The 143,348-nt window shown below is 50.1% G+C and overlaps 1 protein-coding gene across 1 annotated transcript; it reads left to right on the forward strand.

Annotated features, from left to right (window-relative positions):
• Positions 1-6,265: 6,265 nt before the first annotated feature.
• On the forward strand, positions 6,266-69,430 carry SDC3 (syndecan 3). Its single transcript, XM_067530780.1, has 5 exons — positions 6,266-6,325; positions 58,028-58,145; positions 60,232-60,794; positions 65,431-65,707; positions 66,089-69,430. Exons 1-5 carry the CDS (start codon positions 6,275-6,277, stop codon positions 66,253-66,255), a joined length of 1,176 nt encoding a protein of 391 aa, XP_067386881.1. The 5' UTR covers positions 6,266-6,274; the 3' UTR covers positions 66,256-69,430.
• Positions 69,431-143,348: the final 73,918 nt, after the last annotated feature.

A 143,348-nucleotide genomic window follows, 5' to 3' on the forward strand; every position in this document is an offset into this window, starting at 1 on the left:
CCGGGGTGGAGTTCTCTCCTCGTCTTTTCTCATGGCGCTGCAGCTGTGTCGAAGAAAACGCCATGGCCTGCTGACGGGCACATGGGCCCACAATGGCCCCACATCCTCCTCTTTCCTAAAAGGAGGACCAGGGCACTGGCGTGGGGCCCCCTTTCTAGCCCAGAGACTTACACAGCCCTTAATGTCATCAGTTTCACAGCACTCCGGAGGGGCAGGGAACTGGTGTTAGCCCCATTTTACAGCTGGGAAGGCTAAGTGATTTGCCCAAGATACCACAGGAAGTTTATGGCAGGGTGGGGAATTGAACCTGGTTTTTCAAAGTCTTAGGTTAGCATTCTAACCACTAGCCCCCTTTTTTCCCCTGCCTACCCCTCTAGTGGGCCTGTGATGCTTGTGCTTTAATCTGGCCTGGTGAGGAACAGAGATTAGAAAATTTCAAATTCATCTATTGGAGCAGACCTGGGTTCCAGTCCCCCCTCTGCCACCGACTGCTTGGGTGACTGTGGGCAAGTCACTGCCTTGCTCTGTGCCTCAGTTTCCCCCTCTGCAAGATAGGGGATGTTGACATTTACTCTCTTTCACAGATTGCGTTGTGTTCTGCGGGTGAAAAGCACCATCGGCGAGCGAGGCAGTGGTAGAGAGGCAGGCCCCTGCTCTGGGCTGCATGCAAGGTGACAAAAATAGAAACGGACAAGTAGGAAAAGAAAAACCGGATAGGGCAGGGCTCAGGGATAGAAAGGGGATGCTGTGTGTGTGTGAGAGTGGTGCGCTCTGTGTGTGTAGCGTGCGCTGCTGCTGCTAATTCTACCTTTCTTCTGTGGATGAAGGATTCCGGTCTGCCGGGCTGTCAATCTGGTACCTTGTTTCAACCGCCATTAAGCTCACATTAAAAAAAAAAAAAAAAAGATAAATATGAAATCCAAAGAGCGGCAACTCCAGCCTGCTTTTGCTGTGCGGTCCCTGCTGTTCCGCTTCAGCTGTTTATTCCCTGACAAAATTAAATACCTGCTGTGATTATGTTAATATCACAAGCAGCCCCCAGGAAAAGGGCAAACAGCAATTGGTGAGTTCCTGGGGTGTCTGTGGTTAACTCTTGCAGCACTTTGGGGCCAGCCCTGGGCTTGGCCAGAGGGTCTTTACTGCAAGATAGAACTGAGCCCGATTTATTGACCGCAGAGCTAAGGGAAAGGTGGCTGTGTGGCTTTCCTGCTGCCGCCCCGGAACGGGCTAGAAAGGGTGGGCAGGCAGCTGTTGAGTGCTTTGGAAAAGCAGCCTCTGCCACTGCTCGGAGCAGGCGGCAGCTACCCGGCGTGGGATCCCTTGCAGATCCCTCATGACCACAGAGATCAGGGCCTTCGTCTGCCCTCTCAGCACGTCCAGCGTCTGCTGTTGCAGCACCGAGCGCCTCTTGTGGGGTCATCTGCGCCCTTTCTTGCAACACAGAGCCCATGTGTTTGGCACTGGGGTGCTGCGAGGGGCGAGCGCCACCTTCTCCTCCGCCCTTGGGACGGTGCCCATCCGCACACAGAATGGGCTGGGCTCCCCTTGGGGTGAGACCCCAGTGAAACTGCTTGGCACTGGGCATCTTCGAGGCACTTTGCGAACTAGCCTCACGCCCCTCTCCCCCTTCCCCTGTGCGACGTGAGTGCCTAATGGATTTAGGGAGCCCGGCTGTGCCCACCCTGAGCTGCTGCCTCTCCAGGGATCGCTGATGTGATTGAAAGGGAGAAGGAGAGATTAGAGCATTAGCCTGCAAGGCAGGAGGGCTGGCTTCAATTCCCTGCTCTGCTACAGACTCCCTGGGTGACCCTGGGCAAGTCCCTTAATCTCTCTGGTCCTCAGCTCCCCATCTGTGCTGTGGGGCTAACAGGCCTGCCCTACCCAGTCGGGGGGGTTGGGAGGTGCTCAGATACCATGGTGATGGGCACTGTGCAAGCAAGCGCCTTATGCAGAGACCCACAGAGCTGTAATGGTTACCGATGCCCTTGTGATCAGTGCATCCTCCTTCCCCTTTGGAAAAAAACGTATCAGGGGACTCAGTTTCTGCAGCAGCCTGAGTGGCTGTTCCAGGGCGTGCAGGGGATCTGCTGAGAGCGGCGGTATCCGCGAGCTCAGCCCTTGCTCACTGAAGGGAGTTGAGTTTGTTCCCATTATGCTCCGGCTGCTGAGTCATCTCCACAGAGCACAGCTCCCTCCTGCTCCCGCCCCTGCCCGGGGGGTGTTACAGCTCAGCTCTCATGCAGCGGAGCCAGTGGCAGGATGCGCTGAGCTGCATATCGTCCCAGACACAGAGCTGGTAGCTGTGAACCCCGGCGCAAAGGGAGATCTCTGTGGAACAATGGTCTAGTAGTTAGAACAGGGAGTCAGAACTGGAGTCTGTCCTGAGTTTTGCCTTCAATTCACTGGGTGGTCTTGGGCAAGTCATGGCCCTGCTCTGTGCCTCAGTTTCCCCACATGGACCACGGGGACGATACTATTCCCCTCCCTCCCAGGCTTGGAAAGCCGTCTGAGCTGAGCAAGGTGAAGGCTGGTCCAGCAGGTAGGGGGCTAGCCTCGCCCAAAGAATCACGCCATGGACGCCCGACTGGAGAGGGGAGACTGCTGCAATCAGGAATAAGTGCTTGGCCCGTTGGTGGGTGACTGTGGCAGTCCTGGTGCTGCCCCTGCGCCCCCTGCCCTCTCCTGCCTGCTTTGGAGTGGCGAAAACTAGACAACCCTGAGACTGGTGCTTTTCCTTTTGCGAGGACACAAGGTTTCTTAGGCCCCTGGCGCACGCACTGCAGGCTAGCAACAAACTGGCCCAGAGTTTGCACGGATCCGTTTGTAAATTGACCCCCCAATGCAGAAGGTAAAGTGGGTCAGAGCTGCATTGCTGGGGCCTGGATCCCAAATCTTCCGCCGCTCGGGGGTGCTTGGATCTGGGGTTCTAATCTGTGCCCCTCTCGATCCGATACAAGAGATGCCACCTCTTTACGGACAAGAAGTCAGCTGCTCGGCTTGCCTGGGTGGCAGCACGATCCTGGGTGCTTTTCAAAAACACGGGGCACACAGCAGGCCTCTCCGCCTGCCCCTGAATGTGCTGCTTTGATGCAAACCCAAAGCTTCCGGAGCTGGAGCTGACTTTGGAGCTGTTGCCTTCAAGACATTATGTATTTTTTTCCTTTTCCCAGAGTATCTGGAACACTGCTGTCTGGTTTGCTTTATCGGCTATAATTGTTCCTGCAAAGGCAGGATGTAAATGGCTTGTTTAGTTACATTTTATTAGGGGGCTTCATTCTGGGGCAGGAAACAATCAAAATCTGTAGAGAACTTTTCAGCATTATTTTCCCCCTCCCACCCCTTACCACTCCTCTCCCCTCCCCCACAAACCTCTTCCTTTCTCGCACTCACTCATTCACACACAGAAGGGGCAAATCTGGTGCAGTTCTAATCTCCCCATCTCAAAAAAGATATATTAGAAATGCAAAAGGTACAGAGAAGGGTAACACAAATGGCCAGGGGTATGGAATAGCTTCTATATGAGGAGAGATTAAAAAGACTGGGACTGTTCAGCTTGGAAAAGAGACTACGAAGGGGGGATATGATAGAAGTCTATAAAATCGTGACTGGTGTGGAGGAAGTGAATAAGGACGTGCTATTTACCTCTTCACATGACACAAGAACCAGGAGTCACCCCATGAAATGAATAGGCAGCAGATTTAAAAACAAACCTAAGGAAGCACTTCTTCACACAAGGCAGAGACAACCTGTGGAACTCATTGCCAAGTGATGTTGTGAAGGCCAAAAGTATAACTGGGTTCAAAAAGGAATTAGATAAGTTCATGGAGGATTGGTCCATCAGTGGTTATTGGCCAAGATGGTCAGGGATGCAAGCCCCTGCTCTGGGTGTCCCTAAACTTCTGATTGCCAGAAGCTGGGACTGAATGACAGGGGATTCAGTAACTGCCCTGTTCTGTTCATTCCCTCTGAAGAAGCACTGGGCGTTGGCTGCTATCAAAAGACAGGACACTGGGCTAGATGGACCATTGGTCTGACCCACTGTGGCCATTCTTGTGTAAATTTGAACATTTCCATTTTTATGCAAAAATGCTTGTGACCACTCCTGATGAATGGGGCAGATTCAGCTAAAATTAGGAGGGGTTACTAGATTTTTTTCTCATGTCAACCTTTATTTGTTTATACCTTTTTCAAAAGACCCTTTCATTTAGCTGGTGGAATGAGCCCTGTGTGTACTCGAGCCTTTCTCTGTAAATCTGAGTGACCGGTCACCAGGTATGGGAATGCCTGACGCCAGAAACATGCCCTTGATCTGTCATCTCTCATGCAGATTTTAGAGAATACTTCATCCTTCTTTGTCTCGCACAGCTTTTACTTTATTGGCACCTTGAGGCATACAACTGTTGCCATTGTTCATGCATCAATCATATAGATTGATATAGAATAGATTCGCCAATGCTTCTGGCCCTAAACTCTCAAGTGATGATCTTCTATGCTGTTAAACAGCGGCTGCGTTCCACCCCAGAGGTGGCTGCTTTTCAAGTCATCCTTGTAGGTGGTAAAAGTGCTTTGTGATCTCTTTGCTTAGAGGCATGTTCTAGGGATATACTCCTTCTAGGGATAGCCCAGCAGAAGGTACAGAGGATAGAATTTGCCAGCTGTTTCTGTGCCTGGTGAATGCAAGTAACAGTCTGCTCCACATGTGGCATGCATGAATTCCATGTGTTCCTTCCGCTGGGGTAGAGTTTTCCGATTCTGGCTCGGCAGCTCCATGCACTTTTTATCTGTGCTTCTGGCCTTTCTTCCCTTTATCATAAATGACACAAGCCGCTCGACATCGCAGCTGGCGGAAGCAGAGAGAAGGGGGTGAGGGTGAGAACGCCGAGCTGGGTTGTCCAGCATGGTCAGGACTTAGATTGGTTACGTTTCCAGATGAGTAACCACGGCAGATAAAGTGCAGGGCAGATAAATATAGAATAATGAGTTTCTCAGCTAGGAATAAAAGGAGGAAATGCCTTTATAAATAGAGACGCTCTGGCAGCTTTCCGACTGGGCCGGGAGACTGGTGGAGCAATCCTTGAGCCCTTCCTTCAGTGAGGCAGGAGCTGCACCCTAAAGGATCCCAGGGAATTCCCACTGCTTCCCCCCATGTTCACCGCGCCTGCCCTTTGCACTCAGCACAGCCCAGATTTCCAAAGGTATTTAGGCATGTCTCCTCTCTGACTCGCCGTTTCCCCTTCGCCTGGTTAGGTTGGAAGGCACCGGGTGTCTGTGCAGGGGGATTCTGATCTCAGCCGGCCTTCTGGTGCCTGTGTGACCCTAACTCCTCATTTGTGCCAGCAGGGAAGGCAGAGGAGATTGCGCGAGTCTCTGTGGAAAGCAAGTGCTTTCCGTACTGGCTGGAAGCTGCTGACAGTTGGGGAGGCCCCTGAGCTGGTTTCCCACACTTCTTCAGCAGCTCCAGCACCTCGCTGCTCTCTCTCTAACCAGCCAGCTCTCTATTTTTAAAGTGCTAATGGCTCTGGTATCTAGATGCCAACCAAATAACACTCAGCATTCGCGTGTCTTTAAAGTGCTGCTCCGTGACGGACTAATTAACTCTCACCACAGTCCTCCGAGGGTGTCTTCTGCATTTAACAGGGCAGGCAACCCAGAGGCAAAGGGACTTGTCCAAGGCCATGAGCAAATCAGTGGCAGAGGCACGTTGGTGCCTTCGGTGTCTTTGGCTTGTGTTGGTTCTGCCAGCCCCCACACCGGCACTCACCAGGTGCGCTGGCCTGGACTTGCAGACCCCTCCGCCCCAGTGCAGGAAGTAATGCTGGCGATGTAGATGTCCTTCTTCCCTCTGAGGCAATGGGGTTAAGGGCACCGTACCGCTTCGGGGCCATTTTTTGGACAGGGCATAACCTGGAGTCCCTTGGCACTTGTGGCCATTATTCCTAACGGGGTAATTACATTCTGCCTCCCGCAGTTCCCCTGCAGTGCCAGCTGGAGCCAGGCTTTCTTCACTTCCTAGCCATGGTGGCTGGCTGGCTGTCTGGCTCTTTAAGTGAAGCAGTTCCAGCTCCTCTGATGACTAGGCAGGTGCCCCCAGGTGGGCCCTAATCAGGGGTGGGGCAGCAGAGAGCTGCAATGGGGCAGCCTGGAAGGAAGCAGCGGCAGACGGGGAAGTCCCAGCAAGGGGCTGGCAGAGGAGCCATAGGAAAAGGCCCTGAAGATTGCTGCAGGACGGGAGGTAGCCCCTGTAAGGATTACCCTGGGATGGGGCCAGGAAGAGATGGCTGGGAAGTGGCTTGAACCCCTCTGGAATGAAGGGGACGAGGGGCAGGTATGGCATGTGAGACGTCTGGGCTGACCCTGGCATGGGAGGACGTCATGTCACATGACTTTCATTTCGGATGGACCAGTGGCACGGGGCGGGGGCGTACCTGGAGCAGCTGGTGCGAAGAAGAGGCCTGGACCGAGGATGTTGGCTTGGGACATTTGTTCTAAGACTCGGGGTGGAATTCTTTGGAATATTAACAAACACACCTGGCAGAAGGGTGCTTTCCGTGTGGAGTAACTGCTGAGACCCTCACGGAGAGGGAGTAGTTGTGGCTGTGACCTCTTAGACCATACTTGGCCGGCAGAGGGTTCCCAGAGATGGCAACCTCTGTGATACAAGGTAACCGTGTTCCACAGTTGCCCTGATACTTCGTTCTCCATGGGAGGAAATGGGGGGAAACTTAGTTCATGACGATAAGGGACGTTGTGATCCTCATACTCTAGAAGTATGAAGGACTGATGCTGGCAGAGGGGCGTAGCCATTTGGGGATGGCTTCAGACTTCAAGGAACGGGCCAGAAAAAGATCAAAATACAGACATCACCCTCTGTATTTGTACAGCACCTAGCACAATGGGCCTGTGACTAGATGCTACTGCAGTACAAACGATAGTGCGGTAGCTGTATGGTCAGGGGGTTAATGAGCACCAGCAACCAAAAGTCTTTCCCTTCTGACAGAGACATGGTAGATGAGGCAATAACTTTTATTGGACCAACTTCTGTTGATGGACGGTCCAACTGTTGCGTGACCCAGAGCTCTTCTGCAGGTCTGGGGAAAGAAGCAGGACGGTGGAGCGGCGCATGTGTTGGCACAGATTGCTAAGCAAAAGGCTAATACGTGTTGGAGGTGGTCACTTGAAATGAAGCGGGCGACTGCGTTAGACCGTTCTGCATAAAGGGTTTGAAGTGGGCGCATAAGGGAGCGGGCAGTGGGGTGTGTCACCGTGAGCCATCGATCCAGTGTCCCTGTTAAGTCCAGGGTGTTTGGTGTGAAGCAGAGTCATGAATGTAAGTTCCCGGGCTCACCTTTTGAAGGGGGCGTGCTGGTTTCCCTTCAGGACATGTCTTGAGAGATCAGGTCTGGCGTGATCGCTTTGTGAACTGTTGCCCACAGGTGACAGGGCGTCTTTGTCTTACAGTTTTTCTGCGAGTTCATTCGCGAGGCCTGGTTTTGCCCCCCAGAGTTGTTGCTGGGGCATCTGAGGCAGTGGATGAGGTACACCACGCGTTGAGATAAGCCTGCGTAGGACCCAGGAGCCCTGAGGAGGTGTAGATGGGGTGGGCGGTTGTTGATCATTGCAGCAGGGAAGATCTGGCTGCAGGTTTTCCATCTGTGCAGGCAGGGCCGGGGCCTGCACTGAGTTGGAGGGTCCTGGGCTGGGGGGGGTCCCTGCTGATGGTTAGTTTGACACATGAAATGAGCAGATCGCTAACAGACAGGCTCATGCTGGCGACTGGCACTAACTAGCCCGAGTGGCCAGCTTTGGCTGAACTCTGCCTTCCCCCCAGAGGAAAGGCTGGGGCTTGTCCGTGAGGGCAGTGGTGTATGGGAAGCTTGCCCGGCTGCTGTCTGGGCTGACGCTGTACGGTGAGCAAGTAGAGGCCTTCTCTCGCCAGGGCTGTAATGCGAATGGGAGTCAGGTCTCCACAGCCCTATGCCTGGCTCTGCCACTGACTCACTGTGCAGCCTTGGCCATGTCCCTGCGCTTCACTGCGAGGCTGATCTTTCCCCACCTTTGGAAAGCCCTCGTGGGTACATTTCCATGGCTCACTCCTTACGGTGGCATGTAGAGTATCTACGCTGTGCACCCTCTAACCACAGGCACCAATAGCAGTGTAGACGGTCCAAGCGGCACCTACCACAGCTATGCTGATTATTTTTAGCAGCATACCGTCCCGCTGCTGACGCCTTTCCCGGCCACAGTTGAAATCTCCACAGTGTGGACACAGCCTGCTTTCCTCTGCGGCGTGTAGCTACGCAAACCCTGCATGCCGCTCCCCGTGGTGTGCAGTGGAGACGTACCTTCTGGGGCACAGAGTGCTTATTAACAGCACCATATTCAAATGAAAGAAAAGTCTAGTGCTCAGGCAAGCTGCATCCGAGTGTCTGAGTGTGTCAGTTGCTGAATATATATAGGATACAGGGTGAAAACAGGCCTGTGGAAAGAGTGTACCTGTCCCCTTTCTAGTTTTGGATGGGGAGGAGACATACCTTGATGTTTCCTCTCCCCGAACGAGGCAATTCTCTCCCTCACATGCATCCTGGCACCCTACATAAAAGGAAGCCAGCTGCTGTGCAAACTCTCCATTTACCTGTACTGGTCAGGGGCCTCGTTGCTCCCCAGGTTGCGTGGCTTAGTTGAAATTGAGCAAGGATGTTGAACGGGCAGAGCTGATGGCAGTGAAATTCTAAACAAAGGCCACGTCTTTGCCAGCAGAGGTTTTGCCGGGATTCCTGTACCGCTGTGGCTACACTGGCAAACCCCTCTCCCGGAGGCGCAGCTTCCCGTGGCAATGAAAGTACTTCTGCCAGTCTAACTTACACCGGTTCGGTGAGCGAAATAGGCTCCACTGGCAGAAAAACTTCAATGCTGTGGTAGGTGATGCTAGGTCCTTTGTTGGTATAGAAATGTTGCAAAACAAAAACATCAGAAAAACCGCCCCCACACCCTTAACTGCCATTGACATATTGGTAAAAGATTTTCGTGTAGACCTGGCCTAAGAAACCCAGATCCTGCCCCTGCCTGCAAAAGACAGCTGTTTCACCCCTTGATAACTGCAGCTGACCATAAACTGCTCCCCATTTTCTGAGCTGCTGAGTGCCAGTCCTTGTGTGTCAGTCTTTAGCTTTCCTGCTGTTAGGGGCAGGGGCTGTCACATTTTCTCCGATGTGCTGCCAGATGCATTGCTGGTGCTTTAATAAAAGATAAATCCAAGCCGTGAGTGGGAGGGAATGGATCCTGTCTATTCATACCTGGTGTCCCGCCCAGCTGTGAACAATGGCACCAGTGTCTCTCAGTCCGGATAAGTCGAATGATCCTCAGCATCTTTTCTTTCCCTTTCAGTGGTTGGAGATCTACAGGAAATCTGCCTCTTGGAGCCCACCAAAGAGAGGATATTGTTTCCTCAATTGGGCTCATTGTCATTTCATGCACGGCAGTGGCCTTTTCTCTGGTTGCTGCGCCTCTTGTGTCCTGGATTCGCCTTGATGCAGGGTCCTCGGAGAAGAATGTTTTGGTTTTTTCAGGGATGTGTAAATTTCAGCTTGTCCCTGTCTGCAGATTTAAGGGGCCCCGGGCTTGGTGCTGTTTCCTGGAACCTTGCCTGCCATTGAGCTACTCCAGCCCTTTCAGGAAGAAGGTCTGGTGATGCCAGGTCTGTGATCCATTTAAAGCGCGAGTGAAGCCTGCCCTGGGCTCCTGCCAGGTGCTAACGAAGTGGTGTTAGCTCAGTACACAGCGGGCTGTTTTGCTACATGAAGCGTGTCTTCCAAGCTGGGGGATTGGCTGCGGGAGGTGGGTGTAGAGGAAAGTCTTCATAGCTGAGGCCTGGAGAGTAAATGTTTTCTCGGTCTCTGTAGATGGCGTTGGGGCACTTGGGTGGCTTGGGCTGGGGGAGTGTAACTGAAAAGCCAAACCATCTGACTTGGGGGATTTCAATTTACACTGGATCTAAAGTGCTAGCAGAAAAGCATAGCTCTAGAAAGGGGACTGGGGCCAGCAGTGCTGTTGGCATTTGCACAATCCAAATCTTCAGTAAGAAACCAAAAATAAACGTCCGGCCCTCGGTGCTTCTGAATGTGCCTTTGAAGCAGTGTTGGCTGCCTTCCTGAGTCTGCAGCAGGATCGCGCCTGAGCCTTTGGTGCTGCTCCCGCTGTTGCAGAATTTACTGTGGCCCCTCAGAGCCCTGAAGGCAATGGTGAAAGCTGAAAGGGTCACATCGGTTTCACTGCACTGCTTCTTGAGGCAAGAATTAGCTGCAGAGGCAGACGCTGGAGTTATTCAAGACTGTGCAAAGACCCTGATATCCCAAGGAGGAGATGAAGTTAGTTAAGGGGGTCAGCAAAAGAGTATAAGTGACTTCTGATGTGCCAATCAGGAGACAGGCATTTGCATAAGCAATCTGACAGGTTAACGTTGTTCCAAACCGGGGTCTTCCTGACCACCCGACAGACACAATGCACTAGCTCATTGCAGGATGTTTTATAGGCGCTGCTGAGCCAGGATCAGATTTAGCGGGGGCACGAAACAGACGAGAGTGCACATCCGTGTGCATCCTTCTCCGTAAAGGGGGGTAGCCTACGTTGTACCCGTCCTATAGCGAGGGCCGGGCCTCAGGAGCGCACCTGGACAAATCAGCATCTATCCTCTCTTACGAGAATCTGTTTGCCTCCCTGAAGCATGTCCTGTTTTGCTCCAGACATTGAGCAGGATCCTCGGCGGTTGTGAATGGGTGTAGTGCCATTGATGTCAGTCAGCAGGGACAGCAGAGGGACTGGCCCATGGGAAGTACGGAGCAGGAGCCCCATTCATCTTGGCCCACTCCCACTGGAGTGGGAAGCTTGAATGTCAACCAGTGAAATACCAACGGTTTGCTTAGCTGCTCACAAAATGACCTCCTGGAGGTAATTAAGCCCGAGAGAAAAGGCCCCTCGGTAGCTAGTTCTGACTCTGCTACAGACCCAAGAAGGTCTTCCTGTGCCGCGTGGGTCCGTGGGCGTGAAGCGTGGCTCTTACCAAAGATAGTGGGGGCAGATTTCCTCCCCCGCTCGCTCTGTGCCTGGCGGGAGAGAGACTTTAGGGGGACTCAAAAGGCCTTTCATCCCACATCCATCTTTCAGAGCAGCAGCATTGCTGACTCTGCTTCTGGGCATCCCCGTGAAGAGCGTCTCCTCTCCCTGTGAACTCCCACTTCCCAGAACAGCCCTAATTAGCTTCTCGTTATACCCGCCTCCCCATCTGCAGGAAACTCCATTGCCCCTGCCCCCGTTGCCTGTTCAGGCAGGAAGCAGCAGCAGCTCCATTTGCTTTGACCCGTGCTCGTGTTCCTTATCTTGGCACTTCTCCCTGGCAGGGGATGCTTTGCCCCATCCGGATGGTCCTCGGATGCTGACTGAGCAGAAGGCAATTGCAGGCCTTATCTTCTTTATAGTGGAAGCCTGTGGCTGCGAACCCTTTGGGAACCGGCTGAGGCTAAGCATTGGAGAATATGTCTCTATATGACAACTGGCTTTGACCGGGGAATGGATTAGATTTCCTTTGTGCTATTACAAGCTCCTGCCCAGGGATTGAACCCAGGCTTGAAAGCATGGGCCTCTTCCACATGAACTGAGGGAGTGACTCCATCAGTGGGTAGCAGTAGTAAGTTGTTATCCACTTACGTGGATGAGCCACCAGAACGGACATGAAACCAACACACTGAACCACTGGGTTATGCTACCAAGACAAGTAAATTTCAGCAGCTCGGAGAGATCCTGCCTCAGAGGAGTATAACTTGAGAGGGAAGGTTTAAAAGAAACAAAGTCACATCACCCCAGCCAGATGATGACTAAATCTGTAAGAATAATCTGTGAATGTCTGAGGCAACGGAAGGATCTTTGTGTGGATTAGTTTTTAAATGAGGTGGGTTCCCTGGGGGTCTGTTCCACGGCCTCATAGATCACAAGTTTAGGAATGGGTGTATCTAATACTAATGGCATAGAGCAGGAGTGAGCGGGTGCAATACATAACTTTGAACACTAGAGGCAGCTCGGGACTAACCAAGAGGAGAACAAGTCTGGGGAAATGGCTTTATTTTTCGGAGGTTATTTCTAAGCAAAATCCATCTTAATCCTTTCAACGGCTGTCTGGATCCAACAGAAATTGGTTTGAGTCCTAGCTACAACGTGCTAGGAGGGAGGAGTCACTGGACCCAGGACACAGCCGATTGCGTGGGACAAAGAATGAAAAAAGGAGCGGGTCTGGGGGTCACAGGGTCAAACGGAGGGAACCAGACCGGGACACCGAGCAGAGAACCCCGGACAGCGCCCACTGCTCCCAGAAGGTGTCAAGGAACTCTGCCCGGATCCATGAGTGGACAGAGAAATGGAAGCAGGCCCCACAGTTGCAGGGCGCCCCCCCAGCCAACCTCCTCTCCCTGGTCTTGTAGCCGGCCACTTTGGCCAGGGTTAGGAGGAGGCTGACGAGGAGGTCCTGCGATTTTGTGGGGCCCCGGATGGGGTGTGCGTATAAAAACAGGTGTGGGGAGAAGTGCAGCCAGACCCTCAGCAGGAGGTTCTGGAGGAGCCGGAAGAGGGGCTGCAGCCTGACGCACTCGAGATAAACGTGTGCCAGGGTCTCCCTCACGCCGCGGAAGGGGCAGGTGTCGGGGCGAGGGGTGAACCGCGCCAGGAACACGCCCGTGCTCATGGCTCCGTGAGGGAGCCGCCAACTGATGTCCCCAGCGGGCCGTGGGGTCAAGGTGGAATACAGGCTGGCCCACCGGGGGTCCTCACCCTCCGCAGGTGGCAACAGGTCCCGCCACTTGGTGTCAGGGTGGGACCCGAGGGCGAGGAAGTGAAGGGTGTGGAGCACAGGTGTGTAGAGATGGTTCCTCGGCGCGGTTCGAAAGAGGACTGGCTGCAGGTTGTGCAGCCGGCTTGGTGCCTGGGGAGAGGGCGGCCGGGGGCGCTCGCGGGGCCGGGGCCCAATGGAAAGCGCCGGAGGGCTGGGACTGGGGGGGCGGGGAGCGCACTCTCGCAAGGCTGTGGATACAGCACAGACCCTGCCCCCCTTCCTCTGGGGGAGACTCAGGATCCCTGCAGAGACCCAGTGCAGTCCTGGCCAAAAGAACTCCAGAACTGGCTTCTGGAAGTGGGCCAGGACCAGGGTGTTGAGCCGGTGCAGGCTGGTAGATTAGTGCCTGTGTGCATGCATGGGCCACGGCTGGGCCCTTTCTCAGTAGCTGTGCTTCTGCAGTGTTGGCAGAGGAAGGGATTTAGCCTGTGACTTAGGATGAAATACCACATCCTTGCTCCCCCTGGATTTCCTCCTGGCGGCTGCCCCCTGCACCTCCTGCGGGGAGGCAGCTCCTGGGAAGGGCCTGGCTCCTTTCCTCCTCTCCCATGTGGTGCTCAGAGGCCATCTCCCAGGGCTCGCTCCAGCAGATGTTTGCCAGGGCGCCCGCAACACAATCTGAACCTGAATCCTCGGCGGGTGTGTTCTGTCTCTCTCACACATGCACACAAGGAACCAAACTCAGCCCCTGCATTTGGATTCTCCTGCGTGAATTACAGATCCACCTAATCAACTTGACGACTTGCTTTCTTCCAGCTTCGCTGAATTAAAAACATCCCAAGCCAATTAAAAGCAAATGAGCAGAAGGGGGGGGGGGAGCGCCCCAAAAACTCAGCTCTCAGGCTGGGACCTTGTGTGTCAAAGCTCCTCCAGGGTGTGAAATTTTACAGCTGAGTTATAAATACACCTCCCTTCCCCCGCCCCAATGAGTGCTAAGTTTAGACAGAAGCCGTGGACTATCTTTTTAACACTGTGTACAAAGAGGGACTGTTGCAATTACACAGATCTACCCGGCACCGGGCTGTGCAGATGTGGGGTGGGAGACGGGTTTGCTTCGGGTCGGGTGGGGAGGGATGTTGGGGTGTGGTAGGGGGATGAGGAGTGTGCGTCTGCTGTGCTGCATTGAGTTGTGTTTGCTGTGTGGCGGGCTGTAGTCAGTGGGGTGGGGGCGAATGGGGGGGCTGTACTCCGTGCCTGCTGGGTGATGTGGGGTGGACTCAGGGCCTCTTGTGCTGTGCTCAGTGGGGTGGGGTGGCGCTCGGATAAAACGCTCCCCAGTCAGAGGCTTCACACCTGCTGTGGACTGGTTTCTGGGGCATCCAGGGCTCGAGGGAATGGCCCCTCCTTTCCAGAGCAGCTGGTGGGCCACAGACATGGCCGGTGCCAGCTTAGTGCTAATTACAGTTAGGGCTGTGCAGATTCACAGTGTTTTATGGATGGTCCTGGCCTACCCCTCCCATCCCCACTGTGTGGTAGGTCGGTAGCAGCAGCCCCATTGTACAGACCCTGCCTGGGGAAACTGAGGCACAGAAATGTGGCTGGGATCAGAACTTCTGACTCACTGCCTTGTGCACATTTAAAGCCCCCTTTAGGAAGGGAGTGGGGCGAATGTAGCCTGTCTCCAAGCAGTCCCTGGATGGGCGTCGCTGATGAGTCGGCTGTGATGAGGAGGCGGTGAATTTTACTGCCTGGTCTTACCTTTCCCCCATCTCCATGTTCCCCGCCATGCGCCACAGCAGGGAATGTTTCTCTTTCCCACACCCGAGCCCCCTCCTGTGCACAGAGCCCCTGGACACGTCATGCGTGATGTTCACAGAGCTCTGCATGCACCCAATGTACAGCAGTGCTATGGAGAGTCTGTTCCTGTCCCAGGTGGCCGGCTGGGACAAGAAGAGAAGCCCCTGGGAGTTGGGCTGGCTAAGGGGGTTGGAGCTGGGATGGGGAACTCTTCCTCCTCTTGGATGCTGGTTTTGTAGCCCAGGCCCTTAGGAGAAGAGAATGCCCCAGAAAGCTCTCGGCCAGAGGGAAAGGTGGCATTGCGCATCTCTGCTGGCCCCAGGCATTTACCCCCTTCTCCCACCCTCGGGACAACGTTGGCCTGGCAGTAGGTCATTTTAATTCCCCTTCTCTTATCTTAGTGCCCCCTTGAACTCCAAAGACCCTCCGAGTGCCCTGGGTGTTGGGAATTTCCCATCAGCCCAAGGAAGCGGCTCCTTGGTGCCTTTGATCCGCAGGCCAAAGACTGGGAAGGGGGGGCATGAGCTCCAGAACGAGGAGGCAGAGGTTCCGTCATGCAGCCAGCCTGGGCCGCTCCTGTCCCTCCGCCGTGATCACAGGTGCGACTCTCCTTCCCCCAACAAGCCAAACTAAACCCGGTGCCTGGGCCCAGTGGCTGCTGGGCCCCAGGTGATCTCTGCCGGAGACTTGTTTGTCTCACCTGGACTGTGGTTCCCATAGTGGCAGCTGCTCTCTGGGGAGAGGTGAAGCCTTTTATTCTTTGCTGCCGTTGGTGCCACACAGCACCGCGAGCTCTTCTTCGGTGCCATGCCTGGAGTTCCCCCAGACCCTCCAGCACGGCTTTCCTGTCGCCTTTCTGGCACAGCCATCCCCCTGGGAGGGGGACAGGAGCGGGGAGGGGGATTTTGCAGCAGCAATAACCCTTTATTCACCCCGATTAGAGAGATTCCCTGGTGCTGTTCCTGGCAGTGACCTTCCCAGGGCCAGGATGCTACCTCCCATCTTTGCCAAAAGTCACTGGCTTGGAGGGGCTGGGTTTGGGTCTTCTGCTTTAAAGGGGCACGGTTCATCTATCCTCCTCCCAAGCCGTAAGGTTCACGTACACAAACAAAGACACAATCTACTCTAGATCCTGGTGTTTGTAACGATTTAACAAAAAAACCCTCAATTGCAATTTCCCCCCATTTCACTCTTCCCCTGGCACAAACCAGGGCTAATACTGGCCCACAAGAGAGCGACACAGACAAGCGATCACTGACTTCTCCGGACACCACTGAACTCTGAGCGCACTCGGATCCCCACTCTCAGAAATGAGCCCATCTCTGCCACGGATCGGAAATTGATGCACCCCATCCCAGCTGGGTGACACGTGAAGAGGAAACGCTCAACGTTAATGCTTGTGAATCTCACGGACTTGCCAAGTTCTTTCAGCTTTCATAATCCAGCCTGGCTGTGGTTAGGAGGTTTCTTCTTTTTAAATCTGTTTTTTTTTTTTTTTGTCTTGACCACGGCTCTTTATTCTCTGAGTTATTTGGATTTCTACCAACGGTACCAAGAAAACCCAAAAATGCCCAGAATGAATAAACAGAGCTGCCGCTTCCCCCATATCAAATCAACCCAGCAGCATCCTAAATACAATATGAATTAATCTCCCCACACCCCACTGCTCCCTAGCCCCACCCAACACCCAATCCCTTACACATAGGGGAGGGAAGGGGTGTTTAATGTCTGTGTACGGTTCACTGTTTAAAATGACAGCTTAGGTTCTGAGGCTGTAAGAAATTCTTGGCTACTCAGAGCATTGTGGGAGCAGAGCTCTGAATTACCTATTCTAAAACACAGGCCCCATGTGCTGAAGGATTCCTAGATTCTAAGGCCAGGAGGGGCTATTGGGATGATCTGGTCAGACCACCTGCCAGAGACCTGCCCCAAAGTGATTCCTATGGCAAATCCTTTGGAAAAACCATCCATCTTGATTTTAAAAATTGTAAGTGATGGAGAATCCATCATGACCCTTGATACATGGTTCCAATGGCTAACTACTTGCCCTGTTACTTGCACTTTATTTACAGTCTGAATTTCTCTAGCTTCAACTTCCAGCCATTAGATCGTGTCAGACCTTTCTCTGCTAGACCGAAGAGCCCATTATTAAATATTTGTAGGTACCTACAGACTGTATCAAGTCACCTCTTAAGAAAAAGAAGGTTAAGGTAGACTGAAAGGGCTCAATTTATTTATCACTGTAAGGCAGGTTTTCTAATTCTTTAATCAATCTCATGGCTCTGCTCTGACCCCCCTCCAGTTCATCAACATCTTTCTTGAGTTGTGGACACCAGAACTGGACACAGTATTCCAGCAGAGGTCAGACCAGTGTCGAATACAGAGGTAAATAACCTCTCTACCACTACTCGAGATTCCCCTGTCTATGCCACCCAGGATCACTGTATAGGGCTTATGACACAGTCGAGCAGTGGTGATTCCATCCAGTAGAGGGCAGTGGTGCGTATGCCCCGGGTTTTTCTGTCACCCAGTGCTTCTCCATCCGTTGGTCAGATTCCTCCTCCCTCTCTCCCTGATCTTTCCTACCCTCCCAGTCCCTCTGCTGTGTGGACCTCACTATGCATGATTCATTGCCCTGCCCAGTAGGAAATGCTCTGCCAGCTGTGATCACAGTGTGAGAGCTGCTGCAGTAGCCATCTTGTTCATTACAATATTTATTCTCTCTCCATGTCTTCCACAACAAATGCATTCAGACTGAGATCTCTGTCCTTGCCAGCAGCACAGGCGCTCCTGGGATTTGGCAGCCAGTGATTCTAAGCCAGGGCCATCAAGTCCTTTGAGAACTGGAGTTGGGCGAATAACAGATTTTTTTCAGTTTGTTGGCAGTGCTGAAAAATTGGAGGGCTGGGGGTCATTTTGGGTGGACCTGAAAATGAATTTTTTTCTGGATTTTTGGCGAATCAAATTCAAAATGTTCTGTCATGATTCAAATGAAATGTTTCACTTGGGTTTTGCGCAGCTTATTTTTCTGGTTTTGCATTTTAAAAAGCTTAAACTAAAAAACCATCTAAACAGAAGGTCATTTGACCACCAAAAATTGAAATATTTCACGTAGACAGTGTCCAAAGAGAACTTTTTAACTCTTACGGAAGCTTTTTAATCGGAGACAAATTTGCACAAATATTCTGGTGTTGCCAAAACTCATTTTTCTTGCTTGGGAGGGAAAAAAAAATTTGGGCCAAAAAATTCTGCCCAACTCCGCGTCTCGCCCAGCTCTGTATCCATGGCAGCAGATCTCAGTACCATGGCAATCTGTCACCTCTGGTTTTTGCACCTCTCTGACCTCCCTTGCCGTCTCCCATACTATCCTCCGCCTCGCCGACCCCAGCTGCTCCCCCAGTGATTGGCAAAGAAACGGAAAAAGCCCACGATCAAAGATGGCCCCAGAGACCCCGGCATATCCAGCTGAGCTGGGAGGGCAACGCCTCACACTCGTGGATATCCTGAGAGCTCTCCCTCTCGGGGACCAACAGGCAGAGAACTCAGCTAGCAGGAAACACGGGTCACGGGGCCGCAGGGGCGGAGGAAGGAGGCCTGCTCTGCCAATCTCTGTCTGGGTGAGGAAGTCTCCAGAGGGGTGAAGTGTGGGAGCAGGGAGTCAGAGCACTCTCCTTTCTCTTTGTGCAGGGAGAGGACATCAGGAGGTGCATAAAACCACCTGCTGCAATTAGTGGAACTGTCCCTGGAGTCTGCTCTCAGAAGCTAAGTAGGGTTAGGTCAGGTCAGATCTGGGATGGGGACCGCTTAGAAATAGATCCCGCTGCAGGAAGTGGGATGGGGGATTCCCCAGGGGGCATTCATCTTTGTGTCGGTTCTTTGCCAATGCCCCGGCATGGGGCTAGTGGCCCATCTTTCTCATAAAGCTAAGACTGTGACTGCTTGAGGGTCATGAAGAATCACAAGGGAGGAGGGGGGGAAGAAGAAGGTGTCTTGGACCACCAGGGTCCAATTTCCAATCTTGGATATTTACGTTCAGCTTCCCTAAGATATTGATTGATTGAGTTTGTATTATAGTAGCCCCTGAAGGCCTCAGCCAGGCTCACGGCTCATAGAGCCTGGTGCTGGACAAACACACACAACAGACTGCCCGTCCCCAAGTGTTTACAGTCTTCCTGCACCCATTTCAGTTAATCACGTGACTTATCCCGGACTGTCTGAAATTGCCGGGTAATGTGTTTTCTGCACAGCTAAAAGCTGCCATGTTCCACCCCAGAAGTGGCTGCATTTCAGGGGTGGGTTAAGCAGGTCTTGTATGTGTCATTTGTCAAGTACTTTGGGATGAAGAGCGGACTCTTTTTGTAAGTGCAGGTCAGTAAATGGAGACGCATGGCATGGGCCGTGAAACAAACCCCCTTGTAATGGATCAGCTCTCGCTCAGGCTTGGTCAGCGCTTTAAAAGGTGCGTCGGCACGGCTCCAGTGGGGTGAAAAAACACACCCCTGATCAACAGAACTGTGCTGACCTACCCCCTGCCCGCCCCCCCTCCCTCCATGTAGAAGCAGCTATGCCGCTGCGGGAGTGCTTCTGTCAACGTCGCTAGCCTCCTTTGGGGAGAAGGTGCTGCTGCGCTGACAGATCTCCTGTCCATGGACACTGTGGCTAGGCTGGCATAGGCTCCACAGGGTAGACGTGCTTTGAGGCATTTATGTGGCCTCATTACCATAGTACGCGAGCACCTCTCTGTCTTTACTGCCTTTCTCCTCTCACACCCTTGCAGAGCAGAGCGGAGCAGGGCTGCTATCCCCATCGTACAGAGGGGGACCTGCCGCACAGAGCGACTACGGACATGACAGCCGCATGTTGACAGACCCAAACGAGCTGTCGTCTAACCAGTAGCAGCCCAGGCTGGCGTCGTTCCCAGTGTCCCGGTCCGGGTTGCACTGCCCACGCTGCAATGGCTACCCGAGTGTTGTTGCTGGAGCCGGCTAGATCAAAGCTAGCTCAGGTGTGTTCACATGTGCTGCTGTCACACCTCTGGTGGCAGTGAAGATCTGCTTCCCCAGGGGGTCAGAAGGCCTCTGTGGTAGAGCAGGGCTTTGAACCCAGCTCTCCAACTAACGCTGCGACCCCTGGGCCACATGTCCGGTGCTGGGGCTCCTTGTGTTGTGTTGTCCTTGCGCTGAGCACAACCCCCCCGTTCAATCATGTGCAGCGTTGATCCTCTGCCTTCCCACCAGCTTTGCTAACCCGAATGACTCTCTGCTAGCCCGAATTAGTTTTGGGGGCTGGGACATTCTTGCTGTCTGCCTCCTGATCACTGGGCGAGCCGAGCCCCTTCTCACAGGTGTCCCTGGGGCAGCTGGGAGCGGTGGTGGTGTCAGCGTGAGTTACCGCTGCCTGCATATGCTGAGTTGCTTAACTACATAAGCAGACCAGGCAGCCAAGGGGATTTCTAACAGACTCATATTGCAACATCATTATCTTCCACTCACTGGTGTCTCGGGCACGGTTACTCGTCCACTGTTAATTTCATGCTGTCTGATGGATGCTCTGCTGCTTGGCCTTTCCAGACCTGAGACCGCAATTGTCCAACTCCACATCCTGGGGGAGCCGGGGATGCAGTTTGCAGGCGCTCTTGGTGCTTGGTTGGAGGTGAAGTGATCTGATGTCAGGGGCTTTACCAGATACTTAGAAGACAAGTTTTGTGTTTCTTAACCCTGCGGGGTCCAGCCAGCGCCCTGTCTGCTAGCACAAAGGCAGTTTCTAAGCTGCTGTCTGTGCAGTGCAGCATGCATGTGGTCGACAGACAGTATTCTGTGTGTGCCGGGCACCAGGGGCTTGTATGGAGCCCTGCTGCTCCCAGCGCAGGAGGAAAGAGGAAGCCAGGCCAGGGACATTGTGGTAGCAGGGGGCGAAGTGATCATGTCTCCCTCTAAGAGCTGGGCCTAGTCACTGTAACTGCTTGATCCTCGCAGCCAGAGGACTTTCCTTTCAGCTGAAGGCCTGTTTCTTTGGTGCTCACGTTCCTGGCATTGGTTCCCGCGGTTGCCCAGGGGGTGTGTTTGGCCGTGGATATGAGTTCTTTGTCCTGGCGTGCAGAGCACAATGAGGGAATCTGGCCGTACTTCACCCAGGTCCCATGATGTGACCTCTGGGCATCGGGTGCTGGGCGGTTGGGGGAAGGTCTGTGGAGGAACAACGGGGGGAGCCAGCAAAGGAGAGAGGTCAGGGAGCCCTGGAGAGGGTTAAAGCCCCAGGGGAGGCAGGGTCCGTGCAGCTGGTGTGTGTGAGTGTGAGTGAGAAGTTCAGAGAGGATGTAACTGCGTAACCAAATCAGTGCTGCCCCCGTGCCTCCTCCAGTCTGGCCTGTCTGACCGTGTGTCTGCCTAGGAGTGGGCAGGGCTGCCTGTCTGTAGCCCTTGGCACCGGGCCCTTTGCACACTGAGGGCCTTTCTCAGCCCTGGCGTGGGGAGCGCAGAGGTCTCCTTGAGGGAGGTTTTACAGCTCGTCAATTGCCCTGCGGGCGGCGCGCTAGGGAGGGGTGGGGGCGCTGTTGCTGGTAGGGAATCGGCCAGGGTGAGGCAGGACAGGCGGGAATGTTAGGACCTGTGCCCGGGGCCCCTCCTGGAGAGCAGCGTGCAAACAAAAGAGCCCCTTGGATGATGACAAGGACGTTCCCTGATACCACAGGACTCAGTCACCAGGGTCTGTGGCCGGACAATGCCAGGCACCCGCAGAGCACCCCCTCCCTCGCAGCGATCCCGGTGCGTTGCTGAGATGGCTGGCTGGCTTAGCCCCGTGCTAGAGATGGGCAAACGGCGGCACGGATGAGGGGAGTGACTTGCTCTAGGGGACACAGTGAGTCAGGAATAGGACCCAGGAATCCGGCTCGCCACTTCCGTGCCCTCCTGCGGAGGAGATGGAAACGGGGCTAAGGGAGAGGAAGTGCGGCTGGGACGTGCTGCCGGGTTTGCATCGGCGCCAACCAATGCCGGGTGTTCCCTGCCCCCGGAATCGCTCACACGCCGCCTCGCTGGGCTCCCAGGACTGGAACTGCAGATTTGTGGCACAAGGACCCCTGGGGCTGCCCTGGCTGTAAGCCCGCTGGCCTCTCCAAGCTTGTCTGTCATAGGCGCAGTAACACGGGGGCGCTGCATCAGTGCATGTGATGCAAAAAACGAAGAGGGCTTTCTTTGGGCTTCAGGTGCGAGTGTTTCCCGGTTTTCGCCGCAGGCTGTCGTTGGTCCTAGCTAAGCTCTCCTGAGCTCCAGACTGCCCAGCGGTTGCGCTGGCCTCCCTGACGCCTCCCCGTCATGGGCGACACGGTGCCTCTTGCGAACCCGCCCCGCCCGGCAGTTGTGGGAGTGGATGTTCATGAAAGGCTCCCTCACGTCTGAGCCCTGAATTGGATCCTCGGCCAGGATGTTTGCGGGCGGCAGTGGAAGCTGGGGAGAGCATTGGCGCTTGTGGTATTGGATGCGAGGGGCGGGCTGGGGACGTGCCATCGCCCTGCGGCGCGACGCCGTAGCCATTAGGGAGCACTTCGTTCCGACAATCCGATGTTCACGGCGGCTGGTTGGAGGGGCAGAGAGCAAATGGCAAGGAAAGGCGGTTCTGAGCGGGTCCCTGGGCACCCTCGAGAACAAGACATCTGTGCTTTCCTTGGCAGGGCCGAGTCCAGCTGGCCGGCCCATTGGTGCCGGTGCCGCTGCTGGGGCCGGCTGCGGTTTCTCTTGCTTTCGGTGGTTTCTGCTGTTGAATGTGGTGCTTGTGGCAGGGAGAGATTCCAGCCCTGGACCCACAGAGCCCTGCCAATCCACCTCAAGCCTGATCTACAGCATCCCTGCCATGCCACCCAGCTCTGCCAGTGTCCCCCGGTCCTCAACCCCAGCCTCCTGCTACCCCGTCCTGGGCTGCCCCCAGCCAGCTCTGCTAAAGCCCTTCAGTACTGACCTGCAGCCCCCTGCTATTACTGTGCCCCCCTCCTCCCCGCAGCTCTGCCAGTGCCCCTCAGTGCTGGCCTGCAGAATCCCCTGTATGTCACAGGCCAGTGGATCTCTCACAGTCAGCCCTGTATCGAGCCCAATAGGCGCTTTGACTAGGTCAGGCAGTGTGGCCTAATGGTTAGGGCAGCAGACTGGGATCCAGGAGGCAGGAGTTATATTCCTCGCTCTGTCCCTGGCTTGCTGGGGGATCTTGGGCAAGTCCTGTTACCTCTGTGCCTTGGTTTACCCACCTGTGAAATGGGGGTAATGATGCTGCCCGCCTCTGTGAAGCGCTGTGAGACCCGCTGATGGAAAGTGCTGGGGGTGGTCGTTCCTGAAAGGCAGCCAGTCTTGATTTTTGAAGCTCACAAGAGGGGAGAATCCACCACTTCCTGTAAAAGTGTGCTCCAAGTAAAGAGGAACATCTTGGCCTAAAGGAGAGTTCACTGGCGAAGATCCAGCTTTTGCACTGATCGTGAAAGCAGCTGCTGGTGCCAGCGTATCAGGCATCGGTGGCTTCTCGCTTGTCAGCAGCAAGGACCCCCAAGGAGTGGATGAAAGGGGTGGGGCAGATGGGATGCAGTTGAAGTCTGTTACGTGGTTTCACTTAGAGCTCTTAGCTGGGGGTGCTACTGAGATGACTGTTTCTGAGGGGAATCAGCGGGATCCATACGGCCCGGGCCCTGGAGGATCTCCAAGCACTTTAGAAATGGAGCTCAGGATGGTTAATCCCGTGTGACAGATGGAGAAACTGGGGTCCAGGGAGAGGAAATGACTTGCCCAAGGTCCCCCAGGAACGCTGTGTCCAGTGTGGTTAGAGCTGATTCGTTAGCTGCAGGATGCAAATAACTTCCAGTGATTTAAATGGGAGAACATAGAGCCCCCAGATCTCTGGTGGATAAAGGGGTGTTATCCCAGCTCTCCCCCATAGGGACATTGAGGCACAGTGCTTGTGGGACTTCCCAAGCTCCCACAGCAAATTGGTGGCCGTGCTGGGAGTAGAATTTGGGCTCCTACCACTAGGCATGCTTCCCATCCAAGAGCCGGGCGTGGAATCCAGACACCCCGCCTGCGGCTGGGCCACCCACCCTCCCTGTTTGCTGTTTGCTCCCTGCACGTTGTGCATGCGAGTGTCTGAGCCAGGCCCTGGCTGGGTACAAGTGTGACCAGAGCTTCCTTGCTCCTGTTTGCCAAGGAAAGGAACAAAGACCCCTGAAAGGAATAGCTCACAGGGGACTCCTCACAGCCTGAACGCTATCCCGCTCCTGAATCAGGATCGCCTCGTCATGGGAAACCCTTTCCTCCTGCGGATTTTATGGCCTGCCTTTCTCCAAGCAGAGAATAAAAGCATGTGCGACCCGTCAGTACCTCTGCCATAGAGACACTGTGCAGCACTGCAAAAATGCCCTGCTGTTGTGCCAGCCTCGACAGGGGAATGTGCTAGGACTGGCCAAGTAGCCTGGGCCCGCTCTGAGGGAGGGAGGGGAGAGCTGCTGAGGCTGAAGGGAGAGCAAGGGGCGGGCTCCGAGTCATGGCCGTATCGTTTGCAGGTGCCTGCCCCAGAGAGTTTGCAGTCTAGCTACACTTCCATTGCCTGCCTGGTATCACCCTAACTCCACAGGCGGGGGATCTGGAGAGATTAAGCAATTTGCACCCGGGGATCCTGGTGACATAGGCTTGCCCGGAGGAGAACTGGGTTCAGTTCTTGGCTAAGCGCCTTCACCCCGAGCCGAGCCTGTGTCTCAGCCTGCGTTCAAAATGCCCTGCAATAAGAACCTCATCTGTGGAATGACTGAGTCGGTGCAGGTTGGCTGGCACGGAGGGTCGTGGTTATGTGACTTTCTTCCTTTCCTGGCATGCCCCGTGCCACGGCAAAGTTGAGCACAGAGCTGCCTGCTCTCCTTTCATTGCCTTTGTGGCGCTCTGTGCAGCACAGTGACTAACGGCATTTGATCCCCGCCTGGCTCTGGTTTTTCTCCCTTCCCAGCGGGCCCCATTCGCGTCTGGAGAATGCTAATGCACTTCCTCTCGGCTTCACCTTTTGAAGAGAAGAGCTGGTCTCGGCATCAATGGCTACTTTGTTGTGAGCCAGCACCTTTTCCAAGGGCTTTTGGCTTTCGGTGCCAGGGCTCAGTCCTTGCGGGTTTCAGTTCTGTCAATGAGGCGGCAGTTTAGGGTAGCTAATACCCTAAGAAGCTAGTGTAAATACCTTCCCTCCTGACCCTCCTCAGATGGTGAATGTATCAACAGCCAAATTCCTGTGTATAGAATTACCTCTCTAAATTCCTCACTCTGCTGTTTCACTCGGCTAAACGATTTCTTTTCACTTTGTGTGCTAAACTGCTGCTGCTCTGCTCTGCCCCAGAGGTGGTTGCATTTCACAGACTGGCACTGTATAGTGGGTAGAGAAGAAGGATGGTTTCATGGTGGAATTGGGCCTGGATACAGGAGAGCGGGGTTTGACTTCTTTGTCAGCTATAAGCATTATGGCCTTGGTCAAGTCACTTAGTTTCTCTGACTCTCAGCTCCGCATGTGTACCATGGGGATGATAACCCTTCGTTCCTTCCCCCACTTTTTCTGTCTTGCCTATTTAGACTTGTAAACTCTTTGGGTGCAGGGACTGTCTCTCACTATGGATCCGCCTTCACTGCAGAGTTAACAGTAGTGATTCCTCTTCAGTGAGCCTAGCTTGAGTGTGAGTGGGAACACTGTGATATGACACTAGATCTGCCGTGCCCCACTGGCATTGCATGTGCACCCCAACCCCTGTCTGTGGCACTCAGACGGCTGGGGGGACATCCCAGGGTTCTCAGTGCTGTGGGACGCTGGGTTGCTCTATAAATTGTTCCCCAACGAATTGTGGGGGAACTTGTCTGTCCTTTCTGGGTGCATGGTTGTGGGGACGGGGGAAGCATTGGAGGATGCCTGCGTCTACACAACAGTGGTTGTGTTAACTGCTGGTGAGTTGAGCTAACTGGAGCTGTAGTCTGTACCCACAGTGGGCCAGGCAGTGAGTTAAAAGCACCACCACCCTTGAGTGAAGGGTTTTTATGTGTGGATGGGCCCTGAGTTGTAACTTGTGTTAACTTTGCAGTGAAGACAGATCCTTAGTCCATGTACAGCGCCTTGCACAATGGGGCTCTGATCTCAATTGGAGCCTCTAGGTGCTACTGGAATATAAAGACCAATACATTGGAGCAGAGTAGAAGGCTGCTGAATTCCTGAACTTAAGCCATTTCGGCATAGGAATTGCCAGACTAGACCGCAGAGTGAAAAGTAACCATGTTTAAACTAACATGCTGCAGCTGGGTCTATTATATGGTTTCTTATTGCTTCTGTGGACAGACTCCCCAGCTTCCTGTCTACCTCCCAGCAATAATCACATTAAAGAGCCATGATTAAGCCAGGGTAGGAGAGCCCCGAATGCCTGACTTTCAGCCCTACCTATTACACCCCAGGACCATCTTTCCATAGAAATAGAAGAGCTCTCACCAAGAGGGGACTGTCTCTGCTCTTGAAACTGAGACGAGGGGAGAGGCAGCCTGTAGCGAGCATGGTGTGGGATGCGTTTACCAGATACAACAACAATCCCACTGCATGTAAAGATTTTAATAAGAGGTTTTGGTTTTTTTTCCTGGCTGCATAGAGAGCTGGTTCTCCACTCTCAACCCAGAGCCATGAAATATTCCTTTGTGTCAGGTGAGAAAAGCCCAAGACCGTTTTGCACCTTAAGTTGTGATAGGATAACACTGTACATGTGAATTAAATGTTTAATGAGTGAAGTTCCCAGTAGCACACTAGTCCCCCCGTCCGTAGGTGTGAGCCATTCACAGCTGTGCAAGTGAAACCGGTGGACCACAGTCTGCTCACAGCTACACCCTGCCACCTCTCAATCGTCAACCCGGGGGAGCAGGACGTCTAAAAAACTGACGATAAAAACTGCTCTCCTGCTTCACCTCTGAGAAACACAATCGGATGGACAATAAATCTGCAGAAGGAGCATGTGTGAGTGCGCCTGGGTGTGTGAGTGTTAGATTTTAATCCACTGTGTTTCATGTGCTGCTGGCTAGGTGGTAATAATGTGAGAGGACTTCAGGCTTATAAAACTAAACTGGCTCTTTCTGAGGCACTGATGGAGCTGGGCCTTTAGCTCAGGTAGCCTCCCAGGTTTGATTCCTACTGATGCTCCATCCCTGTGGATTCATTCAACTAACCCCAGTGCTAGATCAGCAGTGAGAACTGTTAAGGAAAAGCACCATGTAGACACCAAAGAGCTCACTCAATTGGTTTGAGGTTCACTGTTGTGGCTACCCAAATAAGAGCACACCCACTGGGTGTATAAATACACACTCGCTACTCCCTGTGTGGGAGCCTGGGTCTGCTTCATTGTCTTGTAATGAATCCCTGGCCAGCTGGGGTTGTTCACAGTCATTGTTGCTACACACCATGCCCATTAGGAACGTGATTCTAAGAGCAGGGATAGAATCCTTGCTCTCCTAGTCCGAAAGCACGTGTATCTGCCTCTTAAGCTAAAGGAGAATCACCTTTCGCTGTTAGTAGTATAGGGTTTATGACAATTCCCTCATGTAGAGAACAGCCGTGCACCTAAAACAGACTAACAAATGAGTTGGTTAGTTAATTCATTGCAATATATATAGAGAGAGATTGTATATTCACACTCATCTGGGGATTTTTGTGAAGTGCAAATGGTTAGGATTTCAGTTTGGCATCTCCTGCATGAAAAGCAGTGGTCTTATTTGGGAACTGCTCTTTGTTTTGCAATAGACCGACTGCTCTGTTCCAGCTACAACAGCGGGGGGTGGAGGAAAGGGGCTGACTGTTGGCTTTATTTTAATGTTGTCTTAAACTATGTAACCAGTGGAGCAAAAAAGATTTACCCCGGGCCAGGTTCCCAGCTGGGGTAAATCAGCATAGTTCAGTGGAATGACACTGATTTATACCCGCTGAGGATCTGGCAGCAGGGACTCCAAGGCTGCTGACTTCATTGTTTGGAAAATATATAAGCAAATCTCCTTAGGATCGCTTTGCAGACATGTATATAAATGGTCTCTCTCTGAAGGTTCCAGTTAGTGATGGGCTGGAATTAGCTCCCCATCCCCTCAGATCTGAGCCTCCCCACCCCAAACTCTGAATCAGAACTGTGGGGCTCAGGCCCCACTCTAGTGGGTTTTGTCTTTGCTTTTTGGAGAGTCAGTTTGTCAATTCCAGTGGGGGAAAAACCAAAAGGAATAAAGTAGCAAGTGTAGAAAATTGGGACAGGGGATGGGGGGTGATAGATGCCAATATAAGACAAAGTACCAAATATAGGGACTGTCCCTATAAAATCCAGACATCTGGTCATCCTAAATGAAGATCTGTGGCCAAAGTCTGACTCCTAGTCAGAGTTTAACCCCAGAGCTCCATGCAATGCCGATGTCTAGCTAAGTGCTGGCCGCCCTGCGTCCACACCGGAGTCCTTTTGTGCAAGCAGCTATCTGAGTGCCAGGGAAAGGGCCGTGATCTTGGCAGACATCATAAGCCAAGCAGGGTTGGGACTAGTCAGGACTCGGCTGAGAGACTCTGCCAAATGTAGGGCCCTCCAGGAGCTATAAGGGCAATTCAGCAAAGGGCTCTGTTCTGTCAAAGTAAGCAAGGAATTCATTCCTGAGCATGAAGGAAGGGGGGTGTTGTCTTCCAAATGAGGTACAAAAGAACAGTTCCTGATGCCACGTTGCCATTAATAACCATCTCCTGGTGCTTCTCAGGAGAATCCGCAGGACAAATCTCATTGTGCCCCCTGAAGTCCGTGGGGTGGCTTTTCACGTCCTGTCTCAAGCTGTGGTCTGAGGCAGACTGGGAACCCAGAAACGCCTGAGTTCCAGTCCTGCTTGTTCGCATGACGTTGGACTATTCGGAGTGAGATTTCTGGCTCATTTGGCCTCTCTGCCCAATGGAACTGACGCTCACCTCAGAGGGAAGTTTGTAAATCATTGGGAAGTATTCTTCCTGGGTGGTGGTGCTGCGCACTGTTCAACAGCTCCCCTGCTCCACCCTGGAGGTGGCTGCATTTCAGTACCAGCTGAAGTAGTATGTGTATATGGAAGGGGGGGGGGGTGCACCTGTGCCCAAATTTAGATCTGATGTCAATTGGCTTCCCCCCCCCCCCCACTGCTTTCTCCACTTGCCTGAGTTCTGAATGTAGCCCAGCACCTGGCGAAGGCCCTGGACCGAAAAGCCTGGGGCGATGCTGTTCCAGAAATGGCTCCGCCGTGGTTTTGCTGTGGGAGGCTGCTCCCTGTGGCTGTGGGATTTGCCGCAGGAGACTCTAGCCTTAGCTATCAGTTGTGTGCCCTCCGTGAAGAGCTGTGCGGCTACCCAATGCACCCGGTTCCTGACTTGCGTAGCTTGGTTCTTGGGTAAGAAAAGCTCCTGACCCCTGTTTGCTTCCCAGAAAGACCTACTGGGTCTGTCTGGGGAGGGGGTGTAAAGTGATCCGAGGGCATTGGGTGCCGTCCCACCGACCTGCTAACAATCCTCCCTCCGTGTCTGGGGCGGCAGGAGCCCGGCTTGGCCAGCGTGCCGACGGGGGCCAGCAAAGGATGAGCCGGAGGAATTTGCTGTGGCGGGGGGAGAGGGACGTTTTTCCAAGGCCTGGTTTTGTTGCCAAGGCGACACACGCTGCACGGTCCCACGGGAATGAATCAAGTCGGGAGTGAGTGGTAAATCTTCGGAGTGGAAAAAAAAATTGGACTGGACAGATGAAGTGAGGGAAAGAGAGAGCAAAGGAGTGAGTGTGTGAAAGACAGAAGAGAGATGGACAGGGAGAAGTGGAGCAAGAGAGGGGCTTATGAATTCTAGAAAGGGAAGGAAAAGAGCAAGAGAAGAGGGATGGGTCAAGAGGACGAGGGAGAGAGATGAGGGGGCAAGAGAGGGGAGAGGGAAAGCACAACCGGGTATGCCAGAGAGAGTGTGTGTGTGTGGGGGGGAACGGGCGCGCACGACAGGGTTAGAGACGGGGCAGAGCAGGCCAGCCGAGAGAAGGGAAGCAAAGGGGGTCCCCATCTGTGGAGCGCTCTCCCAGTGCCCCGTCCCCTCCCTGAATCCCTGCCTGCTGCCTTGGCCAATCTCGAAAAGCAATGGAGGCAGTGGTGTGAGGAACACGTTCCTGGGGCCTGTCCGGGGGACCCGTGCTCTTAAGCCCCTCCGGCGCTTGGGACATCCCCCCTTCCGGGCCTGCCGAGGCGTGGGAGGCGGGGGGCTAGATGTATGGCACCTCTGCCATTCCTCCTCCCACCTCTGGGGGGACGAGCATCAACCATGCCTTTTCAGCTACGCACGTTGTGCGTGCATGCGTGTCCAATCGGAGAGCAGGGACAGTACCATGTGACCGTTGTCAACTGACGTAGTTCAACAAATTACTTGAGACACGCCAACGGGTTGTGAGGGAACGTAGCTTGGTGGGGTAGGGCAGTGGGCTTAGACTGGCTCGCAGCTGGCTTTTGCTGGTGACTCATTGTGTGCCCATGGCTAAATCCATCCGTTTCTCCCCCGGGAGATAGAGTCCGTGATATGTCCCCACCTTTGTCAAGACCTTTGAAGTCTAAACGTTGAAGTCTAAACGTTGAGCGTTCTCACGCCACGGGGTCACAGCACGAATGCACCGATGGATTAATTGTGATTTACTTGTGAATATTCTGCGAGCGGGCGGAGTATTTTGCAGCAGACCGAATGATAAAGGGCCTGGCTGGGGCTGTATCATGGAAATCAGTGCAAGCTTTCTGAAGAGCAGCTCAGGCTTTATATTTCAGGAAAGCGGGCGTCTCCAGAGGCTGATAGAAACTGGGGAGAGTGTTCCTGTTTGTTGTGCCAGCGTTACTGCAGACAAAGCAGCTGAGCTAATGAATTAGCCCCAGAAAAACAAGCCACGGTGGGTGGAAGAGGAGATGTTTGGGAAAACTGTGTCAACACAGTAAAAGGGGAAAGAGAGAGAGATGCAACTCCCCAGGGAAGCCAGGCGCTCGGGGCGAGCCTCCACTCCGGCTCCAGAGCCGAGAATAAATCTCCGAGTGAGTCTGATGCAATTTGTGCCAATGATCACGACACCCTGGCAGTGCTCGTTTGTAACTTCCTATGTTGCGTTTTATATACAGCAGTGGGTTATCATCATTCTTCTTCCCTTTTCCCCCGGGGTAACAAACCAAGCAGCATTGCAGATAAGGTGTTATCAACAATATATGGCAGTCGGCTTGTTATTTCTCATTCTGGCCTTGCTTTGTGATGGTTATTGTGCAGCAGGGTAAATGCTGGCACTAATCCATTGAAGAATCTGGATAAAAAATGACAGTGGTGACAGGCAATCCCCGGCAAAACCTCTTCTTTTCCTGCCACACTTGATTTGAATAGAATGAATGAATGAACCACTCTACGTACAGTGGAATTAATGTGACTCTCCCCTATCTACATTGACATCCCCATTTTACAGAGGGGGAATTGAGGCACCGGGTAGATCATGTGCTTTTTGCCCAAGGTCACCCAGGGAGTCTGTGGTGGAATCAGAAATTGATCTCCCCTCTCCATGCTAGTTCTGTTTATTATCTGCTAGACCACCCTTCTTACACTTGCCTTAACTGAGATGTGTGTGAATCTGACGGTATATATTCTAGCAGATGTGGATGTCTATGGGAGCGTTTGCACTCTGTGTGTGTCCTTGTGTGTGCGTGCACCAGTGTATTTGTCTGTTTGTAAGTGTGTCTGTGTGACACCCTTACGTGGTGTGTCTCTCTTCCTAACTCGTGGCTGACCCATACAGAGCTGCTGTTTTACACTCACTCTTTTGCATCCAGTGGTCCATCACCATGGCAAATCCCAAAGGGATGTGACCACCTTGCAGATTGAGCACCACCCAGATCCATCTCTGACAAGCTGCTTAAAATGAATATCCAGCTAGACCACCGTATGTCCATCGCTGGTGATTTTATTATGCCACAGAAGCTTTTGGTACACATGTGATCGCTGGCCATGTAGTGGCATTCCTTGGTACACATGCTTTAGAGTGTATTGGTCTTCCATTCTAACAGTGCGCCCAGCTCTATGGAGACAAAATATCACCCTTACTGGCCACGCCTCGCTGGGCACTGGGGGACATTCCAGGACAGAGACATCCCATTGCAGCTAGAAACAGGATTTCCATGTTAACCTGATGATGATCAAGGATCCTAAAGCCCTTTGTCAACTAGGGCCCCGATTCTTGTCCTGTACTCAACCGGGGTGTGAGTTAGGGTAGATTTTGGCCTCAACTTGAACTTTGTGATGATTCCTGGGGAATCCAGGGCTGAGAGGCACTTTGCTAGCACTGGTTCTTAGCAAGAGGAAGCCTTGTCTGGGATGGCCAGGGGCAGCTCCCCAGGTCCACGGTCCATGGGCCATACAATCCCTCACCTCTAGGCCTTGCAGGCTCCGCAATCTCTCGGCACGTTAGCGATAGGCCCTGTGAGTGTCTCCGTGGCATGTCCAGCCCCTGCTCCACGGTCCGTCCCCTTTGCTTTCCATGGATAAATAGACCTTTGGCAAGGGCCCCCAGGGTCTTTGCATTCTCCGTCTCCCGTCGGTTTGATTTTGTGTCGTGGCTGAGAGGCCGAGATGACTTTGCGTGGGCGTTCCAACGGCAAAGCGCGGTGATGCAAGGGACGTGGCAGCTGCCCAGCCTCCGGCCTGCTAGCAGAGCTGCATAGGGCAGAGAACACACAGCCCGGGGGGGGCCGGGCTGACAGTAGGAGGAGAGCTCGGTTTTTAGGGCACACGTTTTCTGCACCTCCATGTTGCTGAGCAGCCGACTCTTGTGAGTCAGATTTTCATTAGCGCTCAGGGGCCGGGTTTTTCACGCGATCGGCACCTACAATGGGGACCACAGACCACGCGGTGCCTGCCATGCTCAGCTCCTGTGGAAAATCGAGCACCAGGCCTCTCCCGCAGGGCACCCAAAACCGGAGGCCCCCTCAAATCAGAGGTCACTTCCCAACATGTGTCCAGAAGTATCTCACTGTGAGGGAGCCACCTGGCTGGGGGTAGAGTATGGGATACGGCGCCTTTTGCCATTTTGCATACAGGCCAGGGCCCTGCTGGCTGAAAGAGGCAGTTGGAGGGAGTGAATTGCTGATTCTCGGTCCCATTGCTAGTGGGCTGCATGTCCGCGCCACAGAAAACCATCATCCAGCCCTCTGGCTGCCCAGCCATCAGTGCCCCCCGCTGAAAGTGGACAGCAGGCCTAGCATTACTGGAAAACAAGAGCGTTCTGTGTGTGGACAGAAAGACAAGGTCAGTCCCAGCTTCCAACCCCTGTATAACACCAGTGTGACAGGCTCCCCCGTGCTGCTTCCCCTGCAACTCTTAATGGTGCAAACGCACATCACGAGCTGCCCACCCGCCAGGCTCCATCCCCAGCTGACGAAGTCACTTGCTCCAGCCATGTGGGAACTCCTGGAGCAAAGCTGGGTTGCCCGATGCCCTCGCTCGCCCGGGGATGCCCACCAGGCCCCTCCAGCTCCTGCCCGAGCAGCGGGCTTGCCTCATGGCTGGGCAGAACCCAATGGGTGACTGCGTCCAATCGTGGCCACTCCTCTCCTGCTCCTGGGAGCCAGATTGGCAGAGCGGGCCCCGTGCCAACCTCCTCCTGGCTGCTGGCCTTGTTGAGTCTGGATTATAAATAGCTTTGCTGGGAGCTGGGGGAAGAGGAGGTGTTTGAAAAGGCTTTGCAAAGCAGCGCTCTGCTCCCAGGGAAGGGCTGGAAGAGCGGAGTGAACAGAGAGGCTCAAAGGAGATTGTCGCTCTGGGGGATCTTTCTGCCACAGCCCGATCAAATGCCAGGCGTCTGGGAAACACCTGCCTGCCCCTCTCGCTGCCCCCGCCGGCCCATTCCAGCCCTTCCCGTACACCGGGGCCCTTTCCTCCCACTGTGGCGTTAGCTCCAGTTCCCCTGCCCAGGCCAGCTCCTCCATCTTGGCTTATTGTGCCCCCTCCCCTGAGTTAGGTCCTTGTCCCCCACTGACGCCATCCCCCCTGCGTTGTCCGTCAGGATGACTCCCGTGGAATAACTTTACCCCCGCCCCCCTCTCGGTGCATCACGTCCGCTGTCCTGAGTCAGCGCTGTCCCCCCCGTCCAAACCCTACCTCCCTAACGCTCTCACACGGGTCCAGATCAGTCCATCCCCTTTGCGGTGTCGGGCTCCCCCTTCCAGCTGTCTGTCCCCCTCTCCTCCCACCGCTGAGTTCCTGTGTCGGCAGCACCTCCCCTCCACCGATCTTTTGTGGATTGGAAGATTGTGATCACCTCCGAGTTGATCTGAACATCTGGACTGTCCAGGGCGGGTTGTATGTCCCCAGCTGGTCCAAACACATCTTGGTTCTTGACTGGACACCCCGCCGAAGGGAAACCCAGAGTGGGGTGGGGGAGTCAGTGCTGGAGACTGGCTTCTTCAAGGTCAGTCCTGAAGTGTGTCTCTGCTTAGCATGGCCCATAATAAGGAGGTCTTGATGGCTCGTGGTCATTAGCGGTCCCACGGCAGTTTTCACAAGAGGAAGGGCATTGTGACTTGATTCCAGTCCAGATGTGTATGTTTCCTCTCTTGTTTTCAGTGTCATGTGATAGTCTTCACTTCCTGTCCTGAAGTGTTGTTGTGTGTTGTTAAATGAATGCAGTGTGCCACTCTAGTTGTGCTGGTTTAAACTGATCTCGTAAAGGTGCCACAGAAGCCTTTGCTTTGAAAACTGTGAGGTCGTGATCATTATGGTTTGTAATTCTCTTCGCAAAATATAGGGATCAGAACTGGCTTAGTTACTCTGGAGTTAGGCCGGGGAAACTGAGAGCAGAGCTGGGCTCCATGCTTCCGCCCAGCAAGATTTAACAACCTGCATCCCCACAAGTTTAAATCCCAGGCATGTTTTGAACATCTGTCCTGTCCCCTCTAGCCCTGAGTTACAGGATCATTGTCCTGATTCCTGCTGTCCAGAGCCTCCCTAAGTTTCCTTCCCACATGTGTTTACATTCCAGCTGCAGAGTCTGGAGAGGGCCGGTTCCTTCCGCACAGCTGCAGGGGGGAGAGAGTCGGGCTACGCTCGCTGCATGGCAGCCAGCTGCTCATGGGCTCTGTGGTTAGCAGGGGTGCCCCGATACGCTGGCGCTGGGTGCTAGCAGTCTGGTCTGGACGCTGGGCCGGGCTGTGGGAGGGTGTTTCTGTCCCAGGAACAATCCCACATTCTGTAATCCAGGTTCCTGCCTGCTCAGCCATCCCAGCCGCTTTAGCAGGATTTAAAACCTTCTCTCCCCTCCCCTTCCCCCAGCCTCCCCCCTGCACTCTCCAGTGAGAAAAACACCCACTTGGCACCCTGCTGAAATTAACTAACCCCAGTGCAAATTCAGCCTGTTCCTGTCGGCCCCTCTGCCCTGCTTCACCCCCACTATGCCCTCTCCAGAGCCTGCTTTCTGTGACTGGGGTGGGGACCAGGTGTGATTAGTTTGGCAAACCAGTTCAGAGAGAATAAGAACCGATCCAAATCCCAAATCCAGATGCCCTGCGAGCCTGCGCTGGTATTTTTCCTCTGTTATTTGTCATTCTTTCCGCTGCCTCGATTCTGACTGGAAAAGTCAAAATCTCATGGGGAGGCTTTTTTCATGGTATTTCCAGCCCTGGCCGGAAGCAGAAATGACTGGGGAAGCCAGCTGGTTCCCACAGGATCTCCAGCTCCGGTATGCAGACTCAAGCGGTTTGCAAGCCCTCAGATAAGCAGCATCTGGATTTTGGGGAGGGGGTTTCGAACCAGACCTCTAATGCTGAGGTGTCCAACCTGCAGGCCAAGGGCTGATCATGACCCTTGAGGCTGTAAAGGGTGGCCCTGGGGGTGACTGTGTTTTACATTTTACAGATGGGGAAACTGAGGCACATGAGCAGGATGTGACTGTCACCCAGCAGGCCAATGGCGGCACCAGGAATTGAACCCACATCTCCTGAGGCCTAGGCTAGTGTTCCAACACTGTCCAGTTACAAACCCTCTTTTCTTAAAACAAATCCCCCCGCCCCCTCCCAATGTTGCAGGCTAGTCCTTTGGAATTTATGGGTCTTGGGGCAAACCCCTAAGGAATGTTGACAGTGAAACTCACTTCTTATTAAAGAGCCAGCCATCTGTTTGATGCTCCTTGTAGTTTTCACCCCCGCGTCCGCACACACATGCTGGGGGTTGGTGGGAAATCACTGATGTATTGCTGTGTAATTTTCCCCCACCTGTTAGCTTCTAAGTGAGGAAGCATCAGAGTAATCTGTGCAGGCGGCACGCCTGCCAGCACCCTGGTGTATGTTAGCATTCTCCCAGCCACAGCAGATTCAGGAAATGAACAGCAGGGGAGCCATCCTCACCCAAATAGGCGACAGCTCCTGGAGCCAGATCTTCAGCATGGTGGCTGGCAAGCAGTTTGGGGGTCAGTTCTTCTGTCTCTTTGCACATGCGCAGTTAGACCTGCAATGCCCCACTCTGTTTGCATATGCACACGTGAGCCGGTGTTTCACCAGTGTGGGCACGCTGGTGGGGAGATTGATGCCCGTGTAGCACAAGGCTTCTGCCCTGTGTAAGTGGGATCTCAGCCGTGTGCTGACCCCCTGCACGGCCATCAATTTCACCAGCAGAATTTTTTGCATTTTCTTTTTTAAAGGCCGTTAGTTTGGGAGCTTGTGCCAACGTTTAGTCCTGTGCGCTGTAGCTGGCGGTCACGCACTCCAGATGTACCCTCACTGACCTATCCAAGGTCACCCAGGGACTGTGACACAGGCAGGACTTGAACCCAGATCCCTGTCCCTTAATCAAAGAGCCCCCTCCCTCTCTTCCTGACTGGCGCCCACGGGAGACCGCCTGCTCGGAATCCAGCGCTGTTTTCTGCTCATCTGTGCCATGCGGCTGGGCTGGGCTGGAGCGTCTCCTTCCTTAAGCTGGCTGACTGGGTCATCTTAGTTGCTCAGCTCAAAGAGTGATCCATATTCCACCCCCAGCAGCAAGATGGCCCACGCGCTTCCTAAGTACCTGAGCTGGCTGCCTCGAGTCACAAAGGGAAATTCGAAGCCCAGACATCACTGGTGGCTGGTGGGAGGCAAAAGGGAAACCGAACGTGAAATAGCTGGAGGAAACCTCTCGACATCTCTTTTCTGGAGCCTGGCAGGGAGTTACACATCTCAGTCTTGAGGATGAAAAAGGCAGTTACCATGGTTACAATTGTCATGTCAATGGCTACTGGAATAATAGCATTCAGGCAGGATTCCCCACCCCATCTACCTGTGTTCAGTCGATTAGTCTTTAATTTGTAAGTCTCTCTTCTCCCCTAGCGTACAGCGCCGTATTAAATCTACGCACTTCGTGGTTAAGATCTCTTTGCCACAGTGGTAAATTCCGTTTCTAACCAAACCTTTGAGGGGTGGGAATGGGCTGGTTTCTTTCTTTGAATGAGCTGAGAAACTCGGAGGGGAAACATTTAGTATGAAGGGTGGCAGCGAATGTCCAAGAAATGAGCTCTGAGGTGACGCAGGGCAGACCCAGACGAAAAAATATACGACCAAAAAATGTACAACCTCCTTAGAGACTAGCTTGTGCCTGGGTCAGATCCTCAGCTGGGATCAATCAGCAGCACAGCTGTGCCGACTGAAGATCTGTGGTTTTCTGCACATAATTGTCCATTTCATCACACTGAATGGGTGCAGAATGTGTGTGTGCGTGCGTATAAATATAGTACAAAAGTTATGCATGTAGAAAAGTCCTATTGAATTTATGAGCAAAGGAACCAACAGGGTGTCTTTGAAATTAACCAGGGTTCTATAGAAATTACACAAAACACCGACAGGGTTTTATGGAAAAGGAGATACTTCCCACAGGTGGTTTGTTGTGGTGGTGGTTGTTTTTTAACCATCCTATAGGATTCTAGAGCAGGGCTAGAACTCGCTGTTAAGTTCTGTAGGATGGGTCAAAAATCCTAACGTCATCTATTCAATTCTCTATTCTATTCTCCCTAGGCGGAGGTGGGAGTGTGTGGGGTGGAGCTGGTGTGGGTGTCTGTATGCTGGGGGGTTGTGTAGATCTCAGAGGGGCAGGACCATGGATGTGGGAAGTGAGGGAACAGGGAGGGCTGTCTGTGGAGGATGGGTGTGACTGGGATGGTTGTATGGGAATAGTAGAGAGGGGTGTGAGTATCTGGTGTGTCAGGTGTGTGCATGGACAGGGATGTGTGAGGTGTGGGGGATACAGTGGTTGTGCAGTGACCCCTGCTCCCTGAACGTGTGCTTTAGGGACTCAGCTAACAGCCCGGCTAAAGTCTGTCTCAGTCCTGGCCCCTTGACAGGGAGGAATTATTGTCTAGTGGTTAGAGAAGGAGTCAGGACTCCTGGGTTCTCTTTGCAGCTCTACCAGGGACTTGCTATTTGATCGTGAGAAAGTTGCTTACCTTGCTGTGCCTCAGTTTCCTCAGCTGTAAAATGGGGGTGTTCGTTGTGGCCTCCCGGGGGAGGTTGCGAGGTTTCATGCAGTCACGTCTGGGTGCCCATGTGGCAGATGATGGAGGTGGAGGCAGCACCGTCCGTCTCCAAGCCTGGCTCTTCCGGGGCACGAGTGGAGGGGCTGGGCTGTGACTGGCCTCCCAAGGATCTCAGCTTAGGATTTGGATGCACGCCGATGTCTGCTGCTGTGCACGTTAAACTCAGCAGGAACAAGCAGCTTGCTTTTCTCAAGGTATCCCAGCCCCTGTATGGAGACAGGCTCTCACCGTAGTCTGGCCCTGTACATGGCTCCCTGCGACACAAACACCCCAAGCCTAGGCGTGCAAACCCCGAGAAAGGATTTACTGGTGCCAGAATGCTCAGCCCCAGGCTGTCCTGGGCCACTGACGTACCCCTGGCAAGGGGCCGATTCCCAGCTTGGGTTGGGCACTGATGAAGATCCTCCGAGGATCTCCCAGCATGTCACCAGGTGTCACTATTCCCATCCATTAGGCCGTGCCCAATGTCACGCAGCGAGTCTAGACCCTGCGTTCCTGGGCCAGGCACAGCCCCTGGCCTGCGGGAGCTGGGACTCTCCGGCTAGCACAGCCGACCGGGGGGAGCCGTGCTCAGAGCCAGCAGGCCACCACGCTGCCTTCTGCTGCTGGCCTCTCCTTTCACAGAGGATGACAGCGTAGGGAGAAGCTGTGACCCCAGCTACCGCGAGCTCCAAGCCTTCAGTAAAGCCCAGCTGACCTCCCGGGAGCCCTTCTCCCCCCCGCCCCGCGGCCGTATTGAGCCAGGATTCAGTTTGTCTACCGAAGCCGTTGTCTGATGCGGGGAAGGCGGCTCCGCGCCGGCTAATGAAACCCTCTGCCAGGAGGCATTAGCGAGTGAGATGTAATTTTATGAATGGGAGTTGCTTTTCCTTGGCTCACACCAGCTCCAGCCAGTTAATTGGCTCCCCTGCAGCTCTCTCCTCTCCATTCTGAATGCCAGCACCCTCAGGGAGCTGGGGGGGGGCGCACACGGGACATGCAGCTGTGCCTCATTCGTCTGCACAGGGGTGTTGCAGTAGGCGGCTGGTGCTGGGCGTTGAGGGAACTGGGGAGGGGGTAGCTCAGAGGGCGGTGAGGGATCTCGTTGCAGTGCGGCCTGACACTGGGGAAGGGAACGGCTAGGTCCTAACATCCAGCACCTGCGCGCTGTTTAGCTGCAGAGATGAACCGCTGCGGGGGCAGAGTAGCTGGTGGGTTATTTCCAGCAGGAGCTGAGCTGAGCTGCCCCGGCGTGACAGCCTGCCAGGGATCCTCCCGCGCTGGATGCGGCAGGGCGGGCCAGGTTGCTGCACTCCAGCTCGACTGGCAGTGGAGGCAATGCGTGGCCACAAGTAGCCGTCAGCTCTAGGCAGAGCCGTCTGCACTGCCAGCCTGCCTGCCGCCTTCATGGGCAAGTGTGCTGGGTAACGAAGGGGTGGGAGACGGGCGTTCGTAGTAACGAGTGGTCTGTCGCTGTGTAACAGCCTGGCTTACCGCGTGGGATTATGTCCCCCTTTCGTAGCAACTCCAGGGTGCCCCCGCTTACCACGGGAGGAGTTACTGTCGCTCCAGCGAAGAGGGGTCGTGCTACTGGGGCTGAAGGCCCTGGTCCGATTCCTACTGTCCGCATGCGAGTGGCCCGAGGTTTGTAACGTATACAGAGTGAGGGGCAGAGCTGGGAAGAAAACCCAGAATTCCTGACTCCCAGTCCCCTGTTCTGACCACTAGAACACACTTCCTTCCAGAGCTGGGACTAGAACCCAGAGGCCCCAGCTGCTGGATTACGGGGGGGCTTTTCGAAGGCACACCTGGCCATGAAGCACCTAACTGTAACTGACTTTCAGCAGGAGACAGATGCCTGAAAGGCATTTATGATTTTTAACCGCCCCCTCCACTCCAGGGCTGGGGACAGAATCGAGGGGTCCTCAGTCCCCGGTCCGCCAGCCTGCCCGCTAGACCACACTACCTTCCAGAACCAGGAGAGGAACCCAGGAGTCCTGCCTGCCCCTGTTGCAACTACCAGCCCACGCTCTTTGGCTCCCCACTTGTGGCTGGCACACTTTCCATGGTCTTGTGTATTATAGGCATGTACGGCCCCGATGCACGGTAACGGACAGGACATTTGTGAGCAGAAAGGCTCTGTAGCCTGGGCATGGATTTCCCTCAGCTCTGAATATGTGGGTCCATCCGATCCCCTCCCTCCCATGGCGAGACAGACAGGGACGTTCGAGCCATCCTCAGTTGCTTCTTTGATGAGATTTCTGAAGCTGTGGATGTTTTCACTTGCCTGCCTTGTGAGAACAGACCTGGTGCTGTGAGAACAGACCGAAGCTCGGGAGAACTGGCCAGTGGGAGGACAGGGGTTTCTTTGCTTTTAAAGTGGAGCTTGGAGATTTGGGCTGAAGGCAGAAGAGAGGTTTCTGTGGATGGGATTGCAATAGACGAGGGAAATTTAGGGTACCCAAAATACACCCACCGTTGTCCCCAAGGAACTGGTTGGATCCTTTCAGGGGTGATACATGATGCAATGGTTAGAGCCACAAGCCAGCAATTCAGAGATTGAGGTTCTGTTCCTGGGGCCTGCTGGCGGTTCACAGCACAACTTGGGGAGAGTCACTTCACTGCCCTGTATTCAGTTTCCCCCTCTGTGTAATGGGAAGAATGATGCCAACTTCCCAGCGATGGGCTGGAGGCTAAATTCATTAATGAGTGTAAAGCCCCTTGTCAGCCTCAGACCAAAGGGGCTGGATGCCTGCCTCGTCTGTCTGCATTATTAATGACTGTTGTTAATAATCAGAGCAGAATTAAGGCAAAATAACCATCAATTGCTCCCGAGTTTCATTGCACCAGCATGAGAAATGCGATAAAGGCAGCCTCGCGGTCTCTTCCAGAGGCAGCGAGACCCACATCCCCGAAGGGATTTAGGCACCTAACTCCCATTGATTTCAGGGGAGGGTAGCTGCCTCAGTACCTGTGAGAATCTGGCCTGAGTGGCTTATCTAAGTTGCTTAGGAGAAACGTCCCACTGGGATGGGGAGGGAATCAAGCTAAATTATGGTTCATTTAGCGTGAATAACAAAGAAACGTCCACATTCTCCATATTATTATTACTTGACCATTTCTATTGGCAGTGCCCGGACGCCTCCGTCAGGGTCACGCCTCATTGTACTAGGTGCTGTACAAACAAAGATACAATCTCTCCCCTGCCAAATAAGCTCCTGCGCTGGAGAGTGACAATCTGACTCTCCTACACCTAAATATGCACAAGGAACGCCTCTAGTTCATCTCCTGCTCCCTTCCCCCGGGGCTGATCTGTGCGGATTCCGTTCCCTGTGAACAGCCTAGGCGGCCAGCGCCTCATGTCCAGTTCTGCTGACTGCTGTAAAGGATCTCTGCAGGACGTGGCTGATTATCACTGATATGCTTTGCTCACAGCCCATGGCAACCTGCTCGCATGTACCGCCAAGTGCACTGGGCTCAATCCAGCGCATCGATTGCCACGCTGCCAGATGGGGCTTCCCTGTGGGGGTGCGTCATTGGTTTCATCGATCATCCTCTCCTGACTGATGCTGTCACCTGAGGCTGCTCATCCCTCTCCCCTGTGCTGGTATTGGTGGCTGCTGCAGGGAATGTGAAGGTGTCATTAAAATATCTGCCTCTTAGGTGCTGGGACTCTCCGTGGGAAGACGCAGCTGTGTGGTAGAGGGTTCAACACAGGGCTGGCAAATAGCCACGTTGATCACCAGGATCAGATTCCATCCCTGCTCCTTGGCTGAAGCTGGAGATTCACCGGTCCTTCCTCTCAGCCCCAGTAATTTCCGGGGGGAGAGCATGTCTCAAGTCTCAGCCAATGAACAAAGGCTGTAATGACAGATGGACCAGTGGGCCAACAAGCAGGGATTATTGCAAGAAGTCCCACTTCTGTGCAGCATGCTGTCTGAATGGTGGGCGTTATTTAGGGTCTAAGCATTATCTAGAGGTCCCCATGCACGTGCAGTTGCATGCCTGTTTGGATGTGTCTCTCTCTCTTAACTGTGTGCAGATCTGGGGCAGATCACTACTTAGGGGCAGCCGGGCACGCTCTGACACACCAGGCACCTGCAAATCTGGCCCTAATCACATGGACACGCCACAGAGTCTAAGGTGAAGGGGAATCCATGGACGTGCGTCAAGCACTTTGAGATCCTCAGAAGTTGCTGGAGAGGGACAAAGTATTGTTGAGGAGCCAGCTCAGCGACCCCACAGAAGCTCACCCAGGTCGTCCCTCACCTGCATTAAACTAGAGCCGGAGAATCTCTCTTCTGCTTCCTTCCTCTTCTTCCCTGGTGCTTCGGAACCAGCATCCTGGGTTTGATTCTGCCGGACTATGGCCCAAGGTCGCCATCTCATGCCTCTGTCAGACTCGCTTGTGGGGCGTGTCACTGGAACGGGTTATCTAGGGAGGTGGTGGAATCTCCATCCTTAGAGGTTTTTAAGGCCCGGCTTGACAAAGCCCTGGCTGGGATGGTTTAGCCGGGGCTGGTCCTGCTTTGAGCAAAGGGTTGGACTAGATACCTCCTGGGGTCCCTTCCAACCCTCATCTTCTATGATTCAGTTCCTTCACCCTCGGCTGAGGTCAGTTCCCTCTGGGCTCGGAATGGAGCTCGTTAATCGTCTTCCGCTGGAGGAGCCAGTCGTGCATTGCCAGACCCCTGCAGCACATGGGGATTGTTTGATGAGCAACCTCAGGAAGCTCTAAAAGGAGAGAAGAGAAAGAGAGAGAGAGAGAACTCTCCCCCATCTCTGATCCATCTTGTTTCCTGGCCTTTGAGTGGTGGAAATGTTGAGTCTTCCAGTTCGCACAGCTGCAGGCCATAAATATTTTAGTACTATCACACCACAGCGCCTGGAAGCCACAGGCTGTCATGATGGAGGCTTGTACAGTCATTCGGATGTGCACAGAGCTGACCGGCAGGCAGCAAAGGCTGGGGCGATCAGCAGCTCCCACCTCCACATCAGCTTGTGGCATCACCCATGGCATTTCTGGTGTATGAGCTGCAGGGGCTGGCGGGGCGGAGCCCACAGAGCCCGAGGTAGTCGGGTCAGGACTCAAAGCTGGCGTTTGCCCTCTCACGGCTTGCTGTCGCTGCACGTAGACGGGACGTCGCTGTTATAGCATGCAGCCGCCTTGCTGCATCTGAGGTACCCAGATGCAATGGGCCTCCTGCGGCTGCAGCACCTTTCGGGTGTGCCCCGGCCAAACACACCTACTGCACGTCGCCGGTGTGTGTCATGCCAGGGCAGTGCTCCCAGGGAGGGATGCGCATGTGTGGCATCCAGCACGTTGTTCCCAGGACCCCACCACGTGCCAGCTGGCTACTGCTCACCCATGGGGGTAAACTTCTGTCACCTGTTGAGAGTAGATTCCTGTCTGATGGGGGGAGACCCCACCCCACTGGTCAGTAGAGTCCATTAAGGAGAGAACGTGATGTAAGCAAATCTCTGCTCTGCCACAAACTGTAGCCTATTAAGACAGAACAAGGCAAGTCTTTGAAATAGATCCTAGCTTAGAGGCAGTGGTAATGCGGTGGAGAGAATGGATTTCCATCCCCCCTCTTCCCCAAAGCAGACAGCCATAGAAACACCGGGACACAGTGACGGAACGGATCTGTTATTATTTGTTTAACAGAAGCACAGCGAGTCCTCCCTCCCCGCCCCAAAATCAGGGCCCCATTGTGCGAGCTGCTTCACAGACACACAGCAGCAGACAGTCCCTGCTCTAAAGCGTTTGCAAGCTAAATAGACCCAGGCCCGCAAAGGCGAAATGATTTGCCCAAGGTCAGACAGTAGATCAGTGGCAGAGCCAAGAATAGAACCGAGGTCTCCTGAGACCTAATCCCATACTTGATCATCTGGAAAAAAGCAGCTTCCTAGGGCCGTTGCTTTAATGAAGATGTTCTCTGGGTGCTAGATCAAGCTACCAGGAGCCCTCATGTATGAAAGGAATGGGTGACTCCGGCTATAGGAACTCCTGACACCGGTTAGATAAATAACCAAGAGCCTCTTCCTGGTCCCATTGAAGTCCACAGCAAACCTCCTGCTGAAGACGTGGCTGCAGGAGGACCGAGCCCTGATGGAACAATAGCGCCAGTTTGTGTGAGTGAGCATGTGCGACATGCGTGAGCCGCGTTGGGCACCCAGGTGCTGGTTGTAACCGAGCTGCTTGGCTGTTTTCACAGCTGGAGGGTGCAGAAATGGAAAGGTCAGAGCGGGCTCTAAGGGGGATTTCGTTGTAGTTAGTGTGGTCACAAGCATTTGCACCTAGATTCAAGCAGACCTTGGCTGGCACCAAAGAGAGAAAAGTGACCTCACCCTGCTTCTAGAGATCCAGTCTCCTAGTCATCCTCTCTGCCCTGTGTAACGACAGTCATGGCTTGTTTATTATCATAGCTAACAGGGAGTTCGGAGCAGGGAACAGTAAATCCCGACTCCTGGGTGCTAGTCCCCACCCTGCCACTAATTTGCTGTGCTCCCTTGGGCAAGTTGCTTAATCTTTCCTCTTCTGTCCACTTGGGCATATGATCCTCACCTGCCTTTTAGTAAGTTTTATGACTTGCGCGATGGATGTGTAAAGTGCTTTGAGAGAGAGACAGCCGCAGAAAATGAGCCGTGCCATGCGACAGCTCCTACATGAAGAGTTCCCCTGCTCTCTGTTTTGCCCCCTCGTTTGCCTTCCGTTCTTGTGGCCTGCAGAGTGAGACTGTCTCGTGTCTCAAAGCGTGTGCCCTCCTGTGCCAAGGAGCGGTGGAGTCTGGTTTCAGCGTGGTGCTGGTGCCTGGCCGCCTGCTCTGTAAACGGGACCAGTGATCGGAGCAGGCAGCTCAGCGCCCAGGGGGACGGGCTTTCACCACATGTTGGACAGGAGATAATGAATCGGCAAGTCAGCCTGCTGTGAATTTCACAGCTGCGTCCAGGGCAGAGCCAGGATATGGATCTGTTTCCTAAATCGCCTTGCCAGTGTCCGGGCTGCCAGCCCAGATCACTTCAGCCCCAGCTTTCCCTTGGAGCTGGCCCCCGAGGCCAGGCCAGTGGCAGGCCCATGCTGGCGGCGGGGCGGGAAATGCCAGCGAGCTGATGCACGCTGACACACTTGGCTGTAGGGTCCTGGCTGGGTCAGTTCAATGGCTGGTCACTCCACTGCCCCTCGCAGATGGGGCGTTTCTTGTTAGTTCCAGACACAGAGAGACCAAACCATGGACTCGCATACGTTAGAGAGAGGAGATCAGTGCTGTCCCCTCGGACCCATGGAGCAGCGGGGCTTGGGGAACTGGCAGGAGAAGTGGTTTCGGGGAGGATTTGTCTCTTACCAAGTGGCCTGCGCAATGAGCCATGGGGATCCCCTTCCTGCCCTTGGCACATGGGGGGCTGTCCCATACAGTGCACGCTATCGAATAGAATCAGAGAAGATGAGGGTTGGAAGGGACCCCAGGAGGTCATCTAGTCCAACCCCCTGCTCAAAGCAGGACCAACCCCGACTAATATCCAACGTGGACATCCCCCCCCCAACTGCAACTTGAGACCGTTGCTCCTAGTTCTGTCATCTGCCAGCACTGAGAACAGCCTAGCTCCATCCTCCCTGGAACCCCCTTTCAGGTAGTTAAAGGCTGCTATCAAATCCCCCCTCATTCTTCTCTTCTGCAGACTAAATAAGCCCAGTTCCCTCAGCCTCTCCTCATAAGTCGTGTGCTCCAGCCCCCTCATCATTTTCATTGCCCTCCACTGAACTCTCTCCAATTTGTCCACATCCTTCCTGTAGTGGGGGCCTCAAAACTGGACACAAAACTCCAAATGTGTCCTCACCAATGCCGAATAGAGGGGAATAATCACTTCCCTCGATCTGTTGGCAATGCTCCTACTAATGCAGCCCAACATGCCATTAACTTTATTGGCAACCAGGGCACACTGTTGACTCATTCCAGTTTCTTGTCCACTGTAACCCCCAGGTCCTTTTCTGGAAAACTGCTGCCTAGCCTGTCGGTCCCCAGTCTGTAGCTGTGCATGGGATTCGTCCATTTTAAGTGCAGGACTCTGTACTTGTCCTTGTTGAATCTCATCAGATTTCTTTTGGCCCAATCCTCCAATTTGTCTAGGTCACTCTGTATCCTATCCGTACCTTCCAGCATATCTACCACTCCCCACATTTTAGTATCAGCTGCGAACTTGCTGAGGGTGAAATCCAACCCCATCCTCCAGATCATTAATGAAGATGTTGAACAAAATTGGCCCCAGTATCGACCCCTGGGGCACTCCACCTGTTACTGGCTGCCAACTAGACATTGATCTGTTGATCACTACCTGTTGAGCCCGATGATCTAGCCAGCTTTCTGTCCACCTTATAGTCCCTTCATCCAACCCTTACTCCTTTAACTTGCTGGCAAGAATACTATGGGAGACTGTATCAAAAGCTTGCTAAAGTCAAGGTATATCACGTCCACCGCTTTCCCTACATCCACAGAGGCAGTCATCTCATCACAGAAGACAATCAGGTTGGTCAGGCATGATTTTCCCTTGGTGAATCTATGCTGACTGTTCCTGATCACTTTCCTCTCTTCCAAATGCTTCAAAATGGATTCCTTGAGGACTTGCTCCATGATTTTTCCAGGGACTGAGGTGAGGCTGACCGGTCTGTAGTTCCCCGGATCTTCCTCCTTCCCTTTTTTGAAGATGGGCACTATGTTTGCCTTTTTCCAATCATCCGGGACCTCCCCTAATCGCCACGAGTTTTCAAAGGTAATGGCCAATGGCTCCGCAATCACATCAGCCAACTCCCTCAGCACCCTTGGAAGCATTGCATCCAGCCCCATCGACTTGTGTACGTCCAGCTTTTCTAAAGAGTCCTGGACCTGTTCTGTCAGCACTGAGGGCTGCTCACCTCCTCCCCCTTCTGTGCTGCCTGGTGCAGTAGTCTGGGAGCTGACCTTGTCTGTGAAGGCAAAGACAAAAAAGGCATTGAGTACTTCAGGTTTTTCCACATCCTCTGTCACTAGGTTGCCTCCCCCATTCTGTAAGGGGCCCACATTTTCCCTGACCTTCTTCTTGCTGCTAACATACCTGTAGCAACCCTTCTTGTTCCCTTTCACGTCCCTTGCTAGCTGCAACTCCAATTGTGCTTTGGCCTTCCTGATTTCACTCCTGCATGTTCGAGCAGTATCTTTATATTCCTCCGTAGTCATCCGTCTACTTCTTGAAAGCTTCCTTTTTGTGTTTAAGTTCACCAAAGATTTCTCTGTTAAGCCAAGCTGGGCGCCTGCCATATTTGCTGTTCTTTCTGCACATCGGGATGGCTTGTTCCTGCGCCCTCAATAAGATTTCTTTAAAATACAGCCAGATCTCTTGCACTCCTTTCCCCCTCATATTAGCTTCCCAGGGGATCCTGCCCATCAGTTCTCTGGGGGAGTCAGTCTGCTTTTCTGAAGTCCATGGTCCGTATCCTGCTGTTTTCCTTCCTTCCTTTTGTCAGGATCCTGAACTCGACCATCTCATGGTCACTGCTGCCCAAGTTACCACCACTTCTACTTCCCCTGCCAGATCTTCCCTTTGTGAGCAGCAGGTGAAGAGGAGCTTGGCCCTTAGAAGGTTGCTCCAGCACTTGCACCAGGAAGTTGTCCGCAACACTCTCTCCAAAATCTTCCTGGATTGTCCGTACTCTGCTGTGTTGCTCTCCCAGCAGATGTCAGGGTGATTGAAGTTCTCCATGAGAACCAGGCCCTGTGATCTGGAAACTTCCATTAGCTGTCTGAAGAAAGCCTCATCTACCTCATCCTCCTGGTCTGGTGGTGTATAGCAGAGGATATCACCCTTGTTGCTCTTGCCTCTAAACTTAACCCAGAGACTCTCAACAGGCTTTTTTCCCGTTTCATACTGGAGCTCAGAGCAATCACACTGTTCTCTTACATACAGTGCAACTCCTCCACCTTTTCACCCCTGCCTGTCCTTCCTGAACAGTTTATACCCATCCATGGCAGTGCACCAGTCCTGTGAGTTACCCACCAAGTCTCGGTTATTCCAATCACGTCATAGCTCCTAGACTGTGCCAGAACTTCCAATGCCTCCTGCTTGTTTCCCAGGCTCCTCGCGTTCGTGTGCAGGCACTGAAGAGAACTAGCCGATTGCCCTGCTTGCTCAGTACGAACCAGGAGGCCTTGTGCTTCCTCCTGGCGTCCCATTTCCTCTCTTACCTCCGGACTTAGGTCTCCATCCCCCGGCGAACCGAGTTGAAGGCCCTCCTCGCTAGGCTAGCCAGCCTGTCTGCGAAGACGCTCTGCCCTCTCTTCATTAGGAGGATCCCGTCTCTTCCTAGTAATTCTTGGAACAGCATCCCATGGCTGAGGAATCCAAAGCCCGCTCTCCGACACCACCGCGTAACCACGCATTTACTTCCGCCATTCGATGGTCCCTACCTGGGCCTTTTCCCTTCAACAGGGAGGATGCTCCTCAAACTCCTTCTTCCCAGAGCCACGTAGTCTGCAGTGATCTGCTCCAGGTCCTTCTTGGCAGTGTCGTTGGAGAAGTAGGAAGGGGCAGCGGTCCGAGGGCTTGAGCAGTCTCGGCAGACTCTCCGTCACGTCCTGAGTTGTAGCTCCAGGCAAGAAGCACGTCTCGAGTTTCCTGAGAATGGCAGATGGATGGGGAGGGAGTCTCCGACCCCTGCCACCCGTGTCTGCCAATCGATGGGGTCTCCTCCTGATCCCTCCCCTCCGATGACTCTTCCAAACCATCCTCCGCCGTCGTGCCTGTGCAGAGAGCCTGAAAACGGTTGCCTGCCTCTCTCTGCATTGGGCGTATGTGGGTTCTCCTCTTTCTTCTTCTGGAGGTCACACGCTGCCACCAGTACAGAGCTCACAACTCGGACACAGGGTGGGCCACATCTTAACACAGAGAGCGTCTCATTGACGCCTCCCTTCTGGTTTCCCCCCTCTTGTCCTGCCTCCTGCCCCCTCTCCACCCAGCCTCCCGCCCCCGCCTCGCCCGGCCTCCCACCGTCCCTCCTTTTCATAGTCAGGTTGCATCTCTGGGGCAGCGACAGCCGTTGCTGACGTGGCAAGTCACAGCGGGGACGTGCCTGACGTATTTTTCGTTTCCTTGAATGCGGCGTAGCAGCTGGGAAGAGGAAGGACCCGGCCCCGGGAGGCCAGCTGGCTCCACGCCCCTCATTGTCCACTGCCCCCAAGTGCAGAACATCTGCTCTGCAGCTTTGCCCAGCCTGGTTTCCAGCCTCTCCCCGCTGCCTGTCTGCTGGTCCCCGTCACTGCTCTAACCTGCCATGAAGCTTGGCAGGGAAGAGAAGCAGCCTCTGGTGCAGTGTGGGTCAAAGCCCCTAACCGAATGGCAGGCTGGGATGCTGATACTCCGGCACCGACTCTGGTGTCATGGACATTTGCTGAAAGGGTTGGGAGCTGCCCATTTGGAGAACAAGGGGGTGTTTTGGCATCCACCCCCCCCCCCCCGGGCTCTCTGGGGAGGTTTAATTCATGGGGAGTTTGTACTTGCACCTGTGGGAAACTCCTCCTTCCTATCCCACGTGCGGGGGGGATTGAGGGGCTGCAGGGAAGCCAACAAGGCTTGTAGAACGCAGCCGCGAGGATGTGAAGGGGAGAGAGGACTGAGAACAGACCAGGGAATTAGTTTCTTTGATGGATTCTTTTCTGACCCAGAGACGCTGGGAGTTTAGTTCCAGACAAGCACGCGGGTGCAGAGCGAAGTATGGGGGGGTGTCTCGTGCTGGGAGCGGCTGGCGTTTGTCAGAATTCACATGTGGGGGGTGGGAGGCAATGAAAACGCTTTGTCCTTCCATCCAAGGTCTCAAAGCACCCTCTAGACGTCAGTGAACTGTGCCATGCAACCAGCAAGCGCCGTGCCGTGAGCTCCATCCTTATTATCCCATCACAGCCGGGGAAACTGAGGCACAGAGCGACTATGAGGGCCTGATTGTCGGAAGCACTGCCCACTGTCTTTGGCTGGAGCGGTGGGTACGCATCTCTTCCGAAAATCAGCCTGGAGGGATTTGCTCCAGCTCACGTAGCTCATCAGTGGTAGAGCCCAGGAGTCCTGACTCACGTTCCCGTGAGCAGCACTGCCTCCCAGGTAGGGACTGTGGCTTCAGACGTTGTCCTGCCTTCCAACCGCTGTGCATGGACTGTAAATATCTTTGGGACGGATGACCAGGCTCCTCCCACACCACCAAGAGCTTAAAGGGATGCTGTGTTCTGAAAGGGCTCAACGCAAGACGAGGGTACAGAAGTATCCGGCATGGCAGCTCCATCCTCTGTGAACTCATTACTGCACTTGGTTTTAATGAACACATCTACTGTTAGCACTGAATGCTCCTATAGGTTAACAAAACCTTATATATTTACCTGCCGTCTTTATATTATCTCAGTGAGAAAAGTGGAGCTTGAAAATCCCTTCTCTCTGGCAGGATGGGGCTGTAGTTATTTATTTTCAGCACGAACTCGGAGCCCTGGGATTTATCTGACATGGCAGGAAACCACTTAAGGACTGGTGGAATTTCAAGGCTCTAGGACTCAGTGGGTGTGCGTTTATATATGTACGAGAGCATATGCCTTGAAAAATTTAACAGCCCACCCCACGCTCCTGCAGTGAGGAGATGCTGAGTTTATTTTTTGATCAAGTAAAGTATCATTAGGTTTTGCACTGTCGCTGACAAAATGGTAAACGCCTAGTTCTTGTGCCTGGGCTGGGCAATTTCCATGACAGTTTTGCAGGGCTGAAATGACGTAGGTATAAAATGTACCGGTCCAGCTCCTTTACCATTACAAAGATGGTAATGGGAAAAGAAACTCTATTTTCCTTGCCCATCAAAAAATATGACTCCAAACCCAAGTAGGCTGCGAGGATTATCTGTCCATCTGTCTAATCTAATCTGTCCTGTTTTAAAAAACATATCAAGAAAACACTGGGGGAAATTGAAGCCAAACGTAGGGAGGGGAAGGGGCTTTTGACACAAAGGCGGTTCTTGATTGGCAGCCGGAGGGCATGGGTTACAAACATTCCTGGGGAAGGGCGCATCCGGTTCTGGGCTCGTTAACTCTCAGGGAAGAACGTTACCTCTCCCCAGGGTACTGAAGTTTCCATTTCATAATGTGGTTCCCATTTTGAGCGCAGTGGCAGAGCCCTGCCCCAGAATGCATAAAGGGATTTCGGGGCCCAGCTGCCACTTGAAGCGCCTAAGCCCAAAATTCAGATCTTGAAAAGCCCTGTTTGGCTGCCTCCTAACCTAAATTCCTGCCGTCCTCTGGGAACTGCACCAGTTCCCTAGCACTGCAGAGAAGGTAAATACTTGCTGCTGCTCCCAGCTTTGTCTGTTTTCCTTTAGTCCAAGTGGTAGATGCTCCATGTGCCCCGTGCTGTGTAATAGCAGGAGCGGAATCCACGCTTGTAAAACAAAACGGGCTATTTATTAGGAGAACTAATTACAGCGATGTTGCAGCTGCAGCCAGCATTCCAGCCGTGTGCACACAGACTGGCTCCTGAGTGGCGCCTCCAAACTCTTCCATCCTGCAACCCGTGCTCCTCCTTTAGACCATCTCTACGGGATGTGAAAGCAGAGGCCTGGGCTGTTCGAACTGCAGCTCATGGGTGCTAGTCCTGGCTCTGGTGCGATTCATTTAATAATGGTGTCTGTTGTCTGGATTCCTTATGTGCCTGGTCCCAGTGCAAGCATTGTGCTTTGCACAAAGCTGAACATATACATAAGAAAGGAAACTGATTCAGAAACCAAAGCCTCCTGCAGCAAACAAGCTCCCAGATGTGTCCACCCTTCACAACCATCCTCTCCACAGCCATTCAGATTCCTAGACCAAGCCGTGCTGCTGTCAATCACTTGGAAAGAAGCTGCCACTGGTAAAACACCTTGGTGTGCATTGTTCTTACTTCTTCTTTCTTTACTATAGACCTTGGGCATCTGGGAAGGGGTGGTTGCTAGGGAAATACAGACTGTTCTGGAATCTGTCCAAAGCTGAGATTGATCCTAAAAGCAACATGCTTTGAGGTTTGAAAGTGTCCGTTATCCTTGTCCGCAGTTTCCCTGTTTGTCGCAAGACTAGGATTGCCAGTTTTGGTTGGACGTATTCCTGGAGGTTTCATCACGTGGCATAATCTTTAATTAAAGATTAATTCCTGGAGACGCCAGGACAATCCTCGTCTCAGCCTGCGCACCTCCCAAATTCCGTTCCAGGCCAGAGGCGAGACAATCTCAAGCAGGCTGTTCCTGTGACATTTCCAGGCCCTAGCACAGGAGGTAGTTCTGGCAATCTCACAAGAGAGGCTGCTTCCACCACGTGTCAAACTCTGTGTTGCAGATGCCAGAGGAGAGTTTGGCCATACAGCTGATAGGACGGAGAGGGTGATGGCTAACATCTGAATAACCGTGGCAGAATCTGATTTTTATTTTGTTACAATTTCGACGGATAACATCGATGTGTATTTTTAAGCTTTTTAAAAATTACTTCTATCGATTTTAAATTTTCACAGTTGCAGGAAGTTACGGGGGGAGGGGGGCTAGACTATAATTAATGAATGACAGACAACGAGATTCAAAAAGTTAAAGCTTTATAACTGTCAACACACAAACGGGTAACATCGCATGTCAAAATATACTATGTAAATATCCTTACATCAAACCTCACATGTTCTCGAGAGGCCATGGTCTGACTTTGCCTACCTGTACATTTCAGTTATTATGGATGGAAATATTTTTTCATCACTGTGTGTTTGTATGGGGAAATGGACGTTTACTGACATTTACTGATAAAAGTCTTCTCCTTCCAAGCCCACATTTGGGAGAAGGTGCCATGAGCGCTGGATTCTATTCGCAGCTCTGCTCCAGGACAAACTCCTGTCAGGGATGTTCTAGGTATACTTAATCCTGGCTCAGCACGGGGGTCTGGACTAAATGACCTCTTGAGGTCCCCTCCAGCCTGACATTTCTATGATTCTATGAAATCATGTCACTGCTGTGCCTCAGTTTCCCAGCTGTGAATTGGGAATCAGGACTACCTCATCAGGGTGCTGTGAGGTTCTATGTAAATGTAAATGTGAGCACATGGAGGGCCTCAGACGAAGGGGACAGCGATGTTCTTTTGAACCTTTGGATAGCTTTGTGGTGGTTGGCAGAGGTGTTTCTAGGTGCTGACGTCTCTCCAGAGGCCCTTGCATTGCAACGCTGCATCACAGTGTGATGATGGTTGACGATATCGCCAGGCCTCCTTGCGTCCGCTGCATCGCTCTGCGCCATTGCAAGCTCAACAGTAGCTGATCCTGTTGGACGTTCCTAGTGAGGTGGTGACCTCATGTCTCCCATTCTTAAACCCTACCTAAGAACAGCAGCAACATATCCCCCTGACTGCAGAGCCATCTTTCATTAAACATTCCTGGCTGGTATTTTAGCCCAGCTTTTTGCAGTTGCACCTGCTGGCCTAATGCCCTGGGAGGGGGCACCGTGGTGGCACCAGGCTGCTGTTGCTGGATTGTTTCAATCTGTCGTCCCAGCGAAGTGGATCCAGGCCACAAGTGTTGGTTTGCACGTGCCTTTCCTCTGCGGGGCTGGGTGGGGAGCTGGCCATGATATGCAACTGGCTGAGAATTCCTGGAATGAGCTCTCGTTGTTTTGCTTTCCCATTCCAAGCACAAGGAGCTAGTGAATCAAAGGCTGCAGTTGCCTGGTCTGGTTCCAATAAGGAGGGAATAAGGGCCTGCCCATCTGCTTCTCATTAATGGAAGATTGGAGGGTCAAACAGATAGAACGTGACCTTATATGGACCTCTGGAGTCTCTAATATCTAAGCCGCCAGGATCTTCCACTAAGCAACCAAACCTGGGGGAAGGGCACCCCTGTGCAGAGCGCCTGCACAAAGCAACTGTCGCAATTTTATTGTGAGTCTCGCGATATTTGGTGTAAAGAAACCCCTGCTCCTGGAGGCACGTGATTAGGTGAGAGTCTCAGTTCTCGTTTAAAAACGGAAAAGTAAGTTTCTAGCTTTCAGGGTTGCCGAGAGATGCTTGGACATGGGACTTGGGAGCATCCTAAAGACTGAGTGCACCCAGAAGAATAAAAAGAACCCCAAAGGTATAATTAAAAAAAAACAAATCTCATGATTTTTAAACTAATCTCATGAGTTTTTGGGAACTGGTTCATGCTCTTTGAGTACTTGTGGTGGACAGTGCTGGCTCCACTGCAAGATACGGAGAGGACATTGCTGTCTGGGCCTTGGCCTCCCGCTCTGCCCAGGGGTGAATCTCACCTGTTGATTTTTGAAGTCACTGCCATGCCAGCCTGGGAAATCTGCATCGTGACACAAAAGATGCTGGAAGCTGCAGCTTGGGGTTTTCACCTCTCCAGGGCTACAATAGACCCTGTAATAATGATCATTTCCAGAGCACCTTCCATCCAGTGATCTCAAAGTGTTTCCCCAGCGTTAATGCAGACGTAGGACACACTGTGAAACTGTGAAACAAGTTACTTTTGTAGCACATGGCTAGTGAGTGTATGCGCTGCTGTCCTCTACTTGGTGGAAGTAGAACTTCTCCACTCTGTGCCCTAAACCTTGTACTGTTACAAGTTTCTGGGGATTCTTGTTTAGTCCAACCATCAGGGAGGGGCCTTTGCTGACAGAGCAGGCGGACTAAATGTTATTCCTGCAATCCCTGGGGAGTTTCAAGTGGCCAGAGTGTGCAGAGAAATTCCTCAGGAGCTGTCAGTTTATTACAGTATTATTATTTACACGATACCGAGGGGGAAACTGAGGCACAGAGCCACTAAGTGACATGCCCAAGGACACACAGTATGTCAGTGTCCAGTGAGGTGCAGAACCGAGCAGTTCTGACACCCCACCCTCTGCTCTAAACACTAGATATGCAACCCACACACCAGGATACTAGCATACAGTCCCCTTTCCCCGCCATATCAATGGGATCCATTCAGAGAGGTACCGCAGGAGCCAGAGTTTTGACCAGACGGTCATATTATGAGGGCAATTATAATTCACTTGAATTTACTGGAGGGCCAAGGTACAGAAGAGTTTCTAGCTCCTATGCAAAGACCCTTGACCAGGTGGGGGGGAATTGGCAGACAGGCTTTTCAGTCAATGAGCGCATTGTGGGCAAAGCCCGCCGCCTGGATCTCTGCTATGGAGGCTGGAAACCCAAATAAACTTTCCGCTTCTGATTCTGGTGCGTCATGCTGTGAAATCTGAACAGCCTGGCCCCCAAGTGCAGAGGGAGAGTTTTTGCCTGGGGGGCCCAGGGCTCAGATCTTTACTCCGAGGCGTTGATTCTGAATTGTGCCCCATGAACGAGAGAGGAGAGCCCATCGTCTCTGCAGGATAGGTCTGCAGGGGATGCATTTGTCTTCGGGAAGCCCACGTGCTTTGACAGCTGTGAGCCAGGTTTCCTTCCCGTCCCTCCGGAAGTTTTCTTGTCCCCTGGGTGTGCTCTGCAGCACAATGCACTTGCAGAGCCCGACCCTGTGCTCAGCATTCCTGGTCGCACCCTTCCTTTGGTCAGGGGCTTCCAGCATCATGGTGTTAAATAATGCAAGCTACGGCCAAAAAACAACAGAGGCAGGAAAGAGCGAGGGCAGGCACTTCAAACGCTGCCTCTGCGCAGTTGCACTACTGGAGTGCTGAAGTGAACACACTCCTATGCAACGGGGGAGCTCTCTCCTGTCAGCGTCACTACGGTGTCCAGCAGTGTGGATTTTTCACACCCCTGAGTGACGTAGTTATACCGACATGGGGTCTGTAGTGAAGACTTGGACAGAGAGAGAAACAGCTGCAGGCAAGGGCGAAAGGAGGAATTTAGCTGAGCTGGGAGAGGGGCAAAGATACAGGGTGGCTGTGCCAAGGGGACAGAATTACAGAGGGGAAGGCTCTTGCACCGACCATAGCGAGTTTGCAGGGAGAGATGCAGGCGAGGCTGTTGCCAGAGAAGCAGGTGTAGTGAGAGGAGCAGAGGGAGACCGTGACAGAGACCATGTAAAAATGTACCAGCAACTGCTGACTGGTTGCTAAGACTACACATGCAAATGGGGTATTTGCCTGAGCAAGTAGCTATGTAGCTGTGTGACTGCATGGGCACTTACCGCAAGCGTGGGGGCTAGGCGTGCAATTGCTCAAACACTTTTGCACACGGCCCTGCACGCTAAGTCCAGCTCTACGAGAGAATAACATGGACCCTCCCATAAGCTGTACGGTACTTTTCTGATTCTAGATGCACTTTAAGGGTATTTTTTGTGGCAGACCCTTCTCTGAGCCCCACTGGCGATTGTATCTATTACCAATAAATCTGTAGCTGAGCCTGTTGGCTGATGGCAAGCAGAGACTCAGAGAAGCAACAGAATTGGAGAGGGAGAAGACCTATGAGGTCATCTTACCCATCTCGTCAGCTGCAACCAACATGGGCCTCCATCAAAGAGCCGGATTCCCCCCTGCTGATTGAATCAATCTGTGGGAAAAGGCGGCTCTCCATTTCAAGGGGTTGGGTCGAAAGGCCTAGGAGCTTTACCGGGACTTCTGTTTCCGCCCTTCAATAGATGAAAGAAAAGAAAGGCCTGTGATGTACCCCTGCGGAGTCTGGGACTCCATAACGTGTGCTCCACCCTGACCGCTGAGAGTGCAGGGCATTCAGCGGTCACGGCAGCAGCCCCGAGGCATTGGACATTTGGTTTGTGACATTGCAGCAAGGGAGATGGCAAACACCGGTGCTGCTTGTGTGCTTTTCCCGGTGTGTAATGCCCCCTGCGTGGCTCCACCGAGACCTTGCGCAGGGCGTTGTTTTATGAACTGTCCAGGCTCTCTGCCTGAGGGCCGGGGGGTTGCTAGCGTGCATCCCTGCCAAGTCTCCACCCTGAAGCGGGGATGTCCCTAGGTGCTTTTAAACCTTCTGCCCCACCCTCATTTCTCTCCCACCAACCCCTGCTCCAGCCTCCCCCACGCTGCATCCTGTCACTTCCCTGCGCCATTAGAGTCCCCACCGCACTGTGCCTGCAGCTCGGGTGAAGGGAAATTGACCAGCTGTGGTGAGTTTCCCTTTGCTGTGCAGGTAGCAGCCTCCACTAGCAGCAAAGAGAGCTAGTGCCTAGGCTGGCCGGCGTCACTGGGTGTGTACAGCACCCGAGGACCTTGATCTCGGTTGGCGCCGCTGAGCCCTGCTGTGATGTTAATACAGTTCAAAGCACATCTGCCCCCCTCCACCCTAAAAACTTCACATTCATTTTGCCTGTGCCGTTCCAGAGGGAGCTGCACAATTCAATCTTCTCTGCGGGGGCAGCAGGTCCCTTGAATAATCCCGAGTTCCTCTTTGAAGCAGGAGGAATTTAAAAAGGCTGGGACTGTATGTTGTTTGTGGAGCAAGGACTGTGTCTCCCTTTGCATTTGGAAAGTACCGTGGGCACGTTGGATGCTACTGAGATGTAAATAATGACGTTGGGGCTTATGATCCTAAATCACCTAGGTGCTTTGGGAAGTTTGACCCTTTGTTACAAGTCTAGGAAAACTGCCCTCTCCGTGACACATGGACTGCAGCCCCTACCAGTCTCAGAGGGGGCTGTGTGCATCTGGAGCATGTGGGCTGGTGCTGAGTGGCAGTGTAGGCCAATGGGTAGGGCACTGGACATGTCCTCAGGAGTCCTGGGTTCAATTTCCAGCCCATTCTGCTCCTTCTCCCACCCTGTGTCTGTGTGTTGCTCCTCAGGGTGGAGGCTGTCTCTCCCCCTGTGCATGTGCAGCGCGTGGCACAATGGGGCCCTGATCTCACGAGGGGCCTCTGTGTGGTGATGTAATGCTACTACTACTAAGTTCCCTGTGTGACTCTCTCTCCTCTGCTCGATTCCAGGCACAGCGCTGGCGTAACGAAAACTACGAGAGGCCTGTGGACCTGGAAGGGTCAGGGGACGATGACCCCTTTGCCGATGATGAACCTGACGATCTCTACTCAGGGTCTGGCTCGGGATGTAAGTATAAAGGCCTCCAAGGGGAGGGGATCAGATAAGAGCTCCCTGGCTGAATTCTGGGAGCTTTCCCATTGCCTTCAATGCTTGGCCTATGAGGTGACCAGAACCTCAAGAGTTTCCTTCATTCTGCTCCAGAGAAGGGAGTAAATTACACCTCACCCATCCCCAGGGGAGGTCTCAAACCTACCTCGCCATGGTCATGAGCCCTCTCCCAGCCTGCCTGGGGAGGTGCAACTCTTGGGAGTTCCATGGTTGGCCTTCGCAAACGGCCTGTGCGTTTGCAGGTTGCCAGCATGTGCCAGCACTATATGGGTCTCGTTTCTTCATGGAAATGGGCTGTGCCGTGGCGATGCGCAGGAATGTGTGCCAGGCTACGTGGACTGGCTCACGCCCATGGGTGCCAGCCTCAGGGCAGACTGCTACAGACCCGGGCACAATCCCCCACGCTGGCGGCGAGCTCTGTACTTAGAAGTCCACCAACCAAGCAGCAAGTTTGAACGCCTCGTGCGCTATAACTAGGGATGTAAAAATTCAGTGAATGAATTATCCATTTAAACGTCTAAAAATAGAGCGTTTAAACGGTTAAATGGGTGGGATGCGGGTGGCTGGAGCCGGCTATTGGCTATCAGCCGGGACGTGGGACCCAGCTGCGACCAGGGAGGGAAGAAGTCCCCGCTTGGCTGTAGCTTGGCTGGGACCTGGGAGTGGGGGGAGCAGCCCACAGGGGTTTAATTAAATGCTTAACTAAATAATGGTAAGACTGCTGCTCACATTTAAACGTTTAGCAGCTTACACCCCTATCTACAACAGCCTTAACATGGAGTGACAGCCCGTCCCCTTGGGGGCTCTGATCTATCTTGTCACCCAGGTAAGCTTGCCTCTGTGATAGATGGTCCCTTACACGAAAGTTCACAATATTCAGGTTCCTCCCAGTCCCAAAGGACCAGTCACTTACCCCAGGTCAATTACATCTCAGCTTTCACACCAGAGGCAAGGCTTGTCGCCAATCCTGTTGTTAACGATCTAAAGATTTATTGGCTAAGAGAAAGAAAAGAGAGTTATTTACAAGGTTAAAGCAGGTAAACACACACACACACAAATGAGTTACAGTCGTCTAAAAGTAATAGAAGCTTCTATAATCAGCAAGCTCTATGTATCCATTAGGGCTAATGCAGGCCAAGTCTGGGGATCTTTTGCTTATGCTTAGTAATCCTTGCTCCTCAGAGTCCAAGCGACGTACAGACACAGTTCCTTCCTGTTAGGGATTTTTATTCCCTTTCCCCAGAGTTCAAGCTGAAGGGACAAGTCTCCTCACATGCCTCCCCTTCATGGGTGAGTGAAATCACCAAATTATTTTGCCCTCTGACATTCCACAATGGCTCATTTGGTTCTGGGCAGGACCCAACACCGTCTGTGGTAAACTAGTATGCTTCTCTCCTGGTGGTGCGTGTGTGTACGAGGCGTTACCGTTTCAGAGCAAACACTTGTACAATCCTAGAGCAAACACCTCAATATTACCTTATAACCGTGGTGCTCACACTTTTCCCGGCATGCCCCCTTCCCAGTAAAGGAAACTGTCCATGCTCACTCCATTACCGCCCAGCCAAGGCTTCCTCACCAGCGGAGCTTGAACTGCAGGCAGAGCTGGGGGCGGAACTGGGGATGGGGGAGAAGCTGGGGCTGGAAGCGGAGCTGTCTGGGGGCAGAGAGGAAATGAGGGCGGAGCAGGGGCTGGGGGCGCAGCTGGGCTGGGGGCACTCGCTCCCTGTCCCCCATGGGGGCTGGCCCCAGCTCTGCCGCGTGCCCCCCCGAACATTCCTCCGTGCCTCGCTGGGGGGCATGCCCCATAGCGTGAGGGGGTCCACCAGCACCACAGTACGCACTCCTTCGCCGCTCTACAGCGCCACGTTGGCGCGCAGACCCCTGCTGTAGGGCCGTTAGCCCCACGCCCCGAGCGTGCTGGCCGCCCCGCTGCCCGTTCTGTGGCTTGGGACTTCTGGGGGGGAATGCCCGTCTGCTACTCCCCAGGCTGCGACTCTGCCTGGGCAGCGGCACATTCACCGCCTCGCTTCTGCCCACGTTGTAGATTTCGAGCAGGAGTCTGGGGTCGAGACGGCGGTGAGGCTCCGCACCGATGCGTCCGTCATGCCGCCCACCGCCCCGGCCGCGCTGCCCGTCACCTCCGCGCAGCCCGTGGCAACTCCCTTCGAAACGCTACCTGCCGAAGAAACCACCCCCGAGCCGGCGACCAGCGTCCTGTACGTTCCCCGGGTGACGGAGGCACTGGCGATTCCCAGCTGGAAAGCCGCGACCACCAGCGCCACGGCCAGTGACCCTCCGCCACCCACAACCCCCGCTGCGGCCAGCCCCACCCCTCCCACCGCCAAGCCAACCGCCGTCCGCAGGCTCCTGCCCCCCTTCGTCACGACGACGGCCACGACGCGAGCCACCACCCTGGACACGCCGACCACGGCCGCGAGGGAAGCCAGCACGGTCCCCGAGGCGGCCACGTTCCGGCTCGTCACCCCCAGCACCGCCAGGCCCCGAGTCGTGTCCAAGTCGAGCACCGCCAGGACCGTGGACCTCCCGGAGAAAAGCACCATCTTGACGCCGCCTGCTGCTACCTTGGCAGCCACGGACGCACCCCAGGTATGGGACGAGGGTTTGTCTGCCAGGGGCCAGGGGAGAGCTAAAATTCTCTGCCCCGCCCCAGCCTGAGCTGCCATGTCACAGCAATGCCCACACAGCTCTGTGCGCTGCGCGAGCCTTGCTGGCACAAGTCGGTTGACCTGGGCTGGAGGCTCACGCCCAGAAGCGGTGTAGACGTACCCCCAGGGCAAGGAAGTCGAGGAAAGACTCTCATTGACTTTAATGGCCTGTGGCTTCAAAAACTGAGCTTGATAAGTTTCTGGAGGGGATGGTGTGATGGGACAGCCTGGTTTGGCCATTGACTGATCTGTGGCTACTGGTGGTAGATACGCCAATGGCCTGTGAAGGGACATTAGATGGGATGGATTCTGCGTTACGACAGAGAATTCTTTCCTGGTGTCTGGCTGGTGAGTCTTGCCCACATGCTCAGGGTTTAACTGATCGCCATATTTGGAGTCGGGAAGGAATTTTTCCCCCAGGGCAGATTGGCAAAGGTTCTGGGGTTTTTTCCCCTTTCTATGTAGCATGGGGCACGGCTCACTTGCTGGTGGATTCTCTGTACCTTGAAGTCTTTAAACCATGATTTGAGGACTTCAGTAACTCAGTCATAGGTCAGGGTCTATTACAGGAGTGGGTGAGGTTCTGTGACCTGCATCGTGCAGGAGGTCAGACTAGATGATCATAATGGTCCCTTCGGACCTTAGAGTCTGAGTCCGTCTGGGAAGAGGGATGGCATGGAGGTGATGGGGGAGGGTGGAAACTTGGGTCTGAGTCATTTAATCCCAGACAGAGGTGGCCAGATCAGACGGAGCTCAGAGAAGAGCAACAAAAACAATCAGGGAGCCACAAGGATCAGAATTTAGCAGACAAGAGACCCGTGAGTGGAGATAGGTGGAGCAACGGCTAGAGGTGGGGGGGGGGGGGGGGACGTAGCCCTGTGTGGGCATCTGACGGGGCAGTAAAGCAGGAGCGGGGAGAATGGCTGAGGACAGCACAGGGGGTACTAATGGGGCAGTGGGGTGGGATTGTGCAATGGCCTGGCCGCATAGTGGGTGACTTGCCAAGGCTGAGATCTGCTGCAGGAGCCCCACTGCTCGACTGGCCAAGGTACGAGAACATGGACTGGATGGGTTTGGGCCCCAAGTGATGCCACGATGGCCAAGGGGGGAAGAGCTGAGACTGAAAGAGAGAGGATCATTTACCTGAAGGTCCTCTCCCCCTAAACTCTGGGGCTTTGAATAAAAGGGGGGCTGGGATCTGAGCCAGCCGGGTAGGATTTTGCTTTTGCAAAGCCAAAACTCAGCCCCTGAGGATTTGTAAAACCAAGAGCAAGGCCCCAACCACCTTTGGCTGGCTCCAGCTGCCCGTCTGTCTTAGGTACCTCGGTGACCCTGTCACCCTCCTCTCTGAGCACCCCAATCTTTGATGCCTTTGCCCTAGCAGCACCCTGTTAGGAGGGCAGTGGTGTTATTCTCACTGCACAATGGGTACTACAGTGTCTACACTGCAATTAGACACCTGCGGCTGGCCCAGGTAGTGAAACAGCCCCACAGCCTGAGCCCTGGGAGCCTGAGCCAGCTGGCACGGGCCAGCTGCGAGTTTTTATCTGCAGTGTAGACAGACCCTAGGTGATTCGCCCACACTCAGAGTAGGGAATTGAACTTGTGTTTCCAGATGCCATGCCAGTACTTTGACCGCTGGTCCATCCCTCCTCTCGGTACTACAGCTGTGCGAAATAAGCTTGCATTGGCAGGATCAAGGCCTCATAAGTCGTCCAGGTCTCCTCCACCTTTAGCTCCTGATTCTCTGTCCTTGGGCCTTGTCTACACTACAGATGCTTGGCCGGTATAGCAAAGCTGGCGGAGCCCCCTAGTGTAGAACCAGCGTATGCAGACACAAGGTGTTTTTCTGCCAGTACAGATAGTAACACCCCCTCCCTGAGTGACGTAGGCTGTGCCGACGGAAGCACTTTTCTGCTGGCATAGCTGTGTCTACGCTTGGGGTTTTGCTGGCAGAGCTCTGTTGGGTGGGGGTATCATTTTTCACATCTCTGACCAACACAGCTATGTCAAGGATCTGGCCTTTGCCGGTATAGTTATACTGGTATAGCTAAACCAGTAAAACCTTTCTGTCTACACTGGAGCGCTTCGTTGGGAGAGCTATATTGTATACTCAGCCGGCAAAGTGCAGACACAGCTTACAGCTGGCTGTTTACTGGTACAGCTTATTCCAGCCCCCTGAACAAAACAAGCTACTCTGATGAAAGTGCAGTTTAGCCGTATAACTGTGTCTACACTACAGATTTCTGCCAGCGTGACTCTGTTGATCAGGAGTCACACCTCATCACAGTCCTGCCTGACTTAGCTGTGTCAGCAGAAGGCAGGAGTGATCAGGGCCTTATCACGGTAGGCACTATCCAGACACATCGAGGGTATATCTACGTGGCAGCCAGGAGAAGACAGAAAATATCATATTGCCTCTTTATAAATCCATGGGGCGCCCACATCTGGAATACTGGATGCAAATCCGGTCGCCCCATCTCAAAAAAGCTATATTGGAATTGGAAAAGGTACAGGAAAGGGCAACTGAGATGATTAGGGGGTATGGAACAGCTTCCATATGAGGAGAGATTAATAAGACTGGGACTTTTCAGCTTGAAAAAGAGACGACTAAGGGGGATATGAGAGAAGTCTCTAAAATCATGACTGATGTGGAGAAGGTAAGTAAAGAAGTGTTATTTACTCCTTCTCATAACACAAAATCTAGGGGTCACCAAATGAAATTAATAGGCAGCAGGTTTAAAACGAACAAAAGGAAGTATTTCTTCACACAATGTACAATCAGCCTGTGGAACTCCTTGCCAGAGGATGTTGTGAAGGCCAAGACTACAACAGGGTTCAAAAAAGAGTTAGCTAAGTTCTTGGAGCTGAAGGATGAGAGATCGGATGTGCGACGGGGTTGGGGCCACAGCGCTGTCCCCAGCAAATGACTCCAGCTCATCTGCCACCTTCCCCAGCACAGGAGCTGTGGGGCCAGGCTCTGAGAGTGGCTGAAGGGAGACAGGAGGGAAGAGAACCCCCCATGGCTCCCCGCCCAGGGGCAGATGACAGGATTGGACCCAGGCTGGGCAGCATTTCGGGCATCCTCAAACTCTTGAATTTTGTTGTTATAGAAGCTAACCCCTGGGGAAAGACCCCCGCCGACTATGGCTGTTGTATTGGGCTTAGTCAGCCCCCTCCAGTTCACAGCACACTGCCTCCTGCTCAGGGGCAGCATCAGGGGATATTTAGGGTTAGCGACTCACGACCCCACCTGGGAAAAGCACCTTTCGATCCAAGCCCACGCCCGCCTCTGTGCCTTCGCTGTCCATCTCAGCAGGATCTGAAGCTCGTGAATGCCAAGTACGGCCCTCCCTCTTGGAGCTGAACCCATCGTGGATTTTTCAGTGTGGTGCCAAAACCAAAAAATGACTTTGGCTCAGACAAAACATTTGTTTCATTTCATTCGACTTGGAATTCATTTCTGGGTTTTCCATTTCATTTGTGGGTGTTTTTCCACCCCCCTCTTTTGTTGTTTAAATAGATCTAGCTACTGCGCCCGTTGTGGCAGGCACCAGAGGAAGCGCAGTTTGCCCCGAGCGCCAGGCCCCTGCGCCATGCACGTAGAGGGGACGAGGTGACAATAAGGAATAAATAGAGCCAGTCTGCATTATTGAACTGAAGCATTTTCCCCACCAGAAAATGCAGTTTTATCAAAAATGGGGGGGGGAATGCAAGAAAATGGCATTTTCAACGAAATTTTCTGATGGGAAATTTCAGAAAGAAACAAAACTTTGTGTGACATTTGGTTTCAAATTGCAAAGTTTGTTCTGGTGTTTGAAAAATCCTCGAAATTGAAATAGCAATTTTTGTTTTTCCCCCGACGCAGGCCTCGAGGTATTTCCCACTGCTTTTTCTTTTTTCTCTCCTGCCCCGGCTTTTTGAAAATTCCAAATGTTTGAGAAAAATATTTCGTGAAAAATGTCCAAAGCAGAAAAATGGCTGATTTCAAACCCTGTGACATGGAAACAATTTCAGATCTTTTGCAACAAATTGTCTTTCCATTGTTTGATCAGCTCTGAGTCTAATGGGGTAGAGGCCAGAAAGTCAAGGGATGATAAATTCAGGGCTTCTGGAGAAGCTGGGGTCCAAGACTTTGGTTTGGTCCATTATAAAGATGAGCTGTTTGCGAGATTCAGGTCCAGGTCTAGGCATGGGGTAGTGATCAAAGCTATAGGGTATTGAGGGTGGGAGGAGGCGAGGTTTGGTTCAGGCCAGTCTGGCTGTACAGGCTGGGTGTTTATTAGTGTCATCCAAGATGGGGATGTCTAATGCTCCTGGGACATTTCAATCGAGCTGTAAGAGGCTGGGCTGCCTTAACTACCCCTCGCTGAGCCCCAGCTCTCCTGACCCAGGGGGTGGCACACTGCAATAGCTGCCTCCATTCCAAGGTCTTTCTTGATGGGGGTGGGAATGGAGCTGAGGAGATCTGACAGGGGAAAGGCAGAGCGAAGCTGAAAGCAGTTCATTGTCGCTGTTTCTCCTCCCAGCCTTAGATGACTGACTCTCCTCCTCCTCTGTCTCGTTCCCTTTCCTAGACCGAGCTACCGGACGTGACCATGTCCCCCGCCCTCGACAACGAGCTGGAGGTTCCTATCAGCGGAGGGCCCAGCGGGGACTTCGAGATCCGTGAGGAGGAAGGCACGACTCGGCCGGAACTCAATAACGAAGTGATCGCTGCGGTTACCCTGGCAGCAGGGCCGGGGCCGGGGAAGAACGCAGAGCCCGGCATCATAGACAATACGATAGACTCTGGGAACTCGGCCGCGCAGCTCCCCCAGAAAAACATCCTGGAGAGGAAAGAGGTGCTAATAGGTGAGACCCGAATCCTTGACGCTGCCACGGTAACCACAGCTTGGGAGGGGCAGAGTCTCCTGGGCCTTCGAAATCTCTGCAAAAGGCCCTAGTGACTCCGCGCCACCTGTTCCCTGAAGGGCGGCTGGCTCAGGCTATGACTCAGGCTATGACCGAGGATTTCCAGCATGAATAACAAACTTGCCCAAACTGACAAAATGCCACGCAGTTTACTGGGAGGGGGACGGGGCAGAAGAGGAGGTAGGCGAATAAAAAGACACCCAATGATTATTTTTAAATATCTGATATTGGTGATTTGGGGTCAGCAGTGCTGTTGGCAGGCAGGAGCCCCCCGTCGGTGCTGGCCAACTGACTGGCTCTTTCGTTTGCTCTCCATTGCAGCTGTCATTGTGGGCGGCGTGGTCGGGGCGCTCTTTGCTGCCTTCCTGGTCATGCTGCTCATCTACCGGATGAAGAAGAAAGACGAAGGGAGCTACACGCTGGAGGAGCCAAAGCAGGCGAACGTCACGTACCAAAAACCCGACAAGCAGGAGGAGTTCTATGCATAAAAAAAGAGCCCAGAGTGCCTCTCTCTCTGTTTCACACCGTTTCTGGTTCAACCCCTCTTTCTATCCCTCTCTCCCACCCAGTCTCTTTCTCTCTCTCGCTCTCTTTCTGATGGGACGGTGAGTTGGAAACAAACAAACACAATAGTAAAAAGAAAAAAAAAAAACCCATCTTCAGTAAAAAAAAATATAAAAATAAAACGGTCACCGGTTTTTAAATGAATACCGTAATCTTTGTCCAACGGATGGAGCATTTGCAGAGGACAGCCATACGAGGAGCAAACAGGCAGCTAACTTTCAGTGCCTACATGATAACTCCTCAGCTGAAAGCACGCCAGGGTGGTCATTTTGCTGACAACGGCTCGAGTTTCCTGGGTTTCCCAAACGACATGACTGACTTTGAGATCTGAACACCTGTTACCAGAATTGGGGGGAGGGCGGAGATTTTGGGGGGAGGAAAGGGTTTCTTTCTTTTTGTGGGTTTGGGATTTGGTTTCTTACCAGGACTCGCTGCTCCGTGGCTCTATTCGGAAAGAGGATGCGACTGTCAAAGACATTTTCAAGCCTTGAAAAAGCACAATGCGATGAAACATCAAATGCTCCCGTTTGCTCTCAGAATGAAAAATGACCAGCGGGCTGGAGCTGAGCTTTTAGATCACCTCTTCAGAGAGTTCACATAGCTGCAGGGAGCCACATTTTGCAGTCGTGTGGTGTTCCTTTCCTGACACTGCTTCACTTCATTGCATCGCTGTGCACAGCCAGAGACCTTCAGTGTATAGAAACCATGCTTTGTGGGCTGGGATTGAAGAGGACCTTGCTTTTGCTGGGTTTTCACTGTGATGAATAAAACTCAGCTAGCGCAGTATTCTCTACTCTTTGCAAACAACCAACCAACACTGATTTTTTTAAGTGATGAAACAGGACATAGGGGGGGGGGGGAACGGGGAACTGACAAGAACAACAAAAGGCTAAAAGCTCTTCTGAGTTCCTTGGAATGTGATGATATTTCACAAACCTCACCAAGCCGTGCTTTGCAGCAGTAATGAAGAATTGAAAATCAAGGAGGAGATGTACCCATTCTCCTCAGATTTTGTTATTTGGTGATAGCTCCTGCCAAATTATAGACACCTCCAGGAAATTTAAAAAAATGCAGACAAGGGTAGCTTTTCCAGGGTCACCATCAGGTCAGTTTAGCTCCAAAAATGGATCTTTTCTTAAATCCAAGATCGATACATTTCCATTATTATTATTATTTTTTAATTTTATTATTTTTTAAAATTCCTGTCTGAACCTTACCGCTAGGTCCTGATGGGCTTCCAGCCGGCTTTGGATCAGGTTTGCATAGGAGCCGGAAAGGGAAACTGACTAGAAGCAGCCTTGAAACTGACTAATGTGTTTTTAATCATCTAAGGTGCGTTTAAGACAGAACACCAATAAAAGGGCGTGGGGGCCTGATCCCGAACCCAGGGATTGGGTCTGTAGGGCAGAACATTCACAGTGAGAAATTTTAATTGGCCAGCTTTAATAATGGAAAGGGATGTTCATAACAGAGTTAAGGAAACTAGGTTTTTAAAAAGGTGATTTTGACCATGTTCTTTTGAGGCCCCAACTTTGCTATTGTATTTATTTAAAAAAAAAAAAAGAAAAGCATTCGACATCCTGATGTCCCCCACCCAACACACAGTCTGACTCTTTGAGCCCTTCCAGCGGCTGGATCATGGGTAGAGGTTTCCCAGTACACTAGCTCATGCCTGTGGCCATTTAGCTCAGGAATTGTAGATGCAGGTGCTTGGGTCAGTCCCCACAAATAACCAGTCTGGAGCTCTTGTTACCCATGGAACTCACTCATGGATCAGGGGGGCGCACATGTGTAATTGGAAGCAGGATATGCCCCTGCTATTTCATCCTTCTCTGGCAAGGGATGTTCTGGGCTTGTTTCGTTGGGCTGCGCCAGGGAAGCGCTGCTTACAGAATCAGGAAAGGTTTTGTCACAGCCCAGAAAACAAAGCGGCTCTGCCCTGTGGATGGGAGAGGAGAATTTTGGCCAAAGCAAACTCCAGTGAGACCAGCTGGTATCTGGTGAAAGGCACAAGAATGAGACGGTGGGCTTGGTTCTGATGTCACACCAGTGTAACTTCACTGATGTCAGCAGAGTTAGTCCCAGTTGACGCTGGTGTAACTGACAGCAGAATCAGGCCCGCTGTCGTATGAAAGGTCCCATCCAGAATGCAGACGTGTAAAGTACAACAGTGTAGAGCTGCCGGGAGGTTTGAGCCAAATGTTTCAAGGTTTGGAGCAAATTTGGATGGAGGTTTGTTTTTTCCCCACCAGCTTTAGGCTGAGATTTTTCAAAAGGGACTTTGATTTTGAATGTCTGTATTTACAGATGTCCTGTCTGGTTTGCAGGGCGTGGATGTTCAGCACATTCTGAAAACGAAGTCCCTTAAAGGTGTCTCAAGTAGGGCACCCCAAAAATCGAGGCAACCAAAAATCACTAGTCCCTTTTGAAAGACATGGGCCTAATATTTCGAGTATATATGAAAACCTCAACGCTTAATCTTTTAAATTTTGCTTTTCTCAGCTTCCACATTAATCTTCTCCATTCTAATTTTGTCTCTAATAGTCTGAAGTACTGTAATACAATTTTTTTTATTATTATTCACTTAAGCTTAACCTTAGACCTCTCAGCTGGTATTAAGTTGTAATCCTGATACTTAAATCTTTTATAAGTTTGGAATTGAGTAATGAGCTCAATATGTGAGCATTAGAGCAGGCTGAGAAATCCTTCTTTGCTTTCACTTAAAATAATTTAAAGTACAAAAAGACAAAAAAAAAAAAAGTTAATTAAAACACTGATCAGAGTTGACCAATGTCTTAATTTATTTTCCAGTATCTGCTACTACAACTCTCTTTCTGTGTCACTCTTGGACTGGAAAGCAGATGTGATCTCAAGGAGATTTTTATCTTGGTTTGTTGCACACCTTTTCTTTCTTTCTTTCTTTTTTTTTTAAATCAATCACCAATAGGACTTCCAACTGTTTCAGTTATCCTGAAGTGAAAGGGTAGACATAAGAATCAACAGCTAGGAAAAAACATTCCAGATTTGTATAATGTCTTGTCTTCTGTGCAGAGCCTGGGGGACTAGAAGTAGCCATAGCATGAAAGTGGCTTCCTGTATCTTAATCTGTTGGAGGAAATCAATCCAAGAACTGTAAATAACCAAATACTGTAAGGATTTGATCCACAGCTCCTTGGAATCATAGGAAAGACTCCTGTTGATTTCAGTGGGTTTAGGATTGTGGGACCCAAGGTTCATTGGAAATCAATGGGATTAACTCCTTTGGGTGCTTTTGAAAATCCCGCTTTCAACACATGAAGAAACATGAGTTTCTCCTCGGGCTCTGGGGAGCTTGTTGAGAACCTTGATCCAGGGGAGGGGATGGTGGAAAGCAGGCGGTTTCCCCCCGCTGTTGATCTGGCAATGAAGAAGAAGGAAATTCATTATGAAAATCAGCTCGCGGTAGGTATAGTGCAAAGAGACATCTTAGCAACTTCTGGGCTTGTGTGGCTAGGTGACATGGTTCAAATCTTCCGTTGTCCTCTCTGCGTCCCTTTCCCACCCACTTCAACTGCTGATTGGTTTATAAAGCCTGATTCTGGGAGGTGCTCAGTGCCCTCTGCTCCAATGGGCTCGTAATCAAGAAAGGAACCCCAGAAATGGGAGGCTCCACTTCAGTTCTTTCAGTGATTCCACATCCAGCTCAGCTGGGATCTGAGGTTCTGGCTCTGTCCCTTCTGACTCTTATCTCATGCCCTGCAATACTTGATGGCCGCCTGGAAAGCTTCAGTGAATGCAGGATGCAGCTGGCCTCCAGCCCACGGGTTCTGAAGCCACAACAGCGCTTCTGCTTCTGCACTCACTCCCCTTTCATACCAGGGCAGTTATAGTCAGTCACTTCAGTTTAGCTGAACTTCTGATCTGTGGAACTTCCTCCAGGTGTCAATCGAAGGCTGGAAAATGCTGGTGGAAGGAGCAGATATTTGTCCTGGCATTTGGCTTAACACCAGCTGGCCAAGGCAAAGTCAGTTGTAGAAAGTTTCCCCGCAGCAGTAGTGGTGGTTTTTAGGGATTCTTTTTTGGGTAGCCCCCATGCTAAGGTGATGGACTGGCTTTGAACAGGTGAGATCAGAGCTTAGCTGAAAGTTCCGTAATGAGACACCAGCCACAGAAGTACCCAGCTCATTATCCCGGCGCTGTATTGGCTCGGACAAGATCAGCAGGAGTACAGATTTGTTTAGCCAAGGCCTCCTTCTCAAAGCCTATCCCCTATAGCTCCCGTCGCCTTCACCTGGAGCGGCAGGCATTCAGCACTTCGGAAGAGTATGTGTCCCTGAAGCCAATGGGGTTGACTCAAGACACCAAAGGAGCTAATCTCTTAAGTAGGAAAGTAATTTTCCCCATAGTCATGTTTGAATCCTAAGGCCACGCTTCAAATTCTGCCCTTTTCTGCTGACTGCCTTGGCAAGAGTTTTCTGGGCTGTGAGCAGAGAAGAGCCTGAGGTGATTCCTTGACTGCAGGCAGAAGGGCTGGTGTAGAGAAGGGCCCAAATCAAAACGCTGGATTCCCCTCCCCTCTCTGACCTTTGCAGGGGTTCCGATTCTGGATCTGCTTTTGCAGCTCACCCCTGGACTATCCCAAGCCCAGGCTCCGCGCACACGTGAATTTAGGAGTCTTCAGCATCTGAATTCACAGTCCTTCCTGAATTGCTTTTGTAAAGGGCTTGGAGAGCTGTGGATGAAATGTGTCGTTATATGAAAGCAAAATATAGGGCCAGATCCTCCACTGCTGAAAATGGGCACAACTCCATTGCAGCCGCAACCATTGACACCAGCTGAGCGTCTGGCTGGATATCTAACTTGGCACTGTCCCGTTCATTGTCAAAGGTTGCCTGCACTTCGCTTCCCCTCACCTAGTGCCCTGGCAAAACTCGGGGCGCGGCTACCTTGGCAGCATTGATGCCATTTGCTAGAAGTGGGGGAATCACCACTGTGACCCGGGCTCAGGTGTGCTGAAAGCCTGGCCCAGGTGTCGGCGCCCTCTCTACTCAAGTGCTAGCACAGACACGGCTGGAACGTTGCTGAAGATGGGTCCAATGTTTCCTACCCCCAGTGGTCCCGAGTCTGATCTCAGTGACACTGGTGTCGCTGCAGTGAAGCCACTTCAGATTTATACCAATATAAACACAAATGGAATCTAGACCAGAGTCAATAAGGGGCTCTGCTGCAGGCAGCAGAGTTTCCTTGCACGTTGACAGCTCCACACTCTGTTCTTCTGTTCGAATGACAAAGGTCCCTTCTATAATAACCTGCCTTGCTCAATTTGGTCCTTTCACTTTTGGTCCTAAAATGCATAATTCAAAGCGATCTAATCTCTAGCCCAGAATCTGCTTCCCCCTCCCTGCACAGCGCCTTTGTTCCATTTAAAGTTGTTAGTTAAAAATAAAAAGGGATTTTTTTTCTCTCCTTCCGTTATTATAAATGTTCAACGTCTGCCGTGTTCTCTGGACTTTCAGGCTTTCAAAGGCTTTTGGCTCTGAAACATTTATTAGAATAACTGAGCTTGTTAGGCACCTAGCTAGCTGTCTGCAGTACTGAGCAAATCAAAATCAGTGCCAGTGTTTGGAGAGAGAAGCTAGTGGGATGGAGGTCTTAACTCTTAGAAGAGTGTGTGTGTGTACGTGTGTGTATATATATGTATATGTAATGTATATATGTCTATACATGTATTTTTGAGTATGTACACACACACACAGAAATTTAATTCAAGCCATGTACATAAACTAAGAGGAAGGAAGCTATTTAGTGGTTGGCTTCATAGATTGAAGAGTTCTAATTTCTGCAGAGACTTTGGACCGGATCCTCAGCCATGGGAGTAAATTGACATCCGCTGAGGATCTGGATCCTTTTTCCTTTCTGGACCCTTTCTCCGCAGGGGCCTGATCCAAAGCCTGGTGAAGCTGATGGATAGACTCCCATTCACTTCCGTGGGTTTGGTATGAAGGTCCTAGAGGCAACTCAACATGTGGTGTCCAGTTACTGTGTCAGGCCATTTAGAATCATTTTCAGGGGGATTGCCTTTGCTGATTCTCCCTTTCCTCCATGCTGTTTGTCCACTGCAGACAGAGGAAGATCAGTCAGCTAAACATACACAGAGCTTCCAAAGACCTCTCAGTTATTCCTTTCTGACTCAAAGCGTCTTGTGCCTCCAGATCAGTGGCCGTCCTACAGAGCTGCAGAAAATCTCAGTCTGGAGTGTCACCCTCTTTGAAAAGTTTTGGAGTAGGAACAACTCGAGACAGACGATTTCAGTGAGGTGCCCAGAATTTTAAAGATCTAGCTACCAGATCTCGCTCAATGCATTTCCAAAGACCTCAAGGGTACCAGTGACTTTCTGAGCATAAACCACCTCTGTTTTGGTTCCCTGAGGTCTAAGTCATAAATGTACAGTTGACAATCAAACCAGACAAAAATGAAGAATAATATCTATATATCTCCACACTGTTTGGTAAAACTGCTTTTGAAATCACTTATGAAGCAATGTACTTATCCTAACACAAACGTTCACCACCCTGTCTACGGGAAAAAATGCCACCCATTGGTTATTCTGTAAATAAACACAAAATCAACTTGTGTACATCTAAAAGCAAAACCATCGATATACATCCGAAAAACCAACAACTCCAAACCCATCTCTTTCCAGAAGATTTAATAATAAATCCTCTTCACTTTCCTTTTTGGAGCTGATTAGAAAGTCCAACTGGGCGAATGAAAAATCTTTGGCAGCAGTTGAAATTATAGTGTTTTACTATTCAGCAACGAGGGGAGGAAAAAAAAAGCATGTAAATATTTTTAATAGGAAACATATCTTAAACCGAACTCTTTTTTGTATGTACATAACTCTTCTAGAGTTTAGTACTTCAATTGCTTCATAGTGTCTGTTAAAAACAAAAATAAAATAAATAAAAATGTCTGTTAATTGTTTTTGTTCTGACTCAATGGCCAAAACTTTAAAAATAATAATAATAATAATAATAAAAGACTATAAAAATAATCTTTGCCAATGGATCAAGCACTGTAATGGTACTGTCTATTTTTTTTAATGATTTCTGTGCTGTGCCCATTTATAAAAGGAAAGAAATAAAGTCATTTAAACATTGATCACTGGGAGCTTTGTATTTTGGTGCTTATTTCTCTTCCCTGGGTTTTTGTTGCTCTAACACGAGGAGACCTCAACAAGAAGATAGAGCTTGTTATCCAGTCTGCTCCAGCTAGATAGCATCAGCCAAGCGGCTGTGTTTAATTAATGGTCTCCATAGCAACTCTTCAGCCACCTTAGAGTGGCAGCAGGTTCCCGCTACATGGTCTAGCCCAGTGCAATCCAATTAAGGTTTGTGCTCGGCACATCACAATTCCTTGCCCATCTGGCATGGCCACAAAAGGGAGAGCATAACACCGGGGTATGGTAGCTGGGTGCATGGAGGAAGGCTGCCATTAATACATATAGAGATCACTTCACACACCACCGGCATGCTGCCACTGCTGGGGCGGAACGTGGCAGCTGTTTAATGGCTCCCAGTAACACTAACATAAAACAGGAAGTGAAGATGGCTGCACCCAGCTGAAAGCGCAGGCAGAATTTAATGTCATCACCAGAGCTGGAATTTGGCTAGGTCTCGGTGGGGTGGGCGATGGTCTTCAAAATGCCATCGGTTTTGAAGCCCGTGAGTGGTCAGCGCCTTGGATTTGTGACTCATCCAGAAGATGACGCCTTTAGCAGCACTCGGTCGCCTAGCACCACCAAGTCAAACAAACAAACAAATAAAACCCTGCTAAAAAGGCCATGGGCACTTCCTGAAGTGCCCTGGGATTTCCTTGACACGCTCCCATCAAATACGGGCCAGGACCAACCCTTGTAGTTTTTTAGAACTGATCAGATCTCAGCCCAGGGTGGTATCTCTGCAGTTGCACTTAGTGCCCGGTGTTAAGCAGACTTCTGCTTTCAAACAACCAGATGAGAAGATGCCCGAGAATATAAATGACCATCCAATAATTACTGAGCGACCATCTAACTAGCCAAAGGCAGCACGCACGGGGGGGGGGGAGGGGGGGGGATACAGTTGTGCTAATCACCATGAGGAATTACCTGTACAGGCGAAAGTGCATGGATGCTGAAATCATGCATAATGTATGCAAGCGTGTCTTCAACAAGCCAGGCGCTTTGCTTGTTATTTGCCATGCCTCTTGGATAATTGATCTTTGGGCTGGCCATTAGCGATCCTTGCAGCTAAGACCAACAGCCTGTCAGGTGCTTTTCAGGCAGCAATAAGCTAAAGTCGCTGTCCCAAAGCGTTAGAGCAGCAGCTCTTCTTACCTGGCCTAGCCAAATGCAACCCCGTTATGTTCCTGCCTCTCCAGCTGAAGGCTGGGCGAGGTGATGCAACGCTGAGTTGAATTCAGGGCCTGAACTTGTGACTTTCATGGATAATAAACCCAAGTGGTCACTGGCAAACATACCGGCTGCTTCGTAAAGGAGGTGGCCATATCCCACTGGGTGTTAGCAAGGCTCCCGTGTTACAGATGGCAGGATTCTATGTCTTCTGTAGTCACAGCAAAAGGCGACGGAGGTGGTGCTGCCTGATTGTGGGTGAACCCAGGTGTCCAGACCCCCTGGCTGCTGGCCGGAGGAGGCAGCCAATCCTCTCCGTGTCAGTGCGGCTAACCCCTCCCTCAGGTGATGTTGCAGGGCTGTGGTGGGCGTTAGTGACTCGCTCGCTCGCCTGCCGTGTATGTTGTCACTGCTGTTGTACAATAATGGCATTAAACCCCCTTTTCCCCTAGACACTCTATAACCATGTGTGCCACGCTGGCTCAGCAAAGCGGGCCAGTCAGGCCAATGGCTCCCCTTCCTCACAGCCTTCTTGGGCCAGCCTGTTGGTTCAGCAAGGCCACTTGCCAGTCGCTAGCAGTGGCCGTTGCCTGGTATGTCAGAGGCCGGAGAGCAGGGCCGTACAGGGGGTACAGCGTGGGCAGGGCCTGAGTCCTGACTGCAGCAATGGATTGTGCCGCACGGCGTGAGATTTTTTTTGTTCTCTATCTCATCGTAGCAGCTCTCAAAGGAGCCTAAAAGTACCCGGCCCTTGGAAACCACCGCAGGGGCTGTCTACACTGCGATCAGAGCGACGCCTGCAGCACGTGTAGACAGTCATGTACTAGCTGTGATTGGACCAAGCCCGTCCAGGACTCACGTACCTGAGCACCGAGCCCTGGCTGGGGCAGCACAGCTGCTATATGTGGTGCACTAGGTATGTCTACACAGGCGACCGGCCCACTCTGAGTGCAAGGGCCTGCTGAGCCGGGGCGCTGCGTGGGTCATGCCCCAGCCGAGCCGCATAACGGTGCGAATCCATTTATTGGGGCCACCCATTCAGCTTTCCAACCTGGAACACACACATACTGCAGGGCTACTGCCGTTACAGTGCAGGCAGGCAGCCTGCCCAGAGGTTTACAGCTGGGTCACTGCCATTCACCACGAAATGACGACCTGTTTACACAGGTGTGGGGGCCTTTCGGCTGCAGGCTTGAAACCGGGGCTACTCATTCCCTTGCCTAATGGCTCAGTGCTTGTCCCATCAGCAGGTCTGTGAATGGGCCATTCCAGCACAGATCTGGCTTAGGAATCCCAGCTCCTCATGACATATCAGGTGCTTTAGCAAGGAAGAACGCCCTGCAGCAAGCAATACACTGTTTATTAAATGTCTGCCTGTTTAAGGCCTGGGATGCAGAATAAAATGGAAAATATGCTAATGCCACAGCTTTCTGTTCAGTGGCTGTACAGCGCCTAGCACAATGAGGTTCTGGTCCATGACTGGATGCTGCATTAATATAAACAATAACATTAATATCTCACCTGAAGTACTGGTTCTAGTCACCCTGGGTAAAATGCTCTAAAGCACTTAAAGTCCAGCTGCTCAAAGCTATTGAGGCTCCTAACTTCCATTGACATTAATGGGTGTTAAAAGCCTAAATGCTTTTGCGGCTCTGTGGCTAAGTGACTTAGGAACCTTGGTTCCATTGAACGTCAAAGGCACTTAGGTGCGGCTGAGAATGCTCTTCCTAGCCTCCAATGGCTTTATAGAGCAGACGTCAAGCAAGTGCCAAGCCTGGTGACTAGAATGGTCGGGGGCCAGGAAAAACGTCCATCGGAAAAGGGCTTGAACAGTTTGTTTATCTTGGAGAGGAGACTAATAAAAGGGGCGATGATAAAGAGAGAGCAAACTCATGCCTGGACGAAGGGAGGTAGAGCGGGTGCGGCTCTTCACCCCTCCTCTAATGAAACTGAATGGTGGCAAAATCAGATCTGAGCAAATGAATAAAACGTCGTACACTGTTAACCTGTGGAACTCACTGCCACAAGATATCATGACGGCTAAGAGGATTCCAAAAGACGATTAGGCATTTATATGAAAAACAATAACATCCACAGTTATAGTAACAAGGATTAAAGACAAAGCAGCAAACATCAAAACCCCCAGAGGCAAGGAAGGGCTGGAACGCCTCCTGCTGCAGGTCACAAGCCATTGTCTTACTAATGAGGGTCAGGAAACAACTTTCCCTGTGGATAGGTTAGGCCATAACCTACTGGCGGGCTTGCGGCAGCGTCATTCGACAGCAGCCGGGACGGGCGCTTGTTCGAGTGTCCTGGCCTAGCTGCACCGCAGTTGTGAGCCAAGCTGGCAGTGCCTCAGTTAGAGCTGCATGGCTGAGCGTCGAAAGGGCAGGCAACACGCCTCTTTAACAGTGCCCCAGTGTGTGTTTTTATCTGCCAGCAGGCCCCTTCCCCTTTCCCCCTCCCGCTGAAGGCAACGGGCGCTTTGCCAGTGACGTCAAAGGGAACAGAACTGGGCCCAATGTTTTTAACTACCTGAGCTTCAGCAATTAATCCAGCCAGACATTCAGCTGGGGGCTGCGCTTCAGAGGTGCCGGCAACCCACAACTCTAGCCAAGGTCAAACAAACCCCATGGGGCTGCCCCTCCAGTGTCCTGCGCTACCCGTTAGCCTTTATACCCATGGAGAGAGGGGGGTGAAATGCAGCAAGCTCACACCGGTGGCACAAATGGAGGCACACAGTTCAGGGTATTGGCGAAGCAGGGCCCATATACTTTGTCATCGTTCCTGGCTCCCATCACGGCTAGAGTGGATTTATAGCTGCACTGGATTGAGCCGCATCCGCACACGCTGACAGAGTGACAGGGAGAGCTGCATTAATCTTTTACGTGCTGTTTCATTTTAATGCACACAGGGGCTGGGTTCTCCTTCTGCTGCCCTCCTGCTTTGCGCCTGCCTCTCTTCCCCCCATGCTCTTGCTACGTTCCAGGGGAGATAGGATTGCTCTCTAAGTACAGCAGAGGGATAAATGCCTGGGAGGGAGAGACATTATTTAAGTTCAGCACCAATGTGGACATAAGCATTAATGAATATAAACTGGCCAGCGTGACTTTTAGACTTGAAATTCAACGAAGGTTTCTAACCATCGGAGGAGTGAAGTTCTGGCATAGCCTTCCAAAGGGAGCAGTAGGGGCAAAAAAAACCTAGCTGGCTTCTTCAAGACTGGGCTTGAAGGGGGATGGAGGGGATGGTATGGGACAGGCTAATTTGCCAATTAACTGATCTTTGACAACTAACGGTAAAGATGCTCGAGCGGACGTTAGCTGGGCTGGGTTCTGACTTACTGCAGAGAATACTTTCCTGGTGAGGCTTGTCCACCTGCTCAGGGTTCAGCTGATCACCATATCTGGGGGTCAGGAAGCAATTTTCCCTCAGGGCAGCTTGGCAGAGACCCTGGGGGGTTTGCACCTTCCTCTGCAACATGGGGCACGGGTCACTGCATCTCGAAGCCTTTAAACCATGATTTGAGGACTTCAGTAACTCAGTCATCGGCTCAGGGGCTATTACAGGAGTGGGTGAGGCTCTGTGGTCTGCATTGTGCAGGAGGTCAGACTAGAGGATCATAATGGACCGTAAAGTCTATGAGTCCACTTCTCAGCGCCAGAGCAGCTCTTCGCCCAGTGCCCTGGCGGGCACCTGTGGGTGCTCCTTGCTCAGTTGACGGTCAGCGTGCTTGTTAGACCCCCAATTCTGGCCCTCATGCTATGCTGCAGCTGGACGTGGGACCTGCAGCTCGGGCAGTCGGCCAGGCGCCAGCAGCACTCGAGGTCATGCCCCCAAAATGGCAGCGTGGCCACAGTGGTGCCGGTGCTGCCTCAGGCTCACTGCCCAAGTACAAACCTACGATTCAGCCTGGCTGGTCCTTGGGGCGCTAGCCTGAGCCGCTGTGGCCGTGCTGCTCTCTTTAGCATGCTCCCTTGATCAATACTAGTGCGCCTACATCCACCGAAGCTGGAAGTGACGCCTCCCGCTGCCGTGTAGAGGGCCCTTGGGGTGTGAATTCCCAGGGGAAGGACGCTTGGGTCTAATTTTGCAGCGCCCTGCGCCTGCTGCTGGCATTTACACTCCGTTCACTGTAAGCGTGCACAAAGCCTAGGACAGGAGCGGCTCAGCACCTTTGTCTCCCGATTAGGGACTTGCGCGCCCATAATGCCACAGTACGTCTGTGATCACGATGCTCCGCGACAGCCAAGTTCATGGACAAATGCACCAGCACATGCAGACTTCATTTAATGGTGGAGCCCTAATTCTGCAACATCCACCCCAGGGGCCGAGCAAAGGCTGCTAGCTGACGTAACCTCGCTGTTTTTTTTCTCTCTCTCTGGTGCAGCAGCTCCCAAAGCCCTTTCCACAGGCAGGAAATCCCTTGGAGAGGAAAAACTAGCACCCTGTTGGGGAATGGCCAACTAAAATCCCTAGCCCTGGTCAGAAAGGGCCTGGCTGGGGCTGGCTGGCACACAAACCTAGTTCTATGGTACAGGCTTACAAGGCCAGCCCATTCTAGTCCTGCGCTGCATGACCCTGTGCCCTGAGCACAGGCAGATATTAATGGGCCACTGATAAAACAGCCAAATTGCTCCTATTTTTCCCCCTCGAGAAAACTGACATCTTTGGTCACTGATGAACCCTTTGGGAGTCACCCATCTAGCCAGCTTTTAACAGTCCCAAAATCCACCTGCTTTTACACATAAGGCAAGTTTCCCACATGAGGCCCTGGCTTTCCTTGGCCCAGAGTGGTATTTTTGCCCCGGTTAGAAAGGGCTGGAATGCAGAACTTCCACTTGGCAGAAAAAATTGTTCATTCCGCCGCCGCCGGCCCCCCCCCCCCCCCCCCCCCCCCCCCCCAATCGGAACAAAACCAAACCTTTCAAAATTTCACACAGAATGAAAGTTTTGAAAACGCCTTCATTTGGCGCCAAGTGAAATGTTTCACTGCGATAAATTGAAATGTTTTGACATATTATAATGGATCAGATCAAATAAAATCCATTTTAAAAAAGGGTAAATTGTTGCGGAACAAAAAATATCGAAAGTCCCTTTTGATAAAGTCAAACCACAATTCTGGCAAAACTGACACCTTCCCGCGGAAGAGTTCCAAGCAGTTCCCCGGTGACTTTATCGCTAATCTCCATGAACTTGGCCTTGCAAACATGTGCAGGAAGCTGAGCTGGCTTTTTGCTCTTCCTCATCTTGGGGTGTTTAATAATGGATTGTTTTAGCACTGGCCTCACAGCACTGAAGGCTGAAATCAGCTATCTATAGAACGTGAGTAACTGAGTACACCCACCCATCCACCCACACACTGCCAGGTCAAAGTTATGGTAGGACTGGTTGGACAATGTGCTCTTTTTTCCCCATGGAAATGTAAACTTTGAAATATTTCTCTTTTTGATTTTTTTTTTTTTTTAATTTGGAAATGCTGTCCCAGTGCATCATGGGAGTTTTAGGTCCAGCACTTCATGGTCCAGTCTTTTGTACAGGCTGGCCTCCCTCAATGAACTACTTCTCCCATGATGCATCAGAGGCTCCCTTCAATTAAATCTGCAAATTAGTTCATTAAACAATTTCCAATATTACAGTTAGATACAAATTATTTATGAATATGCAAATTAGCCCCTTTAAATTTGCATAATCAGATTGACACTAAAGCGTAAATGTTTAACAGTGAGGGTAATTAGACACGGGAACAATTTACTTAAGGCTGAGGTGGATTCTCCATTACTGACAATTTTTAAATGAAAACAAGAGGTTTTTCTAAGCGAGCTCCTCTAGGGATTATTTTGGGGACGTTCGCTCGCTTGCGTTGTACCGGAGTTCAGACTAGATAATCACAATGGTTCCCTTCCGGCTTCAGCATCTATGAATCTATAAAGTGTCACACGGGGAATGGAACAAAACTTGGAAGCGTTGATTATTTTTTGCCCATCACGCAACCTGGCTAGTGAAACTAGACTGATATATTTCTAATCAGTTCACTTGCAGGTTCTCATGCACTGCATGTTGTGCTGCAAAATTTGGGTTGTGAACCATGCAAAGTATTGCTTGAACAATAATCATACCTGGCACTTAATGGTTCATCTTGTCAAAAGAGGATCTCAAAGCTTGTGTAAGTATCATTAGCCCTATGAGACAGGTGGTAGAACTCAGAAACCAAGAGGCATGCTCAGGCCAGAGCCCCAGCCTGTGCTAACCACTGGACAATGCTCCTTAGTTTTGTTTTTATGGAAAAATAAACTGTGGCCATCACAATGTAAAACAACCCCCGAACATTTCTGTGGATGTGAAGTGCTGTAAAAGTTTGTTTCTACCAAACCTCATTTGTGGCATAAAGCAAGCCAGGACCTTTAATGTTCTCTTTGAACCAAAGTCATTGTTGGGTTCCTCTATCAATGGGGCAGCGAGGTGGCTTGAAGGGAAAGCGAGCTAAATAAATAAATGCAATCCTTAGCCGAAAAGCTGCAAGTGTCTTTTCCAACCTTCCCAGGAAGCCACTGCCGGGGGGGAGAGTGGGGAAAGCAGCTTTTCCTTTGAATGATTATAATTTGAGAGATTGCAGAGCTCCTGAACAGCCCATGTGGGTTTCCCCGCCTTATTATTTTGGACAGCAAAAGTTCCCAGCTGTAGCCCTGGGCTGCAGTGGTTTTGCTGAGAACTCCCAGCTGTCGGTACAGACTTCATAGTACTTCAGCGGTTAAGAACTGCTGGAACTAAAGTAGGCCCAGATGAGCTGCTGAAGAAGGCGCAGCATGTTTTATTCAGGCTCCATACTGCACACACTTCCCGAATACTCTCATTTCTGCATAAACTATCACAACCATTTTGTACTAAGGCTGGGCAAAGCAATGAGATGAAATAAAAGTAAAAAACTGATCTGACAATAACACAAACTGCCCGTAACAAAAACTGATCCTTTTATTGAGATAAAAAAGTAAATATAAAGTAACAAAAAGTTTTTTGTTGTTTTTTTTTTTAAAAGTAAATACAGAAATTGCCATCTCAGATCAGCCCATCGGTGCAGTTAGTTCAGTATCCTGCTTCTGACAATGGCCAGCACCAAATGCATCAGAGGTAGGTGCAAGAGACCCTGCAGCGGGCAGTTTTGGGCTAACGTGCCCCCTCGGAAAGATTCCTCCTAACTGCAAATAGCTAGAGGTTGGTTCATGCCCTGAAGCATGAGCGTTTATACCCCTCCCAAAACTCTAGGGTTTGAGGCCGGGGGGGGGGGGGGGGTGTTTCCTTCTCATTGATACCTTGTGGCAATGAGTTCCACAGTCTTTTCATTTCCCCTTGCTCTCATATCAAATGACAGGCGGAAGAGCAATGCTCCAAAAACACAGGCCTCTGAACACTTGAGTTAAAGCAAAATCTCCATCAGTTGCCATGACTAGCAAGGGTGTATATTGTCTAGTTGCAGACCTCCAGACATTAGAGGGCTTGACAAACACAAACACACACTAACAGTTCTGAGTCTGTCCAGTGGAGGGCACCGATAGATATAAACACAGGAGCAAATCTGATATGGTCTTTCAAGATATATTGTGTCTCTGCTTAACTGTGTCAAATTTCTGCCTAGACCCTTCCCTAGGCCTCCCCCGCTGCCAGTGTTCCTACAGATTTAAAGAAACAACCCTACAGCCTCACACTTTCTCCCTCCCATAGCTGTCTATGTCACAATGTCTCTCCTCTCCTGTAGGATAATGAAGTCTGTGGACTGGGCTTGCACGGTAAACCAACTACATGTGACTCTCTCAGTATTTGTGTTTACTGAATATTTTTCACAGGCTCTTTCCTCCCTTCCCAACTCACATATCTGGGGGCAACTTACGTGGGAAGATCTCGTCTCCTCGGTATTTTTGCCAGCCAGGAGGTGCATTCTCATGAGACAGAGCAGACCCCAGTGCCAATCATAACATCAGTGCTAAATAATAATTATTACAATAAATGACTGCATGTAATAATGATAATAATTAACACTCCTGAATTAGTGTTGCCTCCTAACGAGCTCCCTTGAAACCTTTTAAAACACAAATCCGAACACACACAAACACTTGGCATTCCCACGCAAAGAGCAGAACCCGCTCAAAGCCCCTGCTCCACGGGTGACATTGGAATTATTTCTATAGCAACAGGCCGTGCTGTCTTAGACACAGGACTCCGCCTTCCCGGCAGGAGCGGAGTGAGACGTTGACCTGTGAAGCAGAGAGCACGTACATGCACTAATACCTTCAACAACAGGAGAGGAACACACTGCAGAATACCACCGGCGTGCCGTGCTTGTCAGGTTGCATGCTTTCTTATTCCATCTTTGCCCCACTGCAACCTGTAGCCATCACAGACCTAGCACCAAAGCGTACGCAGCTCAAATACGTTTGTTCCCAGCTCAAAATGGCACTTCATTTCTGGTCTCTGGAGACTCCGCGTCTACACTACAATCAGATGTGTGATTGCAGCAGGGGCTGCTGTATCCGCGCTGCAGGGCTTCAGCGCCAGCTGCACCAGCCTGCCATGGCCCCTGGATCTGTGCTTGCATTGCCAGCCCATGGCGAAGCCTGTGCTGGGTCTTCACTGCTATTTTTAGCTAGATGGACGCTCGCGTAGGTATGCCAGGCGGGAAATGGAAGTTATGCGTCTTCCTTTTTTCTACACGATGGTTATTCAGCAGGCTGGGCCTGTCAGGCAGGGGCTGACCCTCTTACCGTGTTGGCACAGTGCCCAGCCCAGTGAAGGCCTAGGGTAAAATCTTCAAAAGCGCTTCAATGGCTCGGGAACCTAAGTCCCACGTCCAGAAGTGACTTCAGGTCTGTCTACACAGCAGCTAGACACCCGCAGCTGGCTCACGGTGCTCCGGCTGCAGGGCTGTTTCTTTGCTGCGTAGACGTCTGGGCTTGGGTGGGAGCCTGGGCCCTACAACCCTGTGAGATGGGAGGATCCAGATCCCAGGGCTAGTAGTACACAAATTAGCAGGCCCTGGGCTTGTTACCTGGGTTTGAGTATCGACATTCATTTTTAACCCCGGTTAGGAATGGTTGGACCCTGAGTCCCAACCTGCAGCTCCAGTGTCTATACTGGCCCAAGTCCCAAACTTACTAGCCCATCTCCCAGATTCACTAGCGCCCTTCTGAAATATGGCCACTCTAGCCCTTTGTCGGAGGTACAACGTTAGAAAATTTGACTGCCCAGAGGACAGAGAGAGTCAGCTCATGGGACCGGGGGTTACTTTTGGCGGACTCCCAGAGCACGAGTCCAGTGGGGCTGCGTCTATAGCAGCTAGCGCCTGGGCCGTGACAGGGCAAACGTCCAGGCCCGCGTGCCTTCGAGCTGACGTGAAGGGACCACTTTGGCCACGAGATCAGGCCACGGTGGAATTACTCATTGTCTGGCTCTCTGCTCAGACTGTTAGTTCCACTGCTGGTTTTCAGAACCTCCGAGAACTGGACTGAGACTCACCGGACCATTTCACGTGGGCCACCAAAAAGGATCACTACCGACGGGGGCTAGATTCAAGCCAGTGACATATGGGTGTTGTGCACCTTCCGCTGCTCTCTGTACCCCCAAGCCATGTGATCCCCGCCGACAGCTGCCCTTTAATCGGGCATTCATAACACACAATGAAAGAGCTGGCTGCTGGAGGCAGCCCTGAAGTTAAAAAAGGAAGTTGCTATGAAGTTAAAACCAGAGAACCAGCCTGTGAGTCTCTCCCTCTAAATTACCCTCTTCTCCAAGCAGCCAAGAACCTCTGTGGCTCACCTCCTTCTAAATTATCCTTTTCTCTGCCAGCCAGAAATCCATATGCAGCTCCTCCTACTAAATTAGCCTCTGGTCTGGCCAGCCAAAACCCTCAGTGCACCACCTCCTACTAAATTACATCCGACTCTGCCAGCCACAATAAATTCTTTCAATCACATTTTAATTCCCAGCACCTGGCCATTTTCAAGGGAAATGTCCAGTGACTGGCTGAGAAGAGATTTCTTGGCCATCCAGATTACTGCTTGAGTCATTAGATTCGGAGGAGGAGGGAGGGATGGGGAGAACCAAAAATGGACTGAAGCCCAAAGAAGTGGCTTTCAAATGGGAGGTTCCTGCCCAGAGCTATGGAATAGATCCTCAGGCTGCTTCTTTAAATGTGCTTGTATCTCGAGCTGTCCCGTTTCTCCTATAAAAGAAGCCTCTGCTCCTCATGTGATTTGGGGGGAATTTTGTTTGGTTTTGACTGAAACAATTCAGAGAACGCTGCACAAATTTGTAACGTATTTCGGTCTGTATTTTTCAGCACAAAAAAAGGCTGGGATGAAAAATTTCGCCCAGCGGCTCTATTAAAATACGCTGTGTTAAAGGTAGTAGTAGTTAGAGCACTAGGAGAAACCTTGCAATGTAGCGTACATCTACACAGCCTGCGATAGGGAGACTCGGAGCTGGGGTTGACAGATTGTAGGACACACACTACCGTGGAAAAAATAGTGGTGTAGATGTTGCGGCTCGAGCTGCAGCGCAGGCTCTGAAGCCCACAGCCCTGTCGACCCGGGCTCGGAGACTCACTGCCACTCGCTGTGCAGACATCTCCTTCTCGGACTCCCTGAGACCACCTGGGTGAGAGTCCATCCATACTCTGCTCACTGAAGCATGAATTTGGTGCTCGGCAAAGTTACAGGGGCACACTGTGCTGGCTGGAGTGAAGTGCAGTGCAGAAAAGTGATGTGCAAACTTCCTCCCCCAAGTCTGCCACTCCCCTTGTTATGATGTGCACCACCACCTGCTAGCCCAGTCCTGGATGGTCTTGTGGCCAAGGCATTGAACAAGGACTCAGCGAAATCTTTACCCAGCTCTGCTATTGACTTCCTGTGTGACATTGGGCACGTCACTTAATCTCTTGGGGCCTTGTGACCGACCCATCTGTAAATGAGGAGGATGATGCTTCCCTGCTCCATAGAGGGGTTGTGAGGATAATTCAATTAATTAATGTTTGTGAGGAGCTCTGATAGTGCAGTGATGTGGACCATAGATTGGCAGAGCTGTGCTTGTCTATGCCGCTTGATCTGCTCTGGCTACGCCTCCTCCAGTATTCCCATCCTGGAAATCCCTACAGCTCTGCCATAGCATCTCCACTGAGACCCGCAGGGGTGTGCGACTCAAGCAGGGATTGCTTAACCAATGCATGGTGGTTCTGTGACGAGCAGGCCACAGGGGACTGGGATGAGAAATTACCAGAGTCATTTTTCACTTGCCAGCGTCTCTGCCTAGGTCTCTTTGTCATGGGTTTTCAGTGACAGCGCGCAGTGCATTTTAAACAGAGATAATCCTTGCAGACCTGACCTGAAGCTTTGTATGTAATGATAGAGAAAAACTGCCTGCCATCAGCCTACCACCTCTTAGCTGCAGAAGGCTTCCAATCTTGGGCACATGGAAATACATTCCGTTCCTAAGGATCCTGCTTGTTTGCCCCGATCTATGAATACAAGTGGCTGTTTCTTTTGTTCTCTAAGTAGCAAGCAAATCAGTGGTTCTGCTCTATCTTCATTACCCGCTTGGTAATTTTCACTGTGAAATGCTCTGCCAGACAACATGAAGGATGCTAAGAGCTTTCCTTCCTTTCTCTCAAGTACCCTCTACTTCTGAGCTGGCAGATGGCTGGTGAGTCCGTTGGTTTTACAGGGACAGGGTCATATGGATTAGGCCCTAAATTTGAGTTTTGTATCTGTGATTTCTCCTGATTGTGACTGTAACTTTTGGTTTGCCATTTTTATTTCAGTAAACATGCCCAGACAGAGAACCTGCCCCCCGGCTAGCCGGTAGCTTGGTGGTTAGATTGCTCACCTGTGATAAGGAATATCTAAGTACAAGACCCTGGACTGCCTGATTTGAAGCAGGGGCTTGAACCTGAGTTTCCCACCTCTTGTCTCAGTGCCCTAATCACGGGGCTATTAGGTGTGCTGCGGTCTCTCCCGTAGTTTTTTTTTGTGTGAAAAATTTAAAAAGGTGTCATTTTTGTTCCGATCCCAAAAGAAATCAAATTGTGAAAAGTCAAAATATTTTGTGACATGCAATTCCTGGTTTTGGTCCAGCCCTAATTCATGCTGTTGCAGTAGCATGAAGAAACCCTGGACACAGATTACATTGTGCTAGGTGCTGTGCAAAGGCAGAACAAAAGCGTCCCAAACAACTAATATGCATACACCTGTTACTTGCATAGGTATGCGTTTTGCATAAGCAGCGACCCATTCACAAAGCAAACTCACTGTTCTGAAATATCGGAGAGCCGTGGCCCTTTTAAAAAGAATTCAAAAAAATAATATCAAAATCCTCTCATTCAAATTGCCGGGGGAAAATGGGAAATGTGGAAGACACCAACATATCGCCATGAAATGTTTCGCTGTCTTCAAAGCAATTTTTTTTTTGGTTTGAAAAATTTCATCCAGCTCTGGGCTGGTGCCGCAGTGCAGGGCCGTGTTGCTAGAATGGAGGCAAAGGAAGAGTGGAAAGGGTGACGTAGATTTGAAAGGCACTGACCGAGCTGGTGGAGGTGTGTGTGTTTGAGGGAAGGGTGCTCAGAATTGAACCAGCTGCGAGATGCTATCGTTCATTGGCGGAAGCTTGTGGGAGACACTTGGGCATAATTTAGCCATTCTAAGCCTGGCAATAGACCCTGCCTAGCACAGTGGGGCCCTGATCCTTGACTGGAGTTCCCAAATGCTCTTATAAAAATAATTATACTAGACCCTTATTTTCCTAAGAGGCAATACCCCAGCAAGCCTCATTTTTTAAAATCCCAATTTTGCAACAATTGCTTTGGCAGAGCGCCGCCAAATTTATTTATATACATCCTCTCCACATCTAATAACCACAAGAATAACTGACAGGAAGTGCTTGGAGCCTGTCTTAATTAGACTGACATTAGCTGGCTCCACTGCCTTTAGTTAATTGATAGATTTTAATGCAGCTGAGTTTCAGAAACAATGAGTGAGGAATTCATCTGCTTCCATGTGAAGTTCTGCCCACAATTCTCTTGGGGCAGGAGAATATGACGCAAGAACAACTGATGGTTGGATTGAAAAGAACCAGGCTTCCAAGAGTGGGTTGAACAGGCATGTACCTCAGTTTGCATGGGGCCTGAAATATAATATTATTAGCTGTGTCACAGTAGCCCTCAGAGGCTCCGTCTAAGATGGGAGCCCTAAACAGACATTGTAGAAGCCATTTGTGTCCCGAAGAGGCTCAGTTTAAAGAGACAAAGGCAGGGAAGAGGAACAGGTGAAATGATTTGCCGAAGGTCACATAACAGGTTAGGGGGAGAGCTGAGAATAGATGCCCCAGTCTCCTGGCTTCCTAGCTGCTAGATTACACAGCCTCCCAATAATGCAAATAGGTATCTCACGTCTTATATCCCAGAGTGCTTCACACATACACATCATCCTGTATCCCACACACGAACTTCTCCCATCACGGAATGCTGCCACTTTTAGGGCTGCCTGTGGCAGCGGCTAATGGCGCCTGAGAACAGTTCCAACTGCCCAGGACAGGATGCACAGAAGCATTCAGTCACCAGCAGAAGCTGCCCAGGGATTTAAGTAGACAGACTGTAGGGAGCTACCTTGATCAGAAATAAGGCCAGAACACCAGAGCTAGTAGCTTTGCTCTTGTGAAAAGAGCCCGTGGATCCTTCATGACCACAAGTGGTCAGAGCCATTGTTTTTATAGCTGTCAAGACAAATCGTGCAGTAGCACAGTACCCCCCAGATGAGAAGCTGGGTTCCAGATTGGCAGAGTGGGAAGTGTACCTCCTACTTCCACTGACCGCCTGCTTTGGTGCCTATTAAGGTTTCCAATGCACATTGGCTCAGGACCCATCACAGCTTCCTGCACCAACCAGGATGTCCTTTGGAGACTTCCCTTCAAGTTCTGATCAGATTCAGTGCCTCTTAACTTGTGAAGCTTGATGATCTCATCGCTTGGGTCGCATGGTTGCAAAACGACTTCTGCGTTGCTGAGCTCTTCGCTGGGAACATCTGAGGCTTATTTGCCTTGGATTTATACTGACGTCTCAAGACGTTAACCTGACTTCTGAAAAAAAATCCTCCAGTGTCTGAGTTTGCAGAGCAAGAGGTAAGATGATAAAAATGTAAGAAATGAAACCCTGGAGAAATGACCCGTGATTTAAACCTTCACATAAAATGCCACTGCGTTTCCAAAACTTGCCGAGGCAGGTTATTGAAACAGCACAGACAGGGAGGAGGATTGGCCACATTCACTAATCTTAGTGGACATTTCAAAGTAAACAGCTGAGGAAAAGATATATTTAGATATAAATAAAGGGATTAACAAGCAGGAAGTTGCTGTCTTGGTAATGTGAGATATAGGAGTAAAAATAACACTTTGCACTTATTGCGGTTGTATATAATAATAGTACCCAGTGCTTGATGATATATTGGTCTTATCATCAGTACATCCGGAAGAGCTTTACAGAAGAGGTCAGTATCATTAGCCTCATTGTACAGATGGGGAAACTGAGGCACAAACTGGTGCTGAGACTTGCCTAAAGTCACCCAGTAGGCCAGTGGCACAGCCAGCCATTGAATGCAGCTCCCCTGAGTCCCAGGCCCGTGCTCTATTCTCTAGGCCACAACACAACACCACTTAGATCGCCATCTCAAAGCGTTTTACATGAATTAATGTTGTAACCTCCCCTTGAGGTTGGGCTGTGTTACTATCCCCATCGTAGAGTCATAGATTCCTAGGCCAGAAGGGACTATTGGGATTAGCTAGTCCAGTGGTTCTCAACCTATTTACCATTGTGGGCCGCATATGCAGCTCTCTGTGTGTTATGTGGGCTGCATCCACACAATATATATACTACCAGAATGGCCCTGAGAACGTCACATGGGCCGTACCTGTGGGCCGTGGGTTGAGAACCACTAATCTAGTCTGACCTCCTGTATAACACAGGCCAGAGACCTTCCCCAGAATAATTCCTAGATCCTACCTAGTGGATAATATGGAGCACTAAGCGTTTAACTGTTTTGCCCACGGTCACATAGAAAGTCAGTGGGAGAGATGGGAACAGAAGTCAAGAGTCTTGACTTCTAGCCCCTGCTCTACCTACTAGCAGCATTGTTTTCTCTCATCATCACTAGATTAAAAGGACACTCGCATCTCAATTGCAGCCCAGAATTTTGCTTTTAGGGAATCTATGATCAGCCACATTGACTCCATGAAATTAGAGCAGTGCAGACCATTTTGATCACAGTCTTTGGATGAAAAATGGGAAACATTTGTCACCAGTTCCCCCCTCGCCCCAAATTTTCCCCTTCCCCAGATTATCTGAGCAACACTCTGGATCGTGAGAAAATATTTTCACTGGAAAACATTCTTGAAAAACAAAACAAAACTGGGAACATTTTTTGGCAAAAAAGCATTGACATTTTCCAAACAGTTCTATGGTAAATTAAAACCAAAATCCAACTGAAACAATTTTGGGCAGAGATAAACATTCCCCTGAAGGCTGCCTTTGCAACCCAAACACTGCAGCATTTTGGGCATCTCTGGTGCACAAGAATCAGGGTGAACCTAACAAACAAAAATTAGCAGAGAGGAAGGATGGTCTAGTGATTCTGGCAGCAATTTGGGATTCAAGAAACAAAGAATCAAGTCCTTAAATCTACCACAGACCTCCTGTGTGACCCTGAATAAGTCATTTAGTATCTCCGTGGCTCAAGTCCCCCTGTGTAGAATGGGGACAACAGAACTCATATACCTTACCGGGGATAAAACCATTAAAGATTGTCAGGTGCTCAGAGACTGTGGAGATGTAAGTACCTTAGACAGGAACTAAGGATTGGATGCAATCATGGAAGTTTCCTCTCAGTGGTAGAGCAGTTCCGTGGAGGCAGGCAGACAAGGGTGAACATTTATTTCTAGTCTTGCATCTTACAAGCAGCTTCCTCCCCCTGGACTGATCGACCGGTCTTTGGCCTGGTTTTGCACAAACCACCACGTTTCTAGCAGCTTTATCAGCACCCACTGGGCTTTCAAGAAAGATGCTTTGATCTGCGCTCTTCATAAACAGATTCCTGGCCCGATGAGCACCGCACAGCTAGTAATGAGAGTCCTTCTGTCATTTTTGTAGAGCCACGAAACCGCCGAGCCCCTGTAAATCAGGGGTCGAAAGCAGCAAAGTCTCCTGCATTCGCTCTCCTTATAGAAACAGGAGCTGTTCAGGCTGACAATGCTAGACACAAAAAGGCCTCAGGTGCTGAACTGCAGCTCTAGGGTTAATTTTCCCCAGACAGCGATGTGGGGAGGCAGTGGCTCTATCTTTACACCACGGGCCAAACGGTTGCCATGGACACATTATCCAAGCCCTGTGCTCTGCTATGCCTCATGACAGCCCATTTACCCTGAGCAGAGGGAGGGGAAGGCTGCGGCACTGCGAGGATGCTCCTCTAGCCGGCATTGAGCTCAGTATGAAAGACAATAGCAGAGGTGATGGAGAGAGAAAGAGGCAGGAGTGGAGCCCTTCAGTGCTGAGCAAACGGGAAAGAACCAATCCTCCTCCTCCTTGCTCAGAGGTTACAGGGGTTTCCCCTCGAACCTAAAGGAGGTAGCTGCCCAGATCCCATTGAATGCCATTGAGATTGAGGTGCCTAACTCCCTCAGGGCCCTTCGAAAATCCGAGCCTTGCCGTTTATTCGGCAATGCTGGTCCTCCCACGAAGTTTCACATCTGCCTGTTTAAAGACTTGCACAATCAAAACATCTCTTCGAGCTGGATCCTCCCCTTGCAGAGATTGCTGTCAATAGCCACTGGTGCGTAGAAGTGTAAAGCTTTCTCCTGCTCGCTCTCCTCCGCGCCTTTCTCTCCCCTTGGCCCCCACTTCACACACTTCCCGCTTGCTTGATGCCATTCCAAAGACTTTATTTATCTCGAGAGGCCGTGCAGCTTCTTGCCCTGAAATGACGCCATGTCGCACTGAACATGGTGGTTTATGAACCATCCCCTCCCTCGGTGCTCAGTTACTCGGTGAGTGATCGGGGCGTTCTGAAACACTGATGTCTTGTGAAGTGGGGAGAAACTGAACTGGCAGATATTTTGTCAGGTGTTTGTGAATTTTCTAGCCTCCTGAGTGACATTTACAAGCCAAAGGCATCCCACCCGCCTGCCCTCACTGAATTTGATGACAAACTCTCATGGGAGCAAGACCAAGCCCATTTTGAGCATGGCTGGTGTTCACACCGGGGCTTGCTGCCTGTATAGTCTGGGGGGTTTTTAGTCTCTGTCTTTCTCTCCCTGACGGCAGGGAGCCTGTCTGGACTTGGATTTGATTTGCTGCGCATCAGTTCCTGGTTTGGTGGAAAATGGGACAATTAAATATTTGCTCACATCAGTCAAGACTCTTGGAGTGAACAGAATGCATTGAGATGGTGGCAAATAAGCATCAGCCCGTGGGGACCTGGTAGAGAGCCAGTAGATTATGTTAATGAGATACACTGAGATGGAGCTCAGGAAGTAATCGATCAATTCTGAAGGCAGCTCCGAAGGGCTGTAAGCTCTCGTCTCTGTGTTAATTTCACAGCATTAGACAGACACTGCAATTTCGTTAACATGGCAGCAGTGGGACCTCTGTAGTTTCATGGGATCATGAGCAATATGTCCCAGAGACAGGACATTAAAGACCCAGGACTATGGTCCTTTGCAGAAGGAGTTGGGAGTGCTGCAGAGAAAATGTGCGTAGGTCTGAGAAAGAGGACGGTGTCAGAACACAGCCCTTGAATGGCTCCCTCAGACCAAACCAGAAATAACATTGATGCTCTTCTCAGGGACCTTGACCCAGATCCTCAGAGTATTTAGGCACCTAACTCCTACTGAAATCAATAGAAATTAGGAATGAAAAACCTCTGAGAATCCGGGCCCCAATTCCTATTGAAATCAATGGGAATTAGGCAATTAAATACCTTTGAGGTGCCATTGGTCTTACTTTCCTTAACTAAAAGATCGGGTCAGTTCACCGTGGAGGAGGGGACAAATGGGCAACAAACTGGAGTGATCCTAGAGGTCAAAAAGATTTTTGGCTCTTTATTTAAAAATTTCCATTAGATACAGTTTAAAATAATACATCTGTATTTATTTGACAGTCATCACTTTGTACTAAATTTAGAGATAGACCCCAAGCCATGAAGTTTTCATCCAAATTTCCTCACGGTCCAGGTCTAGGGTTTTGGTTTGGTCCAATCTCTAATTAAGCCTAAATTACTTTGGAAACGTTAAAGATTGACTAAAACCCAGTATGGATTTTAGGAGTGTTGTAAGCAAGACACCAGAAGTAATTCTTCCGCTCTACTCTGCACTGATTAAGCCTCAACTGGAGTATTGTGTCCAGTTCTGGGTGCCACATTTCAGGAAAGATGTGGACAAACTGGAGAGAGTCCAGAGAAGAATAACAAAAATGATTAAAGGTCTAGAAAACATGACCTATGAAGGAAGATTGAAAAAACTGGGTTTGTTTAGTCTGGAGAGGAGAAGTCTGGAAAGGAACATGAAAAAAGTTTTCAAGAACATGAAAGGTTGTTTCAAGGAGGAGGGAGAAAAATTGTTCTCGTTAACCTCTGAGGATAGGACAAGAAGCAATGGGGTTAAATTGCAGTAAGGGCAGTTTAGGTTGGACATTAGCAAAAACTTCCCAACCATCAGAGAAGTTAAGCCCTGGAGTAAATTGCCTAGGAAGGTTGTGGAATCTCTGTCACTGGAGATTTTTAAGAAAGCAGATTGGACGACACACCTGTCTAGATAATGCTTGGTCCTGCCTTGAGTGTAGGGGACTGGACTAGAGAACCTCTGGAGGTCCCCCCCAGTCCTACAATTCTACGATTCTATGATCAGCACCGTCCACCTCTGTAGACAATTCTTTGCTCCTGGAGTGAGCAGGCAGCTTTACCGTTGTGTCAACCATCAGTGCAGATTCTGAAACTGAATTTCCATTGTGTTAAAGAAGATCTGGAACTGGGCTTCAAGATAGGTCATTGGAGGGATGATTTGGCAGGAGACTCAATCACAAAACCAAAGGCAGGCCGAATAGTCTCAGGGAGATTCCAGGGCTGGTATTTCCATAAAAGGAATTAGACTCCTAAGTCTGTAGTCACCAGAATAAGTGCCTGATTTTCAAAAGACCCATGCATATCGTAGCTCTCACTGCAGTCCACTGGGAGCTGCTGGGTGCTCAGCACTTACGTAAAACACGCTGCCTCTATAGGTGTGTCCATCAGGATCAAGGGAGAGTTTTTCAAAAGCACCTAAGTGACTTAGGAGCCCAAGATCCAGAGAAAGTCAATGGGGCTTAACCTTGTGAGCTAAAGATACTTTTGAAACATCCCACCCATAGGAACCTAAAATTGACGATCATATTCTCTGCCTTCCCTATTGGGCTCAACTGCGTATGTTCATGTACAGCTCCCTCGCACCCCCACATGCACGTTATGGGCCACAGAAAGTCCATCTGACACAATGCAGAAGTCAGTTCACAGCCACATGCACCCCCAAAACATCCTTCCACATTGTGGAGGGTGGTTGGATGTTGTCTTTGGGTTCAGTCCAAAACCAGAAATGGATCAAGGAAACTCGTGTTTTGGGCGATGTCCTGAAAACGGCCTTTGCCTTCTCTCTGTGGCTGGCTCAAGGGTTTTATTTAATTTCAGTTTTGCTTTGACTGTCTAAGCTAGAACTTAAACAGCTTCTGCTCCCCACTTTCAACGGAGTTTTGGCTTCTTCATTCTCATCCTGCAGGAAACCTGTGCTAAAAGCCTGTTTAACCCGCTGCTCTTTGGACTCCTTTGAACATTGCTTCAGCACCCATTGATCTGGGTTTGCAGAGCAAAGGTTTTAATATCCATGAAACAAACCTGGCACTAAAAAAAGTTCCAGACCACAAACATCTGGCCTGAGTTCTTGGAAGCCGCTTATTTTCTTTTTTTTAAATGACAACAAGAAAAGTCTTTCAAGGCTTTTCAGACATGTGCCTCAGAGGTTTCCACATTTTTCAGGGGAGACATGGCTTGTCACACACTGTGTGGCGTTGTACTCGTTCATTGTGCCGTAGAACAACAGATGTTTATAATACAAGTGCAACCCAGAGAACATGGGATGCATCACGCCTGGCCTTGGCTGATACTCCCGACCACAATTCCAATGTCCCACATGTGGGGTTGAAGCTCTCGTCTGAGCTTGTGCATGAGCAACTGATAGAGACCATGTGAAAGGCTCTAGTCCTTTTCCTGGGGCTACATTCTGCTCTCAGTTACATTGGGTGAAATCTGGAACAACTCCACTAAATCCAGTAGAGTTACCCTAGATTTACCCCAGTATAACTGAGGCCAAAAATCTATTCCTGGATCCTTTTCTGGGTGTCTTCTTTTTTCCAGTCAGTCTCTGGATCGTTCCACGCACTGACAGGCGCTGAGACTGTTTCCCATATTGCTGGGCACAGCCAGAAAACTGCTTGGACAAAGATGGACTCAGAAGCAAGTTGGGGAAGGATGATCTACAGTGTGAAACGAACAGTTCAGCTGAAGTGGGGAGGGCTCAGGGGCTGAGCTAAGGAAGGAGGTGGAACAAGGAGCTGCTGAGGGTGCAGCTGTGCAGGAGGTAGCTCTTGAATCAGACGGGGCTGGGTGCCAGAGGTGGCACAGCGGGTTAGAGCAGAGGAGCGTTACACTGCATAGACTAACTGGAGTGGGGACAAGGATCCAACCAGCGGCCAGACCTTCCCTCCTGCGCTAATCCAGGAACCACAACTCCCAGAACCGCTGCTCTACCCTCTGGAGAGATTCTCTCCAAGATCTGGAACTAGAACCCAGATATCCTGACTCCCAGTCCCCTGCTTTCACTGTATAGCACGCTCCCTCCTCACTGCAGTGTGCCATATGTTGCTCCAGAATGGATTGGAGTGACTTCCATCCATCTTTTCCATTTGGGCCGACTGAAGAAGCAGGAATTTAGCTGCGGGAGGTAGGGTTAACCAGCCCCACAAAGAGCTCCTCTGTACTGAGATCAAAAGGCTCTGTGCAAACGCCTGTTAAGAGTGGTCCTGCACTCTGTGGATGACTCCATTGTATTCACTCTCACCATGAAAGTGTTGTGAAGAAGGGACGGCCCCTAACATATTGTTGACGAGGGACCATGTCTGAGACCAGGGTTGTTTGACATATCTGGGATCTTTAGAAGATGGGCTACACAAAGGAGAAAACCTCTTCATTTAAAGTCAACAACTATACAAAAATACATGGATGTGGCCAATATTTTCTTGTGGGTGCATGAATGTGTTTTCTCAGGGCTTTGTCCTTCCTGCCACTGCCTGATCCGGCAGGCCAGCTTATCATCCAGGGCCTCGTAACCACATTCTGCCCATATGGAGCACTTACTTTCCAAGAATCTCACAGAACTTAACAGACATTGATAAATGATTCCCCATCACAATTTACAGATAGAGAAACTGAGGCACAGCAGAGGGTTAAGTGTCTTGCCCAAGGTTAGGCGGAAAGTCTATGGCAGAGAGAACTAGTCAGAGAATTGCTAACATCTCGGAACAATCCACCTGCACTGTGCGTGCTTTCCAGCCTGACGCAGCCAGATGGTTTAAACAGACTCTTTGGATGGACAGGCCATACACAAAATGGATACACCTCATTTCCCCCAACAAAAATTACACCAGCCATGGGGAAGGTGCATTGGGCTGGGAGCCAGGAGACCATGATGGTGTTAGTAATTCCATGCACTTCACAATTCTTAATAGTAAGCAAGGCCACAACTCTCCCTGCGGAGGGAGGCAAGTATTAGCCTCCCAATTGCACAGAAGATGTAATTCTGACATTTAAAAAAAAAAATCTGAATTTGAAACAAAAAATTGAAATTTCAAAATTTCCCACGAAACAGCGTTTTCATTCTTGGGGGGGGGCGGATCAACTGAAACGTTTTATTTTGATTTGACTTTTTTTTGTATTTTTTTAAGTAAAAGTAAAAATGGTCTTGCTGCTGGCCCAGAAACAGCCCCCGCCTGAGCAAAAAGCACAACTCATAGGCTCACACAAGGGCTGCTCGTCGGTAAGACAAATCCAGCTGAGTCCATCATATCCCTGGCTTGTCACCTGCCCCTGGCATGAGTGGGCAGCGCGGGGCCGGCCTTAGGGTGGGCAACTGCCCAGGACCCCGTGGTCAAGAGGCAAGGAGTGGGGTGGGCCTGGGGTGTGAGGCTGTGGAAGGGAGCTCGGGGCAAGGGGGGGCTGGAAGGGGAACCAGGGGAGGCAACGGGGGCAAAGGGTGAGGGGTGGGAAGCCCGGGGAGGCAACGGGGGCTAGGGATGCTAAAATATAAGTTTGCCCAGGACACCATTTTCCCTATGGCTGTCCCTGGGCCAGCGTGAGTCTCAGACAAACCCTAGCCAACGCATTTCCCCTCCCGGTTTGTATATTTCACTGAAGCCATTCAGTGTGATGGGCGCCACTGACCGGCTTGGCTGAGACAATCAGATTTATTTTCCTGAAAGATTTAGTGACTGAGCGAAAAGCAAAGGTTACAACCAAACCACCAATGAGCCAGCCAGCTGCTTAACCCTTAGAGCGCTGGCATTCGCTAGATACCAGCCAAATGAGTTCAAAGGGCAGTGTGCAAAGGGTTCAAAAGCCAAACTTCATTCTCTTGTAGCAAAACGAGGGTTTGGCAAACTGCTGCTTATTGAAATCTACCGAGGGATTGCTATGCAAATCTTATTCATATTACTGTGGCATCTAGAGGCCACAGCTGAGATCAGGACCCTATTGTGATAGGTAATACTAAGAGACAGATTCTGCCCCAAAGAGCTTACAGTCTAACTGGGCATAGAAAGGATGTAATATTGTGCCTGCTTTGTAGAAGGTGAACCGAGGTTCAGAGGCCTGAATGCACAAAATGAATCAGGGGTTGTGACGCTCAGCACCTAGAAAATCACTGTGATTGACAAAGCCTGAGTTAGGAGCCAGGGCTCCTGGACAGTGAATGGGAAGAGACAGGTGCCTCAGACTACGATTCACAAAAGCCAGCATGCTGGGTATGGAGCAGTCTAAGCTAGCCAATGGGAGATGCCTACCAGAGGAGCATGTTCTGAGCCCCACCCCTCTTTCAGAGACAGACGACTATCTGCATGTGGGAGTCTCGGCTGCAGACCTTCTCTTGCTGCTAGTCTGGGCTAAAGGCTCTGAGGGAAGCCCTCCTCCTCCCACCTTTGAGTACGCCTACCAGATCAGGCTCTGCACGCGACAGATGGCTGAACACCTGTCTCCCCCAGTTTGTGAATCGCTCTGGGGCTTAGGCGGGAAATAGGCCCCCAGGTGTCTAGAGGAAGGGTGTGCATGACTGGAGGCAGAAAGATTTGGACCAAGGGATCTTTTACTGCAAAACTGTAGGTGCCAAGTGACTTTAGACACCTACAGGGTTCAGCGGGAGTTTTCTGAATCACAGTGGAGCCAAAATAGGGACTTAGGCAACTATGGATCTATGCATTCAGGCCAGAGAGACTAAGTAACTTGACCAGTGTCTCAAAGGAAGTCTGTGCCAAAGCAGACAATTGAACCTGCCATGCTAGCCACAAGACCATCCTTCCTCTCTTTCAGTTTTCCCTGGGCAAATATTAGAAAATAATTGCAGAAAGCGAGTTTTTCATTCACTGATGTAAGTCTTCACAACAGAAACTCGATAGCACTAAGTTCTGTCTCTGGCACCCACTCCCCCTACAGTATTGTAATGAACTGGATCATCTGTGTGCACCTCTGACCCCTACTGGATGAAATTGGAACTATGCGATTTGGTATCATTGCCCCTCTATTGCTAAGAGCTAATTAAGATTCTTTTGGAGCAGAAAGATCTCGATTCTCTCCTTGCTTTCACTGGGAAACTTTATGTTAACATGAGGAGCAGTGTAGTGACCACCAGGAACTTCAAGACGTCTACATGATTTGTCACAGTGTTGCTATCACATTTAGAGGAGTAAACAAGGGTAGCAACTAGCAAGGAGCACACAAATTCTCACTATCATCAGCAAAATCATGCAAACTAAAAACAATTGTCAGTTTTGCCTTATTTCTTACACATTTTCCATCTCCTGAAAGACAGTTTTTCTAGGCTTGCTTCTTAGCTAATGCCCCAGATCCATTTTTTCTAGCACCCAAGGTGGTTTTTCCTATGAATTTTTCTAGGGAAAAAATGAAAAGAAAAGAAATAATGAATCAGTCTAGTCCCTTACATTGTGTCAATGTTATATTTCTGGTGTCATGGCACAAACATTACAAAAGGAAAATGGATTATGCTAACCTAACCTGTCAAATTAATATATGGTGAAGATTTTATTGTTAGAGATGGCCAACAATTTTCCATCAAAACATTTTTTTTTTTTTTGGTGGAAAACTGTTTTTTCAATGAAATGGGCTTTTGCATGGAAAAAAAAAATCTGTTTTTCTCATTTTTTTTTCCTTCATGTTTTCACTGAAAAACGTGAAAAAAAGAATTTGGTTTTCAGTCACTCAGTTTTTTGACAAAAATTGGAAATAATTGTCATGAGGGAAAATAATTCCTTAACCAGCTATTATTTATAATGATAATTATTATTTTCAGTAATGTTTACAGGCCCCTGCCTTAAAACATCTATCATTTCAGTCTTTGATTGAACAAAGCACTCAAATATATGCTTAATTTCAAGCGCATGCTTAAATCTTATTGAAATTGATGAGATTTGAGCATATTCTAAGGTCTGGCGTACACTACAGACCCATACCAGTATAACTTCATCACTCAGGGATGTGAAAAATCCACACACCTGAGTGACTTACACTGACCTAAGCCTCCGTGCAGACAGTGCTATGTTGACAGTGCTATGATCCTGAGAGAGCCTGATCCTGTTCCTGGCGGGTTCCTCTCCCCGTTCCCGATTGGGCTTCTCCGGGTCCAGCCACCCAAGGCTTCTCCCCCAACTCCCGGCTGGAGCAGCATCCAGCCACTCAGCTCTCTAAGGGGGCAGCTGAGCTGTAAGATTGACAGTAATGAGAGCCAACAGCTGATGTAAGGAACGCAGCGTCTACACTGACACTGCATCACCCTAACTACCCTGACACGAGCCCTACACCTCTCGTTGAGCTGGTTTTATTATGTCGGCATAGCAGGGGCGTTCCACCGGCAGGAGGATGTGTACTCCGCCACCGTTTTGTCGACAAAAGCTGACTTTTGTTGACAAAACTCTGTAGTGTAGTCCAGCCCTTAAAGCGTCTTCGTTAAAGTGATACAGAGGCGTAGCTGCACTGGTGCAGCGGCGCCAGCGTCACATTTAAAGTGTACATTTGCCCTAAGTGCTTTGCTGCATCATGATCTAAATAGAGAGGACAAAAACTGGGATGAAGGAGGGATTTTGATCACATGGAGTGGTCTGAGCGACAATTCATCTCTTTGAATTATCCCGTCAACATTTCTGTCATTCCAGAAGGCGCCTTCTCTTCTGGGATATTCCACCACCTAGCCCCAGGTACCCCCTTATTCTATCAACTGCGACTCAGAGGGAGGGTGAAGTCCTGGGGTCAAAGGAAGTCCAGATTCCATTAGCTGCGAGCAGCAGACAGACTCACATGCACCGATGTCATTTAAAGGAGAGCTGTGAGTTATAATATACAAGGCGGCAGGCAGGAAATCCTCTTCCACCGAACAAATCTGGCTCCTTTCCAGATATCATGTCATCACTTTTGTGTGCATTAAAGAAACTGACCTTCTGCTGCCTTTGCTTGCAGCAAGTTTAAATTACTTAAGCCTTTTTTCTTCTTCTTCCAGATCCTGTTTTCTTAAATTACTTACTGAAAAAGCCCAAGTCAATCTACATATTAAACATTCTGGGGATTGGACTCTAAGCCAATCTGTGCATGACAGTACAAGGAAATTGAAACTCTCTCCCCGCGCACCCTATAACCCCCTCCCCTCCTCTTTTCTCTTCATCTTAAGGTGATAAAACTTTGAAGATGTAATCTAGACATTATCTGCCTTTTCGGACAATGTTTATCAGTAATTTTAGTGTCTTCTTTATCTCCAAAACTGTTTCTTTAAATTCAGCTGCTTCCTTCCTAGAGGCTGGGCTGGTGCCTATGTAGAAAATGACTTCCTGCACATTTCTTCCTTTTGTTTAGTTTTCTTTTCCTAGTTTCTTGTTCTATATTTTCTCCCCTTTGTCACATCCTCATCCTTTTACGATTCTGTTTGGTTTTTATACTGTTGTGTATAATTAATTAATAAATATGAATATTTTGCACCTTATATAACAGAGGATCTCAAAGTGTCTCCCAGAAGTGAGGCCTGAATTCCATTCTGGCCTTTCATTCTGACTCACTAGAAACACAGGAATTGCCATATAAAATCAGACTCTAAAAGCAAAAAGCATGCATATTTGGGTTGACTGAAACAAGAAAAGAAAAAAAGACAAATCAGAAAAAAGCTTCGTGCTGACATTTTCAAAATGAAATATTTTGATTTTTCAATTTGAAACAATTTTTTATTTGGAATTTTATATCCATTTTATTTAAAAAAAGAGGAGGGGTTTAAAAATCCTCAAAAACAAAATGGAACATTTTATTTTGGGTTGAATTAAATGTTTCATCAAAACAAAAATTCCCCCCATTTTTTAGTTTGGCCATAGCTCAGATCTAATAGTCAAACCACCACATCTCTTGGTACGTTGTTCCACTGTCTAATCACCCCCACAGTTAAATATTTGTGTCTTATTTCCAGTTTGAATGTATCTGGCTTTAATGTCCAGCCATCAGATCTTGTTCTGCTATTGTCTGCTAGATTAACAACGTGTGAAGCTCAGTTTTCTAGCTGGGGCCCTGATTTCATGCCTAGACGCTCGGATCAGTACAAAGGGGGCCAATGCACTGATTTTTTCCCCAACACAAAGAGCAAAACATGCTGTGTCTTAAATAAGTTCTATTTTAGTTTCAGGGTTACTGCTAAAAGAATGAATCAAAGTAAAGTCTGAATGAATGAGCGCAGTGTGTGTTTTTCTCTGGAACACGCTGCAGCCTTTAGGAACAAAGTGGCTGCTGGGTTCTACAGAGATATTAGAAATTTAAAGGCGCAGCGCACAGCACACAAAACACACAGTTCATAGTAGCTGCCTATACTACAGTAGTGAGTGAGTAGAGTAGGAACAATGGAATTTGCTATATCAAATCAGATTATTGGTATTTTCATTCGAAAACTGGACACCATTATTAGCCAATACCTGATGCTTCAGAAAAGCATGATAACTTCCCATAATGCTCCAGTGCAGTTGTATATGCAGAATGTATACAAGTGACAATAAATGTAGGGGCTAAGGTATGAGATTTGGTTATCCCAGTCTTAGCCCACCCAGTTACACATGACATTATCCAGCTGTGAGACCCAGTCTTGATCATGGTCGTGTAGGACGGACAATACACCAAGCTGTGCAGGGGTGGACGCAGCGTTTATTTGGTGGGGAGTGGGTGGGGGGAGCTAATGTTAAAAAACAATAGCTGTTGAATATCGCTTCGGTCTGTAATTTTGTACCATGACTAAAGGTGTCCACTTTTAATACAGTGAGATAAATGAATTTCTTTTCCAAACTCAGTGTTTCCTTTATATATTCGTGCAATCCCCTGATTTTTTTTTGGGGGGGGGTATGGGGAATAGGTAAAGTCCCCTCTCCCCATGCTCCCAGTTGTCTACACCCCTCGTTCTCTTGTAGCAACTACTGAACTGTCCCAAAAAGGAAGGTGACTGTCCTAAGACCAGTACTTTGGGCAGATGGACCTGGGCAGAATGAGGACATAGGATGACAAATGGTTCTTGCTGTTTAAAAGCAGGCTATTCTTATTTCAAGTGCTGGTGTGCTCATGTTCTGTGTTGTATAAGCTCAGTGGAATACATACTCCTCTTGTGAAACAGTTTACACTGTAAATGGTTCTATTCCATAATACAGACCTGGGAGGCACTACAGTCTGGTGGACGGGAGGGTCTGGACTAGGAATCAGGAGAGCTGGGCCTGTCAGTGTCTTGTGATTTGATTTTAGGGAAGTCACTTCCTCTCTCTGTACCTGTTTCCCCTTCCAGTCTTTGTCTCTCTAGACAATAAGTTCTTCGGGGCAGGAATAGCCTTTTTCTAGGTGTCCATACAGCACGCAGTACAATGGGGCCCTGACCTTGCTTAGAGACATCTAGGTGTTACTGTAATAATAATAATAATGCATTATAATGATGCAGAGGCCTTTGGAAGTGACAGGTGAATTTTGTAAGAGAAAAGAAAAGCAGACAGAGCTTGAGTCCAGAGTAGGTGGAGGTCACAAGTGACTAACTAAAGAGCAAGAGGACCCAGAAAAGAGAAGGCTGAGTCCTAGGGGCATTGAGAAGTCTTTGTACACAGGTCTGTGACTGTACTAATTGGCCTGGCAATGACAGCCATAGAAACCACAAACCAGGAAAGACTTGGGAAGACGCTGAAAGGTGAAAAGTACCGTGTGATGTACTCACGATTACATCCCAGGTGCGAGCTGGCACTGAAAGCTTTTTACCACCCTGGAGAGCTCCTATATTTTATAGAGATCCTATAAAACGCCTCCTTGGTGCCCATTATCACCAAACCATCTTAATTACATCCTCCTGGGAGCATTTGTAGTAGTCTTGTTAGTGAAACGAGGTTCACAATTCACTACCATTGACAGGAGGAAACTATTGCTCCAGGATCCTCCCTCCCAAAACCAGAACACGGAGAAAAATGGGTTCGGGATTTGGATGTGAAAAGGCCGATCCAAAGCTCCTTGAAAAAGACTCCCACTGATTTCAATTGGCTTTGAATCAGACCCTTATCACCTGAGCCCTGAGACAGGCCCCTAGCCTGGACTACAGCAGACCGCAGAGCAGGCAATGGAAGCAATGGTGAGAGAGAGAGTGTGTGTGTGTGTGCGTACGCGCGCAGTGATTCCCTTGAGCTATATCTACAGACTCCTCCCCTGTGTACTAGCGCCAGGATGCCTCTCAGCATGGCCTCACGGCAGAATCTTTCCATTCCATCTCTGCTCTGCAGTCCGAATGAAAACATGGAAGGCAGGAAGAAATCAACCACCCACGCCCTGTCGAGAGCGGGTTGGGTCCCTGCGGTGAACGCCAATAGCCGTGGTGCGGTACTGAGCGAAGAGCAGGGAGCAGTTTGACGGATCAGAGCAATTACTGGTCGCCCTCTCCTTTCTGCTGTTTACAAATGCAGCACTTCTTGCCTGCGTCACACGCGCTGCTTCTCCACCAAGAGGGCTCTGGGAATAAGGACCAGCCCCTGCAAATGCAGGAGTAAATGAGAATTGTGCCTCACTGATGGCTCCCATCGGACTCCCAGGCGCTTTGCTACTCATGCTCCGCAGGGGCTGTGGCTTGCATGAAGGAAATGCTCACTTCCCGTTTTGTTAAGGCCAGAAGGGACCATTAGATCATCGAGTCTGACCTCCTCAGTGGTGTACCGTGGGTCTCCGGCACCCAGGGGCCAAGCCTGCATTTGCGCCACCCCCCATGCAGGGCAGGAGGGGTCCTGGCATGGCAACCCCCCCCCCCGCCCAGCTGCCCTGGGAAGGGGGGGGTCTGTAGCTGCAGGGGGCGGGTGTGAGGCCTGGGGGGGAGCACAAAAGCAGGCTTGGCTCTACCGCCTCTCCCCCCCCACTTACCCACGGTGCAGCACCCACCTCTCCCGCTCCAGTCCCGCAGCCCTGCGCCGGATCGGACGGGGGCAGCCTCACCTCCTGGCCTGGGGGGCATGCTGGGCCGACCCTTCATGACATGTGGGGGTGGGGGGGTGAAGAGAAGCCACAGCCTTTTGTGTCCCTCTCCTGCCGTGAAAGGCCGACCCAGCGCCCAGCACTTATCTGCCGCTCCAGCCCTGCACCAGCTTGGCCCAGTACCCCCACCTCAGGCTGGCGCCCGGGAGCCTGGTCCCCCCCCCACTTCACCCCCTCGGTACACCACTGGACCTCCTGTATCCCAGGCCAGAGCTTTTCACCCAGTTATCCCAGTAATGAGCCCAATCATTTCCGTTTGGCTAACGCAACTCTTCACATGAAGTCACTGCGGCAAACCTCCAGCCGTGGCCCCTACGATGCGGCATGATTCAGCGTACAAAGTTTCTGCCCCAGATCTCTGCAAAACCCCATCCGCTTCCTAGTTCTCTGCCATGGACGCAACACGGTTGTTGCCATTAATGATGGCGAGCAGGCTCATGGGGCCAGCACTCGTCCCCTCCATACGGACTTCCCCTGTCCAGGACACTAATTCCTACAGATCCCAGGAGCTCAGTGTGGGTGGGGGCCAGTTAAGGCAAGGGGGTCTGGGCAGAGGTTATTAATTCTATTACGGTAAGCCTGGGATGCTCTGCCCAAGATCAGTTCATTCACGTGTTTAGATGTAATTAATAAAGAAAGAGTTTGTTAATCAGGGCAGGAGTCGAGCTCTGGTGGCTGGCTTTTCTTGCCAGGGCCTTTGAAGAACATCTACCGTATTCGTCAGCAAGAACCTGTCTCATGGGAACAGGGTCCTTGCAACATGGGAGCAGAGTCAGGGGTGACACAAGGTAAAATTTCCAAGTGCAAAGCATGGTGGTGGTGGTGGCAGGGGAGTTTGTGGCTCAGACATAATCGATGCTGTGAGGTTTACAAGACGTCTCTGGTTGCAGGATGGATATACCCTAAATATGGTATATCTACCATGGGGAATGGAGTCTGGGGCATATCAAAAGGCCTTACCCTTTGTGCAAATGCCCTGATTCTCCGCAGACATCACTCGTTCAATGGGATTTGCCCATGAATCTCAGCCTAACCAAAGGGTTGAAGAATTGCACCTCCTTGTCTACTCCATGGGCCACCAAAACCCACACACTGGAGGGGACAACACAGAGGCATCTCCTGTGTTTTGAAACTATATGGATTTCCACTCAATCTTGGCCCGACCATAGTTTGTCATGCACATTCACTCTTCACTGCCGAGTCAATACATGCCCACCCACCCTAGTTTGCAAATAGGTGGCCCTTAGGAGAGTCCTAGTGGACTTGCACACAGATGCAGGGTGAGGAGGATGTGAAGAACTAGAGGAACCCTCCCTCTGGCCCCACCTTTCCCTCCAGCACCATAGCAGGGGGAGGGGAGGAAGGGAGCTGGGAGAAGGCTGCCCAGCCTGCTCCACACCTGGGCCCAGCTACCACAGTCCCATCCTCCATGTGGAGAGGCTTCTGAGTCTGTGCACCAGCTCAGTCAGAGCCACAGCTGGGTGCATCTCTCCTCATCAACCTGGAATTGTTCTGCCAAATGTCTCGCCTTTCCTAGGGTCCATCCCCTGCCCCCTCCTAGGTTCGGTCTGACAGCTTTGTGCGGGGAGAGGAGAGCTCTCTGCAGCTTGGAGGTGCCCTAATTTAATTCCTGCTGCAGGGTGGAGAAGGAGCTTTGCCCAGCCTGGGCTGTGAGCTGGAGGGGCTCAGCAGAACACTGACAGACTCTGTCAATTCCTCAGCCCAGCCCACAGCAACTCCTTAAACCAAACTCTGTGGGATCCAGGAATCCCCTGATCCAGCGGGACCAGTCCCTGCTGGCCAAACTTCTAGATACATTCAAAGCTCCCGCTCGCTCTGACACCATTTTGCCAGCCAAACTGCCCCAGACCTGCAGAGCCTCACTTCACCCACTGTGCCAGACACAACACTTGTCTCTTTCTTCTAATCCCTTATTCCATTGTTTTTCTGGCATCCTGGAGATACTAGACAAAATCCCGGAATCAACATTCCTAACATTAGGAAAATCCCAGAATCCACAGGGCTCACAGCACCACCTCCCAAGATCTTGCATTGTAACGCACATTGGAAAACAGTATCCCAACTATCCATATAAAATGATGGGGTCTAAATCAGCTGTTACCACTCAAGAAAAAGATCTTGGAGTTACTGGGGATAGTTCTCTGAAAACATCCACTCAATGCGCAGTGGCAGTCAAAAAAGCTAACAGAAAGTTAGGAATCATTAGGAAAGGGATAGATAATAAGACAGAAAGTAACATCTTGCCTCTTTTAAAATCCATGGGACGCCCACCACTTGAATACTGCATGCAGATCTGGTCGCCCCATCCCCAAAAAGACATATCGGAATTGGAAAAGGTACAGAATAGGGCAACAAAAATGAAAAGCTTCCATATGAGGAGACATTAATAAGCTTGGGATTTTTGAGCTTGGAAAAGAGACGACTAAGGTAAGAGATGATGGAGGTCTATACAATCACGACTGGTGTGGAGAAAATAAAAAAGGAAGTGTTAGTTACTCCTCATAACACAAGAACGAGGGGTCACCAAATGAAATTAATAGGCAGCAGGTTTAAAACGAACAGAAGGAAGTGTTTCTTCACACAATGCACAGTCAACCTGTGGAACTCCTTGCCAGAGGATGTTGTGAAAGCCAAGACTATAACAGGGTTCAAAAAACAGCTAGATAAGTTCATGGAGGATAGGTCCATCAATGGCTAGTAGCCAGATGGGCAGAGATTGCTGTGTGCCAGAAGCTGGGAATGGGCGACGGGATGGATCACTTGATGATGACCTTTTCTGTTCATTCCCTCTGAAGCACCTGGCATCAGCCACTGTCAGAAGACAGGCTACTGGGCTAGGTGGACCATTGGTCTGGCCCAGTGTGGCCATTCTTATGTTCTTGATTTAGAGATATCCCTGAACGTCTCTCTATCTCTCTCACACACACTTATACTTACTCTTTACACAAAGAACTTATCTGTTGCGAGGGATTTCTCTGGGTTCCTCTTCTTTCCCTCCCATGTTTCCTGTTAAATCTCACCTTTGGAGTGTTTAGTTTCTATGTCCTTTTTCCCCCTCCCTCGTCCTGGGGGCCTTTCTGGCCATGAGAGTGGGCCCCCAGCCACTCTGCTCCCACTGCACTGAACTGCTGAGTCCTTTTGGGGCGGCTGGGCTTCATCTTCCACCCAGGTGCCGTGATGACCTCGGCACTGACATCACAGTGCTGGGCTGTGCGCTGGCAGGATGATGTCACAGTGCTAAGAAATACTCTCCTGCTGTTCCTGTTCTTTCTCCCAGAGTCTGGCAGTATTTTATTCTGTCATGGTTTTGCTGGTGAGTCTGTTACTAACAGATAGAGCAAATAAGTCACCTTCCCAGTCCCTGCTGTCCTGAACAGGGGAGCAGGAAATGTTGAGTTGTTCGGTCTCTCCTCTGTTACGTCAGTTGCACGGTCATTTATCCCTGGGTTTCCATCTCCCACTTTCTTCTTCCAGTTCTGCTTTGCTTTCCAGAAGTAACTCTACGGTAGTACATGAGATTAGACGAGTGTATCATTTATGTGAAGGAAGAATCATGCTCATAAGTTATTAAAAACCTAATGTTTTGTGGCAACTGGATTTTTACAGTATCAGACTTATACACAGGAAAAGGTCATTTTTGTTGCCTATTTGTACATAAAGTTTGGCAGAAGCAAGACAACATTTCCGGCAGAGATTCATGAGACCAGCTGTATAGTCACAGAGCCCAAGCTTTGGAAAGGGCTTGAGAACAAGCTGTATCAATTGTCCTTAATTAAATCAGGAGGTTTAATTTCTAAACCATCCATGTGTGGAAATGGAGTAGGGGAAAAAGTCTTCTTACATATGTACTTCTATTACATACAAAAATACTTTAAAATAAGTTGAAGGGAATAAATCCAACAGGCAGGAGCAAGGTAAGGCCAAAATTAAGGCTACCCATCATACTATATAAATATATAAATATAGACTATATTTACAGAGCTGGCTTTTGGAGTTGCTACACTCTGGTCTATAGCTCTTTGAAATGAGTTTTTCTCTTGACTCCAACAGAGTTTGAATGATGCCCACAGTTCAGGCGGAGACTGGACCTTTGCATTTAAAAAAAAAAAAGAAAAGTTAATAGCTATGCATAGCCCATGGCACAAGAAACACCACTTCTCCTGAAGCAGAGGCTGGTGTGTGCAGTTTTAAGATCTCTCTGTGTGTACGGTGGAGTGAGTGGGGTGGAAAAGACGCATCTTCAAGAACTTCTTCACTATCCTAAGGCTGCTTCTCTGTAGCTCTGTTCCAGTGGTTAATTGGAACAATTTACCAAGGGTCGTTGTAGATTCTCCACCACTGGCAATTTTTAAATCAAGACCGGATGTTTCTTCTAAAAGCTCTGCTCTAGGAATTATTTGGGGGGAAGTTCTCCGGCCTGCGTTATACGGGAAGTCAGACTAGATGAGCACAATGGTTCCTTCCGGCCTTGGAATCTCTGAGTCTATGAATTACTCTTTTAACTCTAGTAGTAGAGGTGTGAAGGTCCAGACGGCAACCACTGCTGAGTACTCATGGGGTGGGGCTTTTCTTTCGCTGGGTGAAATTCTCTGACCTGTGTTATAGGTGTTGGGGTAGATGATCACAATGGTCCTTTCTGGTCCTGAATCGGCATGTAAAGTGGTGTGACACTGAAAAAAGAATAATTAAACTCTGCCCACAATTTCTAGGCCAGCTCTGTGCACTGATTTTTCCCCCATCTTTCCCCTTTCACCAACGACTTTTTCTTGGTTTTTCACTCTGCTCATACCTCTGAAGCTGCTAAAGCCCAGCTGTGGGACACCGTGTGTGTGACAAAGGCCCAATACTCATGCAGGAGACCTAAAATGCAGTGGGATTCCTTTGGTGTAAATTACCAATTGGCGTTAGATCCCGAAAACCCTTAAAAAATATGGCCCTCTGTCTTTAATCTCAGTGCAATGACTTTGTTTCTGATGTAAATAAATTTCAGTGATAAAAGTGAGGGGACATCAGAAGTATGTGGAATGCAGGGAAATTTGGGAAGTCTTTGGTAGTGAGGGATGTTTGAGATGTGTGATCTCTGGTTTTAGGAGATGGCTTTATCTCTGCCTTCTTTGTCTCAGCAAATTGCAAACCTGATAAGGTTCAGATCAGTTTCCAACCCCCTCTGCTCCAATATACCCATAATTCTGCAGTGTCAGCATTAATTAGGGTTAGAATCTGTGAAACCAGCTCCTGAGACAGCTATATCTGTGTAACGGAGAGAGGTAATACACTCAACACATATCATAAATCCGACCTGGGAATCAGCGTCAACCTCTGAATGCACGGTGACTGCAAATATGCAGATTATGTGTCTGTACAGTAATAAAAGCGCTGAAATTTTGATGTATCAAAACATCCCTCTTGATTTACATTGATGGCGTTATCTGGGATGCGGGTGAGCTCTAAAGGTGATATCAGGGATGTCTGCCTGGATTTATGGAACAGCTACTGATGCCGGGATCTTATCTGATCATTGTGAACTGAACAATCAACACCAGCTTTGTCTTAAGCTGGTGCATCCAAATGCAGAGAAACATGGGGCTCTTTCCATTACTGAGTGCCAGATCGGGTCTCTCAAGCTACTTGAATTCTGCAGGGGAATTCAGTCCTTCTCTTTATACAGCATGGGTGGGACTAGTTTGGAATACCGCATTGCCTTCTGGGCATTGGGTGTCACACAGATGTTGATAGACCGGAAAGTACTAAGAGGAGAACAACAAAAAAAGATTCAAGGGCTAGAAAGATTGATTTCTGGGGAGAAAGGAAGAAAAGAGCTCAAAATAGCGGCAGAAATTCTCTCTGTATGGTACTTACATGGCTCCTATCACTGTACATGTCACAATATTTCATGTATTACCCTTAGACACCCAGGTGAGGTAGTACATGGCCTTTATCCCCATTGCACTGATGGGGTACAGAGAGGCTAAGTGATTTGTCCGTGGCACAGAAAAAGTCTTTAGGTGAGTAAGGAACGGAACCCATGTGTTTCACAATCCAACCTAACACCCTCCTCATCGAGCCATCCGTCCTCCCATGTCTTCTTCCTTCTTCTGTGACACATTTGCACTGCTATAGCAGCATACAGGGCTGTCAAAGACCTTGCGTCAGCTGGGGGAGAATTCTCCCGGCTCTGGCATTTGTCTCACAGACATAGGCTTCCCCACAAAAGCCTCTTGTGGAGGAAAGGCTGGGGGCAACAGAAGGGGGGGAGCGAGGAGTGCCTGTCTCACATACCACTTGCATCCCACAGGCATCTTTGAGCAGGGTGGGGAGATGAAGGCTGTAAAATCGAGCAGGTCCTGGATGAAATCAACGGCGTCACACCAGCATAAAAACTGGAGTGTCACAGCGATGAGTCAGGCCCACGGCCGGTTATGCTGCATAGTGCTAGCAGGTGCACGAATGGTGCTGCGTAAAGGAGCCTGGGATGGTGAACTACAACTAGGAAAGCATTAGGTGGAAGTGTACTGGGAAAATCCTCCTTGTGTCTGGTTACACAGTGTGTGTGTCGCTATCACTATGTCCATTAGGGGTGTGATTGATGACAGGGTACAAGCCCTAGAGTTAAAACCTGCTCCGGGATTACTACATCCACACTCGAGCGAGTTGCATCACTTTATCAGCAGGGATAAAGCAGTACAGCTTTTGTGTGTGGACAAGACCTTGGTCTTTAGAGGGTGGGGAAAGTGTCCCTGAGGATGAGATATTGCTCTGGCAGGGGGCAGGAAGGCTCACAGTGCCCTTTTCAGTCGTCTGGGAGAGCTGAGAAAGGCTTCAATCGTTGCTGGGCTGCTTCTTCCACGTTAGTGTACGAGCCAGCCATTTTTTTTTCATTTGTCATGGTTATCGGGCAAGCTGCACTTTTGGCCCCTTTTGTCCCCGGGGAGTGCACCCCTCAGGTGAGAGGCCTGGCTTCCTGCACCCCTCTCTGGCAGTTAGCTCTCCGGGCTGCAGCGCACCCCTTCCACTTCCAGGTCCCAAACCGTGTTAACCTGACAGGCCCAACTGAAGTTGATACCTGTAAGCTTTTTCCTCCAGCTGATGGGTGACTCCAAACAGCTTCTTCAAAACAAAGCCTTATTTATTTGTTCACCCAAAGGCACGAACCAAGCAGAGCAAAGGGTTAAAATAACAAGTCCCATACACATATTTCCCCTTACCTATGCCTGAAACTTTCCTTGCAAGTATCTGTAAGTCCCATCAGCCCAGCTAACTTCCATCTCTGGCTGGGGGGGGAGCAGACTGCCTTGTTAGCAGTGTGTCCTCTCTTTCTCTGTGTGTCCCAGTCAGTCTGGGTTGCAGTCTCAGTCTGCTGACAACCCCCGCTCCTCACCCTTCTTTAGACCAGCACTTTAAGGTTGTAGTATTCCCTTTGATCATGGGTTTTGGCCTGGGAAGAATACCCTTGACTGGATTAGCTGGAACCAGGCAGGGGTATTTCCCCAATTAATGGTTTCCCCATTGGTTCTGCAAGGACTTCCTGTGATGCTGGTAAACCAAGTGCCAGCTCTGGCCAAGGCCATAGTTGTTAGCTAAGAACTGACAAAGTCATAGCTGGAAACCAAACTGGATCACTTGTGTGTTAGCTTTGTTCAAAACAGGGTATTAGTCTTATAAGAATGTATTTTGTGTTTTGACACTATGAAATGCTTGTAAATTGCTGCATACGTTAATCTCACTTGTAATTTGAAAATATTTGCTCTGAACTTGTGAACCCAGGCATGGGAAGATGAAGGCCTACGAAGATTAAACGGGCCGTTGAGAAACATCACGATACAAAGGATTGGTAAATGGCCCTATCAGAGGAGTTCGTATTTGTTACTGGGTTAGTGAAATCTAATTATAGAACACACCATCAGCTTGGGGCATCTGCCCTGCTTCTGATAGTCTGCCCGGAGGTCAGCACTCATAGTCGTGAGCCACTCTGGACAGTGGACAATCTCCATGGGTATTATCAAAGCACCACAGCTCTGCCATTGTTTCATTTCCTGTTTGTTTCTCCTTTACAGACTCCTCTGATTTAAATCTCTGCATTCAGGATAATATCACACAGGTAACCAAAGGGACACCTGATATTTATATGACATACTGCCCATAACTCCCCCGCCCCATTCTTCACATCATTCAATGAGGTCCTTTCATCTCCTATATGCTTGGGGGTTCATGGTGGCCCAGGACTTTTATTCGTTCACGTAAATGCTCCATTATATCTTTGACAAAATGAAGAGCAAAGAATCCAGCACAGCTGAGCCGAGAGGGCCTAGTCCTGCTCTGGGCTATGTGGGTGCACAGGGAGAAGAGGTCTTTGGAAACTTTCTGTCCCTTTGGCTCCCAGTTGAGCCGCAAGGCAGCATCATTACCGCGTGCTAGGATGTTGGTGGGAAACTGGCTTTATTCTGGTCTGAGCAGCCTCAAGAGGGCATGGCCTACCGCTTATATGTGGCCACGTCCACGGTACATGTTCTGTGGTCTGCAGCACATGCTAACGAGGATTGTAGGGCCTTCCATTTCAGAGTGCCAGCACCCACCTTATACTGAGTCACCCTGCCCTGTGACAACACAACTCCTCTCTTTCGTGTGGCTCCAGCTGGACCCGCTTGTCTGACCTTGGAAATGTTCAGACTTTTTGTCTCCTTTTTCTTAAACACATTTCACGTGGCCACTATTGTATCCATGGTACCTGGGGCTGCTTGGTGGACGCTATCCTGCCCTCCATCTCCACCCAGGACTTTGTGATGACATAGAGCTTCACAGAGAACTCAGATGCTCCTGGATAGAGAGGATAGGTCCCTATCACTCGAACTAAAAGAGAAGCCCTATTAACTCTTATCAGTACAGGGTCTATGACACGTTTTAGCAGTTCTGACTCAATCCAGTGCAGAGCATTGTTCTCACATACACACGGACTGTATGTTAAAGCATTACCCTGTACAGAAAGTAAAAAAATTACACGATAATAATTAGAGAACCATGTTTGTGCTGACGGGAAAAAAAGGCACTAAACATTAACGACATTTTATTGAATAAAATGATGTAATCACCCATCTGGAAGTTAAATGTATACCTGTCAACCTTAGTCATAAATGCCTACATAAATATACATTTTACAAATCAATGTGTGATGCTCAGAGGAGAGGAATATCTGTGTCATTGCTGAAGGCTATTCTCCTTTTGATTGGTCCAGGTGATTAGGTGGGATACAATTTACCGGCACTCTGGATAATATATTCCGCTTGTGGCCCTTCCCCGCCATTCTTTTCTGACATTGTTGTCAGACAACATCTAGTGTCTTAGGTTATGTCTACACTACAGAGACGATAGTACCATAGCTATATTGACATAGCTGTGCTGGTGTACATCTTAATGTAAAGGCAGCCTATATTGACAGATTTTCTATTGGTGCAGGAACACCACCGCCCCAAACGAAGTTAGCCATGTCAACGGGAACTCTTGTCCGTTGACATGGCTCCATTTACACTGGGCGCTATGCCAGTCAGGGGTGTGTTTCTTCACACCCCTGACCAATGTGACTCTGCTGATATAAGCTTTCATTGTAGACCAGGCATAGGTAGTGCAGCCTTGGTCAGGAGACCGAGAACCAGCACTCCTGGGTTTTATTCTCACTTCTGCTGCTGACTCGTAATATAATCTTAGGAAAACTACCTCCATCCTCTGGGCTTTACTTTTCCCTTCTGTAAAATGGGGATAATGCCAAAGACCTCACGGCAGTATTCTGAGGCTTAATTTATTGATGTATGTAAAGGGTTCTGAGAGCCTCAAACGGAAGGGGCTATATAAGTGCAAAGCATGGTAGCAAGAGCTGGTCATGTTGCTATGACTAAAGTTGCAAAACAGTCTCCAGGCAACCCCCAGGTTTCATAGAAGCATCACTTTGCTAGACATTCGCCGCTTGGGTTGAAATCTCCCATAATCAGAGCCTAATTTTTCCATGCCTTGTGCTTTGTCATTCACCAGTGCCAAGTGAATGCAAAGTGGGCGCAACATGCTATTAAATCAGGCCGGTGGTGTTTGGCACCCACTTTCTCTTGCTGTAAGGGTTTGCCTAGATTGGGAAAAGAGGTCAAGGTTGGGCCACACATGTTAGCTAACCCCCACCACATGACCTTTTCCCCAGTGCAGACAAGGGTTAACACCTCTTACCTCGATTCGGCTGGTTGAGGTTGACCATTGGCTTCCTGCTAGGGTCAATGTTTATCAGTAAAATTGAGGTGCAAGGTGTTAGACCCCAAAGCTGATCCCTGGGGTAAATCAAAAACATTTGTGTCGTGTGAGAAATGTTTGCACGGTGCCTAGACTAGCATTTACAAAGCTGATTGTTAAACTGGAATGAATGGGCACTTAATTAACCCACATCACAACAAGAGCAAAAATTCGGCTTTAGACATTCCCTCTGGCTATGCCTTCTCTGCCTCAAAAGGTGAGCAGTCCAGTGGAGACACTAGCTTTTACCATGACGTAGCTAGGCGAGGTCACTACTCTACACCTCACCTGGGGTTGACCTCACCTAGCTACACTGGGGTAAAAACTACAGAGCCTTGTCTCCACTCAGGTTTTATGACAAAATAGTTAACACAAGTTAGTTATCTTGCTGTAAAAATCACACCTTTTAGGGCAATGAAGACCTAGCCTTAGCGTTCTAGCAAAGGAATCTAATGTTACCCCATGCTTGTGTATCACAGAAGCATTTACCTTCCTTGTGTCAAGGATAATTCATAACTTTGCACAACTGACCCAAGATATTTGCATTCGGGACCCATTCAAGGGCTTTGTTCTACAGCTAAAATCAGTGTTTTAAAGGTGACCCACAAAATAAATGTTTAAAAATGGGGGCGGGGAGATTGCCTTCCTTGGCTTTTTTGTGAGATGTAAAGACAGCCTGAAAGATTTTGAAATACGTGTGGTTAGTTTCTGTTTGTTGTTTAACTTAGAAATAATAGGAATGGTGAGTCTGGTTTTGCCGGAAGACTTGCTGGAGGTCTTAGAGACTGGGAGATTTCTCACACTGATTTGACAGGGGGTGCTGAGTCTTTCAGAAAGACGTTCTTTTCCCCCAACTGTTTGTAAGTCATATAGGTTTAAATGGGTATTAACAAAATCAAGCAAAAACAGCATTTTAAAAAGTCAGGCTAAAACCCCCATCCTGCCTTTCAATCTCTTGTAATATCATGATTCCACTAATTCTCTAGCTGTACATAGAATTCTAGGTAAACCTGAATAAACTAGTGGAAAAAGAACTTTAAATACCCACAAACCTTCTTACATGAGAAAAGGGGGAGCCCAATTTCTTGTTCTTGGCAGGTCACCTTTGGGTTTTGAGTAAACATGCCATTACCCTGGTTTCCCTTTTACCAATGTCTCTTCACTTTATTACTGCCTCATCCAATGGGCCGGTGCTTCCAATCACCAACTAAAATCTTGCTGTCCCAGCCAATGAATCCTTTGGACTCCTTTCCCACCCTAGGGAAAAGTCTAATAGAATTTAATAGAGACTCCTCAGCTTCCTATCAAATTTGTAAACCTCCCTATAGAATTTGATAGCAGGGATATGATCCTTTTCAGGTTTAAGCCTTATTTGCACTTTGGCCAGCTACCAGTGAGGTTGCACAAGTGCAAACCTCAAGTGGAGACAAGATTTCTCCAGGTAAATGAGGCCTTTGAGTAATTGTTTATACAGCCCTATTGATTTCATCCCTATTAAACTCTATAGGGCTGCAGCCAGCAAGATCCTCACCCTCTGCCCATGAAGTCAGTAACCCCATAACCTTCCTTCCCGGCATGTGCACGCACCTCAGTTCCAGCAGGGCTTCCACACTGCAAAGGGCTGGGTTTGGATCAGCATCCAGGTGGCTCAGAGTGCACAAAATTCAGCGGGAGGCATGTAGCTGAGGTGCACAGGACTTTCAGAACAGAGGCCACAATTAAATGATGGCTGGAGGATTGCAATGAGGAGAGGAAGAGCAATTACTACCAGAATGAAATAGTTGCACATGCTCGGTGTAGTCTGGAATCACCGTAATAGACTTTGATTTTCTTATGCTGATTTTTAAAACAAAATCAATGAATCACTCATGGGGGAATTTTCCCTTTGTTCCTTGATTGTTCTCTTTCTAGTGCATCTTCAAGAGAGACAATGGAGGGATCCTTTAAAAAAATGTAAGAACTTAATAAGCACAGGTAGTGAATAAATGAATAAGTGAGTAAGCGACAGTGGTGAAGGCAAACAAAAAGGCACTCAGTGTATGGGACGGATAAAGGATGTCAATTGCGAGAGAAGTGGCATTAACACAATAGGCCAGCTGAGCATGTGTTACAATGTTGAACATGTGTTTATTATTGCTGTTTGGGGGGTGATTTAAGTGGGCAGATGGATGACATCCAGGCCCCATTAAAGTCAATAGATATTTTATCACTGACTTTGGTGGGACCAGGATTTCATGAAGGAGGAGTCATAAAGAGAGAGATAGAGACGGCAGAAAAGAGGAGTATGGATAGTGGAAACAGGGTGTGCTGGACTGTGTTCTGTCCCTGGAGGTCTGGGTGTTGTCAGGAACCGCGTAGTGTGTAGTGCTTGCTGTACATTTATAAATATAACACTGTGTGTTTGACAGAAGATATGAATTATCCAGAGCTTGCTTTACATTTGTACATATGACTGGGTGTTTTCTTGAACCTATGAGTTCCATGGTGCTGTACACTGACAAGTCCTGGTTGCGTTGAGTTCTGCTTCTCCCCCCAGGCTCAGGAGATCTAACAGGGCCTGTCTGCTCCAAGGAGGAGCACGTCCAGTGCATGGAACCAGCATGGTCGATTGGGCGGTTGCACCCAACAAGGGAGAGCTTTGAGTTGTGCTTGCCAAGGTGGGCAATCAGGAAAAGGGATTTCAAAAATATGTGGGGTGTTTTTAAGGGGTGTGTGGGTTGGCTTCCTGTCTCCGTGACAACTGTGACCAGAGCAGTCACTATCACCGGGAATAGGGCATTGTGGGACAGCTGCTGGAGGACTGTTAGGGTTGACACAGGTCATGCAATGTCTACACTCGCAGTGCACTGACGTCAATGCCGTTTAGCAAGCTGGTGTTATTGCATTGCTGTAATAGTATGCGTAGGTTGGCTGGAGACAAATCTGAGCATAGACACATGCACAAATACGTCAACATAAGGTGGCTAACATGGGCCTAATTTTGCAGTATAGACTAGGCCTAAAATCCATCTTGAAAGTCTTGGTCATGGCAATCCATGCGCTTGTTACCTCCAGACTGGCTTGTTACAAAACACTGCTCCTGATCCATGCTGTTTTAAGTCTTGTCTACACTAGCAAAATTTTCACCAATGCAAACTCCTAGTGTAGACACATTGCACCAGTACAGGATGGCGTTTGCACCATTGCTACTCACTCTGGTAAATTACCAGGTTTAATTGCATCAATGTGAACCCCATTCTACATCGGTGCTTTGCAGCTATGATGAGTTTGCATTCGGTTGGCATTGTATAGACAAGGCATCAGTTATTATTTAGCTTTCTTTTTCTCTCTCTCTGTTTTGTACTGGAAAGATGATGAGTAAAGATAAAAGGAGTCTGTCATGGGCGAGCCCATCACAGCACGGGGCTGTTTCCATTTCCATGACAGCAGCACGTGGCTTCGTCGATTGTTAGCAGGTTTGGAGCTGCCTGCGCGAGCGCAGCCGCCTGTGGCTTTTGTGTTTCCTGACATGAGCCATGGTGACTCCGGAGACACAAACGTGCTGCTGTGGGGCTCTAGCCGCACTTAGGGTATTGTGACAGACAGCGCTTGCTGGAGGTGCTGCCTAGTGGTTAGGTCACAACAACCCCTCATCTCTGGTGCCCCTGCCGGTAACTGTGCCGGTGCAGTGGTGGTCTCCATCCAGATACGCGTGACTTGGCCCGCTGGCTGGATCACCACTTGAGGCCGACCCTTTCCAGGGCATTAAGAGAGTCCAACAAAATATGCAAGTCCAATGTCCCACACAAAAGTATCTTCCGCCCACAGCCAGGCCCCTGGGTGTGGCACACCCTTACTTCAGGGCTGAGAAGGTCTCTGTCCCCCTTATCTCCAGGGGTGAAGGCATTTGCACCCTTTCACAGGAAGGTGGCTGACAGGCTGGGCCCTCCTGTTCCACCAGGCTCCGGGCGGCCCTGGGCCCTGCACCAGGCAGCGATATCGCACACACGAGCACTCAGGGCTGCTTCCTTGGGCCGCTTCCTACCACTTCCCCTCCCAGTCCCGGGTGCTCAAAAGCCTGGCGAATGATCCACCAGAAGATGGCGTGAAGGGTTGCCTGGTGCTAGACAAAGGCTAATCCCGCCTCGAAGCCTGAGGTAGCTGCTACTCGCAGCCTTCTCCCCTGCAGCCAGAACTCCAGCTGGACCCTTCTCCTGCCATACGTCTGTCCTCCATCCTCTGGGTCCCCTTCGGAGCCCTCTGTTAAGCTCCTCTTCCAGCGGTGTGGCTCCTACCCCAGGGTGTGGTTCATGTATCCCATCACAGACCTGTCTACACCGTAGCCGGGAGTGTACATCCCAGTGTGACAGACAGACACTCACTGACTCTGCTTGAGCTGACACGCCAAAAATAGCCGCATGTTTGAGACAGCCTGGGCAGTGGCTTGGGCTAGCTGACCGAGTATGTAGCCAGGGTTTTGGATGGGACTGCAATCTGGCAGACTGCAGCCATCGGGTTATTTTTAGCATGCTAGCCCGAGCAGAGCTAGCGCTTGTACCTGCGTCGGGAAGCATCATCCCAGCTGCTGTGTAGACATACACTGAAGTTCAGACTCTGGCAAACACTGGCATGCAGAGAAAGGCCCCTTGTAAAAGCTAGCAAGCGATCATGTAATTAATGACTGCAGGGCCCAAGCATAATTTTTGTGGGCCCAGTACAAACATATAACCCAGGCCTCCTCCCACACACGTAATGGGGCTTGCAGCCTGGGATGGGCTCCCCAGGGCCTCCGGGCCCTGGCAAAGTGTACTCTTTCCCCCCACCATGTGGGGACCCTGAATGACTGTCTCGTGCTAACTATGCAGAGTAGGGCTGATTTAAAGTTTCCTGGGAAGCCTTAAATCTGGCATGTCCTAAGCTGGAAGTGCTCATCTTTGCAACCGTAGCAACGTTCTTTCGACGTAGCTTTTTTTTCCACAGCATTGGGAAAAACCACAAAACAAAAAAATCCCATGAGAGTGTAATAGGAACGGGAACCTGATCAGCATGAGATGCTACATCAGAGAGGTAGAAGAATGGGAGGACTCCTTGTTAGGCTGCTTTACTGGAAACCAAAGCTGGCAAGTCCTGATCAGCGGGTGTCTGTTGTTGGGGGAAGGTAACAGTATGGCCCCGGCGTGAGGGGAGCTCAGACTGTGCGCTTTCCCTCCTTTAAATGGGCAGCTCGGGAGACGTTGGGATGACTTGTAATGCACTCTGGCTCCAGCCGCAGCTTGCTGGAAGACAAGACACTGATGACTGTTTCGATTGAATGTGACAGCAGGACCCAACGCAACACTGTACGATTGTTTGATTCCATAATTGATGTTATCTTTGCTGGGTAAAGTGCCACTGCCCCGTTAAAAGGCGGAATAGTTCGTCTGGGAATGGTGAGCTCCATGTCAGTAATAACAGCTCTTTAATAACATTTATTGAGACATTTACTATGCGCCTTTTTGGTATCTTGAAATTTCCACACTGCTTCAGTATGGATCTTCCATCCCACGCTGCTTTAGCGTATGCACAGCTTGAGTACGTATTGCACCGATGGCTTCAAGGCGATGCAGAACAGCAGAGTGCACTGAGCAGGGCTTTTAAACAACTGTTTTGAGCAAAATAATTCTTCTTTAAGATCTGCCTTCAGGGCAGGGTCGGTGTGGACTGTTACCGCCGATACCATTGCTAACACCAGGGGGATCTACAAAATACAGTGGTGAACAAACCTGTGGCTCTCTGCAGCCTTCGGCTCAAGCCCGTTGTGTGCTGAGCACTCGTGTGTGATCCAGTGCAGCTTTCTGCACGTCAGTACACCCCCCCCCCCCCCCGACTTTAATGGGACTACACACACGTGGAATTTTGCACAGCTCAGCCCAACCCACAGAGAGCAGACTGCTTCACCAGCAACAGCAAAGAGTGCGTTTCATCAGCAGGTTCAAAGGACTTTACAGTCTTTCCTGTCCATCTCCTCAGACCCCCGCCGGTGAGGTAGAGCAGTGCTATCAGCCCCGTTGTACAGATGGGGAGCGAAGAGGCGGAGTGACTGTCAAAGCCACACAGCAGTTCTGTGTCAGAGCATGGAACTGAGCCCAGCTCTTCCAAGTCCTAGAGAAATGCTCCTTATTTCCAGCTCATAAATGGGGACTGAGGCCCAGAGTGGGCTCACGCAGGGAGCGGGTGTGAAATATGAGAACTAAACACAGATCTCCTGATTCCCAGCCCAGTGCATCATTGTGGCACATCTCAGGGGCACCCAGGGCTGTGTCACCGTCCTGCCGCCTGCATACAGAGCGAGGGAGTCATGCTTGTGCCCAGCTGGGTGTCAGCCCCTCAGGCACTCACCTCTGGACTACACCAGCCCTGCAGGTCGGAGTCCCTTCAAAACGTCCCCCTGAGGTGTGCAGTCCCTGGTCACTGGAGACCCGCAGAAATCCCAGCTCCTGCGTTCCCAAAGGAGCAGCGAGCCCCACCTTCCCACTTGTACCTTAGCCCACCGCTCCCGTACCACACACAGCACTCGCACTTAGTTACAGCACAGCAAAGGGACATTTCAGACAGACCAGCCATGCCCCTGGAAACAAGGGTGAGTGATGGAAACCAATGGTTCCACAGCAAATAAAATCACACCACTGGAATGAGGGCCTGCACTCATTAGCAGATCCTTTTCCTATCTCATAAAGCAGACTCTCACCCCTGGGTTCAGTCTTTTGCAGCACTTCCCAGCCCAGGGAGCTGGGACCCAATCATTCATGAAATAGCCCTGCGCATCAAGGCACCTTCTGAGTGCATGGCTGCAGCGTGTCTTTCTCCACCCTGTGCTATACCGAATATCTTCTGTCATTATTCACAGACAGGACCACCCCCTGTCTGCCGCAGTGTTCCTTTTTACCGCCACGTGGCTTCGATGTTTTCAGTTTATCTTTGATGGTTTTCCATCGACTTTTCGGGGTTGTGGCAATGATGGACAACTGAGCATCGCATTACGGGATCGATTCGACAGGGAGTGGAGACCAGGTTCAATTCCCCTCTCTGCCTGATGAGAAGAAAAGATTTGATTTTGAGTCGCCTCTGCAGGAGAGCACGATGTGATGGTTTAACATGGGGGCGTCTCAGTCTCTCCTTTTGATGTTGCTCCATTTTTTAGAGCTAATTCAATAGTCAGGACTTGAATTCGGGCTGCCCACATCTCACTACTGGGCCACTTCATTGTTCTTATGCCCCTGCCCTGGCCCAATGGCTACGCATGGTCATTCATAGGGGCAATGCAGAGAACAATGAACAGTCACTGGGCCAGGAAATGAGCGTAAGGCAGATTCTAGAGCCGGTTGGTGAGGGCACTCATGTTGGAGACCCAAGTTTAAGACCCTGCTCCCATGACTATTTATAAAACGTGGAACAATTTCAAGAGGAGAGATTGAAAAAGGCCCGTTTCAGAATATCCCATAGGCCAGGGGCTAGGGAACTCTCCTGCAATATGGGAGACTTAAGTGTCAATCATTTCTCCCCATCAGGCAGAGGAAGGCAGGGTGTGGAATTTAACCTGGCTCTCCCCCATCCCAGGTGACCACTCTAACCACTGGGCTCAAGTTGGGAAAGGAAGCCTTTCTTCTGGCTGTTTGGTGAACCCTTTGCTTTGCGTTTGTCAGCATGCCTGAAATTGGAAAAGCCCTCTTCCAGGTCGAAAGAAAACATTTCGTTTTGACATCACTGAAGCACTTGGACTTTTTTTTTTTGGGTTCGGTTTAAACCATTTGGTGAAGTCAGTGTGAATCTGTGAACAGTTTCGGTCGACCTCAACCTGCATTTTCCAGCGAGTAAACTACCGGCCTGAAAACCTGTGCCCCCTAGTTTCAGACATTGGAAGCCAGGGTAAAGGAGAAGCGGATTTGGTCCATGGCACTTTGCAGGTGAATGGGAAGCGTCTGCAGAGAGGCCTCCACTGGACACGAAAAACCAAACAATGCGGGCCCTTTGGTTGTTCCCCATTAACATGTCTGTACCTGTAACGCTGATCTCCATGTCCACTCTGTTCAGGATCTGGGCTCTCAGGTGGTTCATTTGTCGATGCTTAAAAGCATTTCAATTCACCTTTAAAATGAGAACCCGGCTTGCTCTCTTCCTCCCCGTCCCTCTTCTGGACGGGTGAGACCTATTTAAAACTGCCTCCATCACTCCCTCTCCTGCAGCTTAGCCAGCTCTGTGATCTGGACAACTGTGTGCAGGCATTAGTGGCCGTTTGATAGTCTGCCTGATATGACAGCATTACTGATGCTTAATGCTGCAATTATTATTCCAGTGGGCATCCGCAGAAACTTCTTGCAGCTGGATGAATCCAGCCTTTTACCTCAGCTCCATTAACAAACAGCTTCATTACCCTGAAAGCGCTAATGGTCCACAACATGTGTCCCTCCTGAAGTCACTTGATCCTCCTCCAACCAAAGGGGAATGGCAGCGGTGCTTTCTTTAATACATAGCTCTCTTCTAATGATGATGATAAGAACACTTTGCCCATTGAAGGCCCCTTCTGTCGAAAGATCCTAAAACCCTTTAGTATTATTAGTATTATTTAGTATTATTATTAGTACTATTAGTATTATTTAGTATTATTAGTATTATTAGTAGTGTTATTAGTGTTATTTAGTATTATTTCCATTACATTAGCACCTAGAATCACCCCCTTCATGGTTTTATTAACAAATGATAAAAAGAAGGTAACAAGAAGATCATCTAAGACTGTCTCTCTAGGTCTGGCTGCTCGTAGGCACCTCCTCACTGCTCAGACCACACTCTAGATCCTCACTTTTAAAATAGCCCTGTTCCCCCCATAAGCCCACCTCCCATGTTTCCATAATGTTACCTGCCTTGGTGAGTCGGTGAAACCCACTTACTCTGCTGCTGTAGGGGAGTATTTGTGTTGCAGCATAGTGATGGGAAAGTGCTTGAGTGCTGATCCTGGCTCTGTCAATGACTTGCTGTTTGACCCTGAGGACATCACATTACTATTATTTATTATTGTTACGACTGGGTCTAAAGCATGCTACAAACATACACACTGGGAAAGAGCTTTCAGCCCATCATTTTGTTTTCGGGGAGCTGTTTCCCCTCTGCATGCACCCCATCATGAATCACAGCATCTCACTTTGCAGACACGATGGTTCACTTTCTCCTCTGAGGTCGCTGCAGACTGTGACCAAGGGCTTGGCGGGCAGGCGAAATCCACCCCTGGTCCTGTGGTTTGAGTTGTGTTTTATTTATCCCCATGCCTGTGGTGGCATCTGGCATCTTGGAAAAGGAAGGCTGGATGGCTTCATGGGAACTAGCCCCAGATACCACTGGGGTTTGGGTTACTGACAGACTGGATCGCACCCAAGGTCTATCTAGGCAGTATCCTGTCTCTGACAGCAGCCAGATGCTTCAGAGGAAGGTGCAAGAAACCCCACGGTAGGCAGATGTGAGGTATACTGCCCCACATGAAGGTCTTATCCTAACGGTTAGCGAGTGACTTAAGGCTTGAAGCACGAGGCTTGATATCCTTCCCAGTACTCTTTTGTTAGGGTTAACTCTTACAAATTTGGATATTTGCATTGCTATAAACTCTTTCAGTAGCACTAAGTGAGGCGAGCAGAGTTGTAGGACAGAGATCTGTGCTGAGCTGCAGAGAGGCCAGTGTTACATGCTGAGAGCTCTGTGTTTATAAGTAACAGCCCAGCCAGCAGCTTGCATTGCTGAGCTCCAGGTGTCACACCATGATAGGTCCCTCCTCAAACTCCACTTTCCTTCTCCAGTCCCATTCGTCATACTACACACGCATCCCAGTCCAACAGCTAATTATTATGGTATACTCTGGTAGCTCCCAATAAAGTGCCAGGCTCCTTCAAAACACAAAAGAAGCCATCATCTCTGCCCCAGAGAACTTACAAATTCAGTACACCCAGCCCCCTGTCTATTGGTCTCAAGGGTGGAGGGATATCAGGGCAAGATTTACATTTGCGCTTCCTGGGAACGCTGCTGCCAGTATAACCCGTTCTCCAGACCATCCCCGGGAAGTGAACGTCGGAGAGGCACGAACCCAGCTGAAGCAAACTTGTGTTTTTACCAGGGTGACTCTTGGTGGCGAAGGCTTTGCTGGGAAGCGACGGGGGCCAGGGTTGGCTAGCCAACCGGCTCGCATTCCTGCCTCGCTGCTGCAACAGCTGGTTGGTCGGGAGTGGATTAATCACGCAGCCTGAGCGTTTTCTCTTGGTTTATTCATTCCCCGACTTGTTTTGTCAATGGAGCAGCTTTTGTTGCCCCCCAAAGCCACTTGGGGAATGATGTATGGGCCTGCCAGCAAGAATAAACATCCCATTTACTGCACTCAGCCACCTGAGTTCAGGCAGCAGAGGGAAGCAGGACGGTAACAAAGCACAGGGAAAGCAGATACTTTTATCTCTAGTTTCTTTTTTGGGGGTGGGGAGGGGAGAAAGAAAGAAGGGAAGGGATGGAGTAGGAAAAAGAGCAGAAGGGAGGGAAAGCAGGGAAGAGGAGAGACTCGAAGGGTCACAGTTCTCTGTGTGAAATTGAAATGAGCACATTGTTATTGCAGCGTTAACAGCACAAGTCCCTCTTAAAGCCATAACAGATTAGCTGAGGACTGCACAAATGGGAGCCTTTACTGGTATCTGTCTGCTCATTTGTGGCTAAGGCCGGTTGAAAGTGCTTTCTCCTCTTGCTTTCTTTTCCCTAGGAACTGCTGCTGAGAAAGAGCTAGAGATTTGCAGGATGGGCCTGCCACAAAAGGGGCCTGGGTGGCAGATACCATGGGCTTTGCCCGGGCTTTGCAGCAGATGGGAGGAAAACTGAGCCGCTCTAGAAAGGCAGTGCATGTGGATGGCTCTGGGCTGGGGGCAGGTCTGTGCCAGAAATCACTGAGTGAGGTTCTCTGGCCTGGGTTGTGCATCAGGTCAGACTAAATGATCAATGTGCTCCCTTCTGGTCTTATAATTGATGAATCTATAACCTGTGCCACAGGAGAGAGGGAGAGAAAAGATGTAATTCATCCAGCTGCAAGTCAGGGAAGGACGCAGGGCTGCTTTTCCACCAGCTGGCAACTGTGCTCACATTGACTATTTTTAACCCCTCTAGCCTAGTGGAAACCACACTGGCCTGGACCTTAGGAGAGCCGGATTCTAGTCCTGGCTCTGCTGCCCGGTGACTTGAAGCAAATCACTTCCCTCCCTAGACCTCACTGTTTCCTCTCTTATTACCACTGTAAAATGGGTGCAATAATTCTGCCCTTCTTTGTAGAACGCTTTGCAATCTACCGATGAAAAGTGCTACATAAGAGCTAGGTGCCGTGATGAATAAATGAAGAGCTGCCATCTTCCTGGACCTGGCTAGCAAAGAAGTTCAAATGGCTAAAAGGCAAGATGTAGAAGGGATAAGATAATCGTGTCTCAATGCTAATAAAATCTCTTTAGCCCCTTCCTGTCTTTTAGGGTTGGTCTAGAATAAATGAGGGACATTTGCACCAGTATGGCTATCTTGATGTAGGTATGCCAGTGCAAACCCCTCATATAAACGCACTGCACTGGTGCAAAATCGGGTTTGTCCTGGGGCAGCTTACAAGGATAAATTGCACTGATTACAATCTCCATCTTACACCACTGAAGCACGTTGATTTCAGTGGGACTTAGGTACCCTCTTAAATTTAAACACAACAAATCCTGCATCTTGGCAGGGGGTTAGACTAGATGACCCTTGCGGTCCCTTCTAACCGTGTGGGTCTATGAGTCTACACATTTAAGTTCTCTGCTGAATTGGGGTCATGGAGACGTGCAGTTCTGGGTCACTGGGTGGACTCTTTGTAAATCGTTACCATCAGTAAGAGATGAGTTGGTGACTTCAGCAGGGCCGGCCATAGACCAAATGGCGCCTCAGGCGAGGAGCGTCTTCAGTGTCCTCCCCTCCATTTGTTACACCTTCGAATACCTTGTTTTTTATTGCATTTGTTGCCCGTTTCATGACTTGGGTGCACGATTTGCAGGCGTGATTTATCCCTGTCAGAGAAAATGATACATTAGCATGCTAGGATCTGCAAATCTGTATTTAACAACAAAACCAGCACCCTGAGACCAGCGCCTCCCAAGCCCAGCACCTCAGGTCACCTGCCCCTAAATCCAGCCCTGGAACTCAGGCTAGTTCCTGGTGGACTGGTGTCCACACCACAAAATGGTGCCAATAGTCCAGTGGACAGAGCACTAGCCAGAGGCCTGAGTTCAAGTCCCTTCTCCACCACAGACTTCCTGTGTGACTGCGGGAAAGTCCCTTAGGCTCTCTGTGCCTCGGTTGCCCATCTGTACAATGGGCATAACAGCTCTGCCCTCCCTTCCAGAGGTATTGTGTGGCTCAATACATTACAGATTGTGAGGTCCTTAGATACTGTGGTAATGGGGGCGTATAAGTACCATACACAGAGACTTCACTGCCCTTACTGACCTGTGAGTAGACGAAGCTATACGCTATGCCCGAGCTGTGGTCAGGTACATAAAGAGCTGAGCGGCTGAGGAGACTTATAAACAGACTTTGGCTGGCGCAGTTCTTAAATCCTGCCTAGGGATCCCTGAACCGTAGCTACCTGAGGCAGGAAATAGCCAACCCAGTGGCCCAGATTTGGCTTATTCCTCCTCCTTTCCAAGTTAATCATGGATGTGGCTTCGGTCGAGCATGTGACTGTTTCATGGTGGGGGAAATGACACAATGAAATGATCAGGGCTAACCATGCATGATGTATCAGCAACAAAAAAAGGTCAACTCCCAACTGTAAATATTTCAAGCCTTGTAAAATATTCATTGCCACCCATGAATATTTAGGAGGTGGGACTGGCAGGAAGCCTCTTCTCCCCACCCCCACCCATGCTGCACAGTCTCTCCTAGATCTGCTTCCTAATCATCAGCGTCAGAGTGCCCTGCACCAGAGGGTTCTTCAAACCCTGGTTCCTGGCTGTGTGATTTCTGTTCTGCAGGAAAGGAAAAGATTGTGGGTGCTATTGCAACCGGCTCTGAAAACTCCTGCGTTATGTTTTCTGAGTAAGAAATCTCTATTATTTGGGGGTTGGATGGCTCAGGAGACTGACTGATGGGCTGCAGAGCCTCTCCTTTAATAGAATCCCAGCAGCCAGAGACATCTAGTCCATCCCCACCAGCTAGTGCTGAATGACTCCCCACACTGTGTTCCAGGGCTCTGCCTGGCGTCGTGTGAAATCTCCAGGGGTACTGCTCCCCAGCATGAGAGCTAGCCTAGCTTACTATTTCCCTGCTTTCATCCCAGTCCTTTGCTCAGCACATTTTACCACCTCCCAGTGGGGATTGAGCCCATGACCTCTGGATCGAAAAGCACACGGCTGCATTGCCTGATTGGCTAGCCAAGGGTGCAGCAGCTGCATCAACCCCTAGCTGTGGCCCAGCCAGCCTCAAGGCTGCCAGGGTACCACACAGTGGGTACAGGTTACAACATGCTGAATGATCAGTGGGCTCTGCGACACATGCACACGAGTGTATGAAATTGACACACAAAGTGCTACTCGGAGCCAACATACTGGGACAGCAGCAAGTCAAGACAACAGTAGATCTTACCCCAAACAGGGCAGGCAGTGCTGACAACCTGCAGAGCCCTCCACTGTCACTAGGACCTCCCCTTCCCGGGTGTTTACAATTCAGGAACTCAGCCAGTGCCTCGTTACCCGGGAACCCCGTACCATCACCCCACCCAGCTTGGCCTGTTTAGTTAAACACGTACCATGTGTATAGTTGAGCTGAATAAAAATTAAGGCCCCAATTCTCATTCCTCTAAAAATAATCAAAATAATTTAATCACACCCCCTCCCCTCCATAAAATAAAACTGGACACAAAGTTCCGAAATGAGACTTTTCTAAACCTGATTTTTTTCCCCCCAAAATTCCACTGAGTGGGAAATTTCAAAACTATTTGGGTTTATTCCAAATGGGAAATGAAAACAGCTTTTGAAACTTTGAAATTTCCTGCAAAATGGAGAGGCTGAGTTTCGACGAGCTCTAGTCAATGTCCAAGGGTTGATCTACACCAGAACATTAGGTTGACCCAGCTACGTGGTTCAAAGGTGTGAAAAATCCACACCTCTGAGCGCTGTAGTTAAGCTGACCTAAATCCCTGTGTTGACAGCACTAGGTTGACAAAGGAATTTTTCTGTTGACCTAATTACCGCCTCTCGGGGAGGTGGTTTACCTACACCAATGATCAAACCCCACCCATCGGCATAGCATAGGTCGTGTTTACAATGAAGTGCTACGGTGCTGCCTCTGTAGTGTTCAAGCCCTAAAAATAAGATGACAGACAACAGATGGATACAGACAAGGTATTATTTTAATGTAATAAGCAGCAGTTTTATATCATAACATGCTCCTTACCCCAACTCAGAACTATAATCAAATATCAAGACACTGCTACATTAGTTTTTACTGGACCGTTGTTTAAAGAACTTACATTCATTCTCCTGGAATTTACTTCTAAGGTTATAGAGAATCCCTGGCTACACGTCTCCATTAATTAAAATAAAATCTGGTTAATAATCAATAACCAGTTGAGCAAGCAGTATTTCCTGGTTGGACTCTAACTCATTTCTGCTGTGCTGCAAACTGTAATCTAGCAAGGCAGTTCGGCCTGGAGGGAATCATGGTACCTCTTAATTAGAAACAAGATAAAGACTTGTAAAATCACAGAAGTCCTTAGAAAGCTCTCATTAGAATCCTTCCAAGTTTGTTCTCAGGATTTTTCCTAATCTATTAGAAAGGTAACTCTGAAGAAGCATCTTGGTCTCAGGAAACCAACACAGGCCTCTAAGCTCTTTGAGTCAGGGGCTATAGTCAGTTTGTTTTGTACAGCACCATGCACATTATCTGTACTTAAGAAATAGTGAATAATGTAAAGCAAGGAGTAAGGAATTCCTGAGCTCTGCTCTGCTCTGCTATAGACTTGCTGGGTGTGCTTGGGAAAGTAAACATCTCTCTCTATCTCACTTTTCTCAACTCCAGGACAATGCTTAGAGTTGAGCCAGGAACAGTGATTTTTGGTTTGGTGGCCAAGACAAAAAATCCTCCTTCTCCCTCCCCTCCCCCCAAAAAATTCATTTCAGGTTCACCAAAATAGAAACTTTTTAAATTTTCCCCACAGAATCAAAAAAAAAATTTTTTTTTTCTAAAACAAAACATGATTTCAAAAGGAAAAATTGAAATGTTTCATTTTGAAATTCTCAAAATGAAACAATTCAACTTTTTCAGAGGATGGGGAGGGGGGTTTTGGCTGAAACTATTTACCACATTTAACCTGAATTCAGAAATAGATTTTGTCAACCCCAAATTGCATTTTTTTGGTGATTAAACTATCCATCTGAATCATTTTGTCCAGCTCTAATGCTGATATTAAAATTACTTCACAAGGAGGCTTGTGAGGGTTGACTGGTTAATATTTGCACAATTCTTCAAACAAGTATTTAATAATACTGACCAATAATACTTAGTGTTACGGGAATTTACATAATAAAAGCAGCATGTGTGTGAAATTAGATAGCCAGCTTATATAAAGAGTGCCATCTACTGGTACATAAGTGTAGTGTGTGTTGCATTGTTTGCACGACTGTATCAATAAAGTTGTTGTTATGCACTGCAAATGGTTTGCAGCTCTTTGCACTTAGCACTTATAAAGGTAAGTAAAACTTCTTAGAGCTTTCTGCTTGATCTCTTTAAGACATTACCCATTGCATGAATAACAAACTTCACTCAGCTCAATAAATAACTTGCAGTTGCAACTCCTTTTGTCACAGCTGGAGAGCCCATTTGATTTGATTTTGCTTTTCAAATAGTTGCAGAGCCAGTACGGGTCAATAAATAAGCTCTCAACTTGGATGCAGGACACCTGAGGTCTTTTCCTCCCTTCGTCACTAGCCTTGTTTTGTTTCCTTGAATTTGTTGCTCTACTTCTTACTCTTCGTCTGTTTAGATTGTAAGCTCTTTGGAGAAGGGTTAGTCTCGCTGTCTGGATGTACAGCACCTAGCACAATGGGGCCTCTAGGTGCTATAGTAATATAAATAATGCGTGAGGCTGCCATCTTTCCTGAGGTGAGCACCTTATGCTGGTGTCAGTGAGAGGAGAATCAGACCCCGTATATGGGGTGAAAATAACCGAACACATCTAATCATTCAGTCTGACAATGAAAGATGCCAGCTGTGAATGAAAGCATGTCCTGGCAATATCAGGGGGCTGGAAACAAATCATCATACAAATCTATAAAGGTACAGGCCCGGTTGAATTTACTGATAATTTAGCTGTAGACACATCAAAATTAGATTCCAAGGCTGCAATAGACACTGTGTGGCGATGTTTAAAAGGAGTCTGATTCTCTTCCCGTTGAAGTCAGGAGCAGAGTGTAAGTATTCAGGTTTGAATTTGGCCAGGGTGCAGTGCTGATGCCCCTAACCACCAATCAAAAGTGCTCTGGGATCTTTCAAGTGCAGTTCTACTCTATATACTATATAGTGGCTCTGTAAAAACAGCATTCTGGGGTCCATATTTACCTCTCAACAGCTCCCGATCACATGGCCACAGTTTACATGGACATTTTTTTTTTCTTAGCTGCAACCATTGCCCCCGTGATCAGAGAATCAAGCTGGGTTTCTTCTCTCTCATGAATCATCACCAGTGACAAAGGAGCTGAAGGATAAAAAAAGAAATGCCCTGATTGAAACCTGGGCAATGCCATTGATGTGCGTCGGTTTGCACAGGTGTAACCAATTGGAATGTGCTTATCAAGTCTGATGAGGAGACATAGGAAGGAACAGGATCTATCTGAGCCTCAACTTGCCAGCTGGCTCTGCAGGGATAATAGGCGTCAAACGACCGTGAAAGCTTTTATTTTAGTGACTAGGAACTAAAGATGAGAGTGTGACAGGGAGCAGAGCTGTTGAGTGAAGTGCTGTTTTTATAGTCACTTTTGTGAGCACTTTAGTGGTCACGAATGGTCAGGACCTTGGTTCTATATCTCGCAAGTTAAAAGGTGGCTTTAGCAGCCCAAGGGTCCCCTAATACCGTGCCGGGCACTGATGCAGGAGGAGGAATGCCACCCATTGACTTCATTTCCTGTAGCACTCTGGACTACCGGGAGAGATCTGCCAGCCAAGTCCTCCCCAAGCGCACACGAGCTTGAGTTAGTTATGCCATGACATAAGATCACGTTGCACAATGTGGTATTGAAAGTTCATGTCCTAGGGCGTTTTCATCACCCCATTTGGTTTTCTTCTTAATGTGAACGGAGTGCAAACTGGCAGCCCTGGAGACTGAAGGCACCTCCACCGAGTCACCGCAGCGGCAATGCAAGGTTCTCTGCCACCTCCACCTGGAAACATGCTTCATCTGTGACCTAGAGGGACCCACCTCTAAGACTAGTCAGTCTCCATGGTCCATAGGTCACTGTAGATCTCAGCACTGCAGCAAGAGCCAATCACTGCCAATACTGGTGACTTCTGTGATACGGACGCCTGTGCAAAAAGACACGGCTCCACCAACCCATGTAAGTATCGTCACTGAATGTCCATGAGCTAGTAATGGCTTTTGACCACTGTTTACCTGGGCTAGATGGGAATCAGGCTCCATACTGTCACTAGTCCCCTTAGCTGTCCAGCCCCCGGCTAAGCCATTCCTGACGTGTGCGCCGTGTGGCAAAAAGCCAGGTCACCTGAGTGCAGGGCCTTTCCGGAAAAGAGCTGATTTAAGTATTGCAGGCCTGCATAATAGTTTCCATATTAAAGCAAGGACCAATGGATGTATAAACTGACAGAGCAGCCAGGCTGAGTATGTGTGGGGGTTTTCTATTACTGAATTAAACAGCACCGGAGAAGCTGCAGACACAGAATTATTTGTCTGCATTTCATTGAATCATAGACTCATAGAAAATTAGAGTTGGAAGGGACCTCAGGAAGTCATCTAGTCCAACCCCCTGCTCAAAGCAGGACTAACCTCAGCTAAATCATCCCAGCCAGGGCTTTGTCAAGCCGCAGCTTAAAAACCTCTAAAGATGGAGATTGCACCACCTCCCCAGGTAACCCATTCCAGTGCTTCACCACCCTCCTAGTGAAAAAGCTTTTCCTAATATCCAACCTAGACCTCCCCCACTGCAACTTGAGACCATTGCTCCTTATTCTGTCATATGCCACCACCGAGAACAGCCTAGCTCCATCCTCCCTACAACCCCCTTTCAGGTAGTTAAAGGCTGCTATCAAATCCCCCTCATTCTTCTCTTCTGCAGACTAAACAAGCCTAGTTCCCTCAGCCTCTCCTCATAAGTCTTGTGCTCCGGCCCCTAATCAATTTTGTTGCCCTCCGCTGGACTCTCTTCAACTTGTCCACATCCTTTTCTTAGCGGGGGATTCAAAACTGGATATAACACTCCAGATGTGGCCTCCCCAGTGCCGAATAGAGGGGAATAATCACTTCCCGCGATCTGCTGGCAATGCTCCTACCAGTGCAGCCCAATATGCTATTAGCCTTCTTGGCAACCAGGGCACACTGCTGACTCATATCCAGCTTCTTGTCCACTGTAACCCCCAGGTCCTTTTCTGCAGAACTGCTGCCTAGCCTGTCGGTCCCTTTGCTCTAGAAAACACACACAGATTGACTGCTTGACGTGTCTTGCCGGGACTGATCTGCCCAGTAGGTATGCCAGCCCTGGCATTGGCGTTTCTGCTATCCAGCCACACGCTTTGGTGTTTCTCTTGCTTTGGTTATCTTGAAGCATGAGCTTTCCTTTTTTTGTGTGTGTGTGGAGAGTGAGGTAGGGTAGGGCTGGGAGGGTTTTCTATTCAGTGTCGAGAGCTGAGAGTCAGCAGGTGAAACCAACGCAAACAAGAGCCACTGCGGAAGAGCGTGTCAAGACCATGATGCATCTGATTCAAACCAAGTGATGGCACCCCCTGCTGCTCTTTCTGGGCCCCATCCCAAACCCACTGGAGTCAACAGAAAGGCTCCATTGACTTTGAAGTGCTTTGGATCAGCCCTTCTAACAGGAACCGCCCGGCTGGATCAGACCAGGGGCCATCCACTTGATTCCAGTGATGGCCAACACCCCGATACCATGGAGGAAGGTGCAACGAACTCCCTGACCCTGGTGATCATGGAAGAGGCTGAAGGTTGATCATGTGGACTCTGCAGTGAAACAAATTAGATCCCAGCCCTGGCTTTCCTCCTTCGGTTTGTGGCAAGCCATCAGCGCATGTCACAGCCACATTAAACAGCAGGCTGTCCAGTCAGCGTGCCTGCTGGCTGGATCCTCGTGGGAAACCGAGGTCTTTGTGGGCAAAGGCCATATGCTTCTTTCTGAACACTGTGATTTCAGAAGCTCAGCAGATGATCATTAATCCCAGGCCTCATCCAGATCTCCCCCTATTTGCACCAGGGAGGTGAACTGCTGCTTGGAACCAGGGCAAATCATGGTTTATCCTGCTCACATTAGGGCTTTGCAATGGGGCAGCTATTTGGTGATTTGCCCCGATGGCTGAATTTGGGGCAAATCCCATGAGAAAAGGCTTGCCAGGGAGATGTAGCTAGGGTGCATGTATAAGGAAGGTGCTAAGGGAGGATTCTTGTTGTTGGAGCCCAGTGGATCTCAGCATTGGCTGAAGGGGATTGTTTGGCATCTCTTCTGTCCTTACGCTTTTGCCGACTGGATTGATCCAAGCCCTCCAGCTCAGTGTTTCATTGTGTGCCCTAACAAGACAGGTGCATTTGTCCTTGCTGGTGCCATTGGCTGCAATTAAGTTTTGGATGAGGCGTTTGGTTAACAATGCCCAGGAGAGACAATTTGTGGATTACAGGAGATTTCATGTCCCAAGCAAGCATGCTCATTGGTTTCCCCCATTTAGTTCTTGAATGCTTGTTCTGTCTACAGCTCTACAATACGGGATCAAATGTGTCCTCCCCTTGCTGGGTAATAGCCCCTTGTATTCCATCTGAGGATCTCTGAGCGCTTTACAAATATCAGTGAGAAACCTGAAGACAGATCAGTGAAGTGGGGGAGTATTATTGTATCCGTTATGAAGGTGGTAAACTGAGGCACAACGGGGTCATCATGGCTGAAATTGTCATAAGCAGCTAATGCAGAGTAGTCACAAAATGGGAGCAGATGCAGCTGAAATTTACTTGTTTAAAAGTTCAAAAGGCTGTTCGTTGAGTCCAGCTAGCACTAGTCCTCATGGGCAAAAGAGCCAGCTACCCAAATGCCCTCACTCCCATCCATTTCCTACAGCACCTGCGTGGTACTTGAATCTGGATGGGAGGGGATCCAAATTAACACCTACCCAGCCTCGATCCACAGTTGTTAGGATCAGCTGCCAACTCTGGGCAGCTCCCTGCAACCACCCCAGCGAGTTTCCAGTCTCATTTATAAACTGAAATAGTTCAGAGAAGGATCCATACTTTTGGATGCATATCTGAGCTGAATCACATCTCAGAGATTCGCCTAGTGCTTGGGTTCCATTCTCCCAAGCATGTGCCTATTACCATCCTTGGCTGCAGTGACATTTGGTTTCTCAGAAGGAGAGTGCAGCCTTAGCATCCCGTCACCAAACCCCTCCTCCCTGAACTCGCTGCTTCTGGCGTTCCCAGCTTTTTCTAATAAGACCCAGCCGCCCCTTGTCAACTTGTCCAAACCCCCAACAGCTTTGAAACGCTTGCTGAGCATCTGCAATCCATTAAAAGAAGGAAAGGTTTACTGGGGTGGAGGAGAGGGAGAGAATGTGCTGGGCCTCCTTGACACATAAAATCTAATGATCGGGTAATAATCAGAAGGTCGGACGAAGAACAGGCTATAAAAACAACCACTGACACGGCCCTTGTGATCCACATAACCGTTCTGCTTGGGGCTATTTGTGAAAATCAACAGCCCTTCCCTAATGTAAATAACAGGAGACAAATGATGCCCACTGGGGAAGGGGGAAGCAAAAGTCCAGATTCCAGGGCTAGGACCCTTTCTGTATAGGGGCAGATGTTTCCATTTTTATACCGTTACCTTTCAATCACACGTGAGGCTGTCTCAGGGAAGCTTTCCAGTACTGCTGGATCTTTGAGCATCGGAGAAAAGGGTATCCTTATATAAATCAAGCAAGAGTCTGGGGGTCCTTGGTTGGTCCCTGAATAGGGCTGGTTGAGAATTTTCCATCAGAACCTTTTTGATGGAAAATTAGTTTTTTGTCTGACTGAAAATTTCCATGGAAAGTGTCTCCTTTCCTCAAAAAAATCCCCCCTTCCTCCCCCGAAAACTGAATGCTGTTGGGTGACCTTTTTTTCACTTTTGATGAAAAGTTGACATTTTCTGCTGAAGATGCTGATGACAACAAACTTCTTTTGTTTTTGTATTTTGAAAAAAAATAGCAGTTGTAATAGAAAGCAGGTGAAGGGACCACACAGCAGTTTGGAGGGGCAGTAAAGGTTTCAAAGAGCTGTCGCACAAGGGCTGCCTGAGCCAAATCTAGGCAACATTTGTATTCTCCGCTTTTCATAAACGATCAGGCCTAATTCTGATCTCACCTGCACAGGTAAGACTCAGCAGTGAGTTTACTGTAGCCAATGGAGTTACACCAGTCTGAGTCCTGTGTGACAGCAGAATGGAACCTGTTCTTTTCAGGCAATCACTGACCCTCTGCCAAAATAGAATGGAAAGTACCCAGCATGGCCCTTCTGAGTTGTGACTGCATTGCACTGTCTGGTGCCATGAACTCTGATCATTGATTTGCCCCAAGTCACATGAGAGGACTTCAGGCCCCTTGCATAAGCTCCAAGACCACATTCCCCTTTGTGTCTGTTTACGACATCAATATATCCAGAGCCACCTGATCTCTGCGGGGCTCTGGCAACACTGTGAAGCTGATGCACAGTAGTGAGTTAAAATAACGCAGCGGCTCTGACTTAGGATGTTTCATCGAATGTTTCTAAGGCAAGCTGTACAAGGAGGCTCCAGTTCAGAAAAGCACAGCACGCCAATTCTGCTTCTTCTCTTCATGGCAAGGAACATACAGCCCCAGTATCAACACTCCCAGGGTTTCATAAATCATGAGATTGGCCTAAAACTCATGAGATTTTTTTACAAGAATGAATGGGGGGGGTTCTTCTTATTAAATAGGAGGGGACAGTGATAACCCTTCTCAAAGCGCCATACAAAGATGGGTGAGGACCACTCATCCAAAACCTCATTACGCAAAGGTTGGAATGAATTTGCTGCTGCTCACGCAACAAGTTAAGAGAGAACTGGGAACAGAGCCCAAGTCTCCTGACTCCCAGCCTGGTGCTCCCCGCAGAGCTGGCATTAGATTGTTCGGCACGCCGTCCCACTTACCTCCGTTTGCCCACCTACATTTCTAGGCTTTTATAAGGCACCCTTCATCTAGCTTCTGTGTTTAAGGGTGACAGTTAGTTTTAACCACAAGGGAATCCTCTCTCCATAGCTGCAGTTACTGAGAGTTTTCTGGATTTCCTTTCCTTTCTAATAGCTTCCTGTCTGGCTGCCTGTCGGTTCTTCTGCCCTTTCATTCTGTGAAGGTCTGGAATAATAGAAAGTCTAGATCAGGGGTTTTCAAACCTTTTTTTGCTGGGACCCGCTTTGAACATATTTCAGGCTGTGATGAGCCTCCCAAAAAAAGTGAAGACCCCTCCCCTGCCATGCCACTCCCCTGCCCCCATGCCATGCCACCCTTACTTCTGCGCTGCTGCTGGGGGTGGCACTGCTGCTCTCCAGCCACCCAACTCTGAAGGGCTCTGGCTGTCAGCCATGGCATGCATGGGGGCTGACACCTCGCAACCCCCTCATAATAACCGCGTGACCTCTTGAGGGGTCTCGACCCCCAGTTCGAGAACCCCTGGTCTAGATAATACTTAGTTCTGCTGTAAGTGCGGGGAACTGGACTAGATGACCTCTCGAGGTTCCTTCCAGTCCTCCGATGCTAGGATTCTATAACGCTCTGAACACAGTACGGCTTGGACTCATTCTCACCTCTTGAATTCTTCAGCTGAACGCCCTCTGCCCAAATCACACTGCCTCTGGCTCCCAGATGTTTCAGCTCATCAGCATCAGGGAGCACAGGACATGAGGAGATGACCTCAGAGGCAGCCAGGCCCCCAGGCTGAAGGATAAGGCCTGGATCTCCAACTGGCTCTGCGAGGGGGTAAGGAGACAGGGGCACCAATGTGATGTGGGTCTGCTGGTGTCTTGGAAAACTCTCCACATGGTTGTCAGCTGTGCAAAGCCTGGGCCCCGGGGCTCTGTCCGTTTGACATTGATGCAGCTGCATTGGCTAATATTTGAGATCTGAAACACAGGTGAACCCCAGAGCGGCTGCTTGTGCTGGAGGGAAATCAGGCTTTGAGACCTGACTTTTCATAGGGCAGGATCAGACACACTGGAAATTCAAGGAGGAAGCCCAGTGAATGCACTGTTTATGTTCTGTTCACAGCACACACACAGTGACACTGGATAAAAAACAGAACATAGTCTTGCTGGAGGAAGATTGCAGTGTAACTCTGCTTTATTTCCTGGAACTCCAACACTCAAGAACCAAAAAGAGAGAGAGAAAACAGGCTGCTTCCAGAGGCAGAGAGACACAACGCACACCACCTTACCCCATCCAGGCTCTCTGCAGGCTGTCTGTTGCGAGCCCCAGGCCCCATACTTCCCTGCGTAGCTCCATCTCCTGCAAACAGGACCAGGAAACATCATACAGTTTAAGATGACGGCTCGTAATTTTAACACAGGTGTCAGGGCACCCCATTCTCCACCCCTCCCCTGTGTTTTTAGTGGGAGTTAGACGGCAGCTGGCCAGCACACCCAGCTGTTAGTACTGCAGGATACGTCAATCATGGTAGCATCCAAAAGGTGCCAGGGGCTTTCCAAATACCGAGGAGGACGTGGCCTCTAGCCCAATGGGGGGAGGGAGAAGGAGCGGTACAACAGCCAGCCCCACTTTGTGGATCAGGCACATATCTGCTGGTGACTGGATTTTTAAGCTAAACACACCGGGCCAGATCTCCAGCCTTGCTATAGCCCCGTTGTGCTGCCCCTGCCTTTAAAGGGCAGCAGGGGGCACACGGCAGGAGAGAACACCACCCCCATGGGGGCAGGAGGGGACGTGGCCGGAGCTTGCTGTTCTCCAGCGATCCCCACCAGCACGATGGCAACCAGGGGTCATTCCCAGCGAGTGCAGGTTAAAGCAGCCGTAGGACTGAGGGGGTGTAAAGATGGGTGAGCTCCACCTGTGTCGTCCCCCCGACCCTCCCCACTTTCATCAGTTCCAGCATCTAGCATAGCTGGGCCAGATCCCGGGTTCGGTCCTCTCCCCTCCGCCTCACTCCACCATTCATCCCCCCTCATTTTCTACACAACAGCAACCCCCAGCGTCCTCACCCCCTTCCCAACATTCAGCCCCTTCGCTCCACGGAACTGAGTGTGAACTCCCCGGAGAGCTAACGACAGTGAAGGTTGGAAGCTCTTCGGGCAGACCCCATCTTTTTGTTCTGTGTTTGTACAGCACCTTGCACCATGGAGGCCTGGTCCACGACAGGGGCTTCCACGTAATAAACAGCAATAATACGAAAGCAGGGAACGTGATCCGGTGCTAGCGTCAGTCTGGCCTGCTTCTGCTGGCGAGTGTGTTCTGCAAGGCCCGCTCTGGGGCTGCGCCATTCACTGCTAGTGGGAGGAGTCCCCCTTTCTTCCGGTGGCCGGCCATGATCCTTTCAAGCACTGTGATGACAACTACAGAGCAGTTCTAGAAGGACATTCCCTGCTGCGCCAGATGGGTGACGTCCACCGAACAGCGCAGTGCTTTAAGACTCAGCACTGCGGTGGAGACATTTACAAACGCAAATTCCCACCCATTCTGCCACTGGTGGAGCTGGTGTTAGTACAGGTGGGAGCCCTCATGTTGAACAGGCTCCGGCAGCTTCTGCTCTTTTTACCACTGTGCTAGTGAAATGGCTGAGAACCAGGTTGGATTCCGCTGATGGTAAAAACGAGTCCTGTTGAGAAGACTTTTCACTACAGCTTCCAGTGGTTCTTGCCCTTCTGTAAATTTCCCCTGTTCGGTCAAGGCTGAGACGTGTATATTGAGAGGGAATCATTTTCATCAAGTTCTCAGAGTATATAGCCTGGGGGGTGGGCAGAGTGGTAGTTATACGGCCCCGGTTACCATTATATCCGACCACCTGCCACTCTTTAATGTATCTGTCTTTATAGCACTTCTGTGACGTAGGGCACTGCTCTTATCCCCTCTTACAATGGGAAACTGAGGCACAGAGAGATTAAAGTGACACGCCCAAGGAGTCTGTGACAGAGCAAGGAAATGAACCACAGTTCCCCAAGTCTGATGCTAGTACCCTAACCACAGGCCCACTCTTCCTCTCCAGTAACACCACTGGATGGGCCAGGCTCCCCCCAGTTGGGATGCCATAGTGATGTGGATAATGATGATTCCTGCTCTTGGTTAGGCGGGCAAGTATACATTACCTAATCCAGATATATTTTTCCCCTGAGGAATGGAAGAGCAAAAGGTGAAAAGAAAGGCATGTGACGGATGCTAGTCATGTCACTTAATGCTCTACTGGAAGGAACTCAGATACCCCTGTGATGGGCGTGGTATAATATCCTGAATAGAATAGAAAGTCTTCACTGATTCAGGTCCCAAGACCATAGCATAGAGACCTTTTTGCATTATCCTTGTAAATATCTATCTACCTATCATTTGTGACAGGGAAATGTTCCTTTATATATAAATTTCCACTGAAAGAAAGAAAAAGGGACATTACAGCATCTTCTCCAGAAACTTGGAGATGAATAATTCTGAACTCAAAGTACAAGTGGCAAATAAATCATCCTTATAAACCTTGGCATTCCAGCAAGGCAGGAACTAACTCAATATTGCCACAACTACTAATATACCCAGATATCCCTAGGGGATGTGAAGGGAGAAACACACACACTAAATCCAATTTACATAATATTATATTTCATTTAAAATGGTGTTGTCAAAAATGGGTGCCCCAGACTAGATAATTGATGTATATTTATGATCGTCTTAGGAAAAAGTGACGTGATATTGATGAAGTGCCGCCTGCTTACACCGAGTGGGAGATTTTCCTGATGAAGGAGCATCTGGAAAGAAAGCAAAAGGTCAATGCACTCTATACTGTCTCTTGGGGACAGAGATGCCAGTTTCTCTTATGAAGTGCTAAGTTGCTATAGTTCCTTCTTTGGAAGCATAGCACATGAACTGTTTGAGTCTGATCTCATTGGTTAGACTAGAGCAACGGCAGCAAAGACTTCTCAGGAGTTTATAGTTATTCATTTTACGTAAGCATTTTGGGTATACCTACACTGCATAACCCACCCCCCCAAATAATCCCACTGCAGTGACTTGACCACACTCATGCACCAGATGGGACTCTCAGTTGCCACAAACTGAGAAATATTTTGGTTTTCAGGTTTTTGCTGAAAATCTGAAAAATGTCTTGAAAACAGACATTTCCTCCTGAAATGTCCATTGCAAACCGAGACGGTTTTCATCAAAAAAAAAAAAAATTTTGACCAGCTCTAAACTGCATGTTGCAGCTGGGACTAGAACCTGAGGTCATCTAGTTACTACTCCAGCCTGCAGCACCATACTGTCATCCCAGCTGCTTTAAATGTTTCTGTGTGACCTGGGGCGATTCATTCAGTGTCTGTGCCTCAGTTTACTTCTAAGTAAAATAGGTACCGACCTCAGTGGATGGGTTAGAATCATAGACGCATAGCAGACTAGGGGTGGAAGGCACCTCAGGAGGTCATCTAGTCCAACCCTGCTCAAAGTGGGACCTACCCCAACTAAATTAATTAACATTTGATTAAAAGGTGGGGAAACAAGTGCAACAAAAGTAAATACTGAGAGAGTGATCTGAGTCTTTTTGTGCTGGAGAAATGAGGAAGATTTATTAACAACACTCTGCATTGCAGCAGAACCTTGCATCTCTAGATCCCAGTCGTTAATTCAGCCTGATAGCGGCATGTACGTCCATTGCAATCAACCTCATTTTACAGGTTAAGAGGCTGAAGCTCACATTCTAGGTGAGGTGACTGGCCCCGGCTCACACGAGACAGGAGCTGAGTTGAGGCTACACTCGGGTATCCTGTTCTCTGGTCACAACGCAACGCTCTCTGCCACCCACTGTTATGTGGTTAGAGTGTTTGCGACCTTGCTGTCTTTGTGGACCCCTCGCAAAGCACATCTCGTGACCCCATCGGTGCTAATCCAAGAACACCCAGAGGGGGCTCCATAGAAAGGCACGAATGTCCCTCCAGTCCAGTCGATGGGCCCCGGCCACGAGCAATCAAGGAAGGGTCTCTTGTGTGATAGTACAGCATGCTCACCTGCAGGGCATCAGCGCGTCCCTTTCTGTTTCCCCTGGCCTAGCAAACACCTTCCGAGCACATGGGGATATGGTAGCGTTCGGAAGCAAGAGTGGCAGTGGCTGCTTCCTGGCCCTTGGAGGGGTTAAAGTCGTATGGCCTGTCTGAGCATGCACAGCCAAAAATCAGGGGCAGGATCAATATGTGTTTCTATTCCCTTAACCTCTACTGTGGCAAATACACAGGCTAGTCATTATGGGAGAGAAGGAGCTCAGCAGGGGAGATCATTATCAGTTCATAGCCCTTTTCTGAGGAATAGCTGAAGCATTATGAAGCCCCGACCCCTAGAGAGACGAAACCAAGCACCGGCGCAGTAGCAGTGGCAGCACCAAAGAGAAGATGGAGGGGGCCATACTCTTTATGGAGTTATCTCCTTCCATGGGGTAGTGTGGGAAGAGTGGGCAAAACAAGGCGAGGGGGGTTCCTTGTGTAATTGACTAGTCCCACCATCCTCCCTGCCATGGAAAACCCACAGTGGAGCACAGACAGCAGGCGGAGATGCCACCCAGCTGGTTTTAAGCTAAACAGAACCACTGGACATGAGAAATGGGATGGTGTCCTCTCCTCGATCCTTTATACAGCACAGTCCGTACCTGAGGAAGGATGATCTAGTGGTTAGGACAATAGCCAGGAGACTTGTGTTCAAGTCCTCACTCCAGAATTCTTGTGTGACCTTGGATAAGTCATTCAGCATCCCGGACCTCAGTTTCCCATCTGTAGAGTAGTGATACTGACACTTCCCCACCTTGCAGGGACAAATACATTGAAGATTGTGAGGTACTCAGATACTACAACAGTGGGGGTTATATGAGTACCACAGATAGATAGCTTGAAACTACAAAGCCTTTTGTTTACCGTTTTACATTGTTGCCCAGCACTCACCCAGCGTGGAAAGACAGTGGCCATTTTGTTCTCAGAGCTGCTGCAGCCTGCCGAAAGGAGACATCCACACAGTGCTCTCTCCTGGAGAC

This window comes from Emydura macquarii, unplaced genomic scaffold, assembly GCF_026122565.2.
Source record: "Emydura macquarii macquarii isolate MOO-44397 ecotype Brisbane River unplaced genomic scaffold, CSIRO-AGI_Emac_v2 contig_3113, whole genome shotgun sequence".
In the NCBI taxonomy this organism is placed as follows: Eukaryota; Metazoa; Chordata; order Testudines; family Chelidae; genus Emydura; species Emydura macquarii.

What these genes read in the sequence shown, in the direction of transcription:
- SDC3 (XM_067530780.1), top strand. Translation starts at nt 6,275, where the DNA reads ATGGCTGGGAAGTGGCTTGAACCCCTCTGGAATGAAGGGGACGAGGGG. An exon ending in ATGAAGGGGACGAGGGGCAG is followed by an intron (nt 6,326 to 58,027) that starts GTATGGCATGTG and finishes GCTCGATTCCAG; the next exon opens with GCACAGCGCTGGCGTAACGA. An exon ending in GAGGAAAGAGGTGCTAATAG is followed by an intron (nt 65,708 to 66,088) that starts GTGAGACCCGAA and finishes TCTCCATTGCAG; the next exon opens with CTGTCATTGTGGGCGGCGTG.